Genomic DNA, 115039 nt, shown 5'->3' with positions numbered 1-115039 from the left:
CATCCCCATGCTTCACAGTAGGTATGGTGTTCTTTGGATGCAATCTAGAAGAAATTGCATGGATGCAACTCAGCATTCTTTGTCCTCCAAACACGACGAGTTGAGTTTTTACCAAAAAGTTATATTTTGGTTTCATCTGACCATATGACATTCTCCCAATCTTCTTCTGGATCATCCAAATGCTCTCTAGCAAACTTCAGACGGGCCTGGACATGTACTGGCTTGTACTGGCTTAAGCAGGGGGACACGTCTGGCACTGCAGGATTTGAGTCCCTGGCGGCGTAGTGTGTTACTGATGGTAGGCTTTGTTACTTTGGTCCCAGCTCTCTGTAGGTCATTCACTAGGTCCCCCCGTGTGGTTCTGGGATTTTTGCTCACCGTTCTTGTGATAATTTTGACCCCATGGGGTGAGATCTTGCGTGGAGCCCCAGATCGAGGGAGATTATCAGTGGTCTTGTATGTCTTCCATTTCCTAATAATTGCTCCCACAGTTGATTTCTTCAAACCAAGCTGCTTACCTATTGCAGATTCAGTCTTCCCAGCCTGGTTTCCTTTGACAGCTCTTTGGTCTTGGCCATAGTGGAGTTTGGAGTGTGACTGTTTGAGGTTGTGGACAGGTGTCTTTGCTACTGATAACAAGTTCAAACAGGTGTCATCAATACAGGTAACGAGTGGAGGACAGAGGAGCCTCTTAAAGAAGAAGTTACAGGTCTGTGAGAGCCAGAAATCTTGCTTGTTTGTAGGTGACCAAATACTTATTTTCCACCATAATTTGCAAATAAATTCATTAAAAATCCTACAATGTGATTTTCTGGATTTTTTTTTCTCATTTTGTCTGTCATAGTTGAAGTGTACCTATGATGAAAATTACAGGCCTCATCTTTTTAAGTGGGAGAACTTGCACAATTGGTGGCTGACTAAATACTTTTTTGCCCCACTGTAATATTTAAATCTGATCTATTAACCATGGTATTGCCCCCAGCTGTTGTATGATGAAGAGGGTGACATATTTATATTAAAAACATTATTTTGATGATTTTATTCATACTATTTCAAGATATAGTCCCGACACAAATCTAGGGTTGCTACCCGAGCCGGCTGGTCGTTCATTCTATCGGTCCGGGTCCTAGAGACGCGACCCAGTCGTTCAGTCTTTTTGTTCTGTATCTATGGATTCGATCCAGTCATTTGTTCTAAATGTTCCATTGCCATACTACCTGGCAAAGTTCTTGCTTGCTAGCCAACTATGGCTATCTGACAGTCACGACAAACAGTGCAGACAGAAGCTGTATTTTCATTTGTTTAAGCTGTGTTCTAGTGACATTTTATTTGGATACGTCGATAACAATGAGCTAAAGAGGAGCCATTTCGCCTGACATACAGTAGAACATGTGTTCTGTTGTTAGGACACTGTTGATCAGAGGAGCTAGCCAAGAACACAGCTAACGCAATCACTTCGAACTGAAGCTGTAAATACGGGAAACTAGCTGCACTTCGTTTCGTTTGACCTTTTTTCAATTTAAATTTCTTTGTATACATCTATAGAAATTATGCCAGCTGAGTTAATGATTTCAACTGGCTGAGAAACGCTGCCTGCACTATCTGTCTCGTCCTGACCCTTACACTTTCATTACTATGGGACAGCTGGATATCGAATTTGAATATTGAAACACTGTTGCAAATGTCGGAGAGACATAAAGCAAGGTTTATACAAATCTCTGCTGTTGAAAACTTAAACGTTAGTCTCAAGAAAAATGTTCGACCATTTCTAGATGCTTTTTATAGTGGAGATCAAGTGTATAATTTGCCTGGCTGAGCTGATGAGACAGTGGATTACGCAGTCAGATGGAACAGAGTAAATAGGCATTTTAACATCATAGATTTATCTAGTGGGAATTTGTGGAACCTGGCTGGAATGCGTTTTTAATCAATCAACATTCAGGATTAAACCCACCAGTTGTATAAACGTTACTATACTGTACACTGATTGTACAAAACATTTTATACAACGGGTGGGTCTAATCCTGAATGCTGATTGGTTAAAACCACATTCCAGCCGTTGTCTATTGTACAAATTACTACCGGCTAAATCTATGACGTTAAATTGCCTATTTTCTCTGTTCCGTCTGACTGCATAATCCACTGCCTCGTAGTTTGTGGTAACTAAATATCTAGTTTTTCTTTTCTACTTGGTTTACTGTTTTCCTGAGTTCTAGACACAAACCATAATCATTCCTTCTTATGATTTCACTTTAGCTCTTTTAAATCATTCATGTAAAAAAAAAAAAAATATGTCTGTGTTTTTTGCTGTCCATTCTTCGGTCTAAACTGTTTATTTCAGATGCTCTGTGCCAAAACCAAAAGGTGGCAGTGTTGATGCCTCCAATTATAGAGGCTCTGAGTGGGTCTTGTGTGCTCATTCCATGCAGATTTACACTGGAGTCTACATGTTAGTCATTCCTAACTCGTCCATGTAAAGGAACATGGACTAGAGGTTTCGGGAATACAGTGTTAGAGACAGTGTTAAAGATTGTGCTGGGGACTTGCTTGAGAAGGACTGCACCACTATCCTGAACTTCCCTTATCCCCGTTCCTGCCTATCCCAGTATTACCTCAACCTTGAATAAGACAGCAGTCTTCCGCGCGTATTTTCTGAAAGCATCAATATTGGTGTTAAAGGTACATGATTACTATTTTCAACAGTTCTGTGTTTTTATTTCTGGTGGTTGAGCCTCGTTACGGTGTTCACATGTTGATGCAGCTGGTTTATTAATAAGTTGGAGAAATTATCAATAAGGTGGAGAAAAGAGTGCTTCATTTCGTGTCACTAAATTTAGAAATACTAAAGCAACCCATTTGGATTCGACAACACTTCCGGTAGCTACTCACCACAATGCAAAAGGTCGCTTTTTCATGGAATCCAATGGGCTGCTATAGCATTAGCTAGCCTAGCATGTGGTGTGATATGAATGGCATATTACGCCCCATCACCATTTAACGATTATGCTATTCTCTGTATAAATCAGTTACAGTGTCTGTGGATTTGGTAGCTAACAAAGTAACTTAAACATCTCCCTGTCATATTCATCAGTTCCATCCACAATATGTGGAGTGGTCACTGTCCTGTGGATTCTAAGTGTAGTCTTCAGAGTCTACAAACATACCAAGTCAAATTAAATTACGTACTTACCTAAGACCTTGTATTTCATGGAAATCTTTTTAAATGTGTATATAAATATATATATATGTGTGTTTCATATACTAGCAGATTATCCAGAAGACTGAAGGTATGTCGGTAGCACTGTAGTTTACAGTACAGAAATACTTTGGAATTACCTAGAAATTACATGGTAATAATTGTTTGTTTCTGGTAATTGTTTGTCCATGTTTTAATGACAGTAATAGGTAATTTATTGTAATTACCTAGAAATAACCATTTTAATATTGTTAAACAATCTTTATGTTCTTGATTTCATTGTTCTCTAAATATTGTATTATGTGAGGCACTTATTGCAACAAAAGGCCAGGTCAGCAGATTATACATACGCCATCTCCAAAGTGACCTCTAGTTATGAGACCATACAGGTGAGAGCACTCTATAGGCTAGTATTTGTGATCATTGGCATACATAAAATCACAATAGTTTTCACACTTTTGGAAATGTGTATACAAGGAATATTTATTTAACCATATAACGTATAACGTTATAACAGCGGCAGTAACACCATGAGCGTAACTCTGGATTCACGGTTTCGGCTCTACCTGAGAGACGTGAATACAGGGAACGTGGTAGTCGACCTCATCAGAATTGTTTTAATCTATCAGATACATGTAAATAACAAGCTTAAATCAAGCTTTTCACTTTGTCATCTCCAAAAAATTTTGGTTTTACCATCCATTTCCACCCTTTCTGTCTCTTTCAGTTCATCTATATTTCAGATTTTATTGCACATTTCTATATTCATTTTGTAATCATATCACATATTCATTTCTTGATGATGATTAGGATGATGATGGTTAATTGTACTAGATAGTTCTTCACTTGTGGTCCTATGCAGCTCAGTTGGTACAGCATGGCACCAGGATAGTGGGTTTGGTTCCCGGGAAAAAACGTATGCAAAATGTATGCACACATGACAGTAAGGGACCGTAAAAAAATGATTGGGGGAGACGGGATGTCATTAAGAACCTAAAAAATATTTTCACATTGCTTTACCCTCATCGCGTGAATTCTGTTCTAACTCGCCCTGGTCAACTGTAAGTGCTGTTATTTTGTGAAGTGGAAACATCTAGGAGCAACAATGGCTCAGCCACAAGGTGGTAGGCCACACAAGCTCACAGAACGGGACGGCAGAGTGCTGAAGCACGTAGCATGTAAAAACTGTTTGTCCTTGGTTTCAACACTCACTACCAAGTTCCAAACTACCTCTGGAAGTCACGTGAGCACAATAACTGTTTGTCAGGTTTCCATGGCTGAGCAGCAGCACACAAGTCTAATATCACCATGCGCAAAGCCAAGTGTTGGCTGAAGTGGTGTAAAGTTCGGCATGGAAACGCATTCTCTGGAGTGATGAATCAAGCTTCATCATCTGGCAGTCCGACGGACGAATCTGGGTTTAGCATAAGCCAGGAGAATGCTACATGACCCAATGCATAGTGCCAACTGTAAAGTGGAGGAGGATATACAGTTTTATATCTTTATGTTTGAAGCCTGAAATGTGGCAAAAGGTCACAAAGTTCAAGGGGGCTGAATACTTTCGCAAGGCACTGTATATGTATGTATATATATATATATATATATATATATATGTATGTATATATATATATGTACATACAGTACCTATCAAAAGTTTGAACACACCTACTCATTCAAGGCTTTTTCTTTATATATATATATATATATATATATATATATATATACAGTGCCTTGCGAAAGTATTCGGCCCCCTTGAACTTTGCGACCTTTTGACACATTTCAGGCTTCAAACATAAAGATATAAAACTGTATTTTTTTGTGAAGAATCAACAACAAGTGGGACACAATCATGAAGTGGAACGACATTTATTGGATATTTCAAACTTTTTTAACAAATCAAAAACTGAAAAATTGGGCGTGCAAAATTATTCAGCCCCTTTAAGTTAATACTTTGTAGCGCCACCTTTTGCTGCGATTACAGCTGTAAGTCGCTTGGGGTATGTCTATCAGTTTTGCACATCGAGAGACTGACATTTTTTCCCATTCCTCCTTGCAAAACAGCTCGAGCTCAGTGAGGTTGGATGGAGAGCATTTGTGAACAGCAGTTTTCAGTTCTTTCCACAGACTCTCGATTGGATTCAGGTCTGGACTTTGACTTGGCCATTCTAACACCTGGATATGTTTATTTTTGAACCATTCCATTGTAGATTTTGCTTTATGTTTTGGATCATTGTCTTGTTGGAAGACAAATCTCCGTCCCAGTCTCAGGTCTTTTGCAGACTCCATCAGGTTTTCTTCCAGAATGGTCCTGTATTTGGCTCCATCCATCTTCCCATCAATTTGAACCATCTTCCCTGTCCCTGCTGAAGAAAAGCAGGCCCAAACCATGATGCTGCCACCACCATGTTTGACAGTGGGGATGGTGTGTTCAGCTGTGTTGCTTTTACGCCAAACATAACGTTTTGCATTGTTGCCAAAAAGTTCAATTTTGGTTTCATCTGACCAGAGCACCTTCTTCCACATGTTTGGTGTGTCTCCCAGGTGGCTTGTGGCAAACTTTAAACAACACTTTTTATGGAAATCTTTAAGAAATGGCTTTCTTCTTGCCACTCTTCCATAAATGCCAGATTTGTGCAATATACGACTGATTGTTGTCCTATGGACAGAGTCTCCCACCTCAGCTGTAGATCTCTGCAGTTCATCCAGAGTGATCATGGGCCTCTTGGCTGCATCTCTGATCAGTCTTCTCCTTGTATGAGCTGAAAGTTTAGAGGGACTGCCAGGTCTTGGTAGATTTGCAGTGGTCTGATACTCCTTCCATTTCAATATTATCGCTTGCACAGTGCTCCTTGGGATGTTTAATGCTTGGGAAATATTTTTGTATCCAAATCCGGCTTTAAACTTATTCACAACAGTATCTCGGACCTGCCTGGTGTGTTCCTTGTTCTTCATGATGCTCTCTGCGCTTTTAACGGACTATCACAGTGCAGGTGCATTTATACGGAGACTTGATTACACACAGGTGGATTGTATTTATCATCGTTAGTCAATTAGGTCAACATTGGATCATTCAGAGATCCTCACTGAACTTCTGGAGAGAGTTTGCTGCACTGAAAGTAAAGGGGCTGAATAATTTTGCACGCCCAATTTTTCAGTTTTTGATTTGTTAAAAAAGTTTGAAATATCCAATAAATGTCGTTCCACTTCATGATTGTGTCCCACTTGTTGATTCTTCACAAAAAATACAGTTTTATATCTTTATGTTTGAAGCCTGAAATGTGGCAAAAGGTCGCAAAGTTCAAGGGGGCCGAATACTTTCGCAAAGCACTGTATATGTATGTATATTATCTCCTCAACACTGAAGGGTTAATATATTGTGTAGAGCAACATTAATATAAATTCATCATCTAAGAGACTTTTATTAATTTCTTCATGTAATTTCTCTCTTTCTAAGCCCTTTGAATTGTACGTTTAGGATATCCACATTAAAGTTTGCTTTTACTTCTTCTTTGAATGGTGGCCCATTGAGTAGTAACTATGGAAAGTAACAAGTTATGTAACATATCAAACGTGTCATTTCCTTCAGCCACAGATGTCTTGAGCAGTTATTGCCCCATTCAACTGGAACTCGCTGTAAAAATAGACTTGGAACTATATCCTTACATTTGTGGATTTAAATCTCTGGATGAATTACTGTTGGCTGTATTCCTTTAAAATAAAAACATGTTTAAAAAAGAGAAATAAAGAGAAATATTGCAAGGGGCTGTAGCTTTCTGTGTAATTTACAGGTCACTGGATTTTATGTCTGCTTGTATTTAATCTGGAATCAGAAGATGTTGCCTTCCTTGTGAAGCTTGATATATTTCACTAGTAACTGTGATTGAAAAGAAAATCTGATGATCATTTAATACTACAGATGGAGGCCATCACTTGCGGGTTGACGCTTATTCAACGAAGGAAAATTCTGTGTCTTGCAAACAGCAGTGCCACTTCTTCTGAATGTCTGCAGTGACAGGCAGCTAGACAACAGACAGCGTTTATATAGCCTGAATTGTGCATTGGATTTGAACAGATGACCATCGCGTGAATACTGGTAAGAGGTCGAAGACACTATTTCTGTTTGTACTATTTCTGTTATGGTAATTCATGTGACTGTCCCAATTTTGTAACGTGGAGAAGCATTTGAAAGTGTATGTACATGTGTCCCTATTTTCGGAGGAGTTGGATTTGGGAACACATTTCAGATATTGATAGCATCTAATTAAAATCGAATTGTAGATATTGTCAAGTTCAACAAGACTACATTTTCTTTAGTGGGTCAGGTGTAGGTTACATCTAGATTAACACAAATATCAACCGTTTCAGCTCACAGCTCTGTACACTTCATTCATTTGTATTGGTCAGTGTTTTCAATGGAAATGAATCTACAACCAAAATATGAACCTGTTTGACTTCATTATGCTTCATTTAGGTATTTATACTTACTCAGAATCAACACAGCTTCATTGGCTTCAAGGTATAATGAAATAACGTATTTTTTAATTCTATATTTATGTGAGGAATATGTTCATATTACTATGATTCAAATCTCATCATGAAACAAATGTTTGTAGTGTAGCCAACATCTCCAATTAAAAAGCAAGAAAACTCAGACTGTCTTGTGGAGAACAGGGTCAATGTTGTTTCAGTTCCCTACAATCAGAATCTGTTTGGAATCATTCTATTAATGACAAATCAAAACAAAAATGTCAACATTTTGATGTGTTTGACTTTAGTTCAAAGTTATTTTCACTGTTGGTTTCATGTTTTAAAAAAAATTAAGACAATGTAATGAAGTGTGTCTGCTGCCTCTGTACTGAACTTGTATGTCTGTCTGTCTGTCCAGACAGTGTTAAAAAGCAGGTCATCTGGCCCTTTCTGATACAGAGAATCATGCACATCACAGGAGTTGAAATACTGATCCTCATTGGTGGTCTGCTGCAAGGTGGGTTGCTGTGGGAAAGGCTGGGTCTGATACACTGCTTTCTAGCATCTCCCATTGCACTTTACCATTTACATTTGATAGGTTATCTGTAGCTAGGTTCCCATCCAATTGGTGACAGATTTTCATGTGAATATTTAAAAGTCTGCATGAAGAAAATATGAGCTGAAATGCGATGGAAACACTATGAACTTTAGATTTAGATTTGGTACATGGAAATGTAAGCGAGAATGTACATTTTGTGTGCACTATGTCATCATGCACTGATTTTTATCCCCAACTACTCCGTTTGGTGGAAACACCAATGGTGGGAAAATGCATATATTGTCTTTATCGGATTTTATAATATTCGAGTGAAAATCTGTCGTCAATTGGATGTAAACCTAGCTACTGCCATCATGATTTTTTGTTGTTATACGGTATGACTTTCCTCGCATAAAAACTGGATGGAAACATGATTAGTGTTCTGATCCTTATTAAAAGCCCAGCGCAGTCAACATTCAGTTTTTCCTGTGTTTAGTATCATATTTATACAACAGCTGATGAAACTAACACTGTAATACTGGTTGAAATACAGGACCTTCTAATCAGCAGGTTGTGCATGGGTGGAGTTTTGTCTTGCCTAGTGACATCACCAGGGGGGTAAAGTTAATAGACAAATACAAAGAGTGTTTCAAACCTCTCTGCCGATAACTTAGATTTAAGGTTACATATCCCTTCTCTGCTCAGGTGGATTGAGCCACACTGTGGTTAATGCACCATTATGTGCCCTTCCCCACTCCCAGACAGTCCTAGCACAATTCTTGCTTGAGAAATAAATAAATAAAACACTTTTTTTAAAACTATTACAGGAAGTTGTTTTATTGTTACCCAGAAATAGTTTGATATTGAGATAAAAACGTTTGCACGGGGCCTTTAAAAGGATTGTTCATACACTTCATGTCTACTAGTATTGCTACATCCCCCCAAAATGCTAGCCAGATTATTCTGCACATCGCTAAATAACTAGCCAGCATATTTTTTGCGTTTTGTAGGAAAAAACAACACCCTAGTGAAGTTGAAAATAACCTAACACCCAGTCTAATATTTTGCTGTGTGTATTTCAGGTGTTCTGTGCCTCGACTTTGCAGCTCTGATGCCTCAGAATATAAAGGCTCTGAGTGGATCTTGTGTGGCCATTCCCTGCTCATTTACACTGCAATTAGGATTTGAGTCGTTCCTCACAACTTCATGTAAAGGAATATGGAGGAAAGGGTGGCCAGGAGAACAGGTGTTTGATTCTAGTCTCACAGGAACAGGCAGAAACATCATTCAAGGGAATCTAACTGGGAACTTGCAGCAGAAGGAATGCACCACAATCCTGAATGACCTCACATCTTATCTCAATGACTACTTTTCATTCAGAATTGAATGTGACAATGCTCTGAGATATAGTTTTTTAGAACTTGTCACAATTTATGTAGAAGGTAGAGTATCATTAGAATATGCTCGTTTTGTGTTGTGTGTGTTCTGTTGTGTTCATTTTAAGTTGCAGGTTTGAACCCTGCTGTATTTAATGCACTGCTCATGTAATAAAATGATTACTCCCTCAGAAAATCCATCCAAACCCACTCTAAGTCCAGCAACAGTAAATGTGATGGAGGGGACCTCAGTGAGTCTGATCTGCTCTGCTGCAGCCCCCTGTCCCTCACTCCCTCCAACTCTGACATGGACCCCCACACTGAGTGACAGTGTGGAGGATTTGCAGGTGACTCCGAATCGAGTCATAACTTCTATCCTGAACTTTACCGCTTCACATGTCCACCATGGGGAGAAGATCTCCTGCACTGCGCTGTACAAACGACAAGCTGGCAAGAGTGATAAATCATCCAAAACTGATCTGACAGTCGCTGTTCTTTGTAAGTTGATTCATGCATGGTAAGTTTGATTCATGTATGGTAAGTTAATAATTTCTAGAGAATTTGACAACTTTCTGTGCACTCTCCCTCAGACTCTCCCAAGAACACCTCAGTGTCAGTCAGTCCCTCTGGTTCAGTGGTAGAGGGCAGCTCTGTGACTCTGACTTGCAGCAGCAATGCTAACCCAGCAGTGGGGCGCTACAACTGGTACAGAGTTATTGGAGAGCAGGTTTCAACAGTGGGGGCTAGCAGAATGCTAACTGTCCAGGTACCAGCAGATGACAGTTATTTCTACTGTGAATTCATCAATGACCATGGAACCGAGAACTCATCTGTCATTCAACTAAATGGAATGTGTATGTACACAATGAAACCAAATATGAACAATAGTTTCAACTATAGACAGTATCATAACACACACTAAATTGACTCTTGACATACAATATCTATTGTTTCTTTCCCCCAGACCCTCCCAAGAACACCTCAGTGTCAGTCAGTCCCTCTGGTCCAGTAGTAGGGGGCAGCTCTTTGACTCTGACTTGCAACAGTAATGCCAACCCACCAGTGAAGACCTACACCTGGTACAGAGTCAATGAGAGCAAGATGGTCCCAATGGAGTCTAGATCTCCGTTTCTGGTTCTGCAGGATATCAGCGAGAGTGGACTGTTCTGCTGTGAAGCACAAAATAGCTATGGCAAAGATAGGTCCAACAACTTTGTGTATTTTCACCATTGCCCCTCCACAACTACAGGTAGGCCTACTGCTGTAACAATGAAATTGTGCTTCATTTCCATCATAGATTTAACAGATTGTTGTGTATAATTAACCAATTCAATTAATGACGATGAAATTAATTACATTTTAAGCAATTCTACAATTTAACGATTATGCTATTACCTGTATAAATGTGTTATAAAGACTATTGGTAAACATACAAAAAGTATAGAGAAAGTGGATTTGGTAACTAACAAAGTAACTCAAACATGTCTTGTAGCACAAACATCAGTTCCATCCATAATCTGTGGAGTGGTCTTTGTCCTGTGGATTCTAACAGTCATCTTCGGAGTCTATAAATATATCAGGTAAAATGGATATACTGTAATTGCTAAGCAAGTAGAATCTTGTATTTCATTATTTCAAGGACATTCTTCAGAAATAGTCTTTCACATAATCTTGGTTAACCCAGAATTGAAATCTAGCGTCATTTGGTTATTGGTAGTCTGTCAATGAGAGATTAATATGTCGATATGGTAATATATCACTTTCAATATTTCCGATCTAATCTTTGTCTCCATCTCTATTCACGATCAGATTATCCAGAGACTTTAAGGTAGGTCGGTAGCACTTTATCTCACAGTACAGAAAATACTTTGGAATTACCTAGAAAATACATAATAATACTTGGTCATTTCTTTTTGTGTTACAAGTAATGAAGACAGTAATAGGTGACTTATTGTAATTACCTGGAAATAACATGGTAATCGTCTTGTGATTTCTTTTTATTATCTTTTGCTAATAAATACTGTATTATGTGAGGCACTTACTGTGTGACATGTCCCCATGTCTGCTAACAGGCAGTAGGTGACACATACGCCACACTACAGATCTCAAACGTGACCACTACTTATGAGGTCATACAGGTGAGAGCACTCTTTAGGCTAGTATTAGTGATTTGCATGCTAAAGAAAATCCATGCAATTCTAGCACCGTTGGAATTGTGTATACAAGTAACATTTATTTGACCACACATAACATATATATGTGTGTGTGTGTGTGTGTGTGTGTGTGTGTGTGTGTGTGTGTGTGTGTGTGTGTGTGTGTGTGTGTGTGTGTGTGTGTGTGTGTGTGTGTGTGTGTGTGTGTGTGTGTGTGTGTGTGTGTGTGTGCGAACATGCATGTGTTTGTGATGTATGTCAGAGGAAAGAGTGTGGCAGCAGAGAGGCACACAGAGAGACCAGTGGTAGTGATATGTGAACGCTGCAGAGGGGACAGAGGCAGTAACACCATGAGCGTAACTCTGGATTCACGGTTTCGGCTCTACCTGAGAGACGTGAATACAGGGAACGTGGTAGTCGACCTCATCAGAATCGTTTTAATCTATCAGATACATGTAAATAACAAGCTTAACTCAAGCTTTTCACTTTGTCATCTCCAAATATTTTGGTTTTACCACCCATTTCCACCCTTTCTGTCTCTTTCAGTTCATCTATATTTGATTTTATTGCACATTTCTATATTCATTTTGTAATCATATCACATGTATTCATTTCTTGATGATGATTAGGATGATGATGGTTAATTGTACTAGATAGTTCTTTACTTGTGGTCCTATGCAGCTCAGTTGGTACAGCATGGCACCAGGATAGTGGGTTTGGTTCCCAGGAAAAACCGTATGTAAAATGTATGCACACATGACAGTAAGGGACCGTAAGAAGAATATTGGGGGAGACGGGATGTCATTAAAAAACAAAAAATATTTTCACATGACCCTCCCCTTTGCTTTACCCTCCCCGCGTGAATTCTGTTCTAACTCGCCTTGGTCAACTGTAAGTGCTGTTATTTTGTGAAGTGGAAACATCTAGGAGCAACAACGACTCAGCCACAAGGTGGTAGGCCACACAAGCTCACAGAACGAGACGGCAGAGTGCTGAAGCACGTAGCGTGTAAAAAACGTTTGTCCTTGGTTTCAACACTCACTACCAAGTTCCAAACTACCTCTGGAAGCAACGTGAGCACAATAACTGTTTGTCGGGTTTCCATGGCTGAGCTGCAGCACACAAGTCTAATATCACCATGCGCAATGCCAAGTGTTGGCTGAAGTGGTGTAAAGCTCGGCGTGGAAACGCATTCTCTGGAGTGATGAATCAAGCTTCATCATCTGGCAGTCCGACGGACGAATCTGGGTTTAGCATAAGCCAGGAGAATGCTACATGACCCATTGCATAGTGCCACATGTAAAGTTTGGTGGAGGAATAATGGTCTGGGGCTGTTTTTCATGGTTCGGGCTAGGCCCCTTAGTTGCATTGAAGGGAAATCGTAAAGCTACAGCATACAATGCCAATCTAGACGATTCTGTTCAACTTTGTGGCAACAGTTTGGGGAAGGCCCTTTCCTGCTTCAGTATGACAATGCCCCCGTGCACAAATCTGTTAATGCAGTATGCGAATTGGAGTGTGTCCATGGTTCTGGGATAATGGTGTTGATGTGAGCCATGACAAGCCTTTCAAAGCATTTCATGACTACAAATGTGAGTGCTATAGGGCGATAATCATTTAGACAGGTTACCTTGGCGTTCTTGTAGGTATTACAGACTGGTCAGGGAGAGATTGATAATGTCAGTGAAGATACCTGCCAGCTAAATGGCTATTATTCAACGATAATCATGTTCTTGGAAATTGCATTTCCATGTATTTTAATTTGTTTAACACTTTGTTTGGTTACTATATGATTCCATGTGTTATTTCATAGTTTTGATGTCTTCACTATTATTCTACATTGTAGAAAATAGTAAAAATAAAGAAAAACTCTTGAATGAGTAGGTGTGTCCAAACCTTTGATAGGTACTATATATATATATATATGTATGTATATGTATATTATGTATATTATATATTATATATATTATATATATATATATGTATGTATATTATCTCCTCAACACTGAAGGGTTAATATATTGTGTAGAGTAACATTAACACAAATTCATCATCAAAGAGACTTTTATTAATTTCTTCATGTAATTTCTCTCTTTCTAAGCCCTTTGAATTGTACGTTTAGGATATCCACATTAAAGTTTGCTTTTACTTCTTCTTTGAATGGTGGCCCATTGAGTAGTAACTATGGAAAGTAACAAGTTATGTAACATATCAAACGTGTCATTTCCTTCAGCCACAGATGTCTTGAGCAGTTATTGCCCCATTCAACTGGAACTCGCTGTAAAAATAGACTTGGAACTATATCCTTACATTTGTGGATTTAAATCTCTGGATGAATTACTGTTGGCTGTATTCCTTTAAAATAAAAACATGTTTAAAAAAGAGAAATAAAGAGAAATCTTGCAAGGGGCTGTAGCTTTCTGTGTAATTTACAGGTCACTGGATTATATGTCTGCTTGTATTTAATCTGGAATCAGAAGATGTTGCCTTCCTTGTGAAGCTTGATATATTTCACTAGTAACTGTGATTGAAAAGAAAATCTGATGATCATTTGATACTACAGATGGAGGCCATCACTTGTGGGTTGACGCTTATTCAACGAAGGAAAATTCTGTGTCTTGCAAACAGCAGTGCCACTTCTTCTGAATGTCTGCAGTGACAGGCAGCTAGACAACAGACAGCGTTTATATAGCCTGAATTGTGCATTGGATTTGAACAGATGACCATCGCGTGAATACTGGTAAGAGGTCGAAGACACTATTTCTGTTTGTACTATTTCTGTTATGGTAATTCATGTGACTGTCCCAATTTTGTAACGTGGAGAAGCATTTGAAAGTGTATGTACATGTGTCCCTATTTTCGGAGGAGTTGGATTTGGGAACACATTTCAGATATTGATAGCATCTAATTAAAATCGAATTGTAGATATTGTCAAGTTCAACAATACTACATTTTCTTTAGTGGGTCAGGTGTAGGTTACATCTAGATTAACACAAATATCAACCGTATCAGCTCACAGCTCTGTACACTTCATTCATTTGTATTGGTCAGTGTTTTCAATGGAAATGAATCTACAACCAAAATATGAACCTGTTTGACTTCATTATGCTTCATTTAGGTATTTATACTTAGTCAGAATCAACACAGCTTCATTGGCTTCAAGGTATAATGAAATAACGTATTTTTTAATTCTATATTTATGTGAGGAATATGTTCATATTACTATGATTCAAATCTCATCATGAAACAAATGTTTGTAGTGTAGCCAACATCTCCAATTAAAAAGCAAGAAAACTCAGACTGTCTTGTGGAGAACAGGGTCAATGTTGTTTCAGTTCCCTACAATCAGAATCTGTTTGGAATCATTCTATTAATGACAAATCAAAACAAAAATGTCAACATTTTGATGTGTTTGACTTTAGTTCAAAGTTATTTTCACTGTTGGTTTCATGTTTAAAAAAAATTAAGACAATGTAATGAAGTGTGTCTGCTGCCTCTGTACTGAACTTGTATGTCTGTCTGTCTGTCCAGACAGTGTTAAAAAGCAGGTCATCTGGCCCTTTCTGATACAGAGAATCATGCACATCACAGGAGTTGAAAGACTGATCCTCATTGGTGGTCTGCTGCAAGGTGGGTTGCTGTGGGAAAGGCTGGGTCTGATACACTGCTTTCTAGCATCTCCCATTGCACTTTGCCATTTACATTTGATAGGTTATCTGTAGCTAGGTTCCCATCCAATTGGTGACAGATTTTCATGTGAATATTTAAAAGTCTGCATGAAGAAAATATGAGCTGAAATGCGATGGAAACACTATGAACTTTAGATTTAGATTTGGTACATGGAAATGTAAGCGAGAATGTACATTTTGTGTGCACTATGTCATCATGCACTGATTTTTATCCCCAACTACTCCGTTTGGTGGAAACACCAATGGTGGGAAAATGCATATATTGTCTTTATCGGATTTTATAATATTCGAGTGAAAATCTGTCGTCAATTGGATGTAAACCTAGCTACTGCCATCATGATTCTTTGTTGTTATACGGTAGGACTTTACTCGCATAAAAACTGGATGGAAACATGATTAGTGTTCTGATCCTTATTAAAAGCCCAGCGCAGTCAACATTCAGTTTTTCCTGTGTTTAGTATCATATTTATACAACAGCTGATGAAACTAACACTGTAATAATGGTTGAAATACAGGACCTTCTAATCAGCAGGTTGTGCATGGGTGGAGTTTTGTCTTGCCTAGTGACATCACCAGGGGGGTAAAGTTAATAGACAAATACAAAGAGTGTTTCAAACCTCTCTGCCAATAACTTAGTTTTAAGGTTACATATCCCTTCTCTGCTCAGGTGGATTGAGCCACACTGTGGTTAATGCACCATTATGTGCCCTTCCCCACTCCCAGACAGTCCTAACACAATTCTTGCTTGATAAATCATTTTTTTTTTTTTTTTACTATTACAGGAAGTTGCTTTATTGTTACCCAGAAATAGTTTGATATTGAGATAAAAACGTTTGCACGGGGCCTTTAAAAGGATTGTTCATACACTTCATGTCTACTAGTATTGCTACATCCCCCCAAAATGTTAGCCAGATTATTCTGCACATCGCTAAATAACTAGCCAGCATATTTTTTTGCGGTTTGTAGGAAAAAACAACACCCTAGTGAAGTTGAAAATAACCTAACACCCAGTCTAATATTTTGCTGTGTGTATTTCAGGTCTTCTGTGCCTCGACTTTGCAGCGCTGATGCCTCAGAATCTAATGGCTCTGAGTGGATCTTGTGTGAACATTCCCTGCTCATTTACACTGCAATCTAGATTTGAATCGTTCCTCACAACTTCATGTAAAGGAATATGGAGGAAAGGGTGGCCAGGAGAACAGGTGTTTGATTCTAGTCTCACAGGAACAGGCTTAAACACCATTCAAGGGAATCTAACTGGGAACTTGCAGCAGAAGGAATGCACCACAATCCTGAATGACTTCACATCTTATCTCAATGACTACTTTTCATTCAGAATTGAATGTGACAATTATCTGAAATACAATTTTCCAGAACTTGTCACAATTTATGTAGAAGGTAGAGTATCATTAGAATATGCTCGTTTTGTGTTGTGTGTGTTCTGTTGTGTTCATTTTAAGTTGCAGGTTTGAACCCTGCTGTATTTAATGCACTGCTCATGTAATAAAATGATTACTCCCTCAGAAAATCCATCCAAACCCACTCTAAGTCCAGCAACAGTAAATGTGATGGAGGGGACCTCAGTGAGTCTGATCTGCTCTGCTGCAGCCCCCTGTCCCTCACTCCCTCCAACTCTGACATGGACCCCCACACTGAGTGACAGTGTGGAGGATTTGCAGGTGACTCCGAATCGAGTCATAACTTCTATCCTGAACTTTACCGCTTCACATGTCCACCATGGGGAGAAGATCTCCTGCACTGCGCTGTATAAACGACAAGCTGGCAAGAGTGATAAATCATCCAAAACTTATCTGACAGTCGCTGTTCTTTGTAAGTTGATTCATGCATGGTAAGTTTGATTCATGTATGGTTAATTTAATAATTTCTAGAGAATTTGACAACTTTCTGTGCACTCTCCCTCAGACTCTCCCAAGAACACCTCAGTGTCAGTCAGTCCCTCTGATTCAGTGGTAGAGAGCAGCTCTGTGACTCTGACATGCAGCAGCAATGCTAACCCAGCAGTGTGGCACTACAACTGGTACAGAGTTATTGGAGAGCAGGTTTCAACAGTGGGGGCTAGCAGAATGCTAACTGTCCAGGTACCAGCAGATGACAGTTATTTCTACTGTGAAGCCATCAATGACCATGGAACCGAGAACTCATCTGTCATTCAACTAAATGGAATGTGTATGTACACAATGAAACCAAATATGAACAATAGTTTCAACTATAGACAGTATCATAACACACTAAATTGACTCTTGACATACAATATCTATTGTTTCTTTCCCCCAGCCCCTCCCAGGAACACCTCAGTGTCAGTCAGTCCCTCTGGTTCAGTAGTAGGGGGCAGCTCTTTGACTCTGACTTGCAGCAGTAATGCCAACCCACCAGTGAAGACCTACACCTGGTACAGAGTCAATGAGAGCAAGATGGTCCCAATGGAGTCTAGATCTCCGTTTCTGGTTCTGCAGGATATCAGCGAGAGTGGACTGTTCTGCTGTGAAGCACAAAATAGCTATGGCAAAGATAGGTCCAAAATCTTTGTGTATTTTCAACATTGCCCCTCCACAACTACAGGTAGGCCTACTGCTGTAACAATGAAATTGTGCTTCATTTCCATCATAGATTTAACAGATTGTTGTGTATAATTAACCAATTCAATTAATGAAGATGAAATTAATGACATTTTAAGCAATTCTACAATTTAACGATTATGCTATTACCTGTATACATTTGTTATAAAGACTATTGGTAAACATACAACAAGTATAGAGAAAGTGGATTTGGTAACTAACAAAGTAACTCAAACATGTCTTGTAGCACAAACATCAGTTCCATCCATAATCTGTGGAGTGGTCTTTGTCCTGTGGATTCTAACAGTCATCTTCGGAGTCTATAAATATATCAGGTAAAATGGATATACTGTAATTGCTAAGCAAGTAGAATTTTGTATTTCATTATTTCAAGGACATTCTTCAGAAATAGTCTTTCACATAATCTTGGTTAACCCAGAATTTAAATCTAGCGTCATTTGGTTATTGGTAGTCTGTCAATGAGAGATTAATATATCGATATGGTAATATATCACTTTCAATATTTCCGATCTAATCTTTGTCTCCATCTCTATTCACGATCAGATTATCCAGAGACTTTAAGGTAGGTCGGTAGCACTTTATCTCACAGTACAGAAAATACTTTGGAATTACCTAGAAAATACATAATAATACTTGGTCATTTATTTTTGTGTTACAAGTTATGAAGACAGTAATAGGTAACTTATTGTAATTACCTGGAAATAACATGGTAATCGTCTTGTGATTTCTTTTTATTATCTTTTGCTAATAAATACTGTATTATGTGAGGCACTTACTGTGTGACATGTCCCCATGTCTGCTAACAGGCAGTAGGTGACACATACGCCACACTACAGATCTCAAACGTGACCACTACTTATGAGGTCATACAGGTGAGAGCACTCTTTAGGCTAGTATTAGTGATTTGCATGCTAAAGAAAATCCCTGCAATTCTAGCACCGTTGGAATTGTGTATACAAGTAACATTTATTTGACCACACATAACATGTGTGTGTGTGTGTGTGTGTGTGTGTGTGTGTGTGTGTGTGTGTGCGAACATGCATGTGTGTGTGTGCGAACATGCATGTGTTTGTGATGTATGTCAGAGGAAAGAGTGTGGCAGCAGAGAAGCACACAGAGAGACCAGTGGTAGTGATATGTGAACGCTGCAGAGGGGACAGCGGCAGTAACACCATGAGCGTAACTCTGGATTCACGGTTTCGGCTCTACCTGAGAGACGTGAATACAGGGAACGTGGTAGTCGACCTCATCAGAATCGTTTTAATCTATCAGATACATGTAAATAACAAGTTTAAATCAAGCTTTTCACTTTGTCATCTCCAAATATTTTGGTTTTACCATCCATTTCCACCCTTTCTGTCTCTTTCAGTTCATCTGTATTTGATTTTATTGCACATTTCTATATTCATTCTGTAATCATATCACATTCATTCATTTCTTGATGATGATTTGGATGATGATGGTTAATTAGTTAATTGTACTAGATAGTTCTTCACTTGTGGTCCTATGCAGCTCAGTTGGTACAGCATGGCACCAGGATAGTGGGTTTGGTTCCTGGGACAAACCGTATGTAAAATGTATGCACACATGACAGTAAGGGACCGTATAAAAAAATTATTAGGGGAGACGGGATGTCATTAAGAACCTAAAAAATATTTTCACATGACCCTCCCCTTTGCTTTACCCTCCCCGCGTGAATTCTGTTCTAACTCGCCTTGGTCAACTGTAAGTGCTGTTATCTTGTGAAGTGGAAACATCTAGGAGCAACAACGGCTCAGCCACAAGGTGGTAGGCCACACAAGCTCACAGAACGAGACGGCAGAGTGCTGAAGCACGTAGCGTGTAAAAAACGTTTGTCCTTGGTTGCAACACTCCCTACCAAGTTCCAAACTACCTCTGGAAGCAACGTGAGCACAATAACTGTTTGTCGGGTTTCCATGGCTGAGCAGCAGCACACAAGTCTAATATCACCATGTGCAATGCCAAGTGTTGGCTGAAGTGGTGTAAAGCTCGGCGTGGAAACGCATTCTCTGGAGTGATAAATCAAGCTTCATCATCTGGCAGTCCGACGGACAAATCTGGGTTTAGCATAAGCCAGGAGAATGCTACATGACCCATTGCATAGTGCCACATGTAAAGTTTGGTGGAGGAATAATGGTCTGGGGCTGTTTTTCATGGTTCGGGCTAGGCCCCTTAGTTGCATTGAAGGGAAATCGTAAAGCTACAGCATACAATGCCAATCTAGACGATTCTGTTCAACTTTGTGGCAACAGTTTGGGGAAGGCCCTTTCCTGCTTCAGTATGACAATGCCCCCGTGCACAAATCTGTTAATGCAGTATGCGAATTGGAGTGTGTCCATGGTTCTGGGATAATGGTGTTGATGTGAGCCATGACAAGCCTTTGAAAGCATTTCATGACTACAAATGTGAGTGCTATAGGGCGATAATCATTTAGACAGGTTACCTTGGCGTTCTTGTAGGTATTACAGACTGGTCAGGGAGAGATTGATAATGTCAGTGAAGATACCTGCCAGCTAAATGGCTCTTATTCAACGACAATCATGTTCTTGGAAATTGCATTTCCATGTATTTTAATTTGTTTAACACTTTGTTTGGTTACTATATGATTCCATGTGTTATTTCATAGTTTTGATGTCTTCACTAATTTTCTACATTGTAGAAAACAGTAAAAATAAGGAAAAACTCTTGAATGAGTAGGTGTGTCCAAACCTTTGATAGGTACTATATATATATATGAATGTATATGTATATTATGTATATTATATATATATATATATAAAATGTATATTATCTCCTCAACACTGAAGGGTTAATATATTGTGTAGAGCAACATTAATATAAATTCATCATCAAAGAGACTTTTATTAATTTCTTCATGTAATTTCTCTCTTTCTAAGCCCTTTGAATTGTACGTTTAGGATATCCACATTAAAGTTTGCTTTTACTTCTTCTTTGAATTAATGAGATTAATGACATTTTAAGCAATTCTACAATTTAACGATTATGCTATTACCTGTATAAAATTGCTATAAAGACTATTGGTAACCATACAAAAAGTATAGGGAAAGTGGATTTGGTAACTAACAAAGTAACTCAAACATGTCTTGTAGCACAAACATCAGTTCCATCCATAATCTGTGGAGTGGTCTTTGTCCTGTGGATTCTAACAGTCATCTTCGGAGTCTATAAATATATCAGGTAAAATGGATATACTGTAATTGCTAAGCAAGTAGAATCTTGTATTTCATTATTTCAAGGACATTCTTCAGAAATAGTCTTTCACATAATCTTGGTTAACCCAGAATTGAAATCTAGCGTCATTTGGTTATTGGTAGTCTGTCAATGAGAGATTAATATATCGATATGGTAATATATCACTTTCAATATTTCCGATCTAATCTTTGTCTCCATCTCTATTCACGATCAGATTATCCAGAGGACGGAAGGTAGGTAGGTCGGTAGCACTTTATCTCACAGTACAGAAAATACTTTGGAATTACCTAGAAAATACATAATAATACTTGGTAATTTTTTTTGTGTTACAAGTTATGAAGACAGTAATAGGTAACTTATTGTAATTACCTGGAAATAACATGGTAATCGTCTTGTGATTTCTTTTTATTATCTTTTGCTAATAAATACTGTATTATGTGAGGCACTTACTGTGTGACATGTCCCCATGTCTGCTAACAGGCAGTAGGTGACACATACGCCATACTACAGATCTCAAACGTGACCTCTACTTATGAGGTCATACAGGTGAGAGCACTCTTTAGGCTAGTATTAGTGATTTGCATGCTAAAGAAAATCCATGCAATTCTAGCACCGTTGGAATTGTGTATACAAGTAACATTTATTTGACCACACATAACATATATGTGTGTGTGTGTGTGTGTGTGTGTGTGTGTGTGTGTGTGTGTGTGTGTGTGTGTGTGTGTGTGTGTGCGAACATGCATGTGTTTGTGATGTATGTCAGAGGAAAGAGTGTGGCAGCAGAGAGGCACACAGAGAGACCAGTGGTAGTGATATGTGAACGCTGCAGAGGGGACAGAGGCAGTAACACCATGAGCGTAACTCTGGATTCACGGTTTCGGCTCTACCTGAGAGACGTGAATACAGGGAACGTGGTAGTCGACCTCATCAGAATCGTTTTAATCTATCAGATACATGTAAATAACAAGCTTAACTCAAGCTTTTCACTTTGTCATCTCCAAATATTTTGGTTTTACCACCCATTTCCACCCTTTCTGTCTCTTTCAGTTCATCTATATTTGATTTTATTGCACATTTCTATATTCATTTTGTAATCATATCACATGTATTCATTTCTTGATGATGATTAGGATGATGATGGTTAATTGTACTAGATAGTTCTTTACTTGTGGTCCTATGCAGCTCAGTTGGTACAGCATGGCACCAGGATAGTGGGTTTGGTTCCCAGGAAAAACCGTATGTAAAATGTATGCACACATGACAGTAAGGGACCGTAAGAAGAATATTGGGGGAGACGGGATGTCATTAAAAAACAAAAAATATTTTCACATGACCCTCCCCTTTGCTTTACCCTCCCTGTGTGAATTCTGTTCTAACTCGCCTTGGTCAACTGTAAGTGCTGTTATTTTGTGAAGTGGAAACATCTAGGAGCAACAACGACTCAGCCACAAGGTGGTAGGCCACACAAGCTCACAGAACGAGACGGCAGAGTGCTGAAGCACGTAGCGTGTAAAAAACGTTTGTCCTTGGTTGCAACACTCCCTACCAAGTTCCAAACTACCTCTGGAAGCAACGTGAGCACAATAACTGTTTGTCGGGTTTCCATGGCTGAGCAGCAGCACACAAGTCTAATATCACCATGCGCAATGCCAAGTGTTGGCTGAAGTGGTGTAAAGCTCGGCGTGGAAACGCATTCTCTGGAGTGATGAATCAAGCTTCATCATCTGGCAGTCCGACGGACGAATCTGGGTTTAGCATAAGCCAGGAGAATGCTACATGACCCATTGCATAGTGCCACATGTAAAGTTTGGTGGAGGAATAATGGTCTGGGGCTGTTTTTCATGGTTCGGGCTAGGCCCCTTAGTTGCATTGAAGGGAAATCGTAAAGCTACAGCATACAATGCCAATCTAGACGATTCTGTTCAACTTTGTGGCAACAGTTTGGGGAAGGCCCTTTCCTGCTTCAGTATGACAATGCCCCCGTGCACAAATCTGTTAATGCAGTATGCGAATTGGAGTGTGTCCATGGTTCTGGGATAATGGTGTTGATGTGAGCCATGACAAGCCTTTGAAAGCATTTCATGACTACAAATGTGAGTTCTATAGGGCGATAATCATTTAGACAGGTTACCTTGGCGTTCTTGTAGGTATTACAGACTGGTCAGGGAGAGATTGATAATGTCAGTGAAGATACCTGCCAGCTAAATGGCTCTTATTCAACGACAATCATGTTCTTGGAAATTGCATTTCCATGTATTTTAATTTGTTTAACACTTTGTTTGGTTACTATATGATTCCATGTGTTATTTCATAGTTTTGATGTCTTCACTATTATTCTACATTGTAGAAAATAGTAAAAATAAACAAAAACTCTTGAATGAGTAGGTGTGTCCAAACTTTTGATAGGTACTATATATATATATATGTATGTATATGTATATGTATATTATGTATATTATATATTATATATATATATATATATATATGTATGTATATTATCTCCTCAACACCGAAGGGTTAATATATTGTGTAGAGCAACATTAACACAAATTCATCATCAAAGAGACTTTTATTAATTTCTTCATGTAATTTCTCTCTTTCTAAGCCCTTTGAATTGTACGTTTAGGATATCCACATTAAAGTTTGCTTTTACTTCTTCTTTGAATGGTGGCCCATTGAGTAGTAACTATGGAAAGTAACAAGTTATGTAACATATCAAACGTGTCATTTCCTTCAGCCACAGATGTCTTGAGCAGTTATTGCCCCATTCAACTGGAACTCGCTGTAAAAATAGACTTGGAACTATATCCTTACATTTGTGGATTTAAATCTCTGGATGAATTACTGTTGGCTGTATTCCTTTAAAATAAAAACATGTTTAAAAAAGAGAAATAAAGAGAAATATTGCAAGGGGCTGTAGCTTTCTGTGTAATTTACAGGTCACTGGATTATATGTCTGCTTGTATTTAATCTGGAATCAGAAGATGTTGCCTTCCTTGTGAAGCTTGATATATGTCACTAGTAACTGTGATTGAAAAGAAAATCTGATGATCATTTAATACTACAGATGGAGGCCATCACTTGCGGGTTGACGCTTATTCAACGAAGGAAAATTCTGTGTCTTGCAAACAGCAGTGCCACTTCTTCTGAATGTCTGCAGTGACAGGCAGCTAGACAACAGACAGCGTTTATATAGCCTGAATTGTGCATTGGATTTGAACAGATGACCATCGCGTGAATACTGGTAAGAGGTCGAAGACACTATTTCTGTTTGTACTATTTCTGTTATGGTAATTCATGTGACTGTCCCAATTTTGTAACGTGGAGAAGCATTTGAAAGTGTATGTACATGTGTCCCTATTTTCGGAGGAGTTGGATTTGGGAACACATTTCAGATATTGATAGCATCTAATTAAAATCGAATTGTAGATATTGTCAAGTTCAACAAGACTACACTTTCTTTAGTGGGTCAGGTGTAGGTTACATCTAGATTAACACAAATATCAACCGTATCAGCTCACAGCTCTGTACGCTTCATTCATTTGTATTGGTCAGTGTTTTCAATGGAAATGAATCTACAACCAAAATATGAACCTGTTTGACTTCATTATGCTTCATTTAGGTATTTATGCTTACTCAGAATCAACACAGCTTCATTGGCTTCAAGGTATAATGAAATAACGTATTTTTGAATTCTATATTTATGTGAGGAATATGTTCATATTACTATGATTCAAATCTCATCATGATACAAATGTTTGTAGTGTAGCCAACATGTCCAATTAAAAAGCAAGAAAACTCAGTGTCTTGTGGAGAATAGGGTCAATGTTGTTTCAGTTCCCTACAATCAGAATCTGTTTGGAATCATTCTATTAATGACAAATCAAAACAAAAATGTCAACATTTTGATGTGTTTGACTTTAGTTCAAAGTTATTTTCACTGTTGGTTTCATGTTTTAAAAAAAATTAAGACAATGTAATGAAGTGTGTCTGCTGCCTCTGTACTGAACTTGTATGTCTGTCTGTCTGTCCAGACAGTGTTAAAAAGCAGGTCATCTGGCCCTTTCTGATACAGAGAATCATGCACATCACAGGAGTTGAAAGACTGATCCTCATTGGTGGTCTGCTGCAAGGTGGGTTGCTGTGGGAAAGGCTGGGTCTGATACACTGCTTTCTAGCATCTCCCATTGCACTTTGCCATTTACATTTGATAGGTTATCTGTAGCTAGGTTCCCATCCAATTGGTGACAGATTTTCATGTGAATATTTAAAAGTCTGCATGAAGAAAATATGAGCTGAAATGCGATGGAAACACTATGAACTTTAGATTTAGATTTGGTACATGGAAATGTAAGCGAGAATGTACATTTTGTGTGCACTATGTCATCATGCACTGATTTTTATCCCCAACTACTCCGTTTGGTGGAAACACCAATGGTGGGAAAATGCATATATTGTCTTTATCGGATTTTATAATATTCGAGTGAAAATCTGTCGTCAATTGGATGTAAACCTAGCTACTGCCATCATGATTCTTTGTTGTTATACGGTAGGACTTTACTCGCATAAAAACTGGATGGAAACATGATTAGTGTTCTGATCCTTATTAAAAGCCCAGCACAGTCAACATTCAGTTTTTCCTGTGTTTAGTATCATATTTATACAACAGCTGATGAAACTAACACTGTAATAATGTGATCGGTGTTATTTCCCGATAGTGGCTGGTTGAAATACAGGACCTTCTAATCAGCAGGTTGTGCATGGGTGGAGTTTTGTCTTGCCTAGTGACATCACCAGGGGGGTAAAGTTAATAGACAAATACAAAGAGTGTTTCAAACCTCTCTGCCAATAACTTAGTTTTAAGGTTACATATCCCTTCTCTGCTCAGGTGGATTGAGCCACACTGTGGTTAATGCACCATTATGTGCCCTTCCCCACTCCCAGACAGTCCTAACACAATTCTTGCTTGATAAATCATTTTTTTTTTTTTTTTACTATTACAGGAAGTTGCTTTATTGTTACCCAGAAATAGTTTGATATTGAGATAAAAACGTTTGCACGGGGCCTTTAAAAGGATTGTTCATACACTTCATGTCTACTAGTATTGCTACATCCCCCCAAAATGCTAGCCAGATTATTCTGCACATCGCTAAATAACTAGCCAGCATATTTTTTTGCGGTTTGTAGGAAAAAACAACACCCTAGTGAAGTTGAAAATAACCTAACACCCAGTCTAATATTTTGCTGTGTGTATTTCAGGTCTTCTGTGCCTCGACTTTGCAGCGCTGATGCCTCAGAATCTAATGGCTCTGAGTGGATCTTGTGTGAACATTCCCTGCTCATTTACACTGCAATCTAGATTTGAATCGTTCCTCACAACTTCATGTAAAGGAATATGGAGGAAAGGGTGGCCAGGAGAACAGGTGTTTGATTCTAGTCTCACAGGAACAGGCTTAAACATCATTCAAGGGAATCTAACTGGGAACTTGCAGCAGAAGGAATGCACCACAATCCTGAATGACCTCACATCTTATCTCAATGACTACTTTTCATTCAGAATTGAATGTGACAATGCTCTGAGATATAATTTTCCAGAACTTGTCACAATTTATGTAGAAGGTAGAGTATCATTAGAATATGCTAGTTTTGTGTTGTGTGTGTTGTGTTGTGTTCATTTTAAGTTGCAGGTTTGAACCCTGCTGTATTTAATGCACTGCTCATGTAATAAAATGATTACTCCCTCAGAAAATCCATCCAAACCCACTCTAAGTCCAGCCACAGTAAATGTGATGGAGGGGACCTCAGTGAGTCTGATCTGCTCTGCTGCAGCCCCCTGTCCCTCACTCCCTCCAACTCTGACATGGACCCCCACACTGAGTGACAGTGTGGAGGATTTGCAGGTGACTCCGAATCGAGTCATAACTTCTATCCTGAACTTTACCGCTTCACATGTCCACCATGGGGAGAAGATCTCCTGCACTGCGCTGTACAAACGACAAGCTGGCAAGAGTGATAAATCATCCAAAACTGATCTGACAGTCGCTGTTCTTTGTAAGTTGATTCATGCATGATAAGTTTGATTCATGTATGGTAAGTTAATAATTTCTAGAGAATTTGACAACTTTCTGTGCACTCTCCCTCAGACTCTCCCAAGAACACCTCAGTGTCAGTCAGTCCCTCTGGTTCAGTGGTAGAGGACAGCTCTGTGACTCTGACTTGCAGCAGCAATGCTAACCCAGCAGTGGGGCGTTACAACTGGTATAGAGTTATTGGAGAGCAGGTTTCAACAGTGGGGGCTAGCATAATGCTAACTGTCCAGGTACCAGCAGATGACAGTTATTTCTACTGTGAAGCCATCAATGACCATGGAACCGAGAACTCATCTGTCATTCAACTAAATGGAATGTGTATGTACACAATGAAACCAAATATGAACAATAGTTTCAACTATAGACAGTATCATAACACACACTAAATTGACTCTTGACATTCAATATCTATTGTTTCTTTCCCCCAGACCCTCCCAAGAACACCTCACTGTCAGTCAGTCCCTCTGGTTCAGTGGTAGAGGGCAGCTCTGTGACCCTGACCTGCAACAGCAATGCCAACCCTGCAGTGAAGAACTACACCTGGTACAAAATCAATGGGACTGATGCTGTCCTTTTAGGATCTGGAGAGAGCTTCACCTTAGACAGTAAAGCAAGTGATAGCGGGGAGTACTGCTGTGAAGCACTGCATGCACTCGGTACAGAAAAAGCCACAGTTGTTCAGCTGGATATTCAATGTAAGTTACATACATTATACTTGTGCAGTGGTATGGTCAGGGATGGAACTTAAAGATATTGGGCACTGGCCAGCCAGGATAGCAGACCGCAATTTTTACTGGCCTGGGTCCAAAATAAATACGCAATATTTGAAAAGACAAAATGTCACTAGCTGCTGGGCTAGTCGGGCACATTTTCTACTAGCCCAGTCTGAAAAGTACTAGCCACGGGTTAGCGGGCTAGCTTAATTTCTATCCCTGGGTATAATACAGTATATCGCCTAGTGTAGGAACAGAAACATCAAGATGCTGCTAACACTTTACCATATGGCTACATTAATTGGCATCAACTAATGTATCATTTAATGGTGTCAATGCATTTGTTAATCATTTACTAATGGTAAAGAAACACAACATATTTTAGCCATAATTTTGAAATGGTACATGTACAGTGCCTTGCGAAAGTATTCGGCCCCCTTGAACTTTGCGACCTTTTGACACATTTCAGGCTTCAAACATAAAGATATAAAACTGTATTTTTTTTGTGAAGAATCAACAACAAGTGGACACAATCATGAAGTGGAACGACATTTATTGTATATTTCAAACTTTTTTAACAAATCAAAAACTGAAAAATTGGGGCGTGCAAAATTATTCAGCCCCCTTAAGTTAATACTTTGTAGCGCCACCTTTTGCTGCGATTACAGCTGTAAGTCGCTTGGGGTATGTCTCTATCAGTTTTGCACATCGAGAGACTGACATTTTTTCCCATTTCTCCTTGCAAAACAGCTCGAGCTCAGTGAGGTTGGATGGAGAGCATTTGTGAACAGCAGTTTTCAGTTCTTTCCACAGATTCTCGATTGGATTCAGGTCTGGACTTTGACTTGGCCATTCTAACACCTGGATATGTTTATTTTTGAACCATTCCATTGTAGATTTTGCTATATGTTTTGGATCATTGTCTTGTTGGAAGACAAATCTCCGTCCCAGTCTCAGGTCTTTTGCAGACTCCCTCAGGTTTTCTTCCAGAATGGTCCTGTATTTGGCTCCATCCATCTTCCCATCAATTTTAACCATCTTCCCTGTCCCTGCTGAAGAAAAGCAGGCCCAAACCATGATGCTGCCACCACCATGCTTGACAGTGGGGATGGTGTGTTCAGCTGTGTTGCTTTTACGCCAAACATAACGTTTTGCATTGTTGCCAAAAAGTTCAATTTTGGTTTCATCTGACCAGAGCACCTTCTTCCACATGTTTGGTGTGTCTCCCAGGTGGCTTGTGGCAAACTTTAAACAACACTTTTTATGGATATCTTTAAGAAATGGCTTTCTTCTTGCCACTCTTCCATAAAGGCCAGATTTGTGCAATATACGACTGATTGTTGTCCTATGGACAGAGTCTCCCACCTCAGCTGTAGATCTCTGCAGTTCATCCAGAGTGATCATGGGCCTCTTGGCTGCATCTCTGATCAGTCTTCTTCTTGTATGAGCTGAAAGGTTAGAGGGACGGCCAGATCTTGGTAGATTTGCAGTGGTCTGATACTCCTTCCATTTCAATATTATCGCTTGCACAGTCCTCCTTGGGATGTTTAAAGCTTGGGAAATATTTTTGTATCCAAATCCGGCTTTAAACTTCTTCACAACAGTATCTCGGACCTGCCTGGTGTGTTCCTTGTTCTTCATGATGCTCTCTGCGCTTTTAACGGACCTCTGAGACTATCACAGTGCAGGTGCATTTATACGGAGACTTGATTACACACAGGTGGATTGTATTTATCATCATTAGTCATTTAGGTCAACATTGGATCATTCAGAGATCCTCACTGAACTTCTGGAGAGAGTTTGCTGCACTGAAAGTAAAGGGGCTGAATAATTTTGCACGCCCAATTTTTCAGTTTTTGATTTGTTAAAAAGGTTTGAAATATCCAATAAATGTCGTTCCACTTCATGATTGTGTCCCACTTGTTGTTGATTCTTCACAAAAAAATACAGTTTTATATCTTTATGTTTGAAGCCTGAAATGTGGCAAAAGGTCGCAAAGTTCAAGGGGGCCGAATACTTTCGCAAGGCACTGTAGAGCCTTTCAGTTAATATACAGTTGAAGTCGGAAGTTTACATACACCTTAGCCAAATACATTTAAACTCAGTTTTTCACAATTCCTGACATTTGATCCTAGTAAAATGCCCTGTCTTAGGTCAGTTAGGATCACCACTTTATTTTAAGAATGTGAAATGTCAGAATGATAGAGTAGAGAGAATAATTTTTTTAAGCTTTTCTTTCTTTCTTCACATTACCAGTGGGTCAGAAGTTTTCACACACTCAATTAGTATTTTGTAGCATTGCCTTTAAATGGTTTAACTTGGGTAGCCTTCCACAAGCTTCCCACAATAAGTTGGGTGAATTTTGGCCCATTCCTCCTGACAGAGCTGGTGTAACTGAGTCAGGTTTGTAGGCCTCCTTGCTCACATACGCTTTTTCAGTTCTGAGGTCAGGGCTATTGGGACACCTATTGACAACTTCCGGTGAAATTGGAGGGCGCGCAATTCAAATAAATAATCATAAAAATTATGGATATAAAACATTTAGGTACATAGAAGTGTCTTGTATCGGTTAAAAGCTTAAATTCTTGTTAATCTAACTGCACTGTCCAATTTACAATTGGCTTTACAGCGAAAGCATGCCCTGTCATAAATTCAGAAATAGCGATTAAATATTCACTTACTTTTTCAAAATCTTCCTCTGATTTGGGTCCAAGCTACAACATGTAGTGTCATTATATCCCAAAAATTAAATTTAGTTGGCGCCATCGATTGAGTAATCCACTTGTTGGCTTGTCCACTTGTTGGCTGTTGCGCAACAACTCACTGCCTTCCTGAAGACAAACAATGTATACGAAATGCTTCAGTCTGGTTTTAGACCCCATCATAGCACTGAGACGGCACTTGTGAAGGTGGTAAATGACATTTTAATGGCATCGGACCGAGGCTCTGCATCTGTCCTCGTGCTCCTAGACCTTAGTGCTGCTTTTGATACCATCGATCACCACATTCTTTTGGAGAGATTGGAAACCCAAATTGGTCTACACGGACAAGTTCTGGCCTGGTTTAGATCTTATCTGTCGGAAAGATATCAGTTTGTCTCTGTGAATGGTCTGTCCTCTGACAAATCAACTGTAAATTTCGGTGTTCCTCAAGGTTCCGTTTTAGGACCACTATTGTTTTCACTATATATTTTACCTCTTGGGGATGTTATTCGAAAACATAATGTTAACTTTCACTGCTATGCGGATGACACACAGCTGTACATTTCAATTAAACATGGTGAAGCCCCAAAATTGCCCTTGCTAGAAGAATGTGTTTCAGACATAAGGAAGTGGATGGCTGCAAACTTTCTACTTTTAAACTCGGACAAAACAGAGATGCTTGTTCTAGGTCCCAAGAAACAAAGAGATCTTCTGTTGAATCTGACAATTAATCTTAATGGTTGTACAGTCGTCTCAAATAAAACTGTGAAGGACCTCGGCGTTACTCTGGACCCTGATCTCTCTTTTGAAGAACATATCAAGACCATTTCAAGGACAGCTTTTTTCCATCTACGTAACATTGCAAAAATCAGGAACTTTCTGTCCAAAAATGATGCAGAAAAATTAATCCATGCTTTTGTCACTTCCAGGTTAGACTACTGCAATGCTCTACTTTCCGGCTACCCGGATAAAGCACTAAATAAACTTCAGTTAGTGCTAAATACGGCTGCTAGAATCCTGACTAGAACCAAAAAAATTGATCATATTACTCCAGTGCTAGCCTCTCTACACTGGCTTCCTGTCAAAGCAAGGGCTGATTTCAAGGTTTTACTGCTAACCTACAAAGCATTACATGGGCTTGCTCCTATCTATCTCTGTGATTTGGTCCTGCCGTACATACCTACACGTACGCTACGGTCACAAGACGCAGGCCTCCTAATTGTCCCTAGAATTTTTAAGCAAACAGCTGGAGGCAGGGCTTTCTCCTATAGAGCTCCATTTTTATGGAACGGTCTGCCTACCCATGTCAGAGACGCAAACTCGGTCTCAACCTTTAAGTCTCTACTGAAGACTCATCTCTTCAGTGGGTCATATGATTGAGTGTAGTCTGGCCCAGGAGTGGGAGGGTGAACGGAAAGGCTCTGGAGCAACGAACCACCCTTGCTGTCTCTGCCTGGCCGGTTCCCCTCTTTCCACTGGGATTCTCTGCCTCTAACCCTATTACAGGGGCTGAGTCACTGGCTTTACTGGGGCTCTCTCATGCCGTCCCTGGAGGGGGTGCGTCACCTGAGTGGGTTGAGTCACTGATGTGGTCATCCTGTCTGGGTTGGTGCCCCCCCCCCCCCCCCCTTAAGTTGTGCCGTGGCGGAGGTCTTTGTGGGCTATACTCAGCCTTGTCTCAGGATGGTATGTTGGTGGTTGAAGATATCCCTCTAGTGGTGTGGGGGCTGTGCTTTGGCAAAGTGGGTGGGGTTATATCCTTCCTGTTGGCCCTGTCCGGGGGTGTCCTCGGAGTGGGCCACAGTGTCTCCTGACCCCTCCTGTCTCAGCCTCCAGTATTTATGCTGCAGTAGTTTATGTGTCGGGGGGCTAGGGTCAGTTTGTTATATCTGGAGTACTTCTCCTGTCCTATTCGGTGTCCTGTGTGAATCTAAGTGTGCGTTCTCTAATTCTCTCCTTCTCTCTTTCTCTCTCTCGGAGGACCTGAGCCCTAGGACCATGCCCCAGGACTACCTGACATGATGACTCCTTGCTGTCCCCAGTCCACCTGGCTGTGCTGCTGCTCCAGTTTCAACTGTTCTGCCTTATTATTATTCAACCATGCTGATCATTTATGAACATTTGAACATCTTGGCCATGTTCTGTTATAATCTCCACCCGGCACAGCCAGAAGAGGACTGGCCATCCCACATATGCTCTCTCTAATTCTCTCTTTCTTTCTCTCTCTCGGAGGACCTGAGCCCTAGGACCATGCCCCAGGAATACCTGACATGATGACTCCTTGCTGTCCCCAGTCCACCTGACTGTGCTGCTGCTCCAGTTTCAACTATTCTGCCTTATTATTATTCGACCATGCTGGTCATTTATGAACATTTGAACATCTTGACCATGTTTTGTTATAATCTCCACCCGGCACAGCCAGAAGAGGACTGGCCACCCCACATAGCCTGGTTCCTCTCTAGGTTTCTTCCTAGGTTTTGGCCTTTCTAGGGAGTTTTTCCTAGCCACCGTGCTTCTTCACCTGCATTGCTTGCTGTTTGGGGTTTTAGGCTGGGTTTCTGTACAGCACTTTGAGATATCAGCTGATGTACGAAGGGCTATATAAAATAAATTTGATTGATTGATTGATTGACTTGTTCAACATGCAGAGAAAGGAATCCAAAAACCTACAGCTAAACTTTGTTAAAACAAGTCAAAATATGTTTCTATGTAATCCTCAGCTACCCTAAAATGTAAGTAAACTATAATATTTCATACGGAAAGAAGTATGTTCAATAGGAAATTGATATTAGCAGGTCCGCATCCTCTTCATCGCAAGCTCACAGACTGATTTCCAACTCTGAGTCCCAGTACTAAAACTCATAATTCTCCCTCGTTTTGGAAGAAACAAGCCTGAAACCTTGAACAAAGACTGTTGACATCTAGTGGAAGCCATAGAAATTGCAATCTGGGAGCTGGATTTGGATTTGCCCTTTTTCCTTCCATTGTAAGAGCATGGGCTCTCAAAAAAGAAAGACATTCCAGTTGGTTTTTCTTTGGATTTTGTCGTGGAAATTTCCTCTATTTACCAAATCATGGGAGCAAACCACACACACAAGTCAGAGTTAGTTATAAAAGTCCATCTTTAATTATATGAGCTCTATCACAACCCTGTGACTCTCAGATAAATTCAGTGTCTCCCAGTGAATTCTCTGAGAGCCCCTTCCACATTGTAAATGAGGTCCTTTATAGTAAAGACACACACACAGGATAAGACAGCATAGACATAATTCATCGTTCAGCTTTGTCTCCTTTCCCAAACCCCAGAACCATAAACCAATCCTCCAAATCAACAGGCATATATCAAATTGTCATTTAGATACAACCCACTCAAAATACAACCTCCTGGACAAACTCACGGAGAGGAGGGTGAGGCTATAGGTTAAGATAGAAACAACATAAGAGGGAGCATAGAATGATTCCAGACACTGCAACCTTCCTTTCCCCACTATGGGAAAGGTAGAGAGTGAAAGATATGTTTACACATGATGACACTTTGACCTCTCCCCTCTCAGCGGCCCAGGCAACTTAGTTTTGACATAGAACAGATAACTGCAACCTCACCAAAGAATTACACAAAAATACCATTCTGATGAGAATTAACTTACACATATTTGATGAATATAAAACATCTTACATATGTTACCAACAAATTCTGAATCTTCCCTAACAATTTCCCTCCTACCATATCTATTGTGTTATAGTTTCATATTTTTTTTAAACTTTTCTACAAACCTCAAAGTGCCCAAAGTAAACTGCCTGTTACTCAGGCCCAGAAGCTAGGATATGCATATAATTGGTAGTATTGGAAAGAAAACACTCTGAAGTTTCTAAAACTGTTAAAATAATGTCTGTAGCTCCCAGATTGCAGTTCCTATGGCATCCACTAGATGTCAACAGTCTTTAGACAGGGTTTCAGGCTTGTTTCTTGAAAAACGAACAAGTAGTTGTAGTTTATCAAAGGTGTTTTCATCAGGAAAGGGAGGCTTTTGGTGCACGTGAACGAGGGCGCGCTCTTCATTATTTTCCTTTTCTATTGAACACCGTTCTTTCCGTCTGAAATATTATTGTTTATTTACATATTAGGGTACCTGAGGATTAATTAGAAACATTGCTTGACTTATTTGGACTAAGTCAAAGGAGTGGATTACTGAAATCAATGGCACCAACTAAACATACTTTAAAATATAAATATTTTAGGTAATATTATTTGACTGTGGCGCTATGCTATTCAGCGGTCGCTGATGACAATTATCCTGTGCTTAATAAGGGATGGGTAGCGTCAAAAAGTTAATGACTCCAACCTAAGTGTATGTAAACTTCCGCCTTCAACTGTAGTTGATGCTAATCCATAACCTTATTGTAAAGTGTTACCAAGATGCTTTAAAACACTCTATTCATGACTGGTTGAATATCACTCTGTTGAGGCACACATCCAGCTGCTGTGACTGGCCAATGTCTGGGTCATGGTCAGTGCCCAGACTGTCTGGTCCAATGACAGTGAGCCATTGTCCTGTTGCATGACGACCATGAAAAATCTTTACTGTGTGTGTGTCAATGCGCTCCATCACTGAAGCCTGTTGTCGAGTTTGTATGGCAGTGTGAATATGTTTATGCATGGCTGTTTTCTATGTATTGCCATTGGCCATTCCTAGTCAAGATTTCTACATATCAACCCCCCGCCCCCCGCTCCAGGTGCAGATTGTGTTTTATCTCAACTGAAGGGTTTCCAAAGACAAACCTAGAAAGAAAAATCATTATGGCCCAAATCCAGCCCCCATTTGTAAACCGCCGACATGTTTATGTGGCCTAGTAAACACTTGGAATTACGGTCCAGAAGTGTACCAGGTTTAGTTGGCGTAACTAAGCCAGATCATTACCATGGAAAAGCTAAACCTAGCTTATCAAGGTGGATGCGGCCCGCTTATGGTGTAATTCAAAGTGGTAACTGGGCCAAATCTACATGCCGGCCCAGGTTTGGCCCTTATTGTGGAAAGGATCTGGCTTAGGTATGGCAACTGAATCTGGCTCACAGCTGGCTTATTTGTATAGAGTTATAGATATGTAGCATGGTAAGTATGGATAGGCAGACTTCTTAACAGTGGTGCTAGTGCATAATGCTCAATAATTTTTTTTAATGATAACACAGCACTGTTTTCTTCCAGATCCCCCCAAGAACACCTCATTGTCAGTCAGTCCCTCTAGCTCAGTAGCAGAGGGCAGCTCTGTGACTCTGACTTGCAGCAGCAATGCCAACCCAGCAGTGAAGAACTACACCTGGTACAGAGTTGAGGGAAGGGAGAAGGACATTGTCGGGTCTGAAGAGGACCTCAACATCTCCAGTGTGACCAGGCTTTCAAATGAAAAGTACTACTGTGAGGCTCAGAATGTCCATGGACTGCAGACCTCTGAAGCCATCAGTATCGATGTAACGTGTATGTACTGTATAGTATTTATTCTACTGATTTTGAATCACAATCACTCATTCATCTGAATGAACTATTAAGAATAATCGCGTCCTTCCTTTCTGTTCGCTGTAGTTGCTTCAGAGATCCTGAACACCTCTCACTGCATCAGGATTTCAGCTACATCTCAGATCAGATGTTTCTGTGATAGCTATGGGAACCCTGCTCCCACACTGGTGTGGCAACTGGCTGGAGAGTCTGTCAATCACTCCACTAACACCATCATCAGTGAGGAGCCAATGGGCCGAGCAGGCCTGAGCAGCTCCCTCACCATCCACCAATCACAGAAAATACAGAGTCTGGTCTGCCTCAGCTCCAACTTTATTGCTTTTGACAGCTTCTCATTTGACTTAACATCAATGAAAACATTGGAAGGTAGATTTAGGAGACATTTGTCCTGCTCTACACCAGAATTAGTTCCTAACAGTCCCCCGGTCCCACTAACCATTCAAGAGCTTGGAACTATAAGGTTCTATCTGTATTTTTGTCAAAATGTCATTATTGACATAGCCTTGCTCTGTTCAATGTTCTCTACGTATATAGTTAAAAAAATATATATATATTCATGTTGTTAAGTTCAAAAGAATACAAGATAAAAATGGCTGACACAATTCAAACCAATGACAGTTCGGAACTTTAAAGCCAATTGTCTCAGAATCATCTTTTTGAAACAAGAACCTTGTAGTCCCAAGCTCTCACATTGCCAAATAAGAAGGATTTTTAGTACAAAGAAGGAATTGTGGCGCTTGTTTTACAACTCATTTGTTTGCTCTACGTTGTGATTGCACAGGTTTCCATCTTCCCTCTCTGTTGATCGGGGCTGGTGTGGGGGCAGGAGTGATGATGCTCCTATGCATCCCACTGCTTCACTTCTGCAAGTAAGTGACTGACACAGGGTCTGGACTGGTATTTGACGCCATTATCTAAACCTCTGTTGTTTTGCTCTCAGGCATAGGAGATCCAGGCAGTCACCAAACAAAAGACAGAAGGACACAGCAGAGTTCATAGTGACGGATGAGGTAAGTAACTACACTGACATTCCGACATTGTATGTGCTTACAGTCTAACAATGTGGAAAGGTGTTGATACATATCTCACAGAAGAGGGTGCATGAACAGCCTATCACATATCCTAGATGGCGCACACATTTCAGCACTGGTATTTTTGTTGCAGTGAAAGATTAGAGGTAGCTTGGCTGTGAAAATGCAAAAATCAACAGTGTGCATGAAGAGGAACTCAAGTCAGTTTAGGCTGTGGTGGCACATTACTGTAATCAAGTCTTTTGCAACCATATTGTCTGGATCTCATGTTAAACAACTAGCTAACAACTAGCCCTTTCCTATCCAGTGGTTGACTTGCTCATATGATTGTTTTGCATTGTTTTGTGTGGACACCAGGAAGTTACAGCTAATAGGAGTCCACATAAAAAAACGTGGCCAATAAACATATAAACCCCTCTAATGTGATGCTTACCCCTCAGACCCTCTTTCAGGAGGAGGACAATGTCTATGCAAATAAAGCCATGCTGGATGAGGCCCTTGGGCCCAACAGGACAGTGGACAGGGAAATCGACGACACAGACCTCCTCCACTACGCCAACTTGAACTTCTCCAAACTCCAGGCCAAGAAGGTGGCCGAGCGGGGGGTGGGGGAGGGAGAGATCAGGGGAGTCGCCTCCAAAACGACAGAGTACGCAGTGATCCGCCTGCACTCCACAGGCAGTATCGAGGGAGGGGCTGAGAAGAAGGAGGCCATTCCTGCTCTGGAGCAGGGGGAGCACGCTGAGGACCATGGAGCTAAAGTCTTGGAAGAATCCCAGGCAGGGCACGAGAGTGACGAGGAAGAAGAAGTTGCAAAGGATTCTGCGCTGCCAGAGCTACAGGGTGTGACTAATTATGCCCTCAGTGTCCAGGAGTATACAGAGGCCCCACTGGGACAGTCTGAGCAGCACAACACAGCAGAAACTGCAGTGGACGAGGTGACACTGCTTTCTGAGCCGAAAGATTCCTCTAATGGTGAAGAGGAGGAAACATATGGGAACATATGTCGTGGTCAGGTCATATCTGAAGCAAATTGTGGACAACCTGAGTTAGATAGGAGGAAGAGTAGGAGAGTGTAAAGGCATAGTAAGCTGATGTATAGAGGGAGTAAAGCTTAAATGCAGATAAGGTTGAGAAAAATCACCCATAATGCACTGCAGAGAAATCCTCGTCACCTTCCAAACTAGAACCACTATGTCCACCTTTTTTTTAACACCAGTTATTCTACAGTGTCTGTTCATCAGTTGGATTTTCATCTCTATATATACAATATATACAAAAGTCTGTGGACACCCCTTCAAATGAGTGGATTCGGCTATTTCGGCTTAAAATGAAATCCAATAAGGAAATACATTAGATTTTGTCCTGCTGATCTACACAACCAACACATTTTCAAAGTGAAAGAACAATTCTATATATATTTTTCCAATTGAATAAAACAAAAAAACAAAGATGTCTTGATTGCGTATGTTTTCACACCCCAGAGGTAATACTTGGTGGAAGCACCTTGGGCCGCCATTATAGCTGTGAATCATTTTGAATAAGGTTCTACTAACTTTGCACAACTCTTAGGCTAACACATACCCATTGTTTTTTGTCCAAATAGCTCAAGCTCAGTAAATTTGGTTTGGGAGTCATTGATGGACAGCAATATTCAAACATTGTCTCTAATTGTCAAGCAGATTTAAGTCAGCACAAGCCACAGTACTTGAAAATACAGAGGGTTTCACTCTGTGTTGTATAGTTCTGGATTTGGCCCGTGGTTTTTAATTTAGGCCAGAAAAATGCATTTCCCGTGTTGTCTTGCAGTATTACTTAACAGCCTTGTTGCCAACAGAATGTTTGATTTGAAGTGGATTTTTTTTAACACAGGCTTCCTCCTTTTCACTTTTCTATAGAGGCTAATAATGTGGAGTGAATGCAATGTTGTTGATCCTCCTGTTTGTGGTGGAAACAATGTGTTATTGGTGTGCTTGACCTCAGCAGGGATTGGAGAGTTTGTCAGGATCATAATAAATATGAAAGGAGTAAAGCCCAGATTAACAAAACCCAGATTAACAAAACCCAGATTAACAAAGCCCAGATTAACAAAGCCCAGATTCAGTCTTCTGAATACCAAACACTGGGATGGAGTTGTATTTTTCAGCGAGTCAATTGTACACATTTGAATCTCAAAGACACACCAGAATGGCTTTCCAATAGCTGTTGACTGCTTCTGAATGGTCCAGTGTGGTTCAGTCCTGACTTAAATCTGCATGAAAATTTGAGACAAGGGGCTGGACTCAATCCGTATCGCTGTAGTCAAATCCAATGAAAATCAAATCAAGAAGCTGATTTTCAAGGTTTGAATTTTGCTGTCCATCAATGACTCCCAAACAAATTTACTGGGCTTGAGCAATTTTGACAAAAACAAGGTGTATATGTTGCCCTATGAGGTGTTCAAAGTTGGCAGAATCTAATTCAAAATGATTGACAGCTCTAATGACTGCCAAAGGTGCTTCCACCAAGTATTTACTCTGGGGTGTGAAGACATAATTAAGACAGCTCCGTTATTTTTTATTTATTTATTAATTTGGAAAACGTTCTGTATTTTTTTTCTTTCACTTTTAAAAAGTAGAGTAAGTTATGTACATCAGTAGGAAAACAATCAAATGTCATACATTTTTTATTTACTTTTAAGGCAGCAACATTTTAAGACTGTGCGGGGGGGGGGGGGGGGGTGTACACTTTCACTAGGCACTGTGTATGTTTTTTTATTCTGACTTTTTAACTGTGTTTTTATAGATTAGTGTCGCTCCTTACACACATTTTCAATGAATTAAATGTTCATCTTGCAACAGTTAAGAGTGTAATATTTGTTTGTTTTTCTAAGTTTTGTTCCTCTTCTATGAATTTGTAACTTATTGTTGCACAGAAAATGTGTATTTATGAACTTACAAAATGTGTGTGATGGTTATGAATCACTTCAACATGTTGTATTATTGTTTTTATTGTCTTTTTTTATTGAAAATGTATTTACAATGTTTAAAGCTGAATACAGGTGAATACAGGTTACAAGCAGTCAGTAATTTCAGCATGATTCAGTAACTATGTAAAGTCAGAAGTCAGTAATAATGCACGTTGCAATGTTAAACAAATATGAAGACATGGTGTCAGTTGCATAGCATATACACAATAGCACATCCTGTAATATGGGAAATTTCTAAACAGTGAAGCATTTTTGGTTTGACAGCCTAGTAAGCACACATTGCATTGATGTACCACACGATGTTCAAACCCACTTTGAATGACGTCAATAAACTCTGTTTTCTGCCATTGTGGTCTTGACTGACTTGTAATTTCAAAGTACAGTTAAGGCAACTACCGGTTCTTTAATGTGTTTTTATTGCTAACAATCCAGATATAAAGCACTAGTCAAAAGTTTGGACACACTCATTCAAGGTTTTTCTATATTTTTACTATTTTCTAAATTGTTGAACAATAGTGAAGACAACAAAGCGATGAAATAACACATATGGAATCATGTAGTAACCAAAAAAGTGTTGAACAAATGAAAATATTATATTCTTCAAAGTATCCATCCTTTGCCTTGATGACAACGTTGTACACTCTTGGAATTCTCTCAACCAGCTTCATGAGGAATGCTTTTCCAACAGTCTTGAAGGAGTTCCCACATATGCTGAGCACTTGTTGGCTGCTTTTTCTTCACTCTGCGGTCCAACTCATCCCAAACCATCTCAATTGGGTTGAGGTCAGGTAATTGTGGAGGCCAGGTCATCTGATGCAGCACTCTATCACTTTCCTTCTTGGTCAAATAGTTCTTACACAGCCTGGAGGTGTGTTTCGGGTCATTGTCATGTTGAAAAACAAATGATAGTCTCACTAAGCGTAAACCAGATGGGATGGTGTATCGCTGCAGAATGCTGTGGTAGCCATGCTGGTTAAGCGTGCCTTGAATTCTAAATAAATCAGGGACAGTGTCACCAGCAAAGCACCCCTACACCATAACACCTCCTCCCCCATGCTTCACGGATTGGAACCACACATACGGAGATAATCGGTTCACCTACTCTGCGTCTCACAAAGACAGCAGTTGGAACCAAAAATCACAAATTTGGACTCATCAGACCAAAGGATAGATTTCCACCGGTCTAATGTGCATTGCTTATGTTTCTTGCCCAAGCAAGTCTCTTCTTCTTATTGGTGTCCTTTAGTAGTGGTTTCTTTGCAGCAATTCGACCATGAAGGCCTGATTCATGCAGTCTCCTATGAACAGTTGATGATGAGATGTGTCTGTTACTTGAACTCTGTGAAGCATTTATTTGGGCTGTGAGGTGCAGTTAACTCTAATGAACGTATCCTCTGCAGCAGAGGTAACTCTGGGTCTTCCTTTCCTGTAGCGTGTCCTCATGAGAGCCAGTTTCATCATAGCGCATGATGGTTTTTGCGACTGCACTTGAGGAAACTTTCAAAGTTCTTGAAATGTTCCAGATTAAATTACCTTCATGTCTTAAATTAATGATGGACTGCCATTTATTTTTGCTTATTTGAGCTGTTCTTGCCATAATATGGACTTGGTATTTTATCAAATAGGGCTATCTTCTGTATACCACCCCTACCTTGTCACAACACAACTGATTGGCTCAAACGCATTAAAAAGGAAAGAAATTCCACAAATTAACTTTTAACAAGGCACACCTGTTAATTTAAATGCATTCCAGGTGACTATCTCATGAAACTGGTTGAGAGAATGCCAAGAGTGTGCAAAGCTGTCATCAAGGCAAAGTGTGGCTACTTTGAATAATCTGAAATATAACATACATTTTTATTTGTTTAACACTTTTTTGGTTACTACATGATTCCATGTGTGTTATTTCATAATTTTGATGTTTTCACTATTATTCTACAATGTAGAAAATAGTAAAAATAATGAAAAACCCTTAAATGAGTAGGTGTGTCCAAACTTTTGACTGGTACTGTAGGTGTGATACAACTATTTACAAACAAACCTTAATACTTTTTTTGGACTATGAATGAAACTTCCTCTTATATTTTAACATCAGACTACTGGGTTATGTAGTCTTCTTCATCTGAGCTGCTGCTGTGGCCTGCCCTATGGTGGCGAGGGTCAGAACTACAGACTGTCTGGTGTCCTGGCTTTGCTCTGAACATGACCTCAGAGTAGCTGATCTCCACGTCATCCTCACTGCTCCCCGTCTCCGTGTCCATGTTTGGCTCGATGGTGGGCTTCGAAGCACACACTTCCTTAATGTTCTCGTAGTCATTGCACTTATTAGTCTGAATATAGAAAGAGATTCATACAAATGAAGCAGCTCGAATGTTGCTATTTTGTAAATTTGGAGAATATTTATTGTCTTGGGCAGTCATATTTTTTTTCAAAATTATTCTTATCAAATATCTTAACGCTGTATGAGTTCATTTGCCTTTTCCAAACTATCAAGTGCTAACATCAAGGTCCAGTAAAACACATTTGTCACGTTCTGACCTTTATTTCCTTTGTTTTGTCATTATTTAGGATGGTCAGGGCGTGAGTTGGGGTGGACAGTCTATGTTTGTTTTTCTATGTTTTGGGTATTTCGATGTTTCGGCCTAGTATGGTTCTCAATCAGAGGCAGGTGTCATTAGTTGTCTCTGATTGAGAATCATACTTGGGTAGCCTGGGTTTCACTGTGTTTTGGTGGGTGATTGTTCCTGTCTCTGTGTTTGCACCAGATAGGACTGTTTAGGTCCTGTTTAGGTTCGCACATTTATTGTTTTGTTAGTTATTCCATGTATAGTTCCTTTATTAAAGAACATGAATAACCACCACGCTGCATTTTGGTCCGCCTCTCCTTCACCACAGGAAAACCCTTACAACATTAAGTCATTTTCCCATTTTCTTTGCGGCTGTGATACCCCCTTCTGCTACTGCTGGACTGTCTGAACAAACATCCTTCTAAAATGTCCTCTTGCTTTTTTTACATCAGTATTTCTCCTACTACACATTTTCTATGATGTAAGATGCACCACAAATAGAATTACGTCATTTACAGGATCTCTGTGTACTCTTACCTCAATATCCTGTTTCAGTAACAGTGGAGTTTTGTAACTTCAAAGTTTCCATTCGCAATGTTTAGTTTAACTTTATATTCAGTTCATGTGGTTACAGAGTTACAGAGTAACTATACAAATAATTCAATTGAAGCAGAATTTGACTAGCTTCCTTTAAATTCACTCATTATTATATGCAGGCCTATCTTAGCTGCAGTTACAGTGTAAAGCTGAATAATGACATTCGGGTGATCAATGACGTTACAGTGTAACTTCATGGCATAAGGGCCCATGTGTGATGTTGCCCATTGTTTTGGTTTACACATTTGTTATTACGGTTGACTGACCTTTTCCTTCAGCTTTGGCTTGCCAACCTTAGCATAGACGTCATCCTCTCTCGCTTGGTCTCTAGGACCCAAGCTACCCCTGGAAGACAAGTTGTGTCATTGTAAGCGTTTGACTCATATCTGTTGTCTCATCAGGTTATTTCCCTACGTACGTTTTGGTCGACTACTACAGTCATTTTCACATGAGTGGTTTCAATACATTACTACATTATGGTAGGGTAATATCAATTTATGATGTATTTGAGGTCATTTGTATGCTTTCCCACATCATATGCATTCACCTTTTGGAATGACTGAAGAATGCTCTCTATTGTACTGTAGTACGGTGTTGATTTTAGGACAGCCTCAGCCTCAGCTTGAGCCTGGGGGTCCCCTAAAATGGACACCGCACTGCAAATGTGAAGTGATTTGTTTTTTATTATTATAATTGATATCAAATTGGTAGTTAGAGTCTTGTCCAATTGCTGCAACTACCATACGGACTCGGGAGAGGTGAAGATTGAGAGCCATGCATCCTCCAAGCCGCACTGCTTCTTGACACACTGCTCGCTTAACCCGGAAGTTACAAGGAGTTGCTAGAGCACGATGGGACAAGGACATCCCGGCCGGCCAAACCCTGCCCTAACCCGGACAATGCTGGGCCAATTGTGCGCCATCTCATGGGTCTCACAGTCACAGCCTGCTGCCACACAGCCCGGGATCGAACCCGGGTCTATAGTGATTCCTCAAGCACTGCGATGCAGTGCCTTAGACCGCTGCCCTACTCAGGAGGCCAATGTGATGGGTTTTAATTTGAACCTATCCTGGTTTCATCTGCCTTCCCCACATTCTCAGAAAACTGTTCAATCTTACATCTCCTGGCCCCTGAATTGCAGCGACGCATAGTTGACTTCAGGTTCCTGCGTGTGTCCAGTGTGTTCATCTTTGTTTCTGATTGGATGGCTTGGTGAAAGACCCTGAATAAATGAGATGGAATGCATTAAAGAGAATGTCAAGAATTGAAATAGTTAGTTCATCCCTTCATTACTGTACAATGTATATGCTACTTATTTGTTTATATTTAACTAGGCAAGTTAGTTAAGAACAAATTCTTATTTACAATGACAGCCTAGGAACAGTGGATTAACTGCTTTGCTCAAAGATTTTTACCTTGTCAGCTTGGGGTTTTGATCTAGCAACCTTTCGCTACTGGCCCAACGCTCTAACCACTAGGCTACCTGCCACTACGCTCAGGCATTTTTGACGTACTGAATGATTGTAATAGTCATTGATTGAGTAAACTGTAGAGTTACAGTATATACAGCATATAAAGGCCGTCTCTCCTCCATATTTCATCCCTTCAACAACACTGTTCGATTTCTCTCACCTGCTTTCCACCTGGTACCTTCAGAACACTGTATGCAGTGTATATGTCAGAGGTGGACCTTTAAAGAAGAAAAAAAACAACAATTGAATCACTCTGCCAAGACTGACAAGTAGACATAGGTCTATATCGTCCTTTAGATGTTCAAACTGAGACAGAAAGTAGTGGTGATCCACAGTAACTAGTATAATGGAATCCCATTGTATGTGAGGGAGGCCTGCTAAATGGTCTCATTGAGACTTGCGTATGTCTGCCCATCCAGACTTGTGTGTCTCTGTGTGCACGTGTGAATACAAACGTGGGTGCTTATGTGTGTTTGTTTACAGTGTGATCTTGTCTGTGTGAGAACATGTCTGATGCTCTTACGTGCTGTCTGGACCCGACGTCCTGCTGGGATGGGGATGCAGCGGTTGGGGCAGGGGCTCTGGGTGGTACAGCTGATCTCTGCTGCTCCCCGGGGGGTCTGATGCTGCTGCACCCCCTTCGCTCACCAGGTTCTCACTTGTGCCATTACGCCAGCCCTGACGGTGACACACACACACACACACACACACACACACGTACAATTAACTAGGGATTTTCACAAAATGAACTACAGAATAAATAGAAGAGAATAATCCAGTATTTGTTACAGTACCAGAAAACCAAAGTGAACACAACAAGGCAGTTTATGTGATGTCCCCTGATGGATCGATTTGATTCTCTTGTGTCTGAAAAACGCAAAACAAAAAGTGGATATTTCACACAAACGGTGTTGTGGTGAGTTTCCCGTCATTACTAACTGTAGTCAATACGTATGGTTAAGAAATATATGTGTTTTATAAATAAGAGGAGTGAAGTGAGTAAGTGTTGACAGAGGACTCACCTGTAGACCAGAAAGATGAGTAAAAGAACAAGCGGAACACAGCAGAAAGGAAGGACCAGAGAGAGGACATGGAAGACACTTCCTGCGATGAGAGAACAGAGGGAGGAGTAACGATAAAGAGAAATGGATCAATATTGGACCATTCAGACTCTGGCTACAGTCTTTGGCATTTTGTGTGGAACTGTGACTTTAAATGCCAATGCCACCTATGAGTTGTTACATACTGTCTTACTGTATGCAGACAATACATTTTGCATCTTGAAGGATGGTTTTTAAGGCCTGTATCATCATTGATTCATACATTTAGGTAGCATATCAGGGGGAGAATGAAATATGCAACACTCTTAGAAAGAAGGGTGCTATCTACAACCTTAAAGGGTTCTTCGGCTGTCCCCATAGGGGAACCCTTTGAAGAACCCTATTTGGTTCTAGGTAGAAACCTTTTCTACAGAGGGTTCTATCTGGAGCCAAAAAGGGTTCTATCTGGAGCCAAAAAGGGTTATCTTATGGGGATATCTGAAAACCTCTTTTGGAACCCTTTTTTTCTAAGAGTGTAGGCCTCAGATGAATATCAAAAGTGAGATAGAAATACTGAGGTAAAAATGTTAGTCAGAATAAGTCACACTTCTGTACTCTATTGATTTTCCAAAGTGGCTGTCAGTTACTATGCACTCACGGTTGAGAAACAGCTCGACTCTTCCAGATTCTTTCCCCCCCATGTCATTGGTGGCGACACAGTAGTATGTCCCGGGCTTGTCCGGGTGGACAGTGATGTTCTGGTGATTGATGATGAAATGCTCCCTTTCCTCGACCAGCCTGTACCACTTGTAGCTGTCGACAGGGGGGTAACTGTGACTGTGGCAGGTCAGTGCCACAGGGCTCCCCCCATCACTCTGCCACCTATTGGTCATGTTGTGAATGACCTTTGTGAGCTTTGGAGCATCTGTGATGGAAGATAATGGAAGAAAACGATTCCTGTACATTTGAATAGAAATATGCATTTGCATTTTCCTTGTGTTGAATTGTCTTTAGTTATAGTATTAGAAGAACATAAATTCAAGCTCTACACAAATGACCACTTAAGTCTTTATTCCAGAAAGTTATAGAGGACCTGAACCCATTTGAAAGGATGACGCTGATCCCAAATGTAGATCTGAGAGGATTGCAGTAAGCAGTATGGTTCATCTCCCTCCATCTTGCCCTCTGATTGATAATTCCACCTGGCCACCTTATTAATATCTATTAATTCCTCTCAGATCTACATAGGGTGTATATCCTATGGGTAGTTGTCATAAAGCGGCGACAGAGATGTACTCACACTTGACTTTAACTTCAACCTGTTGCGATTCCCCAGTTCCTAAGGAGTTCTGGGCAGTGCACCTGTACAGTCCACTATGGGATGGGGTTGTGGACATCACCGTCAACTTCTGGACCAGCCCCACTACCCTGGTCTCTCCTGCGCTGATCTGGATCCAGGTGTATTTGGTGACATGGGGGTTGGAACGAGCCGTGCAGGAAAGAACCAGCTGGCTGTTTTCAGTCAGGACCGTGTCAGGGTGAGCAGAGGCCATCACATTTTTGGGGCTGTCTGTAGGTGTCATAGCAGAGAAAGCATAATGGAAAATGTTTATCTTGTAAATCAAACATGTTTGACTATTTCATCATAATAATAATAGAAGGATGATGACGGTGATGACGGTGACGACGGTGACGATGATGCATTGTACTCACATGTAATCTCCAGCTCCTCCTCTGTGCTGCTCTTCCCCTCAGAGTTCTGGGCTCGACAGGTGTAAACCCCTCCTTGCAGGAATGTAACATTAAAAGAACCCCGGACAACATTGGTAGAATGTTGGAGGAACCCAAGAACTGGTTGAGGCTGCATTTGAAGAAGGGAGCTAGACATTGGTGAGACAGAGGGACGGGGAGTCCATGTCAGAGTGAGCTGAGAGTCTGGGAAACTCTGCACGGTGCAGTTGATACTAACCAGGTGGCCCTCCTGGGCCGTGCGCACCATAGAAAGCACTGGTTTGGTTGGGCCATCTGTAGAGAGGAGGAGAGCTTTGAAAAAACACCTATTCAAATATTTAATTGTACCTATTCAAATGTTTGTCAGAGAGGACTGTAGATACAACATACACATTTCAAATATGAACACAAACATGAACACAGAGGCTGCCGTGTGTAAAACGTCATCATGAATAAGCTAACCAAAATATCTTCTATGACATCTATTAATCTATTAGCTGTTCTTTTTGACAGGTGACATGGGCTCAGCAGTGCTCAGATACCGAGTAAGAGATATGAGATCTGGATGCATTTATACAATAAGAACAGCATTTTACAGCTGTGATGAATAATACTCACATAGAACACGGAAGCATGACATGCTGCTGTTCTGTCCCGTGCCGATGTCATTGGTGGCCCTACAAATGTAACACCCCTCGTCTGTTACGCCCACCCTAACCAAGAGTAGGGTCTGTTTGGGGCCTGTGATGGAGCTTAGTCTATGTGGTAATACTCCACTATGGTGGTACCAGGTGTAGACACTGGGGGCAGGATGGGCCTCAGCCACACAGGTGAGACATAGCTGAGAGCCTGCCTTCACCTGGTTGTCGTGGGAACCTCCGCTTTGGGTGATGTGAGTGTTTCTTGGAACATCTGCAAAAGATAACAGATATAAAAATATATATATAGTATCAATCAAAAGTTTGGACACACCTACTCATTCAAAGGGTTTTCTTTATTTTTTACTATTTCCTAATAATGAAGACATCAAAACTATGAATTAGCACATATGGAATCATGTAGTAACCAAAAAAAGTATTAAACAAATCAAAATGTATTTTCGATTCTTCAAAATTCTCTCAACCAGCTTCACCTGGTCTTGTAGGACTTCCCATGTATGGGCTCCCGAGTGGTGCTGCAGTCTAGGGCACTGCATCTCAGTGCTAGAGGCGTCACTACAGACTCTGGTTTGATTCCAGGCTGTATCATAACCGGCTGTGACTGGGAGTCCTATATGGCGGCGCACAATTGGCCGAGCGTTGTTAAGGTATTCCCGGGGTAGGCCGTCATTGGAAATAAGAACTTGTTCTTAACTTACTTGCCTAGTTAAAATAGAAAAATCCTGTTCACTTGTTGGCTGCTTTTCCTGCGGTCCAACTCATCCCAAACCATCTCAATTGGGTTGAGGTTGGGTGATTGTGGAGGCCAGGTCATTTGATGCATCACTCCATCACTCTCCTTCTTTGTCAAATAGCTCGTACACAGCATGGAGGTGTGTTGGGTCATTGTCTTGTTGAAAAACAAACAATAGTCCCACGAAGCGCAAACCAGATGGGATGCCGTATCGCTGCAGAATGCTGTGCTAGCCATGCTGGTTAAGCGTGCCTTGAATTCTAAATAAATCACAGACAGTGTCACCAGCAAAGCACCCCCAAACCATCACACTTCCTACTCCATGCTTCAGACCAAAGGACACATTTCCACCAGTCAAATGTCCATTGCTTGTGTTTCTTGTCCTTTAGTAGTGGTTTCTTTGCTGCAATTCAACGATGAAGGCCTGATTCACGCGGTCTCATGCAGTCTCCTCTGAACAGTTGATGCTGAGATGTGTCTGGTACTTGAACTCTGTGAAGCATTTATTTGGGCTGCAAACTGATGTGTAGTTAACTCTAATGAACTTATCCTCTGCAGCAGAGGTAATATCCTTTCCTGTGGCAGTCCTCATGCGAGCCAGTTTCATCATAGTGCTTGGCGGTATTTGCGACTGCACTTGAAGAAACTTTAAAATTTCTTGAAATGTTCCGGATTGACTGATCTTCATGTCCTGAAGTAATGATGGACAGTCATTTCTCTTTGCTTATTTGTGCTGTTCTTGCCATAATGTGGACTTGGTCTTTTACCAAATAGGGCTATGTTCTTTACAACCCCTACCTTGTCACAACACAACTGATTGGCTCAAACGCATTAAGAAGGAAAGAAATTCCACAAATTAGCGTGTAACAAGGCACACCTGTTAATTAAAATGTATTCCAGGTGACTACCTCATGAAACAGGCTGTGAGAATGCCAAGAGTGAGCAAAGCTGTCATCAAGGCAAAGGGTGGCTACTTTAAAGAATCTCAAATATAAAATATATTTTGATTTGTTTAACACTTTTGTGGTTATTACATGATTCCATATGTGCCATTTCATAGTTTTGATGTCTTCACTATTATTCTACAATGTAGAAAATAGTAAAAACAAAAAAAATAACTAGGTGTGTCCAAACTTGTGACTGGTACTGTATATTAATTTATTCAGCACTGTGTATATTATTGAGTAGTTCCTGATATTGCTATTGGATGCATGTAAGAATTTGACATTCAGCATACCATTTTAAAATATAATTGTTGTTCCCTGTACAGTGTTTGAACATGCTAAAAAAGGAAAAGACGTACAGGAAACCGTTATCTGATATCCTGAATATGACCTTCCCCCGCCAACATCATTCCTCGCCTCACAGGAGTAACGTCCTCCATCATCTAGCTGTACACTGCTGATGGTATACTCCTTTAAAGCATTGGTTATTTTGTTGTTGTCTTTGAACCAAGACCATGAATGTGCTTCAGGGTTGCTTTTCTGCACCACGCAAGTTAATTTGATTTGGTCTCCTTCTTTGATTGTAGATCGATCCTTATTTGTTTCAATGTGCACTCCGACAGGAGCATCTGAAAGAGAAGAGTATTCCAATTGAATAAAAACGGTGTCGGCTGCCTTCATTGTCTATGTATTAAAAAGTCAATTCCACAATGTATGTGAGCATGGATGTGAGATAGAGACGGCCTAAAACATTATTTAAATGAATTCTTCCTGGATTGCATTTCCCTATGATACAAAATGTATATCTGGACGACACAAATAAGGAATATCTCACATTTAACATTGATTGTAACAACGTTTGAGTTGTGGCTCCCATGTTGGTTTACAGCTTCGCAGTAGTAATTCCCGCTGTGTGTAGATGTGGTAGATCGGATCAACAATTCTGTTCCACTGAATTGGGTCTTTTGACTGTCTTTAAACCAGGAGTAAGTAGCATTTGGGTGCCCTCTGCTGGAACACGTGAGAGTGACAGGCTGTCCTTCCTTTACAGTTGACAAATCTACAACTGCCGTTGTCTCCTTAGGGGCATCTTTTAAAGAGAAGACAAAAAAGTCAAGTGATCATAGAAATTGCTCAACTCTGAAAACAAGATGCACAAAATATCAAATCAAATTAGTAGGGTAATTTCTTTGTAGTAAAAAAGGTTTGAAACAAAAAGAATGCAATGGTTATGATAAGGCTAATCAAGCGCTTTACTCTATCTGTGTCGCTGAAGCGGTACAGATTGTGGGATATAAATTTAAAGGTAATTCCCGATTTGAGACGACATATGCAGCGTTTACCGTGAATGCAGTCTCTGCTAACACAGGAACATTGCCTTTAAATGTCAATCACGCTGTAACGCTGAACTTCCGCGATTCGATAAACACAGTTTGAACTAGAAAGTCAGTAATGAACTCACATTCAACCGTCAGCTTGATGCTCTTGCTCACACACTGGTCTTTGGTCCCCTGTGGTTGACAGGAGAGCACCCTCCCATCATCCTGCCAGCTAGCATTAAAGCTGACCGCACTGCTTACACGGTTACCCTCGTAGGTGTGAACAGGCATTACGGTCTGACCAAGCCCTGTGAACTCTGGGTGTGATCCACATGCCGCTGACGTGAAGCATCGAAAGGTCACAGGCGCAGACTCTATAACTGTTGAATGGTTCAACTTCTGAACTCTAACCTGGCACGGGTCATCTACAGTGGCAAGACATCAGACAGAGACAGAACACCATATTGTACATTACAACACTGTCAATCGAATAGTGGTGATTATTTGGATTATTATTGGAAATTGATATCCAGATGTATCTGTAAGGTGAACTTGCCTTCAACTGTAAGATTCAGACCTGCTTCAGTCATCCATTTGTCATTCTTTCCTATATATCTGAATGTGTAGATTCCACTGTCAGTCTTTTCCAGGTTGTTGATGAGTAGGCTGCAGTCGCTTTGTGTGACCTTTCCAAAATTCACAGAACCAATGTACTTTACTCTGTCTGCAAATTCAGGGGCAGGGGTTTGGGCCTTCGTGTTACTGATTACAATTGTGCCAGTGAAGTCCTTCATGTTGGCATTCCACCTTGCATTTTTCATCCAAAACCATTGATCTTGTTCATGTTTCATCAAGCTGGTAACAGTGCATTTGATTGTAATGCAGGAACCTTCCTTTGCGGCCAAGTGCTCTCCAGTTATTTTGATGGGTGTTTCAAGATTGCAAACAGGAACTATGATGGACCAAGAGGAAAGCAAGATTAAAATAGTACAGTTTTTTTGTATGCAATTGTCACAAGTATATGGTACATTTTTACAACACTTAGTACAAAACTCAGGACCGATTTATCAAAAAGGCAGTTCAAACCTCTAAGCACATTTTCAGTAGACTAAGTACAACACACAAAATCGGGCAGTCACTTTTTCACCGAACTTAATCAGTGTTTCATCTAGTTGAATGTTTCACATGTTCATGAGAGAGTAATTGCTTTTCACAATGCAATGCTCGCATTACTGTTGATATTCTCATTCTTGAGAATGAAACGAGTCTTCTCATTTGTTCAAATACATTTCACAATTACTTAATCCGACCGCTCTTAATTTATAATCCCTTAACCGTTTGGTAAACCTATAGACTTTAAATTGGTTGGTCTAGGACAGATTTTGAGAACTACATAATGAAAATCTATGTTTGTAATGTATTAACATATAAAGTATGATACTTTAATGTACTATTATGATGATGACTATTCTGATTATATTCGCAGTAAGTAAAACAATATCAGATATTGACAAGATCAGAGATGTACTGTCACACCCTGAACAGTTTCACCTGTCCTCGTTATTGCCTCCACCCCCTCCAGGTGTCTCTTGTTTTCTCCAGTGTATTTATCCCTGTGTTTCCTGTCTCTCTGTGTCAGTGTATTTATTCCTGTGTTTCCTGTCTCTCTGTGTCAGTGTATTTATCGCTGTGGCTCCTGTCTCTCTGTGTCAGTGTATTTATCCCTGTGTTTTCGGTCTCTCTGTGTCAGTGTATTTATTCCTGTGTTTCCTGTCTCTCTGTGTCAGTGTATTTATCGCTGTGGCTCCTGTCTCTCTGTGTCAGTGTATTTATCCCTGTGTTTCCTGTCTCTCTGTGCCAGTTTGTCTTGTATGTTCCAAGTCCACCAATGGTTTTCCTGTACTCCTGCCTTTGCAATTTTTCAAGTCCTCCTTTCTAGTCCTCCCAGTTTTGACCCTTGCCTGTTCTGGATGCTGTTATCTCAGAGGCTGCCTGCCACCTCTAAAAACCCCAATCACCCAGTAATTTTTTCCCTCTCTGTGGTGAGTTGGTACAGCCTATCCCGGCTCCCTGAGAACCCTGCTTACCTCCTCCAGAGCGATATTCGGGGAATCCTGGTGCCTGCCAGGGTTTTCTTTCTCAGTACTCACTTATTTTTGAGCTCTAGCCATCTTCGTTTCCTTCAGACCAATCGAAGATAGCGTATATAATTACGCTAATGTCGGGAAGGGCGCTCTCCTGGGCTACGGCAGTTTGGGAGCAACAATCTACCATTTGTGGTCATCTGGAGGAATTTATGGCAGAGGTGAGAAAGGTATTTGAGTCTCCAGTATCTGGGAGAAAGGTGGTCAGTAAACTGCTTGACTTACGTCAAAACTCCTTTAGTGTGGCAGACTACGCGGTTGATTTTTGCATGTTGGCCTCCGAGAGTGCCTGCTATCTGGAGTCTCTTTCTGATAATTTTCTGCACGAATTATCTGAGGATGTCAAGGATGCGCTAGCTGCTCGGAATTACCTCTGGACCTCGACTCCCTTATCGCTCAACCATAAAAATCGATGGACGCCTGATGGAAAGTATGAGTGAGAGGAGGTCTGGTCTCGGGCACACTAGTGCACACGCTATGGCTCCTTGAATCTATGAAGTTTCCAAAGGCAGCTTTTCCGAGAGGATTTGAAGCCACCTGAGCCCTCCCGTGAATCTACGATGGGTGAGTTGGATACTCCTGAGCCTGTGCAGTTGGGAAGAGCTAGGTTGTCAGTTGGGGAACACTCACGGAGGATGAACAGTAATTGTTTTCTGCACTGTGGAGGGGCAGAACCCTACCCTACCTGTCCTGTTAGGAAACCCTTGTCTCGAGTGGGTACCAGTGCTATGGTGAATTAGACTGGGAGTTCCCTAATTCCCATCACCTACACACCCTTTTTTGTGCTTGTGCTATAGGGAGACCAATCCAAGTCTCTCTGAGTGGTCATTGACTCTGGGGCTGATGAATGTCATATGGATGCCACAATAGCTTCTGAGCTTGGTATTCCCACTCAGCCTCTTTCTGTGCCTCTCTCTGTGCCCACGGCCGTTCTATAGGGGAAGTCACCCATATTACTGTGCCCGTTCAATTACAGGTTTCTGATAACCACAGTGAGACCATACAGTTCCTCCTCATTGTATCTCCCCATGTTCCAGTCGTTTTGGTATTTTCCTGGCTACAAAAACACAATCTTGTGATTGACTGGACCACAAGCTCCATCCTGGGTTGGAGCCCATTTTGCCATTCCCACTGCCTTCAAGCAGCACAGCCTTCCCCAAGTCATCTTCCTCAGGACGTTAGCAAGACTGTGGATGTCTCTGCTGTTCCCACTGAGTACTATGACCTCCTGGAGGTCTTCAGTTAGGCACGTGCTACTTCCCTTCCCCCGCACCATCCTTATGACTGTGCTATTGACCTTCTCCCAGGCATTACACCACCTCAGGGTCTGTTGTATTCTCTGTCCGGACCAGAGACCAAAGCTATGGAGGAGTACATAGAGGATTCTCTGGTCACTGGGGCCGTCTGTCCGTCTGCATCTCCTACCGGCGCAGAGTTTTTCTTTGTGGAGAAGAAGGACAAGAACCTGCGTCCGTGCATTGACTCCCGGGGACTTAACGACATTACTGTCAAGAATATTTACCCCCTACCTCTCCTCGCCGTTTGAACCTCCCCAGGGGGCCACCATATTTTCTAAGTTGGACCTTCTAAATGCCTACCACCTGGTTCAGATACGCGAGGGGGAAGAGTGGAAGACAGCCTTCAACACAGCCAGTGGACATTTTGAGTACCAGGTCATGCCATTTGGACTCACCAAGGCCCCTGCTGTTTTCCAGGCTTTGGATAATGATGTGCTTCGGGACATGCTAAACGGGTTTGTGTTCATGTACCTTGATGACATCCTGTTTTTTTCCCGATCTGCACAAGAACATGATCTTCATGTCAGACCGGTCTTTCAGCGCCTCCTGGAGAACCAACTGTTTGTGAAAGCCGAGAAGTGTGCGTTTCACCGCTCCACAATCACCTTTCTGGGATATGTCATTGCTGAGGACAATGTTCAGATGGATCCTCGAAAGGTGAAAGCAGTAGTGGATTGACCTCAACCAACGTCCAGGGTGCAGTTTCAATGATTTCTTGGATTTACAAACTTCTACTGGCATTTCATTTGGGGTTACAGCACCCTGGCGGTCCCCCTCTTGGCACTCACCTCTCCCAAGGTACCGTTCAAATGGTCTCCAGCTGTCAGCAAAGCCTCTGTGGACCTGAAGCATCGGTTCACAAGAGCACCCATCCTCATCCATCCGGACCCCTCGCGTCAATTTGTGGTGGAAGTGGATGCTTCGGATGTTGGAGTGGGGGCCATCCTGTCCCAGCGATCTGCCCAGGACCAGAAGCTTCATCCCTGTGCCTTCCTGTCCCATCGTCTCAATCCTGCTGAAAGGAACTACGATGTTGGCAACCGAGAACTCCTGGCAGTGAAGATGGCATTGGAAGAGTGGAGGCACTGGCTGGAAGGAGCAGAGCAGCCATTCCTGGTCTGGACCAACCATAAAAAACTTGGAATATCGCCGTACAGCCAAGGGCCTCAACTCCAGGCAGTCCTGGTGGGCCCTCTTGTTCACCAGATTTAACTTCACCATATCCTACTGCCCAGGGTCAAAGAATGTGAAGCCTGACATGCTCTCCCACCTTTACAGTTCCTCTGCCACACCCTCGACCTCTGAAACCATTCTCCCTATCTCATGCCTTGCTGCCACTGTGTATTTGTGTATTGAGAACCTGGTTAGAGGCACAACGCTCCTAGCCTGGACCCGAAGGGGGCCTGACTAACCGGCTCTTTGTCCCTAATCCTCATTCCTCCAGGCTGACCTGTCATCCAGGGTCCCATCGTACACTAGCCTTCCTTCGACAACGTTTCTGGTGGCCCACAATGGTCCCTGACGTCTCTGCCTTCGTCACCACATGCACTGTGTGTGCTCAAAACAAGACTCCACGGCAAGCTCCTTCTGGCTTCCTGCAGCCACTACCGTTCCCTCCACGTCCTTGGTCTCATATATCTCTGTACTTTGTCACTGGGCTCCCTCCGTCTGATGGCAACACTGTCATTCTCATGGAAGTCGACCAGTTCTCCAAGGCTGCCCATTTCATCCCTCTCCCCTAACTACCTTTTGCCAAGGAGACGGCCCAGCTTATAGTGCAGCATGTCTTCCGGATCCATGGACTCCCGGTAGACATGGTCTCCGAACTGTATCCTCAGTTCTCGTCTCAGTTTTGGGTCATCGGCCAGCCTGTCATCCGGATTCCATCCCCAAACTAATGGTCAGTCGGAGCAAGCCAATCAAGACCTGGAGACCACCTTAAGGTGCCTGGTCTAGACCAACTCCACTACCTGGATCCGCCAACTGGTCTGGGTGGAGTATGCCCGGAACACTCTTCCCAGTTCTTCCACGGGACTCTCCACAGGACTCTCTTTCGAGTGTCCATGAGGTATCAGCCTCTACTTTTCCCTGAACAAGAGCAGGAGGTCAGAGTACCCTCGGCCCAGATGTTTGTCCGCCGCTGTCAACGTACCTGGAGAAGAGCCAGGGCGGCTATAAGCGGACCGTTGCCGAACCCCAACTCCTCGTTACCGCATTGGGCAGAGGGTATGGTTGTCCACACGGGACCTGCCCCTTCGGGTAGAGTCCGTCAAACTGTCCCCTCGTTTCATTGGTTCTTTCCCATCTCCAGAGTCCTGAGTTCCACTGCTGTCCATCTTGTGTTACCCCATACCCTCCGTATTCACCCTACCTTCTGTGTGTCTAAGATTTAAGCCTGTGTCTGTTCTTTTGTCTTCTGTGTTGTGACAAGGTAGGGTGGTATACAGAATATAGCCCTATTTGGTAAAAGACCAAGTCCATATTATGGCAAGAACAGCTCAAATAAGAAAAGACAAATGACAGTCCATTACTTTAAGACATGAAGGTCAGTCAATCCGGAACATTTGAAAGTTTCTTCAAGTGCAGTCAAAAAAAACATCAAGAGCTATGATGAAACTGGCTCTCACGAGGACAGCCACAGGAAAGGAAGAGTTACCTCTGCTGCAGAGGATAAGTATATTGGAGTTACCAGCCTCAGAAATTGCAGCCCAAATAAATGCTTCACAGAGTTCAAGGAACAGATGCGTCTCGACATCAACTGTTCAGTGGAGAATGCGCGAATCAGGCCTTCATGGTCGAATCGCTGTAAAGAAACCAATACTAAAGGACACCAATAAGAAGAAACTTGATTGGACCAAGAAGTCCAAATTTGAGATTTTTGGTTCCAACCGCCGAGTCTTTGTGAGTTGCAGAGTAGGTGAACGGATGATCTCTGCATGTGTGGTTCCCACTGTGAAGCATGGAGAGGTGGTGTGGTGGTGCTTTGCTGGTGACACTGTTCCTGATACTGATCCTCATACTTAACCAGCATTGCTACCACAGCATCCTGCAGCAATACGCCATCGCATCTGGTTTACGTTTAGTGGGACTGTCATTTGTTTTTCAACAGGGCTATTTGACCAAGAAGGAGAGTGACGGAGTGCTGCATCAGATAACCTGGCCTCCACAATCACCCGACCTCAAACCAATTGAGATGGTTTGGGATGAGTTGGACTGCAGAGTGAAGGAAAAGCAGCCAAGAAGTGCTGATCATATGTGGGAACTCCTTCAAGAATGTTGGAAAATAATTCCAGGTGAAGCTGATTGAGAGAATGCCAAGAGTGTGCAAAGAGTGGTTACTTTGAAGAATCTAAAATCTGAATTTTTGTTTAACACTTTTTTGGTTACTACATGATTCCATATGTGTTATTTCATAGTTTTGATGTCTTCACTATTATTCTACAACGTAGAAAACAGTCAAAATAAATAAAAACCCTTGAGTGAGTAGGTGTGTCCAAACTTTTGACTGGTGCTGTGTGTGTGTGTGTGTGTATACCTTTTGCCACATTTCAGGCTTCAAACATAAAGATATAAAACTGTATTTTTTTGTGAAGAATCAACAACAAGTGGGACACAATCATGAAGTGGAACGACATTTATTGGATATTTCAAACTTTTTTAACAAATCAAAAACTGAAAAATTGGGCGTGCAAAATTATTCAGCCCCCTTAAGTTAATACTTTGTAGCGCCACCTTTTGCTGCGATTACAGCTGTAAGTCGCTTGGGGTATGTCTCTATCAGTTTTGCACATCGAGAGACTGAAATTTTTCCCCATTCCTCCTTGCAAAACAGCTCGAGCTCAGTGAGGTTGGATGGAGAGCATTTGTGAACAGCAGTTTTCAGTTCTTTCCACAGATTCTCGATTGGATTCAGGTTTGGACTTTGACTTGGCCATTCTAACACCTGGATATGTTTATTTTTGAACCATTCCATTGTAGATTTTGCTTTATGTTTTGGATCATTGTCTTGTTGGAAGACAAATCTCCGTCCCAGTCTCAGGTCTTTTGCAGACTCCATCAGGTTTTCTTCCAGAATGGTCCTGTATTTGGCTCCATCCATCTTCCCATCAATTTTAACCATCTTCCCTGTCCCTGCTGAAGAAAAGCAGGCCCAAACCATGATGCTGCCACCACCATGTTTGACAGTGGGGATGGTGTGTTCAGGGTGATGAGCTGTGTTGCTTTTACGCCAAACATAACGTTTTGCATTGTTGGCAAAAAGTTCAATTTTGGTTTCATCTGACCAGAGCACCTTCTTCCACATGTTTGGTGTGTCTCCCAGGTGGCTTGTGGCAAACTTTAAACAACACTTTTTATGGATATCTTTAAGAAATGGCTTTCTTCTTGCCAGTCTTCCATAAAGGCCAGATTTGTGCAATATACAACTGATTGTTGTCCTATGGACAGAGTCTCCCACCTCAGCTGTAGATCTCTGCAGTTCATCCAGAGTGATCATGGGCCTCTTGGCTGCATCTCTGATCAGTCTTCTCCTTGTATGAGCTGAAAGTTTAGAGGGACGGCCAGGTCTTGGTAGATTTGCAGTGGTCTGATACTCCTTTCATTTCAATATTATCGCTTGCACAGTGCTCCTTGGGATGTTTAAAGCTTGGGAAATCTTTTTGTATCCAAATCCGGCTTTAAACTTCTTCACAACAGTATCTCGGACCTGCATGGTGTGTTCCTTGTTCTTCATGATGCTCTCTGCGCTTTTGACGGACCTCTGAGACTATCACAGTGCAGGTGCATTTATACGGAGACTTGATTACACACAGGTGGATTGTATTTATCATCATTAGTCATTTAGGTCAACATTGGATCATTCAGAGATCCTCACTGAACTTCTGGAGAGAGTTTGCTGCACTGAAAGTAAAGGGGCTGAATAATTTTGCACGCCCAATTTTTCAGTTTTTGATTTGTTAAAAAAGTTTGAAATATCCAATAAATGTCGTTCCACTTCATGATTGTGTCCCACTTGTTGTTGATTCTTCACAAAAAAATACAGTTTTATATCTTTATGTTTGAAGCCTGAAATGTGGCAAAAGGTCGCAAAGTTCAAGGGGGCCGAATACTTTCGCAAGGCACTGTATGTGTGTGTATGTGTGTATGCCATTAAACGTAGCAAGCACTTTAGTCCAAAGTAACCACAGTCAGTCTACACATTTTCGTATGTGACCCCAGTGAAAATCAAATCCACAACTCAGATGTTGCTAGTGCTGTGCTCTTACTAACTGAGCCACACACAACCACTACAATAGATAAGTACACTACAATACTGTAAAATACCGTATATGATTACAATACAGGTGGAAGGTGTATGATTGCCTTCCCTATGAGTGTGTCACCCTCTTTCAGGCTATGGATGAAGCATGCAATGACATCAATCCAGACCAACAGTATGGAGGGCTTAGATTCACCATGCCTAAAGGTTTTTCCCCAGGTGCTTGAACAATGAGGACATTTACTGTGATGTTGATGAGAGCCACATTATCAAGACAGGCTTGATTAAAACTAGTTCCTTTTATGATTTTAAAGTGTCATTTTATATTAACAATGCATACTTTTTTTGCATCAATGTTTTGATCACACATGGGATAGAAAGTTTGGAAATGGGATTTTCAGTCCATTTTGATGGGTGTGGAAACGTCCTGTAATTTACTGTACCGTAGCGTATTACATTCAAAAGGCAATTTTGAAATACACCACATGACCAAAAATATGTGGACACCTGCTCATTGAACATCTCATTCCAGAATCATGGGCATTAATATGGAGTTGGTCCCCCCCTTTGCTGCTATAACAGCCTCCAATCTTCTGGGAAGGCTTTCCACTAGATGTTGGAACAGTACTGCGGGGACTTGCTTCCATTCACCCACAAGAACATTAGTGAGGTCAGACACTGATGTTGGGCGATTAGGGCTGGCTCGCAGTCAGCGTTCCAATGTTGGAAGCACAGCATTGTCTAGAATGTCATTGTATGCTGTAGCGTCAAGATTTCTCTTCACTGGAACTAAGGGGCCTATCCCGAACCTGAACCAAAAACTGCCCCAGACCATTATTCCTCCTCCAGCAAACTTTACAGTTGGCACTATGCATTCGGTCAGGTAGCTTTCTCCTGGCATCTGGCAAACTCAGATTAGTCTTTCGGACTGCCAGATGGTGAAGCGTAATTCATCACTCCAGAGAATACATTTCCACTGCTCCAGAGTCCAATGGCGGTGAGCTTTACAGCACTTCAGCCGACGCTTGGCATTGCACATGGTGATCTTAGGCCTGTGTGCGGCTGCTCGCCCATGGAAACCTATTTCATGAAGCTTCCATCAAACAGGTCTTGTGCTGACATTGCAACTGACGACAGACGATTTTTACTCGCTATGTTCTTCAGCACTCAGCGGTCCCATTCTGTGAGCTTGTGTGGCCTACCACTTCGTGGCTGAGCCGTTGTTGCTACTTTACGTTTCCACTTCACAATAACAGCACTTACAGTTGACAGGGCAGCTCTAGCAGAGCAGAAATTTGATGAACTGATTTGTTGGAAAGGTGGCATCCTATAACGATGCCATGTTGAAAGTCACTGTGCACTTCAGTAATGCCAGTATACTGTCAATGGTTGTCTATGGAGATTGCAGGGCTGTGTGCTCGATTTTATAAATGTGGCTGAAATAGTATGTATCTTGCCTTTTTTGCTATTGGATTAACTGGTTAATAACTCCATTGAGAAGAGATGATTATGTTGTGTTTTGGTGATTAAATCAATGTTTCCACGGTATTTCACAGTAAATCTATATGTTGGACCAAAGGTGGTGTGGTGAAAGATATGTCCAAACAAAATGAAGGCACAATAAAAGGTTTTGAATATGAGACTTGCTGTGTTACAAGCGTCACCAGTTTGGAGTTTTGTACTAAGAGTTTTGAAAATACACCTCATACTTCAAAAATAGCACCAAAGCAATTGAAACATTTATGAAATGATATGGAATATATGGTTTTCAGTGCACCTGACAGTAACAGTTACAGTGCATTCGGAAAGTGTAAGAACCGACGCTGGAGATGAAAAGCAGGTACGGAGAGTGAAAATGTAATTTTGCACAGACATGGAACAGGACAGAAACAGCGTCAGAACCGAGTAATACAAAGACATACGACAGTTAATGCTGAAGCGGGAAACAGAGCTGGGAAACAGACAGATATAGGGGAGGTAATAACACAGGTGATTGAGCCCATGTGAGTCCAATGACGAGGGAAGCAGGTGTGTGTGATGATGGTGGCAGGAGTGTGTAGTGCTGGGAAGCCTGGTGCCCTCGAGCGCCAGGGAGGAAGAGCGGGAGCAGGAGTGACAGGAAAGTATTCAGACCCCTTGACCTTTTCCACATGTTGTAACTTTACATCCTTATTTGAAAAAGGATAAAAAAAAATTCTCAAAAATCTACACACAATACCACATGACGAAAAAGCGAAAACTGTTTTTTAGAAATGATGAAAACCTGCTCCAGAGCACTCAGGACCTTAGACTGGGGTAAAGGTTCACCTTCCAACAGGACAATGACCCTAAGCACACAGCCAAGAAAATGCAGGAGTGGCTTCGGGACAAGTCTCTGAATGTCCTTCATTGACCCAGCCAGAGCCCAGACTTGAAACCAATCAAATATCTCTGGAGAGATCTGAAAATAGCTGTGCAGCGGAGCTTATCATCCAACCTGACAGACCTCGAGAGGATCTGCAAAGAAGAATGGGAAAAATGTTCCAAATACATGTGTGCCAAGCTTGTAGCGTCACACCCAAGAAAACTCAAAGCTGTAATCGATGCCAAAGGTGCTTCAACAAAGTACTGACTAAAGGGTCTGAATACCTTTGTAAATATAATATTTGCAAAAATGTATAGAAACCTGAAATAAACAATTTAATCCATTTTAGAATAAGGTTGTAAAGTAACAAAATGTGGGAAAAGTCAAGGGGTCTGAATACTTTCTGAATGCACGGTACATTTAATATGTAACTAAATAAGATAAAATGTTCACCTACCATTTATCACCATCAGAAGAACTGTCAAGAAATGGAACATTGCAACTGTTCTCTTGAGTATCATGACTATTACTGGATATCTGTAGTAGAAACATACTATTAGTGTGTCTGTGTGTGTGTGTGTGTGTGTGGTGTGTGTGTGTGTGTGTGTGTGTGTGTGTGTGTGTGTGTGTGTGTGTGTGTGTGTGTGTCAATATGTCACCCAACTCAGTCATTTGTCTGAGTTGAGATGGGACCTAAATCAAAGAGAGTAGAACAGTCTTATCCATTTGTTTATTGAAATCTATGTGTGTATCAAAATGATCTACATTCTCCAAAGTTCTTTAGCCTATCACTTTAATAATGAAATGTTTCCTTTAGGCCTGTCCAAACACAAAATAAGCCTTCAACTTGTAGGCATTGCAATTTAGGTAATCATTTTGGGTACTCGTGTGTTGCGGAAAAATTTTGTTACTCTATTTGTGTTTTCTAACTGTTTTTATTATAGGGCTCCCTTTAAAAAGAGACCCAACCCACAAGCCTCTCAATATAGCCTCTAAATACATTTTAGACGAAATAGTTGAAGAAGCAGTGGCTGATTGGGAAAACAGATCTGGCAATAGGAATACTGTAGGCTATAGATAGTCTTGACCATTTTGGACCCCTGGGCTATTTCGCTCAGGACAGGTTATACCCAAGACTTAAACAATATTTTGTTTTGTTTCATTTAATGATATGGTTATTGCCTCTGCGTGATGAGGTTGTGCAACGCAAACAGCTATGACAAGCCTACATACAGAGTGGAATTCACTAATACAACAGCCAAAATGTCTATAGGACAATAAAAAGACGATGCAATTATATGGCCATTAAATAACACACAACAGCATGGGATATTTAGATAGAGGAATAAGCCTAAATCATATTTACTTTCTATTTTGCAGCTCAGGCGGTTATTCTAGGCAAAGCTCTTCTGTGTCTTTATCATTCTCACACAAGTCACTTGCTGAAGGCCCAAGCCTATACTACGCCATCTACTGGTATAACGTTGTTATTGAATGCAGTTCTAAAACAAGCTCTCTAGAATTGTATTTTGGAAATGAAACCGGAAGCTGCAAAGCAACTCTAATGTCTGTGCCAGAGCTGCTTGGCTGACTAGCTAACTTTGACGAGCTACGTTCGGTTCATGTCCTTTGCAGATGCCACATTACTGACAAAAGTTTGTATTTCTAAAAAAGATCTGTTACTGAGTAAAGGGAGATGTAAAGTAAGAATTGAACATATTTTTTACCCCTTTTTCTCCCAATTTTGTAATATCCAATTGGTAGTTACAGTCTTGTCCAATCGCTGCAACTCCCCTATGGACTCGGATGAGGCGAAGGTCGAGAGCCATGCATCCTCCAAAACACGACTCTGCCAAGCCACACTGCTTCTTGCCACAGACTCGCTTAATCCGGAAGCCAGCCGCACCAATGTGTCGTAGGAAACACCATCCAGCTGGCGTCCACAAGGAGTCACTAGAGCGTGATGGGACAAGTAAATTCTGTCCGGTCAAACCCTCCCCTAATCTGGACGACGCTGGCCAAATGTTCGCCGCCTCATGAGTCTCCTGGTCTGTAGTGATGCCTCATGCACTGCGATGCAGTGCCTTAGACAGCTGAGCCACTCGGAAAACGTTTATAGATCTAATTTAACATTTACGTTTCATGTTTCACGCATGGCTTTTCTTAAGATGTGTATGTTCAACCTTTAGGCAGCTATCTCGCTCCATACTTCTTTCCTCAAACAGTTTTTCTATGGCTATACACAGCTAGAGATGCAGGTGTCATTTGGTTAGCTAGCAAGAACTTGAATGACTGTTATCCAGTTATCATGTCTCTTGCGTTCGCAAATTCACTCTGGCTATCTATTCTGATTTCAGAGCACTCACCTCTGAGTGTGCCAGAACGGAGAATAACTGATGCATTTATGAATGCACAACACTTGCTGCATATGACCGGCGTCTGTAATTGTAGACAAAAAAGTAATAGTTAGTCACAAACGTTCTAGATAACATGTAAACAGCCTAACCAGCTCTGCAAGTATAAAGGTCAGAGTGAGGTGTTCTCTCATTTGTGTCTGGAAGTAGCTAGCTAGCAAGCTAGCCAACTTTAGCCAGTTAGCTTGGGTGTTTGGTTGGGGCAAGCATACATTGACAGGCAAGCTGCAGGACGAGTAGGCTACAATTCCCCATCGTTTATCAGTGCAATTTTGTGAAAAACTGTGAGAGGGTTTATCTAATGTTCCTTTGTTACTGTAGATTTCTAGCTAGCATTAGTTGTTGATCTTGTTGTTGTTGATGTGCATAATAACTGATGTTTGATCAATAGGACTGTACATTTCCCAAACGTAAGAGAACTCCCGTGGTGTTTACATATTTGCAGAAATCCATTCAGGTGTATTTGGTATCTTATGGCGAATGAGTTATAATGATCTAAAGTCACGCTGTTGCAACTGCCTGTTAGCACACAGTCCAGTTCAAAGTGAATGATGGCAGGCACGTGCAGGGTTGCCAGGTCTAACTAAAATGTATTTGACCTCTGAAAACCTTCCCACAAGGCCTAAAAACTAGCCCCCAAAAATGTTTTTCGCGAGAGAGTTGCCACATTTATCCAATAAACCCTTTTTCCATAACATTACTGAGCGAATTAAGAAGAAATATCAAAATCATTTTTAAACGCTAAGAAGAAAAATGTGGTTTTCCATCAGAATAATAATTATTGCTAGTTTAAGAATGTGTCACAAGAGAAAAGATAAATCGCCCTTATTAAATTCTCCAGATAATTTTCCATCAATGGATGTTGATTTAACCTGTTTTGACTGCTATGATTAAGCAATAAGGCCCTGGGAGGTGTGGTCTATGGCCAATATACCATGGCTAAGCGCAGTTAGTTCTTAGGTCATAGCCCTTAGCCATGGTATATTGGCCATATACCACAAAGAACAGCCCTTAGCCGTGGTATGTTGGCCATATACCACAAACCCCTGAGGTGCCTTATTGCTATTATAAACTGGTTACTAACGTAATTAGAAGGAAAAAACAGTTGTCATTCCAGTGGTACACATCTGATATACCAGGGCTTTCAACCAATCAGCATTCAAGGCTCAAACCACCCAGTTCAAATAAATCCTACAGATAAATCCTACAGGAGAGTTTGAGTGATGAAAGTTGGACAGAGGATCTCGAAATCTCTGTGCAAGAAACACTTAGATGAACTTCAAAAAACAAATGTTATGCTATTTTCTGGCAATTGCGTCATTATTATGTGCCTGATGTTTAAGACTACAAATGGTTATAAATGGCCTATTTGCGTAATTGACTTTCAATAGGCGTAGGCTACTGACTAAAATCTGGGATTATAATTGCAATTTAATTTTGCCATGGTTTGCTGAGCTAGATGCAGGAAGCCTATAGCCCTGATAGGCCAACATGCCTACATCTCATTTCAGGGGAAAATCCACAATGAAACTGACATTAAATGTGGAGAATGATACAATTGTGATAGAGCTGTGACCATGATCACAATTGATAACTTCCAATTGAATTAACTAAACATGACAATGTATAACTTAATAATAACACAAGGCTAAAACAACATCTTGGCCATGTACTGTTATAATCTCCACCTGCCACAGCCAGAAGAGGACTGGCCACCCCTTAGAGCCTGGTTCCTCTCTACGTTTCTTCCTAGGTTCCGGCCATTCTAGGGAGTTATTCCTAGCCACCGTGCTTCTACATCTGCATTGCTTGCTGTTTGGGGTATTAGGCTGGGTTTTTTGTACAGCCCTTTGTGACATCAGCTGATGTAAAAAGGGCTTTATTAAGACATTTGATTGATTGAACAGAGTTATAGTTTATTAAATCAATTTGCCAGCTCCAGGTAGGCTACACAAGTGGCATAAATTGATATGCAATGACTCCAGTGATATCGTCATTTCAATATAGATGTATATATTTATTATATCAAATGGTATGCTACAGTAGGCTGAAATGGCATAGAAATGAATAGCCAACTTGATTACCAACAGATGCAAATGTTGCCTATTATTCTCCACATATAATGTAATTTTCATCGTGGACTTTTTTTCCATAACACAAGCACGTGAGGGAGTTCCATAACTTCCACTTCAAATTTCCACATCTGGAACACTCCAGACCCTAGAACTGAGCATGAGTAAAACCTTTCACTTGATACTGTTCGACATTAGAATGCAGTAGGGGACCTTGTGCATTTCAGGTAAACTAACAGCTAAATGTTTATAACCTAGGACAAATTAGCTAGCAACAGCAAGCTAGCAAGCTAAATAGGACACATTAGCTAGCAACTGCAAGCTAGCCAGCTAAATTCCCATAAATGTTTAATGCTAAATTGTCCTGGGATATAAACATTGAGTTGTTACTTTAGCTGAAATGCACAAGGTCCTCTACTCCGACAATTAATCCACACATAAAACGGTCAACCGAATCGTTTCTAGTCATCTCTCCTCCTTCCAGGTTTTTTCTTCTTTGGACTTTATATGGCGATTGGCATCTAACTTTTATAATAAGGTGTATTACCACAACCAACCGACCTCAGTTCATCTTTCAATCACCCACATGGGTATAACCAATGAGGAGACAGCACATGGGTATACAGTGGTTTGCAAAAGTATTTATCCCCCTTGGCGTTTTTTGTTGTTGCATTACAACCTGTAATTTAAATTGGGTTTTATTTTGATTTCATGTAATGGACATACTCACAATAGTCCAAATTGGTGAAGTGAAAAAAAAGCTTGTTTCAAAAATAAAAAACTGAAAAGTGGTGGGTGCATATTTATTCACCCCCTTTGCTATGAAGCCCCTAAATAAGATCTGGTGCAACCAATTACCTTCAGACGTACCACAATTAGTTAACTAAAGTCCACCTGTGTGCAATCTAAGTGTCACGTGATCTGTCACAAGTTCTCAAGTATATATACTGTACACCTGTTCTGAAAGGCCCCAGAGTCTGTAACACCACTAAGCAAGGGGCACCACCAAGCAAGCGGCACCATGAAGACCAAGGAGCTCTCCAAACAGGTCAGGGACAACGTTGTGCAGAAGTACAGATCAGGGTTGGGTTATAAAAAAATATCCAAAACTTTGAACATCCTACGGAGCACCATTAAATCCATTATTAAAAAAAATGAAAGAATATGGCACCACAACAAACCTGCCAAGAGACAGCAAAACTCATGGACCAGGCAAGGAGGGCATTAATCAGAGAGGCATAAAAGAGACCAAAGATAACCCCGAAGTAGCTGCAAAGCTCCTCAGTGGAGATTGGAGTATCTGTCCATAGGACCACTTTAAGCCGTACACTTCACAGAGCTGGGCTTTATGGAAGAGTGGCAAGAAAAAAGCCATTGCTTGAAGAAAAAAATAATCAAACACATTTGGTGGTCATCAAAAGGCTTGTGGGAGACTCCCCAAGCACATGGAAGAATGTGCTCTGGTTAGATGAGACTAAAATTGAGCTTCTTGGCCATCAAGGAAAACTTTATGTCTGGTGCAAACCCAACACCTCTCATCACCTTGAGAACACCATCCCCACAGTGAAGCATGGTGGTGGCAGCATCATGCTGTGGGGATGTTTTTAATTGGCAGGGACTGGAAAACTGGTCAGGATTGAAGGAATGATGGCGGTAAATACAGGGAAATTCTTGAGGGAAAACTGTTTCAGTCTTCCAGAGATTTGAGGCTGGGATGGAGGTTCACCTTCCAGCAGGACAATGACCCTAAGCATCCTGCGGAAGCAACACTTGAGTGGTTTAAGGGGAAACATTTAAATGTCTTGGAATGACCTAGTCAAAGCCCAGACTTCAATCCAATTCAATATCTGTGGTATGACTTAAAGATTGCTGTACACCAGCGGAACCATCCAACTTGAAGGAGCTGGAGCAGTTTTGCCTTGAAGAATGGGCAAAAATCCCAGTGGCTAGATGTGCCAAGCTTATATAGGCATACCCCAAGAGACTTGCAGCTGTAATTGCTGCAAAAGGTGGCTCTACAAAGTATTGACTTTTTTTTGGGGGGGGGGGGGGGGGGGGGGTGAAAAGTTATGCACCCTCAAGTTTTCCGTTTTTTGTCTTATTTCTTGTTTGTTTCACAATAAAAAATATTTTGCATCTTCAAAGTGGTAGGCATGTAAATCAAATGATACAAACCCCCCCAAAATATATTTTATTTCCAGGTTGTAAGGAAACAAAATAGGAAAAATGCCAAGGGGGTGAATACTTTTGCATGCCACTGTATGCTTCTAAAAGCCATTGAGGAGATGGGAGAGGCTGGACTTGCATTGCGTTTGGTGTCACAAATAGAAGCAACTTCTATTTTAGCACTTGGCAAAGCAGGCGCTTCTTGGCGCACACCTGCAGTGTGGGTGCAATGATTGAATAACATGTATGTGTACATTTTGCAACGCTTGCTCACATGACACATCTGGTAAGTTTCTAAACCAGCTTTGGTATAGTGTCGCCATAATATTTGAATTCATAAAAGTCATAGTCATTGGGATATGTTTGCGATCCACAGTAGAAGACGTCCTCAATGCCCAGCCCCCAGCTTCAGATGTCCTAAATTCCCCCCCACAGCCTATGTTAGCTGAACAGCACACTTGCGCTTGATATGCGTTTATAAACTGTGAATGAGAAAGTGAACTTGTCATTTCCAAACATTTAGCTCAGTGGTATGCTGCTTTGCGATCTAACAGCAAAGGCTGCATGAAATATGCACAATATTTGTTTTATGCTGCCTTGGCGATGTTCAATTCATTCGCATAAAACGTAATGGCAGGGAGCAGGTCGATAGCTCTGGACTTCTTTTTTTTTCTTTTTAAAATTTGACCCCTTTTTCTCCCTGCACCTGGAAACCTTGGATAGCGCACACTACGCCCGGCCCGCCACAAAAGTCGATGGTGCGCGATGAGACAAGGACATCCCTACCGACCAAGCCCTCCCTAACCCGGACGACGCTAGGCCAATTGTGCGTCGCCCCATGGACCTCCCGGTCACGGCCAGTTACGACAGAGCCTGGGCACGAACCCAGAGTCTCTGATGGCACAGTACACAGCCCTTAACCACTGCGCCACCCGGGAGGACTTTTAGCCCGAAGTCCAGAGCTATCGACTGTTCAAGGAATGCCGTCCGACGAACCATCAATCAGGCAAAGTGTCAATACAGGACTAAGATCGAATCGTAGTACACCGACTCTGATGCTCGTCGGATGTGGCAGGGCTTGCAAACCATTACAGACCATAAAAAGAAGCACAGCCGAAAGCTGCCCAGTGACACGAGCATACAAGACGAGCTAAAATAGTTCTATGCTCACTTCGAGGCAAATAACACTGAAGCATGCATGAGAGCACCAGCTGTTCCGGAAGACTGTGTGATCATGCTCTCCGCAGCCGATGTGAATAACTTTTAAACAGGTAACCTTTAAACAGGTGTATTGTGAGCATGCACTAACTAACTGGCAAGTGTCTTCACTGACATTTTCAACCTCTCTCTGTCCGAGTCTGTAATACCAACATGTTGTAAGCCGACCACCTTCCTAAATGACTACCAACCAGTAGCACTCACGTCTGTAGCCATGAAGTGCTTTGAAAGGCTGGTCATGGCTCACATCAACACCATTATCCCAGAAACACTACACCCACTCCAATTTGCATACCGCCCCAACAGATCCTCAGATGATGCAATCTCTATTGCACTTGCCCTTTCCCACCTGGACAAAAGGAACACCTATGTGAGAATGATATTCATTGACTACAGCTCAGCGATCAACACCATAGTGCCCTCAAAGCTCATCAATAAGCTAATGGACCCTGGGACTGAACACCTCCCTCTGCAACTGAATCCTGGACTTCCTGACAGGCCGCCCCCAGGTGGTAAGGGTAGGTCACAACACATCCGCCACGCTGATCCTCAACACAGGGGCCCCTCAGGGGTACGTGCTCAGTCCCCTCCTGTACTCCCTGTTCAATCATGACTGCACGGCAAGGCACAACTGCAGACACCATCATTAAGTTTGCCGATGACACAACAGTGTTAGGCCTGATCACCGACAACGACGAGACAGCCTATAGGGAAGAGGTCAGAGACCTGGCCGTGTGGTGTCAGGACAACAACCTCTCCCTCAATGTGATCAAGACAAAGGAGATGATTTTGGACTACAGGAAAAAGAGGGCCGAGCACATCCCCATTCACATCGACCGGGCTACAGTGGAGCACGTTGAGATCTTCAAGTTCCTTGGTGTCCACATTACCAACAAACGAACATGGTCCAAGCACACCAAGACAGTCGCGAAGAGGGCACGACAAAACCTATTCCCATTCAGGAGACTGAAAAGACTTGGCATGGGTCCTCAGATCCTCAAAAGGTTCTATAGCTGCACCATCAAGAGCATCCTGACTGGTTGCATCACTGCCTGTTATGGCAACTGCTCAGCCTCCGACCACAAGGCACTACAGAGGGTAGTGCGAACGACCCAGTTCATCACCAGGGCCAAGCTTCCTGCCATCCAGAACCTCTATACCAGGCGGTGACAGAGGAAGGCCCTACAAATTGTCAAAGACTCCAGCCACCTTAGTCATAGACTGTTCTCTCTGCTACCACCAGAGTGCCAAGTCTAGGTCCAAGAGGCTACTAAAAGAGCTTCTACCCCCAAGCCATTCAGACTCCTGAACACCAAATCATATGGCTACCCAGACTATTTGCATTGCCCCCCCCCCCCCCCCCCCCCTCCTCCTTTTTCACACCGCTGCTACACTTTGTTGTCATCTATGCATGGTCACTTTAATAACTCTACCTTCATGTACACAAATAACCGGTGCCCCCTTACATTGACTCTGTACTGGTACCGCCCTGTATATAGTCTCGCTATTGTTATTTTACTGCTGTTCTTTAATTACTTGTTACTTTTATTTCTTATTCTTAGACGTTTCTCCATTGTTGGTTAGGGGGTCGTAAATAAGCATTTCACTTTAAGGTTGTATTCGGCGCATGTGATTAATACAATTTGATTTGAGTTGATCAATTTGTTCCCATGTTCTTACCCAAAACTGGGTGCAGCACCTGTTAAACTCTGTAATTTCCCCAAAACACAGGGATTAATATTATCAGAGCACCTGGGAGTTTGCTGAAAAACAATCGATTTTTAGGGCTGGGATAATAACCTTCCTGCCAAATAAAAATGACTGACATGGCAGATTCAGACCAGACTAAAATTACGGATGTGGTGATTTGTGCTTTTGTACATAATTACATTACCTTGAGCACCCCCAGTAAAATGTATCCCCAATACGGATTGGGCTTTCTACTGCCGATCGCTAAATTATCCTCATGATTGTGATCACACTTCCTCAATTCAAATATTATGTCGACACTATACCAAAGATGGCTTTGTATGGTTTAGAAATTTGAGAACCAAGCTCGAGTTATCAGTCACCTGTCGCCAGGACTTGTTGAAATATATTCTCTCCTATAAAAAAAACTCCAGGCTTCCGTCCTAACTGCCAATGTATAAAACAAAAATATATATAATTACAGGTGGCAGTTTGGAAAAAAAACTAATTCAGTCCGAATCGTCCTCTGGAATAACGGGCATTCGGGGGTAGTACATGCATAACCAATGTTCTCTGGTAATATTAGTCCCATGCGAATAGGGCTACAATATTATTCCTGGGACTAGGGGTGTATATGGATTGGGCGATGTCTGGAATGACACATCGTCCCATCAACCTGTCCAAACATCGTTGATATACGATTGTATTGTCTTTTGGGTTTTTTTACCATGGGAAGGGGGGAGTGCTTTGTTGCGTTGCCTACCAACGCGGTAAACGGTCTTCAATGCAGCCTGTGTCATGCACAAACCACCGATTAAAGTCTAATCATGTGGAAATCATTTTACCAATATTGTATTTTCATGTGTGCAAATAAGTAAACACATATGAACCAATCATATTGGTGATATGTGTTACCGATAACTTTGAATGGTGATTTGGAATCAAACGTTGTAGACCTGCAGGGTGATACGAGACCCTTTCAATGGTGATTTTGAATTAGAATAGAGATCGAGTTTGCATGTTCAACAGAGAAGACATCACTGGGCAGTGTTCTTGGGAGAGCTAAGCAAAAAGTCATACTCCGTTCACAACAGCGGGCCAGCGCGGAGCTTCACATCCACCCAACAAAATGTAAATGTATGACCTAGTGGCATTGGGGAGAGGGAATGACGATCGATTTCCGCTCTTTGTCAACGTCGCCCTCAAACACCTCTGCATCTGTGCAAAAAAAAGTTCCCGTCTGAACGTTTTTTTCAGTAAGCCTACAGCAGGCAATATTGTTAACCCACTCTGCAGTCTATTAAACCAGAAAAGGTGAACATGATTTTGTTCCATGCCAGAAACCTTTAGGTAGGTTCATATATAGTGAAAAGAAAAATAGCCCGAATGGTTCTTGTTACACTTTTTTTTGTTTCATTTTCAAAGCCTGTATTCACAGTGCATCTTATTCGAAATAAATGTAGCCTTCGCAAGAATATTATGTTGTGTGCCTTACACGTATTTGCACTGTATTTATTTTGTTAATTTCGTACTTATTGTGATTACTTTATTTATTTTGTAATTAGTAGCCTATCCAAATGTGGATTATTATTTTTATAGGTGGCATTTATTTTATGTTCTTGCTTTCGAAAGTGCTGCTGTGAATTCTTATTTAATCCCCTTTGCTCACTTCAAGGATAGTAATCAACACTTCCACAATAATATAAATATCTGTTTAGAAGTTTCACTTGTACAAGTAACGTTTACTGCAAATTTTATTGGCAGTAACCTAGTGTAGGCCTATATTATTGCCTGTTTGGTGGCGGCACACAATTCGTTTTTCCTAAAGTTTTTGTCAGGTGGAGGCCAGGAACTTAAATTTACACTTCCCATTCGATTATTCTGTCTTGCAATTGTTGGTTCTCTCTCTCTCTCTCATTATTACCATATCATTGAGACAGAAATATCTAAATGACTGTACATTCTCATATAACAAATGTATTGGTGACACTTTATTGTGACTTTAAAGTGGAACTGACAGCATTTGAGCGACGTTCCTATCTCAATGTGCACATGAGGTATTTCACATTATCACCTCGTTATGACTGCAAATAAAGATGTATCCAGGATACATTTCTCACGTTATAATGGGTAGACATGCGTAAAAGAAATAGCAAACATTCACAAAGTTGTTTTCTTCTTACCTCAGAAGGGATTCGCTGTGATGACTGTCTCGTGAAAGATACTGTATCTGCAGCATATCGGTCTTCTGAAGATGAGGATGAGAAACTAAAAGACAAACCTAAAAATCTGCCAGGCTTTGCATTTGTTTTTTGCATGATCATCCAATCATGACAGACAGAAGAGTCTATTTGTATGATTCGGGGTTGATGATGGAGGGAGGTACTGTATCTATTTTCCATTCTGCGCTGTTCAGAACTGTATTTGTGAAGTGAGCTTAGACTCACTTCATCTGTCAAGTGTTTTGTTCAAATTTACAGTATGTGTAGTGTGTGTGGTTGTTGTACATGAAGAGCATGAGGCACTGTACTGTGCCATACTTTCTGAGTAAAACCCTTGCTGATTTAAGCAGAAATACAGTGCTGACTCGTATTTGTCTGTGAAAATATTGTATTGCATATAAAGACAACATGTTATACTGCCCAAGTTACTGTATTCAAGTTGAATAATTCCTATACACATTGGCACCGCTATTGATTGTGGATAACAAAACATGTAAAAGCCCATAAATGCACCCACAGTAAATGTAATAACTGAGCATAAATACAAACTGAGCAAAAGTGATATGAAAAGAACAGGGTCACATTCAAAAGGCACCAAATGTAAGAAAAGTTACTGAAACAAAGGACTTGGATTTTGCTGCAGTGGTTGAAATCAGGATCACTCTGTTTATCATATATGCAAAGTCCCTTTAACCATATCTACATGTACATACTACCTCAATCACCCCGACTAACCAGTGCCTGTATATAACCTCGCTACTGTTATCTTTCACCGTCTATTTATTGTCGTTTTTATTTCTTTACTTACCTATTGTTCACCTAACACCTTTTTTGCACTGTTGGTTAGAGCCTGTAAGTAAGCATTTCACCTGTTGTATTCGGCGCACGTGACAAATCAACTTTGAATTGATTTGATTTGAGTAAAGGGGGTGTAGATTTTTTTTTGTGCCTCTGGTTGCATGTTTAACATGCTGATAGAAATTTGGTAAAACAGATTTTAGTTTCCCTGCATTAAAGTCCCCGGTCACTAGGAGTGCCTCCTCTGGATGAGCGTTTTCCTGTTTGCTTATGGCGGAATACTGCTCATTGAGTACGCTCTTAGTGCCAGCATTGGTCTGTGGTGGTATGTAGACAGCTCCGGAAAATACAGATGAAAACTCTCTAGGTAGATAGTGTAGATAGACACCAATAAAAATAAAATAATTGCTTGGGCCAAGAAACACAAGCAATGAACATTAGACTGGTTGAAATCTGTCCTTTGGTTTGATGAGTCCAAATTTGGGATTTTTGGTTCCAACCGCCATGCCTTTGTGAGACACAGAGAAGGTGAGGGGATGATCTCTGCATGTGTGGCTCCCACCGTGAAGCATGGAGGAGGTGGTGTGGGGGAGCTTTGCTCGTGACACTGTCAGTGATTTATTTAGAATTGAAGGCGCACTTAACCAGCATGACTACTACAGCATTCTGCAGCAATACGCCATCTAATCTGGTTTGGGCTTAGTGTGACTGTCATTTGTTTTTCAACAGGACAATTACCCAACATACCTCCAGGCTGTGTAAGGGCTATTTGACCAGGAAAGGGAGTGATGGAGTGCTTCATCAGATGACCTGGCTTCCACAATCCCCTGACCTCAAACCAATTGAGATGGTTTGGGAAGAGTTGGATCGCAGAGTGAAGGAAAAGCAGCCAACAAGTGCTCAGCATATGTGGGAACTCCTTCAAGACGGTTGGAAAAGCATTCCAGGTGAAGCTGGTTGAGAGAATGCCAAGAGTGTGCAAAGCTGTCATCAAAGCAAAGGGTGTCTACTTTGAAAAATCTCAAATATATTTGGATTTGTTTAACACTTTTTTGGTCACTACATGATTCCATATGTGTTATTTCATAGTTTTGAAGTCTTCAATATTACAATTTAGAAAATAGTAAAAATAAAGAAAAACCCTTGGATGGGACGTTAAACGGGTGTGCTGACTCTCTGTGGTCACTAAAGACCCCATGGCACTTACCGTAAGAGTAGGGGTGTTAAAATAATTAAAAAAAATAAAAACCCTTGAACGAATAGGTGTGTCCATACTTTTGACTGGTACTGTACATTACAGGAGACTGAAATGTAACAGAACCCTTTGACATAGAAACACCTGATTTTCTGCAGGGTTTTTGAAATAATGTTTATTAATTATGAAATTATGAAAAATATTAATAACAGTTTAACCATGAAGCCACTAGATAATTTGTCTGCAGGAAAGTCCTACGCCATGCATATTTGCATTTCCATTGCAAATGTTTTAAAACATTTTTCATTGCACTATTTCTAGCCCTCCTCTTGACCTCCTTCATTTCCCCTCTCCAACACCAGCAGCAGCCAGTATCTTCTCTGCGTCAACCACCATCTCATCAATGGCCTCATTGAGAGCCTGCAACATGACAGTGAAGGAACGACCAGCTGAGCGGGCGTGCCTGGGCATGGCCATCTCCACCAGCCGGGTCGTGTTGGTGGTCAACTCCTTCTCTGCCGCTGCCAGCCGAAGCTTTACCTCCCCCTTGGTGACTTCAGCCGACAGGTTACACGTCCGCAGGGCTTTGAGCCGTGCCGGCTCCATGCCGCGTTGCCGTGCCAACCGCTCAACAGACTCGTCGTCCAGACAGAGCGAGGCCCTGGTCTTGGTGAGGATCCTCACACCCACTCTGGCGTCCACCATGGAGGCCACCAGGGGCACAGGGATGGCCGACACCCCACCAGAGAGTGACGCGGCAGCCCAGACCAAGGCCTTGAAGGCGTCTCTCTTCTGGGTGATCAGGACTGGGGAGAGAGTGGGCAGGGCCAGGAGGAGAGCGTGGGCCCGGATCTCTGGTAGGTCCCTCTCCATCTCCTCCAGGAGTCCTGGGAAGTCAAGTTTCTCCAGACAGGAGGGCCTCACTAGGAACACCTTAGGCAGGGCCACCCCCTGGACCTTCAACAACTCCAGGCTGGCCTTCCGCCTCTCCTCCAGACCCTTTTCTGTGTCCTTCTCCGAGGCCAGCAGGGCGAAGTACACAGTGTCCCTCTGCACAGAGCGGGCTTCCAGGAACACCGCCACGCTGTTGGCCTGGAGACTCTGTGTGAACGCCATGACCACCACGTTGTACCGCAGGAACTTCACCCGCTCCATGTACCCTTCTGGGTCAAAGGGCGAGGCTGCGGGGGTGGGTGGCAAGTCCCAGATCCTGAAGTCAGGGTGCTTAGGGTTGGGATAGATGGCCATCTCTTCTGGAGAAGTGGGGCACGGGGATAGGGCGGCTCCTTCATCCTCAGGCCCCAGGCCACGGAGGGCGTTGATGAATGCAGACTTCTCGGGTCCCCGCTCTCCTGCCACGGCCAGGTTGATCCGGCTGATCAGGAGGTCCTCCACAGCATCCTTGACATCTGACAGCTTGTTGTTCTCAATAGACTCTTTGAGAGTCTCCAGGAGGTTCAGGCTGTGAGATACAACATCTGCCGCCATGGCTGTGAGAGAGGTGCGGATGGTCATTAGCATAGATCAACACGTAGGAACACTCACACATCTTAATAGTGTAGGATTACATTTCTTGGGCACGTAATTGATCAATTCAATTGATAATTGATTGGCTGTTATGTCCACACAGTTTAATACTGAGGTATTTATTAGTCTCTGAGTAGAAGGCAAGAACAAACACTGACATACAGTGCAGCCCTCGAGGACCTGGAACACAATCTCTTACTGCTGTATCAACTTGGGATAAGTGGGAACACAATCCCTTTCTGCTGTATCAACTCGGGATAAGTGGGAACACAATCCCTTTCTGCTGTATCAACTCGGGATAAGTGGGAACACAATAAAACAATTTATTTACACAATTAATCAGATTTAACGTATTTAACTTTTTTTATGACAGTATTGGGTAGTGTAAGTGTTGTGTAAACAAATACACTATCTTAGCTCCAAGTATCTGTCTGGTGTACAGTACTAATGTATGCTACTGCCTGTGCCTTACCTTTGACCTGGATGAAAAAACCTAAGGGCAGACCTTAAAAAGGGAAATACATCCTTATCCAATGATCAATGGCAGATACATCCTCAATACAAGCGAAGTGTGCTGACTGTGTCTGCTAGATCTATTTACAGGCTCTTTAATGTGAGTGGAACATTCTAATCCTGTAATCCCATCCTTAATCCAGTATGAGTGTGAGCACATACTGTACACACGACAGAGTCCATGATGCTCACACTGACAATTGGCAGGTGACGTACTCTCTAAATGAACAGTTAACAGTAAAGGGACATCTTCATTTTCTTTTCATCCAAAACTGAGGAATAACACAGGTGTTTGTATGTGGGTTTGTTCGGTAGCTCAGTGACAGGTACAGTGCAAAATAAACCACCACCACAACACAGCCAGATTTACAATGTGAAAGGGAGTGTCCATTTCCTGCTATTGTGACTCACACACACACACCTCTTGGTGTTTTTTTTGTTCAGAGGAAACCATGTGAGAAACCTCTGCCGACATCTGAGAGTTTCAGGGTTAATTTTAAACATCTGCCTTCCAATCAGAGCCTGTTGTTCTGTTTTCACTTACACCAGCAGATGGTTGAGATCACCTTAAATGAGTTTCCTTTTCTGATAAATGAGTACTATGATAAAAACTCAAACTGAGAATGGGGTTTAGAAGTGGGCTTGTAAATGATGTGGCTTTGCGGTTGTCATGTCAAATGGAGTGCCTCTATCTAGGGGTTGTTTGTAGCATATTAATATTGTTTACATTTTTATTTCATTTAAATGTAACATTTATTTTAAGAACAAATTCTTATTTACAATGATCGTGAACATATACATTTTGATTATGTCAACATAGAATACACGGTGAAGGAACTGGATTAGTTCTATAGAAAACCTCTACTGTTCTCTGCAGTCACACCATCTGTGTAATCACTGTCGAATACAATTTGTGGAGATAATAAATAGACATCCAACTTCTGACACCATGTATTACAGAGGAGGCTGGTGTGATGAGCTGTAGGAGGACAGGCTTGTTTTAATGGCTGGAATTGAATAGAGTCATATATGTGGTTTTCATATGTTTGATTACAGTTTCAAGTATTTATTTTATCTTTAGTTAACTAGGCAAGTCAGTTAAGAACAAATTCTTATTTTCAATGAATGCCTAGGAACAGTGGGTTGACTGCCTTGTTCAGGGGCAGAACGACAGGTTGTCCGCTCGGGGATTTGATCTGTGCAACCTTTCGGTTACCAGTCCAATGCTCTAACCACTAGGCTACCCTGCCGTCCCATTCCTGCCATGACAATGAACCTGTCCTCCTATAGCTCCTACCACCAGCCTCCTCTAATGTATTAATAAGTAGACGGGACACCATAGTGTTAGCTTTAGGAACGTCTTTACCAAGATGAAACCGTATATTGATACAGAGCATTATGGGTACTGTAGTACATCATGCTACAAGACAGTTAAAACATCATTTAGAAATTCTTAGCAGATAGCAAACAACTAAAACACACACAAACATCAAAAGTAAGGTAGTGCCTCAATATATAGGGTTAGGGTTAAATCAAAATACAAAAACATGAAGGATCAGAGGAGACACCATGTCCTTCCATGGTGACACAAAAACAGAATCATTACAAAACTAACATTACATTATACAAGGCTGAAAAATAAAGAATTACCAAAACTATTTCCTGCAGTAGTTTCAGTTAAACAAAGTCTCTATCATCATAAAACATTCAATCTGAGAAAACACTGCAGTGCTGTATATTAGAAGCCATAGTACTGTGCGCTATTTCCCACATTGCTGTGTCACTCTCCACCCATAATAGCCTTGACGTTGGAGTAAAGGGCTGTATCCTCATCTGTCTCTCGTAATGGCTTACTGTTCTCTTTCTCCTCTTCCTTCCCTACCGTCTCCTCCCCTTCCTCCCATTCCACCTCTTCCATCACACCACTCCCCTCTCCACCATCTTCTTCCTCCTCATTCTTCTTCTGTCGTTTGATTTCGGCGTAGTCTGTCTCTGTGGTGGTGGTCTTCTTCTCTGCCTCCTCAGGAGTCTTCTTCTTCAGCAGGGAGTAGTTGATACTGGCGTAGTCCACTTCATTTGGTTCTCCCCCTGTGGTAGATTTCCCTACGGCTCCACTGGTCTGGGGCCCTCCGTTTTCTTCTCCCTCCCTCAGCTCCACCTGCAGAGGGGTCTGTTTGCCTCCCACAGCCTGTCCTGCATCCATCTATGCAGTAGATGACAGAAAGCACTGTGTTAGGAGTATTTTGTTAGCTTGGTGGTGCCAGACCTTTTTGTGTTGCCTTGTAAACTCCTATTGGCATGTCAATGCTAACTAAATGTTGGCAGAGCTGAATAAAGAAAGAAACTGGTACTGCACCTGTTGGTCTTCACATGTCACCATCTCCAGGTTCATGAACGGGCTTTTGGAGTCTGAGTCCTTTGGGATCCTCTCTTTTTGTCTAAGGAAAAGAGTTCAAATTAAATGTCTCAATCACTGTATTTTTGGAGGGGTTAGCAAGCACTTCCATTACAATATGGTGCAAGGCATTGGTACTTTTGACAAGAAATCTGATGTTCTTGATAATAAATATAAATAAATAAGTGAGACAATTTACAATTGATTTTTAAAATAACATATTCAGTCAATAGCGACTGTACATCAGTACTAGAATGCATGTACCTTTTACGTTTCCCTTTCAAACACAGGAAGATACAAAAGATGGTGGCTGAGAGGGATGCACCAACCACAAATGCAGTAATCAGTTGTAGGTCCGACAGCAAAGCCATGATGTCTTTAGACACATCCTCTATAAAGAGAACAACGCGTTTGATTTTAGAAGTGGCTCACACCTTTTCTCAATCCAAGCGTGCAAATCCTCTATGTTGCATTGATATTGGGAAGCTGTGGCTCTCTAACAAAGTGTGTTAACTTGTATCTTTACCTTCTTGTTTTTCTATTTGGGTGACTTGCACCTCTCTCACTCTGCCCGCTTCATTTCTGCTGACACACTCCATAGTGGTATTGGTGTGGTTTCTGACAGGCAGGCTGATGGTGCTGATCACTGAGAACATCAACACTGATGTAGTAAAACTGTACTCTTTTAGTGTTAACCATCTTATGAAGGGTAAGGGAACTCCCTGAGTTACACACACACACACAGGTCATGAGAGGAGAGATAAACCATAGGCAATTTAAAGGTAACAGCATGTCACAAGCCATTTTCAATCTGTCTGTACAGTGCTGCTTGTACTCACACATCACAGTGACAACAGTGGAAGCCGTCAGAGATCTACTGTGGTGTTGAGCTGTACACACATACTCCCCAGCATGTTCTCTTGTCATGTTAGAGATGATGAGAGTGGCCCGTCCAGAGTTATTCTGTTCCAAAGCTGTTGTCCCCTTCTTACTCCAGGTGATGTTAGATGATGATGGTGGGTATCTGTCATCACTGCAGGTCAGATTCAGGGTATCACCCTCTCTCACTGTGTTACAACCAGAGATCTTGGGTTCCTTCACATCTAGAAAACAAAGAACAGTACGTACAAATCGTGTTCATGAAATGGAAGTGTTGCAGCACAACGGGAGGTCAGATAATGTACACTACCTACGTGCCACATTCATTGTCAGTGTCTTCTTAGTGGTGATGCGGCCATTGAATGTCACCAGACATGTGACGTTGGTGCCGTGATGCTTAGCTGAGGGGGTGAAGGTCAACGTTGAGAAGTGGGTTGTCGTCACAGTGGTCAGGTTCTCTCTCTCCTGTATGGTGATGTTGTCTCTGAGCTCAGTGATGTTGTCTCCTGTTCCTCTCCATGTCCATGTGATGTTAGGAGGAGTTCCAGAGCACATCCCCGGGGCGGTGCAGGTCAGAGTAGCTGGTTCTCCCTCTGTCAGAGCAGGAGTCAATACTGAGGGCTTCTGGGTCAGAGCTGGAGGCAGGAAATACAAATACAGAAGTGAGTTTTACATCTGTGTACAAAACAGCAACCCTAACCCTAACCCTAACCCTGACCTGAGGGGGAACTTGGCAAGTGTGTACTGTATACAATTAACTACAATAATAGGTTGTCCCTGTAACTGGTAATAATAGTCATAGTACCGCTCACTGTGATGTTCACTTTCTTCGTGTATGTATATGAACTTGGAAGTCTGAATTGATACTCTCCAGCATCATTCTCTCTGATGTCGTTGATGATCACACTACAGTTCTTCTTGTCAGATCAGTCTCCAGTAGAGACACTCTCTGTTTATAACCCTCCTGAGCTTGAGAGGGTTTTTTAGAGTGGAAAATTATGATTTTATCCTTATCACATTTGTCCTTTGTAGGGCACTTGAACCATATTGCAGTGGTAGGTTTGATGTTATCAGGGTGAGAGAAAGTACATGAAATAACAGCACATAGTCCCTTCTCTGCTGTTATTTCTGCTGGACTGAAGGTGATGGTCCAGGGTGATGCTGCTGGTGGTGCTGCCAGTTCACATGGAGGGAAATGAATACAGTCATGAGTAATACAGAAAGCACTTCACTTGTTCATTACATTTTTGATGATACAGAATCAGTTGAGGTTAAAATGTTTTGGGGTTTTAATTACCATACTGTACCACTACGATTACCACATCTATACATCTACAAATTATTTCAATAATAACAATATTAACAATACTTTAATGATGAAAGGAACCCTACTTCGACATGTTGCTCTCTCTGCCAGAGAGAAGAGTAGAGCTGCCAAAATGAGGACCCACATCCTGTCTCCACTGCCTCAATGAATCAACCACAACACTCTGTCCTCTGTCCTCTTTCACCTCTTTCTCTGGTCCCCTTGTCTGTGTCCACAGGTCTGGAGCACAGAAAGAGAATAACACAGAATAACATGATAAATAGTGTTAGACAAGCACTGAATATTTGAAATTCACTCTCACCCTTGATGCACGAAACAAGTTTTCTTGACATTTTGATAAAGAGGGAGGGGGAGGGCTTCAGCACCGACCTAAACAGGAAGCCGACGGACAGGAATTCCTTGTTACCCGGAGACAGCTTCCAACCTTAGACCCCTAAAAAAGAGCCTCCCCATCAGCCAATACAGTCGCATACGCAGGATTTGTAGTACACAGAGTGACTATGACAAGCAAGCCGACTGTCTGGATGAGCGTTTCAGACAGCGAGGTTACCCAGAGGAATGGCTGCATGATGCAGGGGAACGTTATAAAAATATGACCAAGGATGACAGCCTCATGCCAAAACCTCCCCGCCCTCCTGACCAACGTGTTAAATGCTTCCTTCAATACTCCCCACTTGGTAAACAGTTTGACCACATCATTAAAAAGCCCTGGCACATCTTAAGCACTGATCCACAACTGGAAAAAAGGTTAAAGAACCTCCGCGGGTAGTCTTCAGAGGGGCCCCCAACATCAGTCAAATGGTGGTGCGGTCTGATCTTCCACTGGTGCCACGTAGCATCTTCCGAGACAATCTGCCGGATGGTAATTACAGATGTGGTCGATGTACCCAGTGTAACTTTACGAACAAATGCACAATGTTCAATCCCCCAATCACGGGCAAGGCCATCAAGATTAAGGACATCATTACACGTTCCACAAAAAATGTGATAAGCCTGATCAAGTGTATTTGTGGTCTATGCTATGCAGGAAAAACGAGACGCGCTCTGAAACAGGAATAGCAGAACACAGGAGTAATATCAGGACCCTCGACCAGAGAAACCCTGTGGCTGCACATTTCATGGAGGCCCGTCACAACATTAGCTCTCTGAGATACATTGGTATCGAACATGTTAAGACTCATGGGGGGGGTACTTATAATCTATTATTGAGAAGAGAATTGTATTGGAATCACCGTTTGTGCACCACGTTTCCTAAAGGTCTGAACCAAGAGTTTGATATCAGACCCTTTCTTACATACTGTATGTCTGTCACACCCTGACCATAGTTTGCTTTGTATGTTTCTATGTTTTGTTTGGTCAGGGTGTGATCTGAGTGGGCATTCTATGTTGGATGTCTAGTTTGTCTGTTTCTGTGTTTGGCCTGATATGGTTTTCAATCAGAGGCAGGTGTTAGTCGTTGTCTCTGATTGGGAGCCATATTTAGGTAGCCTGTTTTGTCATTTTGGGTTGTGGGTGATTGTCTATGTCTAGTTGCATGTTAGCACTATGGTTCATTAGCAGTCACGTTGTGGTTTTGTTAGCGTGTTCAGTTTACGGCGTTTTTTTCGTCATTCAATAAAAGAATGCATTCATACCACGCTGTGGTCCGCTTCATACGACGATCGTGACAATGTCACTTTGATTTGTCTTGGCTTCCTGGTCTCCTAGTTACTTTGTACATACTGTACATATTAGATTCTGTAACTACTATATCTGCCCATCTCATTGATATCAAATTATTAGAGATGCACTAATTGTTTTTGAAATAGGTCACTGGAATTATACCTACGGCCACCTCACCTCCTGCTCGTGATAGTCATATGGGCGGGTATTCCAAACGTTTTCAACAATCTTTTTACTACTGTTGCCAAGATTTTGAACTTGAATCCATGTGTATGTATATAATCCTTTATGACCATATGTGCCTCTCAAATGAATTATGATTGCTTGTGCAACATGTTTTAATGTTTCCACGCCTACACGCGTCATGTGCATAATGCGTAAGATGGAATGTGTATTTTGGGAAGTGAGTACTCAGTTTGTTTGACCTGACGAAGATCCGTTTCGGATGGAAATGTTGTCAGTAAAGCAGTGAATTGAGAGCATCAACCGTGTGCGGGCCTTCTTGTTCGTATGATATCTACACATCCCGTTGCCAGCTGTGTAAGGAGAATACATAGTCATTCATAACATCTGACGTGAACGTTTCATGTCACGTTTCTGATTGTCACAACCTTCTCACCTCGTTTTTTTCAACTGTAATTTAATGCATGGAGAGATGTCAAACTCCTAGCTATGCTTTATTTAACCATAATTGTCTGGAACTTATTTTGAAACTACATGGTAACAGAGTAATTACGTTTTAAGTCACGTGGGGAGTCATTGTAACAAACAAAGTGCCAATTGTTTCTACTAAAGACTAAGGAGTTACTGGTTTAGTTACATAAGTAACGTCCAGAGTTCTCCATTTTTTCCAAGCACTTAAAAAACAAACATATTTGCCATGCAAAGAATTAGACTGAATCAGTACATTACCTCTCTCTGTGTGCTCTCTCTTCTTGTTGACTGTGAGCCATGTGTGAGTCTCTGATGAGTGTGAACTGTCACTTCATGTCCCCAGTCTGTTACTCCTCCCTCTAACCTGATGCTGCATCCAGGAAGTCCCTCTGTACAGCACACCGCCCAGCCATACTGGACTGTATATAGACCATAATCAACCCAAGCCCATCAACCAACCCATCAATCCATACCGATCAACCAACACTACAATCCCGTAGCTTATATATTCAGATAAATTCTGAAGTATTACTATAATTTGTAACTTATTCAAAATCAGTAATAGTGTCATTTTGTGTAGTTGTACAGCAAATGTGCATGTAGTCATAAATCAACATAATTGACCGGTACTGTACATAAAGAGATCTAACTGTAATTCCTGTGAAAACAGCATTACTGTAAAATCCATTATGTCACATGTTTTGGGGCGGCAGGTAGCCTAGTGGTTAGAGTGTTGGGGCAGTAAGCAAAAGGTTGCTGGATCAAATCCCCGAGCTGACAAGGTTCTGCCCCTGAACAAGGCACTGTTCCCCGGTAGGCCGTCATTGTAAATAAGAATTTGTTCTTAACTGACTTGCCTAGCTAAAAGAAGGTAATAAAATGATGCCTTGGTCTTCAGCTCATGATGTGATTTACTTTAAGATCTGATAGTTAGCCTTACTGAGTTTGACCAAGGCTTTTACAACACTCTGTCGGCCTCAGTTAAGTTTCTTTTCACATTTTAAGACTTTGTTTAAGTGCCACCAACCTTACTATATTTATATAGGTGGGGTTTTACTTCTCCCAAGTAATTACATTTGAACTATAATCCCTAAAGTACAGTATGTGTTGCTGCTATTAGAAAAAAAGTATGTGCAGATTAAAACATGACTAAGGCCTCAACATGGACATTTATTGTGGTATATTTTCTTTACAACATGTCTAAGTTAGCTGGATATTCCTTGTCTTTAGATGTTCTAAATGTCTGATGGCCCGATGACTAAATCCTTAAACGTCTTCCATCCAGTGGTGGCCACTGATAGTCTAAATACCCAAGTTCATCCCATCTACAGAAAAGCCATCTTTCTTCGATTCCAAGCTAAAATAAAGGAAGAACATTTTTGGGTCGAAAATCTGTTTTCTCAACACATCTCCTAAACAGTAAGGTAGAAATACCCCCTCCAATTATAGTTCTCCATTACTTTATTAACAGTTATCCTCACGCCACCTCTCCATTGTTTACAGTACTACTGTACATCACACAAATATGTTTTTAACCATTTAACTTGCCAATAGTTGCAACTGCAGTATCCGAATCAGGCCGAGATTCAATCCGCGCCACAACGCCTCTTAATAGTGTTGGTAAATGCTTTATTTTACAGCCCTGTGTCAGCTGGTACTGTATGTGCCTGGTGGTTGTACATTTTCAATACAATTATGTACTTGTTGTACAATGAGGCAAGTTTGGAAGGTGTTTTGTAATGTTTTTTAAGGAAGTGTAATTTTACTTTTGCAACGTTTCTGTTTTTTCACCATGGGGAAAGACTGACAAAGATGTGGTTTGGAAAAGTAGAGGTCAAATCATTTCTCTTTTTTTTTTTTTTTTGTATTTCAATTGCAAAACTTTCAAGTGGGCAAAACCATTCATCTTGAGACCACAGGAGTGTACATTACTAATCACTGAAAATATCAAAATACCCAATGAATCATGATACTTTCTAGTTTAAAGGGGTACAAAAACATACACTACTGGTCAAAAGTTTTAGAACACCTACTCATTACAGAGTTTTTGTTAATGTTTTACTATTTTCTATCGTGTAGAATAATAGTGAAGACATCAAAACCATGAAATAACACATATGGAATCATGTAGTAACGAAAAAAGTGTTAAACAAATCAAAATATATTTTATATTTGAGATTCTTCAAATAGCTACCCTTTGCCTTTATGATAGCTTTGCACACTCTTGGCATTCTCTCAACCAGCTTCACCTGGAATGCTTTCCCAACAGTTTTGAAGGAGTTCCCACATATAACTGAGCTGCTTTTGGCTTAGCTCTGTGGTCCGACTCATTCCAAACCATCTCAATTTGAATGAAGTCGAGGGATTGTGGAGGCCAGGTGCGCCGTTTTCTACATTGCTCAGGCGCAGCTACTGTTTTGGTTCAGTGCCTTAAAAGGCTTTGCATGGTCAATCTGGCATCTACTGCGATATGGCCTCTGCAGAAGTCAGGGCATTTAAAGTGCATTCAGAAATTATTCAGACCCCTTGACTCTTTCCACATTTAGTTACGTTAAAGCCGTACTCAAAAATGTATTAAATAAAAAATAACGAAGCCAAAACTGTTTTTTAGAAATGTTTGCAAATGTAAAAAAAATTAAAACAGAAATACCTTGTTTACTTAGGTATTCAGACCCTTTGCTATGAGACTCGAAATTGAGCTCAGGTGCATCCTGTTTCCATTGATCGTTCTTGAGATGTTTCTACAACTTCATTGGAGTCCACCTGTGGTAAATTAAATTGATCAGACATGATTTGGAAAGGCACACACCTGTCTATATAACTTCCCACAGTAGACAGTGCTTGTCAGAGCAAAAACCAAGCCATGAGGTTGAAGGAATTGTCCGTAGAGCTCTGATACAAGATTATGTCGAGGTACAGATCTGGGGAAGGGTACCAAAACATTTCTGCAGCATTGAAGGTCCCCAGGAACACAATGGCCTCTGTCATTCTTAAATCAAAGAAGTTTGGAACAACCAAAACCTCTTCCTAGAGCTGGTAGCCCAGCCAAAACGGGGGAGGAGGGCCTTGGTCGGGGAGGTGACCAAGAACTCGATGGTCACTCTGACAGAGCTCCAGAGTTCCTCTGTGGAGATAGGAGAACCTTCCAGAAGGACAACCATCTCTGCAGCACTCCACCAATCAGGCCTTTATGGTAAAATGTCCAGATGGAAGCCACTCCTCAGTAAAAGGCACAAGACCTGCCAGCTTGGAGTTTGCTAAAAGGAACCTAAAGGACTCTCACACCATCAGAAACAACATTCTCTGGTCTGATGAAACCAATAATTAACTCTTTGGCCTGAATGTTAAGTGCCACTTCTGGAGGAAACCTGACACTATCCCAACGGTAAAGCATGGTGGTGGCAGCATCATGCTGTGGGGATGTTTTTCAGTGGCAGGGACTGGGAAACTAGTCATAATCGAGGGAAAGATGAACGGAGAGAGTACAGAGATCCTTGATGAAAACCTGCTCCATGAGAGCTCAGGACCTCAGACTGTGGCGAAGGTTCACCTTCCAACAGGACAACAACCCTAAGCACACAGCCAAGACAACGCAGGCGTGGCTTCGGGACAAGTCTCTAAATGTCCTTGAAAATCTCTGGTGAGACCTGATAATAGCTGTGCAGTGATGCTCCCATCCAACCTGACAGAGCTTGAGAGGATCTGCAGAGAAGAATGGAAGAAACTCCCTAAATATAGGTGTGCCAAGCTTGTAGAGTCATACCCAAGAAGACTTGAGGCTGTAAGGTCAAAGGTGCTTCAACAAAGTAGTGAGTATAGGGTCAGAATACTTACAGTTGAAGTCGGAAGTTTACATTCACCTTAGCCAAATACATTTAAACTCAGTTTTTCACAATTTCTGACACTTAATCCTAGTAAAAATGCCCTGTCTTAGGTCAGATAGGATCACCACTTTATTTGAAGAATGTGAAATGTCAGAATAATAGCAGAGAGAATTATTTATTTCAGCTTTTATTTATTTCATCACATTCCCAGTGGGTCAGAAGTTTACATACACTCAATTAGTAGGTTGTAGCATTGCCTTTAAATTGTTTAACTTGGGTCAAACCTTTCGGTTAGCCTTCCACAAGCTTCCCACAATAAGTTGGGTGTAGGTCTCCTTGCTTGCACATGCTTTTTCAGTTCGGCCCACAAATTTTGAAGTCAGGGCTTTGTGATGGCCAATCCAATACCTTGCTTTTGTTGTCCTTAAGCCATTTTGCCACAACTTTGGAAGTATGCTTGGGGTCATTGTTCACTTGGAAGGACCCATTTGCGACCAAGCTTTAACTTCCTGACTGATGGCTTGAGATGTTGCTTCAATATAACCACATAATTTTTTGCCTCATGACGCCATCTATTTTGTGAAGTGCACCAGTCCCTCCCGCAGCAAAGCACCACCACAACATAACGCTGCCACCCCCGTGCTTCATGGTTGGGATGGTGTTCTTCGGCTTGCAAGCCTCCCCCTTTTCCCTCCAAACATAACAATGGTCATATATTTTTATTTCAAAAATCTAGACCAGAGGACATTTCTCCAAAAAGTACGATCTTTGTCCCCATGTGCAGTTGCAAACCGTAATATGTTTTTTTTATGGCGGGTTTGGAGCAGTGGCTTCTTCCTTGCTGAGCGGCCTTTCAGGTTATGTCGATATAGGACTCATTTTACTGTGGATATAGATACTTTTGTACCTGTTTCCTCCAGCATCTTCACAAGGTCCTTTGCTCCAAAGTACGTTCATCTCTAGGGGACAGAACTTCCTGAGTGGTATGACGGCTGCTTGGGTCCATGGTGTATTGTTTGTACAGATGGACGTGGTACCTGCAGGCATTTGGAAATTGCTACCAAGGATGAACTAGACTTGTGGAGGTCTACAATTTTTCTCTGAGGTCTTGGCTGACATCTTTTATTTTCCCATGATGTCAAGCAAAGAGGCACTGAGTTTGAAGGAAGGCCTTGAAATACATTCACAGGTACACCTCCAATTGACTCAAATGATGTCAATCAGCCTATCGGAAGCTTCAAAAGCCATGACATCATTTTCTGGAATGTCCCAAGCTTTTTAAAGGCACAGTCAATTTAGTGGTGTAAACTTCTGACCCACTGGAATTGTGATACAGTGAAATAATCTGTCTATAAACTATTTTTGAAAAAATTACTTGTTTCATGCACAAAGTAGATTTCCTAACCGACTATAGTTTGTTAACAAGAAATTTGTGGAGTGGTTGAAAAACTAGTTTTAATGACTCCAACATAAGTGTATGTAAACTTCCAACTTCAACTGTATGTAAATGTGATATTTCAGATTCTTATGTTTAATACATTAATACACATTAATACACACAAACGTTTCTAAAAACCTCTTTTTGCTTTGTCATTATGGCGTAATGTCTGTAGATGGATCGGGGGAAAAAATAACAATTGAATCCATATTAGAATAAGGCTGTAATGTCACAAGAAAGTCAAGGGGTCTGAATACTTTCCGAATGCACTGTATACTTCTTGCATAGCTGTTGTGAAGGAAGTTGTCAAAGAAGTGAGTTTGTGTTTTTTCTGGACATCCTGCCCCTCCCGCCCACTCCTAGCGTCCACCAATCATGTCAATGCGGAGCTATATGGAGCCCTCCAAACTGTGGAGGTTTACGGCTATACAGTATAGAGCTACATTTGGCCTCTGCATACTTCCAGGGGCTCCACATTTGCGTCATACCGTCCATATAGCGCCTCCGACCATATTTCCAGATAAAGCATACATTTACTTTTAAAGGCAATTCGTGGTCAGAGTCTGCCTTGTCCGTGCCGTATTTACAGTGATACGGCTCTGCAGAAGTCAGGGCATTCATACTTCTTGCTCTTTGTGCAGCAGCACAGATCTGTTGAGCAGAGCTTGTTGTGAAGGAAGTTGTCAAGGAAGTGAGTTTGTGTTTATACAGGACCTCCCACCACCCCCTACTGTCAGCCAATCATGTCAATGCGGAGCTATATGGCACCCTCTGCATTGTTACAAAATGTGGGAGGCACACAGCAATGCGGTATGGAGCTCGAATTTGGTCTCTGCATGCCTCAGGGGTTCCGCAATGGTGTCACACCCTCCATATGAAGCCTCCCACCACATTTTCAGATCAAGCACAAATTGGCTTTTAGAAAGCACTGGTTTCAGCACTGGTGTTTAAAATGAAAAGGCACCGGCAAAAGATAGTTGCTTATCTATTTTGTTGTGCTGTTACATTCGTTTTGTTGTTTCATGTTCGATGCACTCAGGGTGTTGTTACATGTCATGTGAGAGGCGTTCACCACAAGAAAATGTTGTCTTGTCACTTTGCCTGATTTAAATACTGTATGTGAAATATTTGTTCCCCCCAAGCTTGTTTACAGGCATTTGACACTATTCTGCATTTTATCATCTATTTACCTAACATCAATCAGTTCAATCACATTACATGTTAAGATGGGTTCATTCAGTTGGAAAAGTCACAGTCCTGGCTGAGCGCACTGTGGCCGCTTCGGTTACAGTGTAGCCAAGCTGTCTGTCTGCGCCTATCAATTCAAATACAATGTTATTGGTCACAGAGACATACCAAGCCGGACGTTACTGCGGGTGTAGCGAAATGCTTGTGTTCCTAGCTACAACAGTTCAATAGTATATAGCAACTCACAAGAATACACACATCTAGAAGTAAAAGAAGTAAAGAAATATATAAATACTCGGACTAACAACGTCGGAGTGGCATTGACTAAATACAGTAGAATAGAATACATTATATACATATGAGATGAGTAAAGTAGTATGTAAACATTTATTAAAGTGACTGGTGTTCCATCATTTAAAGTGGCCAGAGATTTCATGTCTGTGTGCAGGGTTGAGGTGCAGGGTTGAGTAGCCGGTTATTACCCGGCTTGTGATGGCTATTTAACAGACTGATGTCCTTGAGATAGAAGCTATTTTTCAGACTCTCGGTCCCAGCTTTGATGCACCTGTACTGACCTCACCTTCTGGATGATAGCAAGGGAACAGGCCATGGCTCGGGTGGTTGTTGTCCTTGATTTATCTTTTTGGCCTTCCTGTGACACCGGGTGCTGTAGGTCTCCATGTCTCAGTTCTCTCAAGGCTTAAAAATCATTCTTTAACCAGTCTCCTCCTCTTCATCTACACTGATTGAAGTGAATTTAATAACAAGTGACATCAATAAGGGATCATAGCTTTAATCTGGTCAGTCTGTCATGGAAAGAGTAGATGTTCTTAATGTTTTGTGCACTCAGTGTATATGTAGCAATTTAGCAGTTAGGATCTATCTGTAATGGTTATGATAAATTAGGCATTGTTGCTCAATGTGGGCATATAGATAAATGCACACTTTTTTTTGCCCTTGTGTTACATACATTTTTTAAAAATCTTCATTAATGTACTCTAGTTCAATATAATTTATTGTGGAAGAACCTAGGAGATATTGTTATGCTGTGTTCATAAATAGTGTCAATGCAAATCAATCAATCAATCAAATTTATTTATGAAGCCCTTTTTACATCAGCCGATTTCACAAGGTGCTATACAGAAACCCAGCCTAAAACCCCAAACCGCAAGCAATGCAGGTGTAGAAGCGTGGTGGCTAGGAAAATAGTCTGGGTGGCCATTTGATTAATTGTTCAGCAGTGTTATGGCTTGGGGGTAGAAGCTGTTAAAGAGCCGTTTGGACCTAGACTTGGCACTCCAGTACCGCTTACCATGTGATAGCAGAGAGAACGCCTAATATAGAGGTCCTGGATGGCAGGAAGCTTGGACCAAGTGATGTACTTGTACTATTTCCCTCTGTAGCGCCTTGCGGTTGGATTATATATTTATATATATATATATATATTTATATATATATATTTCGGAACATAGAATACTCATAGCGCAGCATAATGCTGCAATAAGCAAGAAATAGATCTAATTTGGACTAGCCAGAAAAAAAAGTACATTACGCTTTTAAGTTGTATACTATTCGAATGTTTTGCTATTTATGTATGAATCATGGTAAAATAAGTAAAATAGCATGAAATGAGTAAGAAAATGGCTAAATCTTCTCTGAACCCCTTGACAGAATGTGTATGTATTGCATCATTTCTCTAAGTCCCATGGCAAAATGTGTAGAATAATAATTTTTTTGAGGTCAAGAGTGGGGCCCTAAAATGTTGTGCTCACAAGGTAGGGGAAACAACATTTTTCTTAGGGCCCCCAAAAGGTTACCGCCAGCTCTGACTACATGTGTGGGTATGGATGTTGTTAAGCAGACCCGTGAGAAAAAGAAAATACACCATTTATACATGCTTTGAACAGATTTCAGAGAACAAACAAATGGAAAAAAGTGAGGTTGTGCCTCAATATAAAATCATGTTGAAATAATGAACACCTATAAATAGAAAAATATTCTCAGATAGTGGTGAGCTGACAATGTCACAAACGATACACACACTTCAATGGGGCTGAAGGCCGTGTGTTGTCGTGATTCTGGATGGCCAGACAGCTACAGTAGCAACAATGACACAAACGATACACGCGCTTCAATGGGGCTGAAGGCCGTGTGTTGTCGTGATTCTGGATGGCCAGACAGCTACAGTAGCAACAATGACACAAAGATGCCATCTGGGGAATCGTAGGTGGCTCGTTTCAGCTAGTTGGAACTTGTTCTTGATAGCATGTCTTATTTTGACTGATGTCACGTCCATGTTAATATGTAATATGTAATATGTTTATTTTCAATAAACATTGGAGAAGAAATATACTTTACATGTTGTCAACAATCTAAGTCAACTTGTCTTTACCTTTTCCAAACCACATCTTTGTCAGTCCTTCCTCGTGGTGACAAAACAGAATTATTACAGAAGTCAAAATTACACTTCCTTGAAAAACATTACCAAAACTTGCTTCTATGTACAACTAGAAAATATTCTTATTGAATACAACCACTAGGAACATACAGTACCAGCTGACACAGCGCTGTAAAATAAATCATTTACCAAAACTACTAACTACACTAGCTTCAGTTAAACAAAAGTCTCAGTATCATCATAAAACTCAATCCGGATTCAGAAAATTATATAAGAACCCATGGCTAATACTGTATGCTTTCCCCCATGTTTCTAGCGAAAATTGCTTTGTCACTCACCACCACCCATAATAGCCTTGACGTTGGAGTAAAGCGCTGTATCCTCATCTGACTCTGCTGCTGGCTTACCGTTCTCTTTCTCCTCATCCTTCCCCATATTCACACCACTCCCCTCTCCTCCATCTTCATCCCCTTCTTTCTTCTTCTCTCTTTTGATTTTGGCGTAGTCTGACTCTGTGGTTGTGGTCTTCTTCTCTGCCTCCTCAGGAGTCTTCTTCAGCAGGGAGTAGTTGATTCTGGCGTAGTCCACTTCATTTAGTTCTTCCCCTGTGGCAAATTGTCCCGTGGCTCCACTGGTCTGGGGCCCTCTATTTTCAGCTCCCTCGCTCAGCTCCAACTGCAGAGGGGTCTGTTCGCCCCCCACAGCCTGTCCTGCATCCGTCTATGGAGTAGAAGACAGAAAGTACTGTGTTAGGAGTCTTTTGTTAGCTTGGTGATCCCAGATCTGTTTATGCTGTTTTAGCATTCACATGCCAATATGAGTTGATAACTGAATGTTTGCAGAGCTGAATAAAGAAAGGAACTGGTACTGCACCTGTTGGTCTTCACATGTCACCATCTCCAGGTTCATGAAAGGGCTTTTGCAGTCTGAGTACATTGGGATCCTCTCTTTTTGTCTAAGGAAAATATTGCAAATGACATTTCTCTAACTGTATCTTGGAGGGGTCAGCAAACACGCCCATTACATTATGGTGCAAGGCGTTGGTGCATTTGACAACGTATCTGATTCTCTTGATAGTAAATATGAATTTCTAAAGACAATCTGAAATGTATTTTTAAAAACAACACTCAGTTAACACTACAGTTAACACTGTACATCAGTAATAGCATGCATTTACCTTTTACATTTCCCTTTCAAACACAGGAAGATACAACAGATGGTGGCTGAGAGGGCTGCACCAACCACAAATGCAATAATCAGTTTTTGGTCCGACAGCAAAGCTATAATGCCTTCCAATTCCTTCTCTAAAAAGAGAACAACAACTCTGAATGAGAAGTGGCTCACATTCCTTCATATCCTCTGGAAGAAAATATTAATTTCCCCAAGCCTAAATGTACAGAACATCCTCAATATTGCAAACATTGGGTGGGAATGGGAAGCTGTGACTCTCTAACCAAGTAACTTGACATACATATTTACCTCTTTGCTTTTCTTGGCTCTTATTTTGTGTGACCTGCAGCTTCTCTCTCACTACACCCACCACATTGCTGCTGACACACTCCACAGTGGTGTTGTTGTGGTTTCCAACAGGCAGACTGATGGTGCTGTTCACTGAGGAACCCAACACTGACGTAGTGAGGCTGCACCTCTCTGTGTTGAGCTCCAGCAGTGGCCACACTATGAGGGGTGAGGGAACCCCCTGACTGACACACAGACAGGTCATGACCTCTGCCTGGTCCACACACCCAGAGCCAGGAAGAATCACAGGAAGGTCTGGAAAAAGACAGTGAAGAGAGAGATATCAGTGATAGATTGATGCTAAAAACATGCCAGAGTAATTCAAGATCATAAAATATGACATGAGTTTGTATATTACAGTCAAGTTAGTACTTACACATCACAGTGACAACAGTGGAAGCTGTCATAGTCCTGTTGAGGTGTTGAACTGTACACACATACTCCCCAGCATGTTCTCTTGTCACATTGGAGATGGTGAGAGTGGCATTTTCAGTGTAATTCTGAAGTGGGGTACTTGCCCCGTTCTTACTCCAAGTGATGTCAGATGGAGGGTAACTGTCAACACTGCAGGTCAGATCCAGGGTACCATCCTCCTTCACCATTTTATGTCCAGTTATTTGGGGGTCTTTCACATCTTTAAGTGCAAAGAGTTTCTAATTGTACAGATGTATTTTTAAACATACACTAAATTCAGACTATGTTGGTTGAGGGACTAATAACAATGGATCATGATTAAAAAGGGGAAAAGTCAAAGCCATGACATAACTGCAGGTGGAGTCTTCATACTGTATCATTTGCTTATTATCAAGGTTATTCTTAGGTTTCAAAGATTCTCTGGAACAAGGTGTTTAATGTCAAATGTAGGATAGGTGGTACTCACATGTCACATTCAAAGTTACTGTCTCTTCAATTTGATATTTTTTCTGGAAGGTTACTTGACACGTAACCATCATGTTGTGGTGTTCAGCTGAGGGGGTAAAGGTCAACGTTGAGAAGTGGGTTGTCGTCACAGTGGTCAGGTCCTCTCTCTCCTGTATGGTGATGTTGTCTCTGAGCTCAATGATGTTGTCTCCTGTTCCTCTCCATGTCCATGTGATGTTAGGAGGGGTTCCAGAGCACATCCCCGGGGCGATGCAGGTCAGAGTAGCTGGTTCTCCCTCTGTCAGAGGAGGAGTCAACACTGAGGGCTTCTGGGTCAGAGCTGGAGGCAGGAAATACAAACACAAAAGTGAGTTTTACATCTGTGTACAAAACAGCAGTGACACATAATCAGCCGTAGGAGAGCAGCATGCATGTGATGACTCTGAATGGGAGTTTTCCCAGTAATGTCTTCTTATGATAGGACTTTATAATAAGGGAGACCTGAGGGGGAACTTGGCAAGTCTGTACTGTATACAATTAACTACAATAATAGGTTGTCACTGTAACTGGTAATAATAGTCATAGTACCGCTCACTGTGATGCTCACTTTCTTCGAGTATGTATCTGAACTTGGCAGTCTGAATTCATACTCTCCAGCATCATTCTCTCTGATGTCGTTGATGATCACACTACAGTTCTTCTTTGTCAGATCAGTCTCCAGTAGAGACACTCTCTGTTTATAACCCTCCTGAGCTTTAGAGGGTTTTTTGGAGTGGAACATTGTGTTTTTATCCCTATCACATCTTTCACTTGCAGGGCACTTGAACCACATTGCAGCGGTAGGCTTGATGTTATCAGGGTGAGTGAAAGTACATGAAATAACAGCACATAGTCCCTTCTCTGCTGTTATTTCTGCTGGACTGAAGGTGATGGTCCAGGGTGATGCTGCTGGGGGTGCTGCCAGTTCTGATGGAGGGAAATGAATACAGTCATGAGTAATACAGAAAGCACTTGGATACTACTTCACTTGTTCGTAAACATGTTTTATGAGATAGTGTCTACTGAGATATTTGCCATACCACTACTCCTACCACATCTACTAATGATTATCACATTAACATTAGTTGTGATAAAAGGGACCTTACTATCGCATGTGGCTCTCTCTGTCAGAGAGAGAAGTAGAGCTGCCGAGATGAGGACCCACATCCTGCTTCCACTGCCTTGATGACTCAATCACAGTACCGGGGTCTCTTTCCTCTTTCTCTTCTTGTCACTGTCTCTGTCTGTGTCTTCTGGTCTGGAGCACAAGTGTGAAATAGAATATGAACTGGTGTTGTGATAATAACAACATATAGCAATACACATCCGATATTAACGTTTCATTACATCTTTATGAGTGCTACAGTGTCATTCATAACAACCGTCTTAGCATGTTTATTCAACTAAGACGTATTTTGCTGTAATGCCTAGAGAGTATGTCAAAGAAAAATGTATGGTCACAGTTCCTATGAGGGCCTTCTTCATAATGCATTCCAAGCACATTTATAACTCCTTATGAGTGACTCCCTATAAAACATTATAATGCCCAACATAAGCTTATATGACTGCGCCAAAATACATTTAACAGCATTTATAAATCTTTATGAATAAGCTACAGTTGAAGTCGGAAGTTGACACACACTTAGGTTGGAGTCATTAAAACTCGTTTTTCAACCACTCCACAAATGTATTGTTAACCAACTATAGTTTTGGCTGTGGATGTATTTTCAGGGCTACCTTCAAACTCAGTGCCTCTTTGCTTGACATCATGGGAAAATCAAAAGAAATCAGCCAAGACCTCCAAAAGTCTGGTTCATCCTTGGGAGCAATTTCCAAACGCCTGAAGATACCACCTTCATCTGTACAAACAATAGTACGCAAGTATAAACACCATGGGACCACGCAGCCGTCACACCGCTCAGGAAGGATATACGTTTTGTCTCCAAGAGATGAATTTACTTTGGTGCAAAAAGTGCAAATCAATCCCAGAACCACAGCAAATGAGCTTGTGAAGATGCTGGAGGAAACAGGTACAAAAGTATCTATATCCACAGTAAAACGAGTCCTATATCGACATAACCTGAAAGGCTGCTGCTGCTCCAAGGAAGAAGCCACTGCTCCAAAACTGCCATAAAAGTTTGCAGTTTGCAACTGCACATGGGGACAAAGATTGTACTTTTGGATAAATGTCTTCTAGTCTGATGAAACAAAAATAGAACTGTTTGGCCATAATGACCATCGTTATCTTTGGAGGGAAAGGGGGAGGCTTGCAAGCTGAAGAACATCATCCCAAGCGTGAAGCACGGGGGTGGCAGCATCATGTTGTGGGGGTGCTTTGCTGCAGGAGGGACTGGTGCACTTCACAAAATAGATGGCATGATGAGGTAGGAAAATGATGTGGTTATGTTGAAGCAACATCTCAAGACATCAGTCAGGAAGTTAAAGCTTGGTCGCAAACAGGGCTTCTAAACGAACAATGACCCCAAGCATACTTCCAACATTGTGGCAAAATGCCTTAAGGACAACAAAGTCAATGTATTGGAGTGGCCATCACAAAGCCCTGACCTCAATCCTATTGAAAATGTGTGGGCAGAACTGAAAAAGCGTGTGCGAGCATGGAGGCCTTCAAACCTGACTCAGTTACATCAGCTCAGTCAGGAGAAATGGGCCAAAATTCACCCAACTTATTGTATGTCTTTCCTGAGAGGGTACGAGTCTCAGTGTCTGGTACGTAAGAAACTATGTCAACAATATACTACTTTCCTTCTCTTAAATCACACTACAGATTATAATGAGTATTACTGTATTGGTCTTTGCCTGATGAAAATATCACCTTATGTGTCCAAGTGAGAATAAATGTAGCCTACACACTCTGAAATCTAATCATGTTCAATTCCAACATATTTTGTCACTGATTCAGAACCTCCAAATTATAATAATCGTGTTCTTCACATCACAGCACAATCTGAATTAAAATGCTTGAAAAATGAATTGTCAAAGTGATCAAGCTTGTGGAAGGCTAGCCGAAATGTTTGACCCAAGTTAAACCATTTAAAGGCCATGCTACCAAATACTAATTCAGTGTATGTAAACTTCTGACCCACTGGGAATGTGATGAAAGAAATAAAAGCCAAAATAAATCATTCTCTCTGCTATTATTCTGATATTTCACATTCTTAAAATAAAGTGGTGATCCTAACTGACTTAAGACAGGGAATATTTACTATGATTAAATGTCAGGAATTGTGAAAAACTGAGTTTAAATGTATTTGGCTAAGGTGTATGTAAACTTCCGACTTCAACTGTATATAAAGCCTTATGGAGCAATGTGATGTAATGCCCTAAATGATTCATAGAAAATTACCATTACATTAAGTAGTCATAATCAAGTTTTAACAGTCATTCAATGTAACAAAACAAAAAGTATATAATGGTTGAATAGCTTGTCTTTCGATCCATGCAGAAAGTTAGACTGAATCAGCACATTACCTCTCTGTGTGCTCTCTCCTCCTGTTGATCAGGAGCCCTGTGTCTCTCTGATGGGTGTGTACTGTCACTTCATGTCCCCATTCTGTTACTCTCTCTAACTTGGTGCTGCAATCCAGGAAGTCCCTCTATACTGTATACCGCCCAGCCATACTGTATATAGACCATAATCAACCAACCCATCAAACCAACTTGGTTGACATTTAAGTCATTAAGCAGACATTCTTAACCAGAGAAACTTACAGTAGTGAGTCAATGCATTTTTGTACTTTTTCCTGTATTGGTCCGCCGTGGGAATCAAACCCACAACCCAGGCTTTGCAAGCACCGTACTCAAACAACTGAGCCACAGACTGCGATTCCAACACACACTGCAATACCCATGCCTTTTATATTTACATGCAGTTTTATTTACCATAAGAAAGATTTATACAAGAAAATGTGTACATATTTAAAGATTGGCTGTTTGTAACAAGTACATGTGAATAATATTCCAAATGCCTTGCATTGGATAGAGATACACTTGCAATATCCTCTATCTTTTTTTAAACCCCTCTGTGGTCTGATGGATGAAGTCATTTCCCCAATACGCAAGATCTGCTGAGAAAAGGGTACTTACCTTTATATGAGTTAAAAACACATTCGCTGACATATTCTTCATTAACTCACAAGCATGCTGAATGCATTTATCATGAGCGACAGGTAGCCTACAGTTTAAAAGCGTTGAGACAGTAACTGAAAAGTTGCTGGTTTGATTAACCAAGCATCCAAAGTGGAAAAATCTGCGAAATTGGGTTTAATGTAGAAGACAGATTTTGGTTGAATGCATTCAGTTCCGCAACTGACTATGTATTCCGTTCATTATTAACATTAGAGGCTACTGGTTTGTACTCAATATACACTGCATGACCGGTTTGGGCCGTCCCCAAACTGTTTCCACAAAGTTGGATGCACAGAATCATCTAGAATGTCATTGAATGCTGTAGCGTTAAGCTTTCACTTCACTGGAGCTAAGGGGCATGGCCCGCACCATGAAAACAGCCCGAGGCCATTATTTGTCCTCCACCAAACTTTACAGTAGGCACAATGCATTGGGGAAGGTAGCATTCTACTGGCATCTGCCAAACCCAGATATGTCCATCGGACTACCAGATGGTGAAGCATGATTCATCACTCCAAATAAAGCGTTTCCTCTGCTTCAGAGTCCAATGGTGGCGAGCTTTACGCCACTCCAGCCGACTCTTGGCATTGCGCATGGGGATTTTAGGCTTGTGTGCGGCTGCTTGGCCATGGAAACCCATTTCATGAAGCTCCCGTTGAACAGTTCTTGTGCTGACGCTGCTTCCAGAGGCAGTTTGGAACTCGGTAGTGAGTGTTGCATCTGAGGACAGACAATTATTAGGCGCTACACGCCTACCAATTTGCGGCTGAGCCATTGTTGCTCCTAGACATTTCCGCTTCACAATAACAGCACGTATAGTTGACATGGCAGCTCTAGCAGGGCAGAAATTTGACGAACTGACTTGTTGTAAATATGACACCCTATGATGGTGTCACGTTGAAAGTCACTCAGCTCTTCAGTAAGGCCATTCTGCTGCCAATGTTTGTCTATGGAGACAAACATAGACAAACATGACTGTGTGTTCAATTTTTCCATTTGTCAGAAACAGGTGTGGCTGAAATAGCTGAATCCACTAATTTGAAGGGGTTTCGACATACTTTTGAAAAAATAGTGTATTTTGTGATGATTTTATAGCTTATTCAAAATCAGCAGCAAATTAGATTGTTTTTCTTCCACAATCATTCACTTATACATTTATATCAGAACCACATTTGAAGAGTGATGATTCCTCTTTCACAGTTGCATTATTTTTTAAACGTAAAAAAAAATATTTGACCATTACTGCAATTCCTCTAAAAACAATATTACCGTAAAAGCCATTATGCCTTCTTGGTCTTCAACTCGGTTTCCCATTACATTTTTATTGTATTTTAACCAGACATGTTAGTGCATCTTCACAGAGTTTGACCAACCCTTACAACACTCTGTGGGCCCTAGTTTAGTTCCTCTTCACACTTTGAGACTGAGTGCTAAAGTTTTGCTATATTTGTTAGGTGGGGTTTAACTTCTCCTAAATACTTCCGTTTAAACTCTACACCATGTTCCCTGAAATATATGTGTTTCTGCTGTTGAAAAAGGGCGTAAAGTACAGGTCTCCTGAGCAGGCCTCATGCTGCAGCAGGGACATTATAGCAAACTGTCTTTACAATACCTGCTATCGTTACTTTTATAAGGGATTCTAGATATGGCTTCATTTGGGCTCAATTCTGGTGGCATGAGCCTCAACCTGTTGGCTACTCCTGCAAATGCCTTCCAAAGTCTCTCATCAGTATGCACCAAACTACAGATACTCACACAGTTGGTACCTAAACTAAAAGCCTTGTAGAGTTATTCTAGCCATTGTAAGTCATAGTCAAACTGAATGGAATTTAAATGAAATTTAGGGTAAACCTAAAGTGTGTTAACAACTAAGTAAAACATACTCAACTGATGCATTTGGCACAATCGTTGTGACCAAACGGGGGTTTTCTGCACAAATATAATTACATAAGCGTTGGAAGCCTGCAGTGGTTGTTTGAACTCTTTATTGTATCACCAAAATATCAGCTATCACAACCATGGTGTCAAATGCGTCGTACATCATTTGTACAACCTAAGTGTGTATGGGGCCCAAAGATATCTGTTGAGTCAGATATTAGTGAACTATTAGTAAAGATCAACCAGCAGCATAAAGTATAGTTGTATATGGTCTACCAATGACTTTTGGTTTGAATTTGGTCGTTTTTGTAATACATTGAGATGCACTAAAAATTCATTCCCAGGATAAAACTGACCAATGTGAACCATATGCACAGTTATTTTCATCTGAAATATGAACTGCCCTCATGCATTAGTTCAAAGACTAAACAAACAAGTATACCAAGGCCCTGAATGTTAATGCAGTATTTTAGGTTACTATGCTGACTTTAGTATATTCTACAACTGTTTCGAATTGTACTGACATTAACACAGTGTTGTACTGTGCAACAGTTTATATTGTTTCAACACAAAATTAGGTTGTGAAAAGGGGGAACTAAAGATAGATACTGACTCGACTCTGGCCTCTACAGATATTTTTACATTTCCCGCAGCCAGAAATGACAGAAAATATTTAGATATCTCCACCGAACAAAGAGAGCTAAGTGAGACAGACAGAGGGCTGGTACACAGTAGGGAGTGGTAAGTTGATTTATAACAATATAAACAAGTCATTAAGTCAGCATATTATGAAGTGATGAATCATTTGTGCATTTGGTTAGCTGTTGAGGGAAATAAATTGTATACTCTCTATTACAGCATAGATTTGTATCTCATAAATCCTGATTTCTTATGTCTTGTGATAAAAGAAGATGCTGGTTGAGATCTGCACCGTGGCTATCTGCTGGGTCATAACAGCAAGTTGTAGTCAGTGCATAGGTACAGTATAATGCTCTATGACTTGACAAAAGAGTATAGTAACATGTTTTGGAATAAGATTACTCTCTTTGTCAGCTTTGGCGAGTCAATTGTTAAATGTATTACTATACTGGACATTTTTAGAGCCTCGTGAGACAGGTACAAACTTCTCCATCACAGTGACCCAAGACGTTACAGTAGAGGCTGGACGGTGCATTCCTATATCATGTAAATTCACGTACCCAGGCAACATTACTGAATACGTACGAAGAGTCTGGTTCAAAGGAGATGCACTTACGCCTGTATTTGAAAAAGATGCAGAGGTGTGCGGTGTTGTTTGGCAGTCCCTGAGAGGTCCTGAAAGGTCTTGCAGCTTTTTCCTCGAAGACCAACAAGAAGGAGAAAGCGAGTATAGATTCAAGTTAACATGGGGAGGTGATCAAATGTATGTCTTTCCTGAGAGGGTACGAGTCTCAGTGTCTGGTACGTAAGAAACTATGTCAACAATATACTACTTTCCTTCTCTTAAGTCACACTACAGATTATAATGAGTATTACTGTATTGGTCTTTGCCTGATGAAAATATCACCTTATGTGTCCAAGTGAGAATAAATGTAGCCTACACACTCTGAATTCTAATCATGTTCAATTCCAACATATTTTGTCACTGATTCAGAACCTCCAAATGATAATAATCGTGTTCTTCACATCACAGCACAATCTGAATTAAAATGCTTGAAAAATGAATTGTCAAAGTGATCAAACTTTGCCAAATTCTGTTTAGCTCTAACCCAGAAGAAGCCCACTGTGGAGACAGAGGGAGGGAGGGAGAGAGGGCCACACTGACCTGCAAAGTATATTCACTCAAACTAAATGACCTCTGCCCGCAAAGACTGGAAGAAGATTTTGTTGGAATAGACTGGAGAGGGACAGAGAACTTAGGCATGTATTGGGGGATAATGGAGCCATCAACAGCAGAAAATACATTCAGTGTGAATAAGTTGTATTTCACTCCTAAATCCGAACATCACAACATCAACCTCACATGTATGGGCATCTACAAGAAGGCCAACATTACTGTGGAGAAAACGGTGACTTTAACAGTAAAATGTACATTCACCTTTCAGAGCATTCCCTCATTATCAAAATACATTACAGTACTTACTCTTCAAGTCTCTGTTAGGTAAACAAGTATTTATTTGTCTTCCCTAGACCGTCCCAAGTTCCTGAATGGCTCGGTGTGTGTGGTCCAGGCAGAGGTCCTGACCTGTGTGTGTGTCAGTCAGGGGGTTCCCTTACCAGTGATTGCTTGGCCAATGTTAGGGGTCTATATTAGTTACAGTGTCATCGTCTCCAGGAGTGCCCAAACCGTGAACAGCACCATCACCATGTCTGCCTCAGAATACAAGAACAGCAGCATGGAGTGTGTCAGCAGAAATGTAATTGGCCAGACCGAGATGGAATTCCCCATACTACACCAAGCTGAAGGGAGCCTGACACGTAAGTTCTTCAGTTGAACATTCTATGTATGTATAGGACTAGTGTTACATTTTACAATTTGAGTGAAGATGAATCACTAATTCATTTCTGCTCAAATTCAGCTCAAATCACACCGACAAGGACGATGACATTTTCATCGTGCAAAAGTTGTGTCAAGTGCAAAATTCACCATTCATCTCATTATAATGTGGCAATGTGTTAATTTTGAACTTTTCTTCAACAATGTTTGTAATAAATAGGTGACTACTCATTATATGCTGTTTATACTCAGTTTATGCAGAGTTGAAAAAACTATAGTTTCATGATCACCTCTTTATAAAGCACATTGTTTCTGTCATGTATTGTCATGTTGTGTCTTGTTTCTGTCCTTTCCCTTCACCCTGTCTCCCTCTGCTGGTCGTTATTAGGTTACCTTTTCTCCCCCTCTTTCCCCCAGCTGTTCCTTGTCTCCTCCTAACTAGCTCGTCACCCCTTTTCCCACCTGTTCCCTTTTTCCCTCTGATTAGTCCTCTATATCTCTCTCTGTTTTTGTTCCTGTCTTTGTCGGATTCTCGTTTGTGTTACTCATGCCTGAACCAGACTATCGTCGTGTTTGCTGCAACCTTGTCCTGTCCTGTCGGAATCTGCCTGTTCATCTAACCTTGTCCTGTCCTGTCGGAATCTGCCTGTCCATCTGAGCCTACGTGTGTTTCGTCATTAAAGTAACTCTGTTTTGTTAATTCGCTTTTGGGTCCTCATTCACGCACCTTAACAGTTTCATGGTTCGGGCTAGGCCCTTTAGTTCCAGTGAAGGGAAATCTTAACGCTACAGCATACAATGACATTCTAGACGATTCTGTGCTTCCAACTTTGTTGCACGTTTGGGGAAGGCCCTTTCCTGTTTCAGCATGACAATGCCCCAGTGCACAAATCGAAGTCCATACAGAAATGATTTGTTGAGATCGGTGTGGAAGAACTTGACTGGCCTGCACTGAGCCCTGACCTCAACCCCATCGAACATCTTTGGGATGAATTGGAACACCGATTGCGAACCAAGCCTAATCACCCAACATCAGTGCTCGACCTCACTAATGGTCTTGTGGCTGAATGGAAGTATGTCCCTTCAGCAATGTTCCAACATGTAGTGGAAAGCCTTCCCAGAAGTGGAGGCTGTTGTGGAGGCTATCATAGCAGCAAATGGGGGACCAACTCCATTTTAAAGCCCATGATTTTGGAATGAGATGTTTGACGAGCAGGTGTCCACTTACTTCTGGTAATGTAGTGTATGTCAGATACCACATTTCCATCCACAGTTTTTATGATAGTAAAGTCATAAAGGATTTTTAAAAAAGTATGACATCTGTGATGGAAACAGGAAGTTTCGATACAATTTTATAAATGCAGACAGATCATTTGTTCGTTTGACATGGTGGGATATCTATGTGAGAAATGGCAGTGGAAACGCCTTTATTGAAATAACCACCATAATATCGAAGTATAAACTTGGACTCAAGCAATGATATGGTGTGTGGTCCTCCACTGCGATTCAGGAAACCATGCAGTTTATTAGGCTACAAATGAAATCAATGATGAACTTCACAGGGTGGTGCACGGTTATCCTGATGCTACTTTGAAATAAATATCGAGGGTCTTATTCTAATGACATGATCGTTGCTTGACTGCCTTTTGACGAAGAGAAATATTCTCGCTCCTATCCATGATAATTTCATCATGTAGACTAGCCAACCAGCACAGCCTTCCCACACTGTATATGTGAGCTGTTAGTCTTTATGCCTGTGCCAAAATCAGATTAGGCACATTTGCTATTTACCGCAACAGTTTTTTTGACAAAACTATCGCTAAAGTTATTAGGTAAATGACGACTTAAGTGAAAAACAACATTTTGTCTGGACTGCGTCATCACACACAGATTATATCTGAAACAAGTTAGTTTGCACATTTGATTCTGCATGAAAATCTGTCGCCAATTGGATGGAAACCTAACTAGTGGGGTAAAGAGTAAAAAGTAGAATAGTGTTGGATCAATTAAACAAAGTGTTTTTGTACCAATGAATTTGTATCACTTCCCATAGATATCCCTGGGTCAGAGAAGAGGGATGTTGCAGTCTTTCCCTGGATAATCGTTGGCTTGTCCCTCAGCCTTAATGTGGCCCTCCTTGTCTATCTGACCAGCGCTTGTAAATGGAAAGAAAACATTACAATCCCACTGTTTCGTACATGAGGACATACGGCATAAATTCAGGTGGCATAAAATGCTTATCATTGTTATACTGAGCTTTTTTTTAATCAAAAAGTTAAGCAAGGTACGACTGTCTGAGCGAGATAAATTCAGCTTTGGAAAATGTACCCAAATCTCATACTTGAGTAAAAGTAAAGATACCTTCATAGAAAATGACTCATGTAAAGTACTACTTGAGTAAAAGTCTAAAAGTATTTGGTTTTAAATATACTTAAGTGTCAAAAGTAAAAGCCCTCTCGGGTGGCGCAGTGGTCTAAGGCACTGCATCGCAGTATTAGTTGTGCCACTAGAGATTCTGCGTTCAAGCGCAGGCTCTGGCACAGCTGGCTGTGACCGGGAGACCCATGGAGCGGCGCACAACTGGGCCAGCATCGTCCGGGTTAGGGGTTTGGCCGGCAGGGATGTCCTTGTCCCAACACGCACTAGTGATTCCTTTGGTGGACCAGGTGCAGTGCACGCTGACACAGTAGCCAGGTGTACAGTGTTTCCTCTGACACATTGGTGCGGCTGGCTTCCGGGTTAAGTTGGCATTGTGTCAAGAAGCAGTGCAGCATGTTTGGGTTATGTTTTGGAGGATGCATGGTTCTCGACCTTCACCTGAGTCTGTACTTGGAGTTGCAGCGATGAGACAAGACTGTAACTACCAATTGGATAGCTCAAAAAAGGGTTCAAAAATATATATTTAAAGTACAAACACATCTAAAATTCATTATATTAAGCAAACCAGGCCGCACAATTGTCTTGTTTTCTTTATTTACGGATAGCCAGGGTCACACTCCAACATTCAGACATAATTTACAAACAAAGCATTTGTGTTTTAGTGAGTCCGCCAGATCAGTGACAGTAGGGATGACCAGAGATGTTCTTGATAAGTGTGCGAATTTGACCATTTTCTGTCCTGCTAAGCATTCAAAATGTAACTAGTCCTTTTGGGGGTCAGGGAAAATGTATGGAGTAAAAATACATCATTTCCTTTAGGAATGTAGTGAAGTAAAAGTAAAAGTCATCAAAAATATGAAAACTAAAGTAAAGTACAGATACCCTCAAAAAGTACTTAAGTAGTACTTTCAAGTATTTTTTACTTCAGTGCTCTAGACAACTGGTTAAATTATAATCAAGGAAAACTTTTTAGCTCTGTTTGGCTAACTGAAAGTTGCAACTAGAGAACGCCTAACCTCTCTAACCGCCTAGTGGAGAGTTGCCAGTTCTAATGCCTGGTCCGATGGGAAAAGTCTGGTGGAAAGTCAACTAGCAACCGGAGGGTTGCTGGTATCAAATCCTTGATGCCATTGCCTGCGGTTGTGCCCTTGAAAATCACCACATAACAACAGCTCCCCAAAACAACAGCCCCCGTCCAGTTCCAGCTAAGCAGACTAACGTTATATAGCTAATTCATTTGCTAACTATCATACAGTAGGCGTATATTAATAATGATATATTTAATATAAGTAGACATGCACTCGTAATTGACTGTAGTGCATATACAGTAAAGCACCCACAAGCTACCGATGGCTGAAAACACAATCATCGCGGGACGAACGAGTGACAAATTTCCGGCCAAGGGTGGTCCATTTAAAAATCATCCCTTCATCCCTCGCCCCTTTCTCTGCAAGTGTATACTCGTCAGACGTCATAATACGTCATTAGAAGTGTCCACTTAATTTGAAGGCTGAGAGGATAGGATTTGTCTTTTAAGTGTTCGGACTACAGGCCATATCCCCTCAGCCCTCCAATTACACTTACAGGGCAAGGGGCGAGGAAGGAAGGAATGATTCTTAAAAACTTCATGATGCACCTATCCCGTTAGCGGAATCATTTTCGTCAACATCCGCTGAATTTCAGAGCTCAAATTCAAATTAAATTACTAAAAATATAAAATGTTCATGAAATGACAAGTGCAATATAGCAAAACACAGCTTAGCTTGTTGTTAATCCACCTGGCATGTCAGTTTTCAATAAAGCTTTTCGGAAAAGCATACCAAGCGTTTAAGTAAGGACATCTCTCTCAGTCGACAAAATATTACAAACAGCTAGCAGCCAAGGTCACAAAAGTCAGAAAAGCAATGAATGAAATCGCTTACCTTTGATGATCTTCGGATGTTTGCACTCACGAGACTCCCAGTTACACAATAAATGTTCCTTTTGTTCCATAAAGATTATCTTTATATCTAAAATACCTCCATTTGGTTGGCGCGTTATGTTCAGAAATCCACAGGCTCGAGCGGTCACGACATCGCAGACGAAAATTCCAAATAGTATCCGTAATGTTCGTAGAAACATGTCAAACATTTTTTATAATCAAGCCTCAGGTTGTTTTTACAATATATAATCGATAATATTTCAAACCGGGACTGTAGCTTCTTCAATAGGAGAGAGAGAGAAAATGGCTGCTCCAAGCTGTTGCGCATGAAAACACTGCTGGCACCCAGCCATCCCCTTACGCGATGTGATCTTTCTCGCTCATTTTCCAAAATAAAAGCCTGAAACTATGTCTAAAAACTGTTCACACCATGGGGAAGCCATAGGAAAAGGAATCTGGTTGATATCCCTTTAAATGGAGCGAAGGCAAGCTATGGAACAAAGAGCTTTCAGGAAAAACAACACTTCCGGGTTGGATTTTTCCTCAGGTTTTCGCCTGCAATATCAGTTCTGTTATACTCACAGACATTATTTTGATGGTTTTGGAAACTTAAGAGTGTTTTCTATCCTAATCTGACAATTATATGCACATTCTAGATTCTTGGCCTGAGAAATAGGCAGTTTCATTTGGGTATGTTTTTCATCCAAACATCAAAATACTGCCCCCTACACTCAAGAGGTTTAAATGGACCGCCCTAGCTCGTAAATTCGTCACTCGTTCATTCCAAGATAACTGCCACCGGTAGCTTGTGGGTGCTTTATATGCACAACTGTCAATTAGGATTGCACGTGTACTGACATTAACTATATAATAATTAATATACACCTACTGTACTAAGCTAGCAAATTAATTAGCTACCTTACATTAGCCTGCCTAGTTACTTCTGAAGAAGGAAACATTTTTATTTCTGCAATTTCCAAAAGCTAACCAAACAAAAACATGATTACTTTTATGAGACGTGTTTGTTCATTAGTAGCACAATTTCTAACTTATTTACAAGAGTTTTTACTTACACTTGTATGTTGACTCCATATTGATGTTGAGGTTCTAAGTTTTGGCTGACTTTTCTTATCAGATGTACAATCATTGCGAATTGAGTTATGGGGCGTTTCAGGCTCTGAAGTCAACATAATTGTACACTCGCAAACTCCATTAAAAACGAGGGCTGAGGGGCTTACGTTGCAAACTTCCCTTGGCTAATCATTTCGACCGATGACAAATATGGCCGCAGGGGCTGATGGTTTAGGGGCCGAGGGCTATCTATCTCCCTTGAGTTTGAAACGCTACCCACCTCTCCAACAGGTTTATGTATGTGTGTCTTTCAGGGGTTGGGTTAAAATAGGTTGGACCTTGTGTGCAACTGACCATTAAAGAGATCTTAATCTTAAATAACAGATTGCAACATATTGTACAGTAGATGTTTCCTTTATGTTATTATTTTCAGTTCTGCACAAATTGACCCTAAAATCATCTCAGAGAACAATGTTTTTGTGACTTAAATAGCAAAAAGGGTGGACAGAAGAGAGCTAAAGAAGAAGATAGTACCTACATCTCATTGGACAAGGCAGACGTGTCTCCTGAATATGACATAATCTCCCCGAATCCCCATTGATCCTCTGCTTGTGATAAACTTCTACTTTATTTTAGCGTTTGGTTTTGGCTTGATTTTGCTCTTTTATTTCAATTTCAATTATTTTCTATTGCTATACTTTTTTTGTTGTTGCTTGAGCCCATGAATTCAACCTATTTTCTGAATAATGTCTCAAGATTTATGCACAAAAAAATAACTAAATTGTAAGAGTTTTTCTGTAAAAGCACATACGGAAGCTACAAGTTCGTGTTATCTTCCACATGTTCAACTATGTTAATCAAAATGGTATGCAGATAATCAAGGGACCACAGTATGGAATGCCGTTTGGGTATTTCCGTGTCAAAAAAGATACACATCAAATAACACTATTTGACACATTGAATAAGCTTTTAATTTGACATGTCAAATAAAACAGTTTAATTGTAGAATGTTGTGTTGGACCGCAACTTCTGGGCTAGCAGCTAGCTTTAGCTTAGTCCCTAGCAAGAGCCACATGTTGTTTGCCTGTTGAAATTGAACTTCAGTTCATGACAAGAAATAGCTAGCCAGCTCCTAAACCCTGGTGCCCAAAGTTAACGTTATATATTGCCAGCTAGCTTCATGAAGCTCGACCAGACCGGGTTATGTGTTGTGAAGCTAGCCACAATAAGGAGTAGGCATAATAGTGGAATTTGCGATTTGACTTCAAAATAAAAGTTCCTCTTTGAAAGTGATGCAGAAGGTAACAACTGGTGGAGTCATGCCATATTACCATGTTATTAAACAAGGTTGGAATGTGAAGCAATGAAATGGGGTATCAGTCTACTCGGTGACACCCACAGAACACGACTGTGAAGAGTTTACTCAAATATTAGCGTTGTAGCTCTTATTGCGGGACTGTGACTGTGTGAAATCGCCACCCAAGTCAGCCTATTGTGTGTATTGACATTCATATTGTACTGTACAGCTTTACCTAAGGATTGGGGATCAATGAAATAGGGTATCAGTCTACTCAATACCCAATATATTTTTTCACAACGTCCTCCTCAGAGTTATCAGACTCCAAAACATCCATGCAGTATTGTTTTTCCTCGGGAATAGTGTTCAATACACATAGGTTGACAATAAATGTGTCTCAGTTCAGTTGTTTCAGAGTCCAGCAATAAGAGCTACAGTACGACAATAATGTTCTCTGGGTGTCCTGAGTAGACTGAGACCCCATGTCATTGATCCACAATCTATAGGTAAAGCTGTACTGTGAAATAAGTATTTTTTAAAAGTTTTAATTCACTTTTATTTAACCGGGTAGGCCAGTTGAGAACAAGTTCTCATTTACAACTGCGACCTGGCCAAGATAAAGCAAAGCAGTGCGACAAAAACAACAACAGAGAGTTACACATAAACAAACGCACAGTCAATAACACAAAAGAAAGAAAAATAGAAAAAGTTATTTACAGTGTGTGCAAATGTAAAAATAATTATACAAATATATATGAAATATATATGAAGAAAACTGATATATACAAGGGACGAGACAAGACAATCAAAACAGACATCCCCACTGCTAAGCCACCTTGGTTTAGTATGCACCCAATGCAATTCTAAAGTATAATCCATCCAGTGTGATTTTAACAGATTTTTGTCAAATTAACAAATTATTGTCTTTTGTTGATTTTATATAATAGCATTCCAACCTCTTTTGGCATCATATATTCAATTATGGCATAATTCTACTATTTGTATTAATTTGCATCACTGTCAATGACATACATTTATTTTGAAGGCTAACCGCAAAATCCACTATTGTGGCTAATTCTTATTGTGGCTAGCTTCACATAGATGGGCCCGACCACCATTAATCAAATAAGGACTGTCTTATAAATTAGGGTTATTTTAGATGATGACACCTAGCTATATAGTTAGCTAGCTACTATAGCTACAGAAAACAGATTATTTCGTTTTGCTATGTTTTTGGGGAAGAACATTGTTTGCATCCATGAGCTAGCTAGCTTTTTTTATGACCAGCACTGTAGGCGCGCAGAGACAACTTTACCAGCATCTTTTATATTATTTTGTATAAAATATATGTTTTATTCATAATACAAAAATCAACTTACATTGCTACATTAAACATACATCAAACAAGAAAATACTCAAACATACAAAACATCTATTAAAATAATAAAAAAAATAAACATTTTTAGTGCAATTGTATTAACTCTGAAAATATCTTATTATAATGATTCAGGAATATGTTATTCTTGTTGTTATTCACTAGGGTTAATGTTTTAATAAGATAATTTAATTCAATCAGAAAAATGTGTAATTTTGGTATAGAATTTTGGAATTTTTGTTTGTGTATAAAGTATTTGGCAAAAATAATTACAAAAATAACAATCATTTCAGTGGTCTTGTTATCATTGCAATAGTAACATATTATATCTTTCATGTCAAAAACATAGGCAGTGTTCATAATGGTAAATAAGTATTTTGCAAGGTTTTCCATAAATTCTAACACAAATTTACATTCAAAGAACAAGTGAGACAGATTCTAATCTTCTTTTTCACAGAAAATGCATATATCATCAATTGGACATCATAGAATTACATGGATATATCTTATGTAAAATTTTGAAGTGCACTTCCTTTACTTTGTTTGGTATACAGTATTTGTAAGGCCTTAACCATGGATTTTTCCAAACAATGTCAGGAATAAGCATGTTCCAGAAAAACCTTCCTCTCGGTGTAAGTTGGTTTTGTGAATTAAGAATTTGTCTTATATATTTATTAGAACACGATCCCTCAAGAAAGCCCACGCCTTCCAATCTGAGTTCTGGATAAACTTTGTGATCATTCCTACAATGAAGATGAGTTTTCATAAGTGTAGTTAGACCACTGGGAACAGCTTTGATCACAGAAATGAACTCTCTGAAAGGTATTGGAAACTCTTCCAATGTTATAAATTGTTCATATGTGAGAATATTACCCTTGTTGTCGAAAATATCAAGAACAAAGTCAATATTCCTCTCATGCCAGCTGGGGTAGGACACTGACTTATTCCTTACAGTTATGTCTGAATTATTCCACAAAAGAGCTTTATGTGGGGAAAAATTGTGCAGGAAACATATTTTCCAGGCCATTAAAGCTTGTTGGTGAAACTTAGCCAAATTTAGCAGGTAATCTTTCAGGAATAGAATTACATTGCAGTAAAAATTGAAGACCTCCAATTTATTAAACACATTATTTGGAATGAAATACCATATTGAATCAGTATTGTTCAAACATGTTTTCAACCAGTTTATCTTGAAAGTGTTATTTACGTCAACAAAATCCAACACTTCTAGACCGCCTTGAGCTCTTTTGTTTGAAAGGACCGATTTTTTTAGTCCGTGAGACTTATTTTTCCAGATGAAGTCAAGAAAGGTTTTATTAATCTCTTTATAAGTAGCTGGATTTACACATAGCAATAATGAGGGGTACACAAAACGAGACAGTTCCTCTGCCTTGGACAGAAGTACTCTCCCAAGTATAGAAAGATCTATTTGTAGCCAATTATTAAATATATTTTTAGTTCAAATTCAAATGTTGTCTGACTAAGTGGTTTTTTGACAGATGTATTCCTAAATATTTAACAGGAATATATCATTTACAGGAATATTTTCTCTTTCTTTATCACCCGAGTCAAATAAACATAAGATTTCACATGTAGAAACATTCAGCATTAATCCTGATGCAATAGAAAATGCAGTTATAGCATTAAGGGCATGGGCGACCTGGTCTTTGTCTCTTAAGAAAATAGTAGTATCATCAGCCAGTTCGGAGATTTTGATTTCTTTGTTAAAAATGGTTAAGCCATACAAATGTGCATTATTCAGAATATCTAGAGATAGAAGTTCCACAACCAAAATGAATAAAAATGGCAAAATTGGGCATCCCTGTCGTGCACTTCTGTTGATACTGAATCTTTTGGAAGTATTAAGGTTTAGTAGCACAGAACTATTTATATCTTTGTATAAATAGTTATGTGCTACTAAATCCAAAAAGTTTAAGAGACCAAAAGAGAAATTCATGTTCAATTGTGTCAAAGGCTTTACAGAAGTCCAGAAATAAGACAACCGCATCTGAGTCAATTGCATCTGAATAATCTATAAGGTCCAAGACTAAACGAATGTTAGAGCTTATGTGACGGCCCTTCATAAATCCTGTTTGAGTCTCATTTATAATGGTATCTATTCTATGTC

The 115039-nt window shown here is 41.0% G+C and overlaps 6 protein-coding genes and 1 long non-coding RNA gene across 17 annotated transcripts; 3 read left to right on the top strand and 4 right to left on the bottom strand.

Annotated features, from left to right (window-relative positions):
* Positions 1 to 6795: 6795 nt before the first annotated feature.
* Positions 6796 to 38749, top strand: LOC110516606 (sialoadhesin). Its single transcript, XM_090230578.1, has 22 exons — positions 6796 to 7289; positions 7668 to 7712; positions 8082 to 8180; positions 9284 to 9643; positions 9770 to 10075; positions 10168 to 10431; positions 10542 to 10826; positions 11070 to 11157; positions 11387 to 11405; positions 11650 to 11814; positions 21465 to 21483; positions 24873 to 24917; positions 25285 to 25383; positions 26510 to 26869; positions 26996 to 27301; positions 27394 to 27657; positions 27768 to 28034; positions 35959 to 36228; positions 36334 to 36633; positions 37049 to 37136; positions 37208 to 37277; positions 37739 to 38749. The coding sequence occupies exons 3-22, from the start codon at positions 8129 to 8131 to the stop codon at positions 38375 to 38377; spliced, it is 4266 nt and encodes a 1421-aa protein (XP_090086704.1). The 5' UTR covers positions 6796 to 7289; positions 7668 to 7712; positions 8082 to 8128; the 3' UTR covers positions 38378 to 38749.
* On the top strand, positions 13937 to 20771 carry LOC149984535 (sialoadhesin-like). Of its 6 annotated transcripts, XM_090229241.1 has the most exons (11): positions 13937 to 14470; positions 14849 to 14893; positions 15262 to 15360; positions 16458 to 16817; positions 16944 to 17249; positions 17343 to 17606; positions 17715 to 17999; positions 18243 to 18330; positions 18560 to 18578; positions 18823 to 18888; positions 19102 to 20771. In XM_090229241.1, exons 3-11 carry the CDS (start codon positions 15309 to 15311, stop codon positions 19156 to 19158), a joined length of 1497 nt encoding a protein of 498 aa, XP_090085367.1. In that variant the 5' UTR covers positions 13937 to 14470; positions 14849 to 14893; positions 15262 to 15308; the 3' UTR covers positions 19159 to 20771. The 6 variants fall into 6 exon arrangements, with proteins under 6 accessions (XP_090085367.1, XP_090085364.1, XP_090085368.1 ...); XM_090229238.1 differs by lacking the exon at positions 19102 to 20771 and having other exon boundaries at positions 18823 to 19005; XM_090229242.1 differs by lacking the exon at positions 14849 to 14893 and having other exon boundaries at positions 13979 to 14470.
* A 1522-nt stretch (positions 38750 to 40271) lies between the features above and the next one.
* Positions 40272 to 74458, bottom strand: si:dkey-24p1.1 (B-cell receptor CD22). Its single transcript, XM_090229235.1, has 18 exons — positions 74114 to 74458; positions 64738 to 64810; positions 62829 to 62908; positions 51885 to 52280; positions 51472 to 51753; positions 50845 to 51099; positions 50369 to 50638; positions 48292 to 48585; positions 47656 to 47967; positions 47243 to 47512; positions 46601 to 46867; positions 45925 to 46006; positions 45697 to 45769; positions 45426 to 45580; positions 45063 to 45120; positions 44549 to 44652; positions 43697 to 43775; positions 40272 to 42596 (listed from the first exon to the last, which is right to left on the bottom strand). The coding sequence occupies exons 2-18, from the start codon at positions 64797 to 64799 to the stop codon at positions 42363 to 42365; spliced, it is 3273 nt and encodes a 1090-aa protein (XP_090085361.1). The 5' UTR covers positions 64800 to 64810; positions 74114 to 74458; the 3' UTR covers positions 40272 to 42362.
* A 1847-nt stretch (positions 74459 to 76305) lies between these two features.
* Positions 76306 to 78479, bottom strand: irgq2 (immunity-related GTPase family, q2). Its single transcript, XM_021584238.3, has 2 exons — positions 78145 to 78479; positions 76306 to 77635 (listed from the first exon to the last, which is right to left on the bottom strand). Exon 2 carries the CDS (start codon positions 77631 to 77633, stop codon positions 76485 to 76487), a length of 1149 nt encoding a protein of 382 aa, XP_021439913.2. The 5' UTR covers positions 77634 to 77635; positions 78145 to 78479; the 3' UTR covers positions 76306 to 76484.
* Positions 78480 to 79529: 1050 nt separating this feature from the next.
* Positions 79530 to 83291, bottom strand: LOC110516537 (B-cell receptor CD22). The gene is given in 10 exon segments (XM_090229224.1): positions 79530 to 80388; positions 80542 to 80623; positions 80845 to 80971; positions 81107 to 81226; positions 81420 to 81683; positions 81774 to 82094; positions 82265 to 82381; positions 82384 to 82632; positions 82852 to 83005; positions 83156 to 83291. Coding segments are annotated over 9 exon segments (1764 nt in total). The 5' UTR covers positions 82913 to 83005; positions 83156 to 83291; the 3' UTR covers positions 79530 to 79965.
* Positions 83292 to 93849: 10558 nt separating this feature from the next.
* Positions 93850 to 100103, bottom strand: LOC149984534 (sialic acid-binding Ig-like lectin 5). 6 transcript variants are annotated; one of them, XM_090229217.1, is made up of 9 exons: positions 99858 to 100007; positions 97475 to 97626; positions 96918 to 97295; positions 96349 to 96669; positions 95845 to 96102; positions 95430 to 95723; positions 95128 to 95254; positions 94824 to 94905; positions 93850 to 94670 (listed from the first exon to the last, which is right to left on the bottom strand). In XM_090229217.1, exons 2-9 carry the CDS (start codon positions 97533 to 97535, stop codon positions 94281 to 94283), a joined length of 1911 nt encoding a protein of 636 aa, XP_090085343.1. In that variant the 5' UTR covers positions 97536 to 97626; positions 99858 to 100007; the 3' UTR covers positions 93850 to 94280. The 6 variants fall into 6 exon arrangements, with proteins under 6 accessions (XP_090085343.1, XP_090085345.1, XP_090085344.1 ...); XM_090229219.1 differs by having other exon boundaries at positions 95128 to 95182; XM_090229218.1 differs by having other exon boundaries at positions 96918 to 97274.
* Positions 100104 to 103015: 2912 nt separating this feature from the next.
* On the top strand, positions 103016 to 103610 carry LOC110516475 (uncharacterized). The gene is made up of 3 exons (XR_016494616.1): positions 103016 to 103133; positions 103301 to 103370; positions 103494 to 103610. It is a non-coding gene; the product is annotated as an uncharacterized LOC110516475 (long non-coding RNA).
* Positions 103611 to 115039: the final 11429 nt, after the last annotated feature.

The sequence above is a fragment of the Oncorhynchus mykiss genome, chromosome 3 (assembly GCF_057628025.1).
Source record: "Oncorhynchus mykiss isolate SJ-2025 chromosome 3, ASM5762802v1, whole genome shotgun sequence".
NCBI classification, from domain to species: domain Eukaryota; kingdom Metazoa; phylum Chordata; class Actinopteri; order Salmoniformes; family Salmonidae; genus Oncorhynchus; species Oncorhynchus mykiss.
The sequence above is the reverse complement of the archived record's forward strand: the minus strand, read 5'-3'. Positions and strand labels throughout refer to the sequence as shown.

Coding starts and splice junctions, on each gene's coding strand:
- LOC110516606 (XM_090230578.1), top strand. CDS start 8,129: ATGCACATCACAGGAGTTGAAATACTGATCCTCATTGGTGGTCTGCTG. Junction 25,384..26,509: donor CATTGGTGGTCTGCTGCAAG/GTGGGTTGCTGT, acceptor TGTGTATTTCAG/GTCTTCTGTGCCTCGACTTT. Junction 28,035..35,958: donor TGTTCAGCTGGATATTCAAT/GTAAGTTACATA, acceptor GTTTTCTTCCAG/ATCCCCCCAAGAACACCTCA.
- LOC149984535 (XM_090229236.1), top strand. CDS start 15,207: ATGAAGTGTGTCTGCTGCCTCTGTACTGAACTTGTATGTCTGTCTGTC. Junction 15,361..16,457: donor CATTGGTGGTCTGCTGCAAG/GTGGGTTGCTGT, acceptor TGTGTATTTCAG/GTCTTCTGTGCCTCGACTTT. Junction 17,250..17,342: donor TCTGACAGTCGCTGTTCTTT/GTAAGTTGATTC, acceptor ACTCTCCCTCAG/ACTCTCCCAAGAACACCTCA.
- si:dkey-24p1.1 (XM_090229235.1), bottom strand. CDS start 64,799: ATGCAGCAAGTGTTGTGCATTCATAAATGCATCAGTTATTCTCCGTTC. Junction 51,754..51,884: donor TCTGAATCTTACAGTTGAAG/GCAAGTTCACCT, acceptor TTGCCACTGTAG/ATGACCCGTGCCAGGTTAGA. Junction 45,121..45,425: donor ACGTCGGGTCCAGACAGCAC/GTAAGAGCATCA, acceptor TCTTCTTTAAAG/GTCCACCTCTGACATATACA.
- irgq2 (XM_021584238.3), bottom strand. CDS start 77,633: ATGGCGGCAGATGTTGTATCTCACAGCCTGAACCTCCTGGAGACTCTC.
- LOC149984534 (XM_090229217.1), bottom strand. CDS start 97,535: ATGTGGGTCCTCATCTCGGCAGCTCTACTTCTCTCTCTGACAGAGAGA. Junction 96,103..96,348: donor AGTAACTTTGAATGTGACAT/GTGAGTACCACC, acceptor TTGCACTTAAAG/ATGTGAAAGACCCCCAAATA. Junction 94,671..94,823: donor TGACATGTGAAGACCAACAG/GTGCAGTACCAG, acceptor TCTACTCCATAG/ACGGATGCAGGACAGGCTGT.